We start from the raw sequence: 104764 nt of genomic DNA, 5'->3' as shown, positions 1-104764 counted from the left end.
ATTGGGTGAGTATGGTTTGGAAGGGGGGTTGTTGTTTATTTTGGTTTGGTTTTGTTTTGGTGTTTGCTTGCTTTTTTGTTGTTGTTTTTGTTTATTTGTTTGAAACAGACTGGCCTTGAACTCACTATACAGATGAAGATGACTTTGAACTTCTGACCTTCCCACTCCCACCTCACCCTGGGATTGTAGGCATGATCCACCACACCCAGGTTTGTGTGATGCCAAGGAATGAACTCAGAGCTTCATGCCTGCCTCATTCTATCAAGTTAGCTACATCCCCGGTCCTAGGAATTGTTAAATAAAAGTCACTGGAGACTATTATTTTGGACTGAGTTCCTACACTGGGCCCCATAAGACCAGGATACAAATCAAGATGGAGTCACAAATGCTAGTCACAGATTCTATAACTCCATGCTGAAACCAGGGCACTAATCCAGCCTTCTGAGGAATCAGGATTAGGGGGCATTCTGGTTTTAAAGGAAATGTCTCCCACAAGCTCCTGGTTTGAACACCTGGTCCCCAGTTGTTGATGCTATTGATAGAGGCACTGAACCACTGGGGGTTTTCTGCTTCCTCTTCCGATGCGATAACAGCCTGAAATCCACACCTCACCATGACCGCACCAACCAAATGCTTGACTGTGCCTTCTCCACCACCACAGACTGAAACTGTGAGCCACAGCTGGTCTTTCCTCCCCTAAGCTGTTCTCTGCAGATGCTGTGGTCACAGCCACCCAAACATAATTGATGTAGAGAGATCAGAGAGGCTGGTTTCAATTGGTATGATACTAAATTTCCTGCTACCTTAAGCTTTGTACCCACAAACGGTGATGGAAAAAATGCCCGGCATGCAACAGTCAGTTCTTTTGCTGTCCGTGTTGTCCTAACTGTACTAGCTGAAGGCATCATTTAGGTTCTTACTTCTTGTTTGCGCTTCTCTGGGTACTGTGATCCCCAAACCGTCCTCCGCTCTCTGGTCTGTCTTCCGGATCCTAGAATCTTAAATTGGCTGGGAGACGGAGGTGACTTCAATTCATTGTTTCTCCTGCTTACAAGTCAGTTCCTTCCCGTGTAGAATGGGATTATTCCCAAGCAGGTCTGGCTCACCGGAAGGGTTGAAGAACTGCCTGAGTCACGGCATCTTCCTTTTCACACCCGACGGAAGCCATTTGTCTACTCTCAGATCCCCCTGGTAAGAACGGGAAGGCTTTGAGAGGGGATGGTTCCAACTCTCGTTTCGGCCTCTACCTTCTCTACATCTCAGGGAGGTTTCTTAGTCTCCTGGCCATTTCTAGATGAGCAACTGAACCGGTTGTTCCTAACAAACTTGCCATGGTTTGGAAAACAAACGGCAGAGGCAAAGAATTACTTTGCCACCTGGTGGCTGACCGGGGTAAAGTCGCTTTCTTAAAACTCTATCCAAGAGAGGAACTGTGAAGCCGAGAGCCAATTTCAGTAAGTTGTCTATAGCGGAAACACACTACACTTTCTCCCTTTGTAAACACACCCAGATGAGTATTTTCTGCACAGTGTAGATTTACAAAACATGGAACTTTAATAGCGATATTTCTTTCTTTCCTTTTTCCTTTTTTTTTTTTTTTTTTTTTTTTGAGAAAGCATCTCCCAGTGTAGCCCAGGCCTTCCTGGAATTCAAGATCCACTTCCCTTTGCCCCTTAAATTCTAGGAGTATTTAAATGATATTTTTAAAAAGCCATTTTTTGAAGTTATTGTAGCTGATTTCCTATCATGAACTGTGGCTTTGCAAACATTAATTCATTTAGTTTTCACATCTGCCCTGCAAGGAAGTAAAGGCTTCCATGTTCACATGGGAACTTCGAGGTTCAGGGATGTCACAACCCATGTCTTTAGGCTAAACAAATAATAAACCCCACCTCGACTCAAGTCCTTTCCCTTCTGACCATGCTTTGGGGAACTCCATATGGATGGAGGAGGGTTCTGCTTTCCCCTCCTTGGCTTGCCCTTCTCTTACTTCATCTTCAATGTCACCAGCATAGCCACGGCAGACCTGCCTGGCAAGCTGCTGCTGCTGCTTCTCCTCCTCCTCCTCCTCCTCCTCCTCCTCCTCCTCCTCCTCCTCCTCTTCTTCTTCTTCTTCTTCTTCGTTTTTCAATACAGAATTTCTCTGTGAAGTTTTGGAGCCTGACCTTGAACTCACTCTGTAAACCAGGCTGGCCTTGAACTCACAGAGATCCACCTGCCTCTGCCTCCCGAGTGCTGGGATTAAAAGTGTGTGCCTGAGACTTGGAGTTTTATTGGGCAGAAAGGGGGACCTTTCTGGTGGAAGAGTCCATCTGCAGATCTGTTCCCTTGCATTCTCCAGGCTGTAAATGCAGGCTGCTCATCTTTAAGAGTTCAATGGATCCCAGTTCCCTGCAGAAGACGTTATCTTTGCATCATTGACCTGTCTGGAGTTCTCGACTCCCTGGAGGCTTTGGGGGTTATTAGCCCTTTAGCCCGTGTCAGCACCCTCCATTTTGACCATCCACAGACACCCGGAGGAAGCTACACAGCAGCTACAGCTGCTCGTACTGGCTCCCAAAGGTGTGGTCCTAGCCACAACAACTTCCAACTCTTTACATTGGATTTTCCCTACAGCCACCACCACTCAAGTCAGAGAGAGCATTTCTCCTGATGGCCTAGCAGAGAGACAAACTCCAGATTCTCTGCTTGGCTTACAGACTGGATTTTATTGCTTTAGTTATCTACTGCTCTGAATCAGATTATCCATTCCCCAATTTAGCTGCTCAAAACAATACGCACAAGCCCAGCGTAGTAGTGCATGCCTACTGTAGCCCTGTCTCTCAGGAGACAGAGGCAGGAGGATGGCAAGTTGAGGCAAGCATGAGCTACATAATGAAAGACAGTCTCAAATGATCAAAACCAACAAACCAAACAAATAAACAAAAATCCATCATTATCTCACATAATTTCCGAGGCTGGGAACATTATGTAAGCAGATTTCCCTAAAATCGAAAATTCAGATCTAGATAACATTCACTTTGGACAGCTCACTCCTGCTCCAGAAGATCCAGCTCCCTCTTATGGCCACCTCAGACACTGCACTCATGTGCACCAACCCACACACACACATATACACATAATGTTTTTTAAAATAGAACCAGGCACCGTGGCAAATGCTTGCAGTTCCAGCTCCTTGGGAAACTGAGGCAGAGAGATCACGTACCCAGGAGTCTGAGATCAGTCTGGGCAGCACAGTGTGACCTAGCTCTTAACAATGGATGCACAAGGCCTGTGAATGGAGTTCCGCGGAAGAGTCAGTGCTTAGCTCGCCCCGGGTGTGAGCTCCAACACCAAGAAGGAAAGAAGTAGAGGTGCAGGATGCAAAACCACCAAGAGCTTTTCCATAACTGGTAACAAACTTTCTGGAAAGAAGCCAAGAAAAGGGTCCTGTTAACAATAGCCACAAAACTAAAATATCTAGGAATCAATTTAACTGAAAAGATGAAAGATATGCGTGCTGAAACTATACGACACTGAAGAAAGAAATCGGAGAAAATAAAACAAATGAAAAAGAAGCCTATGCTCACTGATGGAAAGAACAAATATTGTTTAGATATCCGTCTGCCCTTGGGAAGAATAAATATTGCTTAAAAGTTCATCTACCTGCAGGAAGAATAAATATATTTAGAGGTTCAACCACCCATGGGAAGAACAAATATTGTTGAAATGTCCATCTACCCAGGACAATCCACAGAATCAATGATGTCCCTATTAAATCATCAAGAGTGGAGCTATCCTAAAACAATATGAAATTGTTGTAGAAACATCTAAATAGAAACTACTCATTGCTATTGTTGAGAAAAAAAACTGTCACCAAGGAAAACTATATTTGCCTCAGTGTATAACAGAAATACGGAAGACATTAGAATGAAAAAAAAAGAATCACACTTGTGTCAAGTGTAGCGACAGCTTGGAGATTGTGAGAGAAGGATTTGTACTTGTGTGTTACCTGCTAGTGGCTGTGCCAGAAAAGGACACCACACACACCCTTCTCCAAGAACCCATGCACACAAACTGGCCAACCTGAAATCGACGCCACACCACTCTTGTTATTAATCTTCGTTGTGGCCAAGGATTATTGATTCAAAACATCTGATGTAATCCTCATTTTCTCATCTTTTAAAACTTCCTTTTGCCTCAACCCCTTGGCACACACCATGGCTCACCGTGACACAGGGCTTCCCTCCTTGCTGCATGCTGTTTTTCTAAGGCAAGTAATGTAATCTCCCTGGATGCTTTTTTTTAATTGACGGTGGTCAGAAGTGCTTCATTTGGAATGATGATATGGCTTTTGCTTGAATAATAATACTCTCTGTGGTAATAGTCAATTAAATCTGCACTATTGTCTTGGAAGATTTTTTTAAATTAGAAATACAAAAGAAAGTGCTGGGAATGTAGCTTCGTTCATAGAGTGTTTTGCCTAGATGCCCTGGACTGGATCCCCAGCACCACATGAAACTGAGTATAAAGGTGCCTGCCTGGAATCCCAGCGCTTGGGCCGTAGAGGCAGGAGGATCAAGGCAATCAAGTTCATAGTGAGTTAAAGGTCATCTTAGGAGACACACACTGGAGACCCTGCCTCAAAACAAACCAACTAAAGAAATACAAAAGCACAGGGGTGGAGCATTCTGTTCAGTGTAGCTGAGGTTCTGAGTCTGAAAAGAGGGAGCAAGAGATGGGCAGAGACAGGCAGGGTGGGATCCTAGATGAATACATAAGATGCTAACGGGAGAAATGCTCCGGTCTCAGAGAGGGCTAGGAATCAATCCTACAGTCACAGACCTCACTGGGAGCCACCTGATCTACAGCACAAGAGGAATTGAGGGACGGTACTCAAGGGGGTGTGGGCAGGAGAGTAAACTTAGCTGTAGACCTTAAAAGGCTGTTGCATCTTCACCACTGAGGGACATCCCCACACTCATATTTTGGACATCCCCACTGCTCATATTTTTTAAACATACTTGTCCCTCTGTTTCCTTAAGTAGCTTTGTCCACATATCTTTTAAAGCCCACCTACTGTCTGTAACAACCAGTGAGCTGCCTCAGTTTTCACTTCTGCCCATCATGTAGTTGCCTTATTCCAACTTTGTAGTAACATATAACATTTGAACATTAACTTTTCTTTAATCTTAAATGTCTATTTATATTTTTAAGTGTTTAAATGTTTATATTAATTAAGTGCTTAATGTCTGTTGGCATTTTCCATTTCTTCAGAGGACAATTAGTTATAGTCTCATCACTGGGATGAAATGCCTAACAAACCTGAGCCAGGAAGGGTTGATCTTGGCTTGTAGGTCCAGAGGACACGGGCCATCATAGGAAGGAAAGCATGGTGGTAGAATATGACTAGTTATATTGACTCCATAGTCAGGAAGCTGGGAAAGGTTTCTATCTATCATCTAGCTCGCTAGCTCTCCCTCCTTTCTTCTTTTCCCATTGTAAGAAATAAAATCTGATGGTTCATTTTCAAAGAAGCCCAAGTTGATCCAACTTAGGTCCAAATGAATAGATAACGCTAGAACAGCAATTCTCAACCTGTAGGGTTGCAATCCCCTCAGGGGTCAAACGGCCCTTCCACTGTGGTCACATATATCCTGCATATAAGATATTTACATTACAGTTCATAACAGAAGCAAAATTACAGTTATGAAGTATAACAAAAATAATTTTAAAGCTGAAGGTCACCACAGCATGAGGAACTGTATTAAAGGGTCATAGCATTAGAAAGGTTGAGAACCTCTGCTTTAGAGTCTGGCCAAGGCTTGCTGATCTAGCTATGTCCCCTCCCTGACTCCAATCCAAACTCTGCTGTTACTCCCTTCAATACATGCTCAAACTATAAGTTTAGAGGAGAAAATTACTAATGGCCAAGTTTAATAGGCAGTGGTGATTCATGCCTTTAAGCCCAGCACTTGGGAGGCAGAAGCAGGCAAATCTCTGAGTAAGGCCAGCCTGGTCCACAAGGCAAGTTCCAGGACAGTCAGGGCTACACAGAGAACCCCTATCTCAAAAAAACAAAAATCAAAATACTAATAGCTTGCCACGAGGTCATGCATCTGATCTACTTTAAAATAAACAGAATGTAACAAATTAGACACGAACTCACATGTAGTTTTTGTTGAGCAGACAAATGTAAAGAATAGCAGGAAGGACCCTACCCTCCTGATCACTCAGTAAGAGGAACAGGAGGAAGGGTCATCTCTTAGTGTTTATGAACCATACTCTGCACTCAGCCAACATGCCCATCAGTCCCCATAGGCTAACACTGCGTTTTGCAAAGCTGCAGAATAAACTGCCTTAGTTTTGCTAACCTGAGTCTCCGGCACTCTCATTATGATTGCAGACCTTCGTTATTCACCGCTATCCCAGCAGATGCAAATATATCGTCTCCATAAGGATTTTCATACTTACCCAAGTTGTGTATACTCCCACACAGAACACATGGGATTGTATCGAATTAACAGACTTGAACTCATGGCCCATACCTTTGCAGCATTAGGTTTTGATGATTCGTTTTTACTGTTACATAAAGTAAGCAGAATGATGGTCCCCCTAAAGATGCCGGCATTTGTGATCCTCTGAACTTGTGAACTGGGTACCTCGAATAGCTAAATGAATTTTGCAGATATGATTGAGTAGAGACGGGAAGGCTCTTTGGGATCTCTGGGTGACCTAGTGCAATCATAAGCACCCTTGTAGGTGAAAGAGAGGGACCTCTGAATGAGGCGGTGTGAGAAACATCACACCAGCTGTATCTGCCACTGTTATGGGGATTAGACTGATAAATTGTCACGTGCTGTTTCAGCTCACTAGGAAGATGACTCCAGAAGCAGCCTACACACACACACACACACACACACACACACACACTTTAGACCTAAGCATGTTTATGTCAAGTGTCCTCTAAGACCCTTGTCTAAGGTGAGATTCCCCCCCATTCATCCATCCTTCCATCATCTACCCATCCTACATTCATCCCCTCCATCTATAACCCTGTAACAGGCAGAATAAAAACAAGCGGTGCCCTTGAGAACAGCTAGAAGGTGAACCAGTTCCAAGAGACATTGCTATTGTTTATCTCGTGAGGTACAAATAACTACAGTGAGCTGGAGAAGCTGGAAGCCCAGCCATGGGAGAGAGAGCTCGATTTGGAACTCCAGCGGGCTGCCTCCCCGCGTCCTCGGTTCATTTCTGTTGGACATCATCGTGAACACTAGATTTGACGATGTTATCTCTGTAGATATTTGTTTTGTTTTTTAGAAGCCTTACCTGCGGGGACACTCTGTTCGGCTTGGGCCTCTCAATTGGGAACTCCACCTGGCTGCCTTAAAGGGGATTTCCACAGTTTCCGCTGGTGGTTTTGAGCACCTGTCTATCTAGCTACCTACCTAACAATCTCTTACTGTTTTCTTCTTCTACTTGGCTTGCTGTATACTTCATAAGCTTACTCATTAGAAACCAAAAATAGGTCCAGGGCTATTGTGGTTCGTTGCCCAGACCATGCAGGACATCTGACTTGAAGAATAGTTAGCTGTGAGCTGAAGAACACGGGCACCTTCTCAGAGCTGGGGAAGACAAAAAGAAGAATTCCGTTCTGAAGTCCCTAGGAAAAATCCCAAGCTGTGTTGACACCTCAACTTTAACTCGTCAAGAATTGATTGGCAATTCTGACATTGCCATCCCCACTCCCCAGATCTTGAAGACGCTAAATGGATGAGGCCTCTGAGCGTGTGGAATTCTGTCAAGCAGGAAGAGGAAACTGGCACAACATATTCTGACCGCAAGCTTGTTCACGTGACAAATAAGTCAAGGCTGAAGGTCAGGGTTAGGGATTTGCTCTTAGATGTCCCCTCAGAGCTTGTTTGCGGAAGGTTTGCCCCTCAGTTGGCAGAGCCCTGGGAGCTGCTGAGGGGGGAACCTAGTTGAAGTAGGTCATTCAGGGTACATAGTAAACTCTCTCCCCCTTCCTCACTTCTCTCTTCTCATCCCCTCTCTTCTCTCCTTCCTGGCTACTCTGAGGTGAGCAGGTTTACTCTCACACATATTCACCAGACGCTGTGCCTCACCACAGGTCCAGAAGCCAAGCAGTCACAGACGGAAACCTTGAACAGGAAGAAACCATTCCTCCCCTTCCATTAGCCAGGTGTGTTGTCAAGGTAACGGAAAGCCGAGTGATGCAGAGCCTAATTAAAAACAAACCTCAGTTTGCATGAATGAACTGGGTTTTGCTCAGTTCAACTAAATGAGTGGACTCTGGAATATTCTTTCGAAAATAAGAAGTATGGTGGAATAATACTTATTCCTTCTTTATGCCAATGACCTAAGGAGTAAAAATGGGGCAGGACTGAAAGGAAGAACACAGAAGGAAAGGCAAAAACAACTTTTTCCATCACAGAGGATACTACCATTAAGTAAATAAGACTTTGGGCTTTTATTTTTTTCATAAGAAAGTATCTTGAGACATCTGTACATTTTTTTATAGCTGGCTGTTTTCATTCTTTTGATGTAGTTAATAGCTAGTGGGAGTCGCTTCTGGCTTGTTTTTATCTATTATATGATTAAAATTCATGAACTTCACTAAGGGTAAAAACTGCCTAAGATCTGAGAACTCTTTAACTGGCTCTCAGCATAGAGATAAGCTGAAACAGTCAGAGAGCTCTCCTGCAGATAGCCTTGAAGCAAGGTGAAAATCGTAGCCATAACCCGGAAACACGGATTAACTCAAGTTGCCGCAGATACCGTGTTCTAACATGCAAATGACTTCATGAAGTTTTTATAGTTACAGAACAAAAGAGAGTCGTGAATTAAAGTCGTTCTCAGATACACTTTGAAAACAGTAGGTGGGTGGTCACAGAGAAGGAGGGCACAAAACATCTTGACACGGGTGGAGAGTGGCAGGGGAGGACACAGACATCTCTGCTGTAAGGTTTCAGATGCTGTCTGGTGGCAGTCTGAACATCGGGTTGATGGAAACTAATGGTCTCTTAATATACTTCCAGACATTTCCCTGAGAGTTACGGGGTGTTAGGTAAAACAGATGTGAGCAGCGAATAACTCTTCAAGGGGCTAATGACACCCTAAAATAACTTTGTTCTGGATCTACAATATCCCAACTGTCCACAATCCCCAAGTTCTAATCTGTCCACCATCCTTGTAGAATCTTTATCTTATCTATGGGATGGGCTTTTTTTTTTTTGTAACTTCAGCTCACATAAATAAAATATTCATTGTAAAACAAAGATACTTGATTTCTCTTTAATTGAAGCAAAATTCCCATGACAGAGAATTAACATTTCATATATTCAATCATATTGTACAGCCAAAATAATCATTTTTTGAAATTTCATCTTCACAGATGTTTAAGCACAGTTAGTCACCAAATATTAATAATCCATGAACTTAAAAAGACTACAATTGTTTCAGTTAAAAGAGGCCAAATATCAAACAGCTATCTGACCCAAGTCTTGTCTTTTCTGATGCCAACAGAGACTTCCAAATCCTGTCAGTGGGAGTCAGCAGAGATCAAAGGGCCTCAATGCTACCTCAGAAGAAAGTACAGGCTCTCTTTGCACATTTTAATAAACCAGGAATGCACAGCGATCTGCAGGGCAGATAATTTTCCCCCAGGCTTTTCAAAAGAGAGCTGTAAAAATATCCAGGCTAAATCTAATAGGCAGTAATGACATCAGACACACTGATGACATATTGGCTGGTGGTTTTCAGTGCCGTGTAATTCAACCCCGTTACATTTTTGATCAGTTATCAACATCAAATATCAGACTTGAATAGTTGGAGAGGCTAATGGTTTGTCTTAGTTCGTCTGAGTATGGGTTTCACCCATTAAAGAAGCAGCATCTCCCCTCCTTGACTGGCTCACTACTAGTGCCTCTTATTAGCAAAATTTAACAGGAAGTAAGAGAGACTGACTTCCTGGCTCTCACACGGATGCTGATTCTCACCTTAACCTTATGTTACCACATAGAAAAGAGCTACGGTGGATTAAAGAGACAGCTGGCTCCTAATTGGTACAGTTCGTTCCTTTGACTACTCAGCATCCGTACCCTTTAATAACATCTAAACATCCCTTCGCCAGCAAGGTTCACGCTTCTCCCCTTAAAACGCAATTATGCTTCTTACACAAAGATACTCTGGCTGTCTCCAGGAAAAGTCCATCAGGCGCTGTCTCCCAATCTGGGTATCCTAGAACCCCTAAACCAAGTTGACAGCTCCCACCCATACTCTTTCTACAAATCAAAAGGGAAAGGGGGGTTAATATTAGAAATCTAAACAAGAAGGAAGACAAAGAATGAACACTACAGCTTTTGTTGTGTAGCTGGCCACGGTGGCCATCTATAGCTTTTTCTTCTACTGTAGGGTTTGAATCCTTTCTGTTCCTGTTAGCAGCTCAGAGGGGGGTTGATTCCTAGGCAAGTGGCCAGACCTTCATTCTGTAGGGTCTTGTTCCTTGGCTGTCTTATTTTTCATGTCTCCTATAATCTTTTCCTGTGTTTCACGAAGAGATATCTAAACCCCTTTTGTCTCTCCTAGGTGGTCAGGCACGATCACCCCAGTCTTGTGACTCAAAGGCTCAAGATCCTGGCAGTCAAATGACAGTCTCCTGTAATAAAACTGCCCACCGGGTGAACAGTCAGTCCACATTGCAGATAAGCATTGGCTTCTGGTTTTGGAACATCTAAGCCACCGTAGTTGCAGTAGTTAATAAGTCTTGAGAGAGGAAACGCTGTGGAGTCTACATCTCACCTACATCCTACATCCATTTGTGCAAAAGCTGGGGAGCCTGGAGACGTGGGCTGAGGCCCACAGCCTAGGACGTCCTGTTCATTTTCATTACGGTCCTCCTCTGCCCAAGTTGCTCTCTGTGCATATTTATAGAACCTAAATTGCTCCGCAAATGTTATTTGGAGACCTATCCACACGTTACATTCCCAGAAGTCTGAGTCGTTAACTTTCTCTCTTCCAGACCCCTGGCTATCTGGCCAACCTTTCGCGACTGCCCACAAACAACACAAATGATCCCCGTGACTACGGCTCCATCCAAGAAGTTAGGCCCAGAGTGTCCTCTTCTGTTGTCTTTCAGGCAAGCTTTGCAGCTTTGTCTTCCAAGGGATGCAAGCTTACAACAAATTCAGCCAAAGGCTTTCTCCAAAGATCAGCCATGGAAAACCTGGATAAGGAGCACAGACGGTAGCAAACTGTCTGGGGTTGTGAAAGTAAACAATGCGCAAGTTGTCACTCAAGTACTCTCAGAGTTATTGGTCCTATGTGAAAGAAGACACGGGAAAATGTAGCAGATTCAGAAACCGTATCTTTATATCAGCTGGACAAAAAAAGAACTAGTTCAGGAATCTCGTTAAAAACACCTACAGGCTACGTGGGAAATGATAGGAACATGGGAGCACCAGGAAATGCAGACGATACCCGTTTAGACGGGGAGAAACGGGACTGTGTTCCTCGTACCCCTCTGTACTCACCATGTACGCCTTAGCCTTCTCTTAACTCACTCCTTCATCTGTCCTGGCATTAACCTACCCACCTGATACCAGGCACTGAGTAAATATCATAATAAGCTAACAAATCACCATGCCTTAGTCGCGACTCTGTCACAGAGAGGATCTGTCCTTTGCTGTCTGCGTAACCTTGACTAACCATTCAGGTCTTTCAGGGCTTTAAGTTCCTCACTTGTGAGATAGAGCGACACAGCACTTACCTCACCAGAATGTGATGAAGCAAAGTGAATGAACACACACACAGGGCTTAGAATAGGGACTGGTAGGTACTAAGCCCAGAGAAAATGATCTCTATCCAACCATCTACATACCTATCTTCCTCCTTCCTTCCTTCCTTCCTTCCTTCCTTCCTCCCTCCCTCCCTCCCTCCCTCCCTCCCTCCCTCCCTCCCTCCCTTCCTTCCTTTCTGTCTGTCTTTTGACAGCATCTTATTCTGTAACCCAGGCTTCTTGGAATTTACTATGTAACCCAGACAGGAATCAAACTTGCCTCACCTTCCTCACTTGGAGATTATAGAAGTGAGCCATCATGCCCAGCTGAGCAAATGTTTTTCTTACCTTCTATTTTTCATGTGTGTGTGTGTGTGAGAGAGAGAGAGAGAGAGAGAGAGAGAGAGAGAGGGGGGGGGTGCTTTGAGAAGGCAAAGAGCAGCTTAGAAGGCAGGCAGGCAGGCTGATAGTATTGGGTTGCAAGTACAGAACTGGAGCTCTGGAAGCATCAGGCCTCACATCTCCCTAAGCATTAAGTGAAGAAGCCAGAGTCATAACCTAAGGATAAGATGAGCCCTCAGGGAGGGTGTTTGGAGATCCCAGCATGGCACTGCTGAGTCAGACAGAGGTGACTGTGTGTCTCAACCCTGCCCACTTCCTAATTATGAAACCTGGGTGAGGATCTATTTACCCACGAAGAAGAGGACCATGATAATGACAATGATGGCGATAACAATGACAGCAATGGCACCGTGATGATCATGAGACATCCAGTCTAGACACATAAACATAAACTTCAGTGTCTGCTCGTCATTCCTTCCTAGGGTTTGTCTTGAAACACGGAGTACAATTCAGGAAGTAGAAAACACGTGTGGGCAACTGAAGCAGGGAACACTGGAGGCTTTGGGCATGGCCATAGACTCAAAAGAAGGCTGAAGCTCATGGCTTCTAAAGGCCAAACAGAGGAGTCAAATTCCTGTGTATGGGCTAAGGAAGGGCCCCTCTGGAGTCCTAGCCCCTCGAGGAATCCTTCCCATGTTGGGGAATATTATTTTAAGATGTGTTACTTTTGTTTATGTTGCATCTGTTTAACTCTGAGCTGAATGGCCAATGGCAAGGTAGGAGAGAGGGCTAGGTGGGACTGGCAGGCAGAGAGGATAAATATGAGGATCAATTTGGAAGAGGAGGATCTGGGAATGAGAGAAGAAAGAGAAGAAAGAAGAGGACTTCAGGGGCCAGCCCCGCAGCTACACAGCCAGACAGGAGTAAGAAGTAAAGAAAAGGAATACAGACACAGAGAAAGATAAAAGCCAAATAGATAGATGGGATAATTTAAGTTAAGAAAAACTGGCAAGAATCGAGCCAAGGTAAGGCCAGGTATTTGTAACTAAGAATAAGCCTCCGTGTGCGACTGATTTATTTGGGAGCTGGGTGGCGGGTCCCAAAGAGCAAAGAGTAAAATGTCACACAACATTCCCTGCGGTTTGCAGTGCCATCCTGCTCTAGTTTAGAATCTGAGAGCAAGCCTCACTTGGAAGAATGTGAATTACTAGCCCAGCCTGTGACCACAGGAAAAGGAAGCAGCTTGAGTGGCATTTGCAATGACTGTGTACTAAAGAAGTCTGTGTATACAATGCAAAAATGGCAGCGCTTCCACCAGAAGAGCAGGAAGTAGAGCTGGGCCAAGCACACCCTAACAGACACTTCTCCACTTAACCCCTAATAAGAACAGGCTCCTCAGTTACGCTTTAATTGGCACGGACCACCTCTCTGTCTCTTTGGAAATGAGAGGAGGAAGTTGAGAATCACCTCCCAGAACAGAATTTCCAGGTGTCGATGACTAAAGTAGGAATAATAGCCCTGGTGTTTCCCCGGGGCGGTTTTGAAGGCTGGTGTTGGACAGTGGGGCTTCTGTTGCCTCTGCCTGGCCCCCTCCAGCCCTAGTCCACCCGGAACTATTCTGCTCACAATGGTAGATGCCCTGAACAACAGCAGCTTCTGACCCAGCCACCCTCTTTCAGGGTGGGCTCTAGGAACAGGGTTGTGGGAGAAAGGCTCTGCTACCCTTAACTTGAGCCTTCCATCTGCACTTCCGGGCCACTTTTTCTAGGAGTAGCTATTTATCAATGAGCTAGGAAGGGAAGCAGATTCATGCACACACCCGCTTATTCCCTAACGCTATCTTGCTGGCCCCCAAGTGTGCTAGAATAGGGAAATGCACACCTGACACCGCCTCCCCTCTTTAACCTCGAGTCTGAAAGATCTATGTCAATCCAGGTCCTCAGAGAATTGGGCTCCGTGAGGACAGGGGTGATGGAAGAGTCTCAGAGTCATAACGGGAAGAAAGCTGAGAATGGTTGAGAGCGGCACTGAATTCATCAAAGTCTGACTCTAAGGAAAGGAGTGAGGGAAGAGCGTCCAGAAGTGCCCTAGACTACCTGGTGACCCAGGGAAGGCCACAAGACCAAAATAAACCCCTCAGGCCAAAGTTGGTGGTAAGAAGAGGTCTGTCTGATGAACTCTTACTAATGCTTCCTGTGAGTCATCTGATCATTTGCTCCTCCTGTAACATAAGAACCATGTCAATAGCAATAGCAAGCCATTGTCTCCTGGTCCCTTAAGGGGATGTTCTATGTAAAAGTATGAATGGGGGGGTGGTTTCGAGATGGGGTTTCTCTGTGTAACAGTTCTAGCTGTCCTGAAACTAGTTCTTGTAGACCAGGCTGACCTCGAACTCACAGAGATCCACCTGCCTCTGCCTTCCAAGTTCTGGGATTAAAGGTATGCGTCACCACTGCCCAACAAAAAGTATGAATTTTTACAAGGTATGTCCTTTAACTATGTGTTCACATTATACCTAAATGAGTAATAGTTGTATCTTATGCCTTCATCTCTCTGCTTCACGACTTGAGATGCACTGTGATCAACTGCCCCATACCCCTATTGCCCCCGTTAACCATGTAACAAGCTCAGTATGGTGGTACACACTTGGAAGGGGAATCAGGAGAATCACTGGAGTTTGCCTTGTCTAATCCAAAAGTCCCAGGACCCAATAAGAGACCTCATATCACAAGACATGGTGGATGACACCTGAGGAGCAAATTCAAGGTTGACCATGGGCCCCATGAGCCTACAACAGCAACCTATAAGCACGTGAACCCGCACAGACACCTACTTGTAAACACACAAATGTATACCAGTGTGGGTATTAGAAACACAATAATGAATACAGTCTGGACCAATTCTTCACTTGCAATGATAATATAAACACACAGGTGGCAGCTTAGATTGACTCAGGGTCTCACTATATAGTTACTGTTTCATTCTGGCAAAGTGCCAACTGATTTCACCGCACACTCTCAGGTTTTCGATTCAGTTAGGCTTTTGATGAACTTCAGAACTGTGTTTACCCATTTATAGTGGACTCTTTGTTTCATTTCTAGCAGGTGTGTTGATTCTTTTCCCCCATTTCCGACCCTGCCCCATCCCTGTTTCTGATGACCTCCCTTCCCACACTCCCGAGAAGAGCAGAACACTGCCAAAAACATCTTTAACCTTTTGTCCTTACTGTGAAACTGATTGCGCACCCTCCTTATGTTTGGATATTTCCCCCTACATCACAGAAAGCAGCACACCTCCTTCCCCCTAGTGCTATGGTTCTCAATCTTCCTAATGCTGCGACCCCCAACCAGAAAATTCTTTTCATTCCTACATCATACCTGTAATTTTGCTACTGCTATAAACTGTAATGTAGACATGTGATGTGCAGGGTATCTGATATGACACAACCCCTGTGAAGGGGTTGTTTGACCCCCAAAGGGGTCATGACCCACATGTTGAGAACCACTGTTCTAGGGTCACACCTCTGTTCCAAACTTAGGTTCTTAGTTCATTCTTTGCAAACTTGTGGCTTCAACTGCTTCTTCTAACCTGCAGTCTCTGTCTTCTCTTGCTCTCCTGCTTCCTTGGTGTTGATTTATGCTCCAAGGAGTGTATTTCCCTCAATCCTGCTGTGCAGGATTATCCATCATGAGTCTTATACAACCTAAGTGACTTAAGCTTGGTGGCCCTAATATTATAGGTAGTACTAAGTCTGCCACATATGACAATGGCTCACCATTGTCTTCCACACCTGTCCCTCCGTGGGTGCCATGTTCTTTGGGGGTCTTCAGCCCTGATCATTTGCCTGTCAATCATTTCCACTGGCTCTTCTCCATTCTCTGATCTCCACTCCACCCACCACCACGCCTCCAGGGCTCTCCTGTAGCTTCTCTTTCTGAGCTCCCTGGCCATCTCCACACTGCTGACTGCCCAGAAGTTCACGTCTCTCTGGAGGTGTTGACCCACATTATCTATGGACATTTCTACTTGGATGTCTTGCCAAGTACCTCAAGCTCAAGCCAAGCCAAAAATCATTATCTTCCCATCCAACCGGTTCCTCACGCTGCCTTTCCGCCCTTGGCTTTGTGCAGTCAGCGTTCCAGACACCCTTTCTTTCCCTTATTCACACTGGAGCAGTTTTCAAACCCAATACATGTTCCCTCCATCACAGCTTTGTATGTTGCCATTGTTTTCAGATCTGCTTCAGTCCCTTACGTTTGGGCTCTTACTGTTTAAGTAGCATCCTGATGAGCCTCTCGGTCCAGGTTCCTTCTCTTTAGGTGGGTTCCCTTAGTGGTGCAGCTTAATTTTAAATCATAGTTGAGTCATGTCATTTTCTAATTCCTATTGTTGTCCAATCAGAAGACAAACTTCATGGTATAGAATTAAGTCCTAGCTAGCCTGCCCTCAAACCCTGCCTGACATCTCTTGGCTGTATTTAAAGTATGTGTCTTATTTTCATTTAAAACTGTTTCCTGGTCTCTAACTACCACCTCATTTTTTTACATTTTCAGACTTTTACTTAGATTGTGTTTGCCTCAAATACCATAATGGATTAATTAAAACGCTGCAGGATCCCCCATGGTTGCAGCAGCACAAACACTGCAGGTCCCTGAGCAGAGGCAGTGGGCAGGGGTCCCAGGCAAGGATGGTGCACAAGACCATACCACAGGTCTCCGAAGATGGCTGGTCCCGGGCAGGAAGCCATGCGGAGGGCGAGAGACAGAGACGTGGATAGACACGCCATTCAGGGTGAGGTTGGATATTTATTTAGTAGGTTATGGAAGGAAAGGGGAAAAGAGAGAGGAGCAGAGAGAGGGGCAGAGAGAGAGAGAGACAGAGAGAGGGGTAAGAGAGAAGGGAGATTTGGAAGCTGCAGGGACTCAGGCTGAAAGCTGAAGATCAGCTTGCCTCCACCAAAGGGGGGCGTGCCTTGTCTCTTAAAGGGACAAGACAGATCATTGCAACCATTCCTTTTCACCCCTACATATCGTCAAAATCTTAACCTGCATTTCAAGTTCCCTTCACTGCTACCCGGGAAGCAGCATGCATATTCCCTCTTGGAAGCTCCCCTCACTCCGTTCTTCTTACTGTCGTGAGCTTGGCTGACCAAGAAACAAGACAAATAAGAGCATCTTATCTCTGTTACCACAGCCTGTGAGCAGGCTGATGCCTGACTCCTCTTTGTATCTCAGACAAAGTCTCCTACACGCAAAGGCCACAGGCACACGCGCTCTGGCCTACTCAGCTGCAGCTGTGGTCTTTTTACGGACAGACTTTATGAGTACCCGGAAACAACAGACTGATTTACATCTCGAACACGCTCCTTATCTCATAGCAGAGCAGTAACAACCAGTTCACTGATCAGAAGCCCAAGCACAGACCACGTTTTTAAGTAGGCTGCCCTAGCACACAGTACCTTCCAACAGATTCCTCTGAAGCCTTTTTTTCCCCTTCTAAGAGCATTTTTAGATTCACAGCAACCTGAGCAGAAGGTACAGAATGTCCCAGCTCCTCGGTCCTGGCATACGCACTACACTATCCCCTCCAGCATAGTGCTACACTTGGTTGCCCGTATTGACACATCTTTATTACCCTAAGTCAGAAGTTCGCATTTGAGGAGGAAGTAGTGCTTGGCATAGTGGAGCATGCTTATAACCCCAGCCTTGGGCTGATGGATGGGGAGAGACAGATGAGGGGGTTCTGGGGATCCTGAAGCTCACTGGCCAACCAGGCTAGCCAAGCGGATGAGCTTCTCAGTGAGACACCCTGTCTCAAAAAGTTGGAGAGCAATGGTTAAAAAGTCATCTGATGTCTATCTCAGACCTCCACACCCACACGCTCAAATGTACATACACATCCTCATCATGTACATAGCACACATACGGCACAACAAAAACATTGCCGTGCACACATACACGCATACACAAGAAATGAAAGGAGTCTGGGAAATTTATAAATTAGATTGCTCATTCCTAAATAATCAATGTGTCCGGTATCGATTTCTTTAAAAGGGAAAAATCAGTGTACCAATTTTTTTTTTTTTACAGGGAAAATCAGAAACTACCTTGCAATGGACAACAACGAAATGAAGCAGGTGTTGTGGCTTCTAACCCCAGAACTTGGGACCTGGAGATAGGAGGCTCCTGAGTCAGGAGCATCCTCAGCTACATAGCAAGTTCAGACTACACAATGCCCTGTGTCAACACACAACCCAAAAGAAAATACAATGAATGAAAAATGACAAAACTGTTACTATTAAAGCTTAATGAGAAATACACAGTTTCGATTGCCTTTATTAGAAAGGTATCAAATCAATAACCTAACAACTTTTATCTAAAAAAAAAAAAATAGAGGAAGAGTTGAGTGTGGTGGCTCAGGCCTTTGATCCCAGCACTTAGGAGGCAGAAAGAGGCAGATCTCTGTGAGTTCAAGGCCATCCTGGTCTGCATAAAGTTCCAGGTCAGGCAGAATTATCCTGTTGTCGCCCCCATCAAAAAAAAAAAAAAAAAAGAAAGAAAAAGAAAAAGAAACAAACAAATAATAACAACCTCCAAGCAATCATAAGGAATTTGTCAAAACCTACAACAGAAATAAGGGAGTTAGACAAGAGAAAAGCCATGAAACCAGAAGATAAACCGTTAGCTATACTGCCAAAAGGAGAGAATGCAGATCAGCAAATTATCACGGAAAGGAGAGACATCACTACCAAACTTACAGAAATAGAAAGGATTTTAAGGAATAAGCAATTATATGGCACTAAATGATGATATTCTAAGCAGAACAAATTCTTAGAAATACAATTTTGACACATCTATTCAATGGAGATGTATTTATCTGCCTGGCCTTAGACATGTATTTCCAGAGAGTAAGTGAAGAAGTTAGCTGTGTTCTCGGTACTGACTGACGACAGATGATGATGGGCCTCCATCCTGCAGTGACTGCTGGCTGACTTCCATGGTTAAACATGGCTGTCTAAGTCAAACAGCATAACTTTCTCTTTCTCCCCTCCACTTCCCTTCTGATGGGTGCAGAGGCTTACAGCTTGCTGGTTGTGCTATTTTACTCTCAAACTCATGAAATCATCCTTGAGCTTAAAATAATAATTTGTAAAAAAAAAATTCATGAAGTTCAATAAAGAACTTTGCCTATTTTTCTAAATAGCCACTGGAAAAGCAGCTCATTGCGTGAGAATAAGTGAAGGGACACGTTACTTGGTTCCAGATCAGCAGTGTGGGTCACAGACTGGAGGAAAAGGAAGTTTCCCACACAGTGAGCATTGCACAAGGTCTCGCTAAGACAACCTATAATCACTAAATGACCTAGAGTGGTAAGCTGAAGAATTTAACAGATTATGGCCCCTGTTTATGGGCTTCTAGCAACCACTCACAAATCTGCACCTTTACATGTTCTGTGGGAAGCTACAACCTTGATTCACAAGGATAAGACGGTCTAAACATCAGCACTTCGTGAAACACCCAACCTCGTAACTGACAGAATGGTCATGGAGCCACTTTGGGCCACGTGTGAGAGAGTCCTATTTTCACAAGTAGAAGGTACTAGATAAATACAAATCTTAGAAGCTAAGATGATTGGCACTTGCAGTCAATGACTGGGTTTTCGGCACATGTCAGAACAGGTCTTTAAGATCTTGCTTATGTGGAACGTCAACGTATAGCTGGATCTAACAACAATAACATGCTCTTAGTAGACACAGTAGCGATGTCTTTAGAAACCCATTTGTATTTACCTGGTGCTACCTTGTTCAATATTGCATGTACCTGGTGCTGCCCTGTTCAATATTGCATGTACCTGGTGCTGCCCTGTTCAATATTGCATGTACCTGGTGCTGCCCTGTTCAATATTGCATTTTCCTGGTGCTGCCCTGTTCAACGTTGCATTTATCTGGTGCTGCATTGTTCAAGATTGCATTTTCCTGGTGCTGCACTGTTCAATATTGAATTTATCTGGTGCTGCACTGTTCAATATTGAATTTATCTGGTGCTGCCCTGTTTAATGTTCCATGTACCTGGTGTTGCCCTGTTCAATGTTCCATGTACCTGGTGCTGCCCTGTTCAACCAGCCAATGTGACTGCTGAGTACTTGAGGTGAAACGAATCCTAACAGGATGTGCTGTGTGTATCAAACACATTTTAATTCTAAAGCGTTTGCAAAAAGTAGTTGTAATGATCTCAAAAGTTTTTATAATGCTTCCATGTTGGTATATTTGGACTTAATAAAACATTAAGCATGTTGGACTTAATAAAACACATTGATAAAATGAATTTCATCTGTTTCTTTTTGTGTTTTCATGTGGCTACTAAAAGCTTAAATTACACACATAGCTGTATTCTCTTTGTCCTGGATACCAATGACATAGTCTTACGGCAGACAACTTTGCAATGCAAAGTCGGGGAGGGGGCACTGCAATCAGTATCACGGCTATGCAGGGCCTAGGGGGTTCAGAGAAGCAAGAAAGATGCTCCATGGAGAACTTGTGGGGAGTGCAATCAGGGTTTGCTATGATTTCTCTTTCTTTTTTCTCCCTCTCCTTCTTCTTTTGAGATAGGTTCTTACTACATCACTAGGTAGCTTTAAGCCCTCCATATATTAGACCAGCTTGGCCTGGAACTCACAGAGGTCCTCCTGCCTCTTCCTCCTGTGTGCTAGGATTAAAAGCATGAACCACCACACCCAGCTCTCCATCATTTCTTGACACAGGCAATGTTCATAAAACTAAAGAGCTGGTTAGCAAGTTTTAAAAAATAGGTTACTATGAAAATAGTTGCCAGGCTTGGACCTACCTAATTATAGTTTGATTCAGTCCCTCAAAAAGATGCTTGATAATGTCCCAGTTTATGGCCTCATGACCAACATAAGCAAATTACCCCTTTCTGTGATTATTGCCACATTTATGAACTTTTTTATTAGTGTTTATTTTAAACAGAGATGGGAACACTGAGGGGCCTGTACTTACCTTTCTCTACATTAAAGTCTAGTCCATCAGGACCCACTGTGGACCTGGACTCTAGACTTGAAAAGAGTCTTCCCAATACTCAGGAGCCAGCCTAGATTTTCCGGTTTGTGTATAACCCAGTGAAAGCTCACCACTCTCTTCTAACACCCCCACAGAAGTCAGGTGGTCAGAGCCTTTGACCAGTTCACTGTGACGGTCTAGGAAGACAGGATCTTTGTACTCCCAGATGTCCAGATGTCCTTTGCTCTCTGTTCCTCCCACAATACACATTTACACAGTCTAAACACAGTCAAAGAGATTTTTAGTGCTACCAATCCAGATTTCATTATGTCTGTTATATTCTATTAGCAACAAATAAATAAACAATCCCCACAAATACATTAAGTATCTAAAATACAAAAACAAACATTTTAATGTGTCAAAAGTGAAACTAAGCTCAGAGAAATTTTATTCAGAGTAGTACCAACATCACAAACAGTGATTATTAGCAATTACACGAAGTCCTTTTTTAAATAGATATGTGAAGGTGATTGTGCTTTTCTGTTGTACTAAGTTAATACTTATCACTGTTTTTTAAACATACAAATCTAGAAGTCATCCTTTCCCACAGCCATTATGAAAGAAACTTACCCAGGAAAATAGATTCTACATATACTTATAACCACCTTTTCCTTTTCAAAAACAAAAACAAAAAGCTCAACAATTTCTAGTAGATATAAAGTGTACATATTAATGTGATCAGGGGCATTTTATTAGTAGGACCCAATTTTGTAACTCAAAACTGTTAATATTAACTCTGAAACACAAATTTGTTCTCCCTGAGCCCACATCATCCCACACCCAGTCCAATGAGGGCTGGGACGAGCCATTGGTTTTCCAGAGGAACTTTTGTAGACTACACAGGCTGTGGAAGATTATCCCACCCTTTGAAAGGGCAGGGCTGGGGCTTCAGAAGGCTGATCCTCCCTGGAACCTGGGAGGAACTCTTTAAAAGTGTGAGTTAATGAGCCCTGCCCCACTTCCAGCTCACAGAGGCGGTCGCTGAGTCTTCTAACAAGTTCTTCAGGAAAGGATTGTGCACATTAAGGTGTGAGAGCCATGTAACTAGAAGAAAGGATTCAGGAGATCTGAGCGGTACAACTTGGTTAAGAGGAAGAGAAGAAATCAGCCCACGAGACTTGCAAAGCTCAGTGGTACTTTGAGAAGAGATGTTGGGCCTTGTGGGATGCCAGCCAGGTGATCTACACATCCCCAACCAGAAACATACTCAAACGGGCGTGTGATACAGTGAAAGAGAGACACACTGGGCCTCCTGACTTGCACAATCGTCTCCCATCCCTCTCCCCACGTCTAACCAGAAAATGCTTCCCAGGCTTCATCCTGGTCTCTAGTGCTCATCTTCCTAGGAATACTCAGCTACCTGAGACACACACCATGGTGTGCAGAAACAATCCAGTCTAGTTTTACTTAAAACAGTCAAAACCCAACACTCAAAAGGACAAAGAATCAGAGGTATTTATGAACCTGAGACTACAGGCTAGAATTTTCTCCATCACAATAATATAAAGTCAACAAACAGAGGCTACTGAGACAGCTGGAGAGGAGGAGGCACCTCCCCAAAGCCTGATAACCTAAGTTTGCTCCCCAAGGGTGGAAAGAGAGAGATTCAGCTCCCACTGGCTGCCCACTGACCACCAGATTCATGCCATGGCAATAAAATATTTTTTAGAACAAGGGAGACAATAAATGATGTTGACGTACGTTTGATTTTTCAGTTGAGGGTTGTTGTTGTTCTTTTCTAAAATGCTATGAAGTCCCAGGCGGCAGTAGGCAGCAGAAATGCTGTAGGTCCCAAATGGTGGTAGCGCGGTCCCAGAGCGGTGGCCCGAGCGGTGGTGACAGGCCATGCAGCCAGGAGAGCCAAACAGCGGCGAGTAAAAGGCACATAGACACAAAAAATAGGCATAAAGCTAAACATTTATTAAAGGAGAGAGGGAGAGGGAGAGAGGGAGAGAGGGAGAGAGGGAGAGAGGGAGAGAGAGAAAGGGACGGGAGGGGGTAAGCGGAGAAGTTGGGAGAGAGGCAGAAGTGAAGTTGCCTCTCTGAGAGGAAGATGGAAAAGAGAGCGAATTCAGGCCAGAAGCTGAAGATCAGCCTGCCTCAGCAGATGGGGGAGGGAGTGGGCATGGCTTGTCTCTTAAAGGGACCAGGGACCAAAACCATAACAGTTGTGAATGACAGTCTCTAACTTAAGCCAACTCCCTTTGAGGCATCTCTTTAATAAGAATATCAACCTAAAATGAGCACCAAAGTGCTGGATGGTCTCCAAAGGTTAATAAGCTTCATTAGAAGTAGAATGGAAATAGATATAACAAGTCTGACTGTACTGAAGCCTGAATACATTAAAGCAAGAGGAAGTTTCTTAAAGCAAAAAGATCTGGTTCTGTGGATCAATAGAAAGAGTCACCTTCATCCAAGGCTACACTGGCAGTTGCTGGACAGATATCATTGCAGAGATTTTTTTTTCCAAGGTTGTGGTGGTCTTTATGTGAAGTACAGATTGTGGCAGCTTTCTTCCTCTCTCTCTCTCTCTCTCTCTCTCTCTCTCTCTCTCTCTCTCTCTCTCTCTCTCTCTGTATGTGTGTGTGAGTGTGGGTGTGCACGTGTGTGTGTAATTTGTTTGTCAGGGAATACATGCTGAGATTTGCTCCTTCTCTAATCCCCTGACTCATTTATTTATTTAAGTTTTTTTTAATTTATTACATTTTCTGTAAGCCAACAGCATTTTGATTCTGTCAAGTTTGACACGCTGATAGAAGTGGAGGGAAGAGTGGGCTGTCAAGACGGCTCAGTGGTTAAGAGCATTTTCTGTTCTTGTAGAGGACTGTTAAGGGATAGTTGGTCACACTGCGTGAAAATGTGTCCTTTTTTTTACCTCTCCTGTCTAAGACACCTGGTTGGTTTAATAAAGAGCTGAATGGTCATTAGCTAAGCAGGAGAGAATAGGTGGGACTTTGGGACAAAGAGAGAAGCACAGAGTTAGAATCTAGCACAGAAGGAGATGCCAGTAAGACACAGAGCAAGTTGTACTGAGGAGAGGTAAAGAGCCACATGGCAAAATGTAGATTAACAGAAACATATTAGTTTAAGCTATAAGAGCTAGTTGGAAACAAGCCTACGCTAAGGCCTAGCTCTTAATAAACAAGCCAGTAAACTATAATAAACTCTCAGAGGTCATTCAAGATATGAATAAAAATCCTTCTGCAAGCCGGGCGGTGGTGGCGCACGCCTTTAATCCCAGCACTCGGGAGGCAGAGGCAGGCGGATCTCTGTGAGTTCGAGGCCAACCTGGTCTACAAGAGCTAGTTCCAGGACAGGCTCTAAAAAAGCTGCAGAGAAACCCTGTCTCGAAAAACCAAAAAAAAAAAAAATCCTTTTGCATTTTTGGAATGCCTCACTAAAGCTCTGTTACAATATACTAACTTAGATCCAGAACATGGAAGGCAGACAGTTACTCATGACTCATTTTATTTTCCTCAGTGCTACCCTGACATTAAGGCTAAACTTAGACATTTGGAGAAAGGCCCCTTGACCCCACAGGCAGAAGTCTTAGAGCTGGCTTTTAAGGTATACCATGCAAGGAATGACAAAGCCTGCAACCACCACTGTCACATGCTAGCCATGACCCGCCAAGGTGACAGACCACGCAATCTGTGCTGTCCATGCTGCTCCCTTGCTCCCCAGGGCTCAAGAACCACCAGGACCATGTTTCAAATGTGGTAAAACTGGTCACTAGGCCCAAGCATGCCCTAATCCTCATCTTGGTCCTCGGAGACCTTATTCTAGAAGCCCTAAGAAAGGACATTGGGCAGTCAGTTGTCCTTGTGCACATAGTAGCATGGAGACATCAAACCCAGAAAATTCCCAAGTTGACCTTCTAGGTCTAGCCATGGATGAGCAAGGCTTTCCAGGCTCCTTTGACCCAGCCACAACCATCATTTGTCATTTATACAACAGGGAGCCACAGGTAAACATCATAGTATCAATACGAATGGCTATCTCCTTTCTGTTGGACACCAGAGCTACATACTTGGTACTGAGGGAATTCTGGGGGTCTACCTCTCCTTCTAGTTTCCCTATTGTTAGAGTAGGGGGACAGCCTTATCTACCTCAGCAGATCTCACCACTTAATTGTGTTTTTAGGGGTATTTATCTCACTCATTCATTTTTAGTCATGCCAACCTGCCCGGTACCTCTTATGGGAAGAGATTTTTTTTTTTTTTTTTAGCAAAAGTAGGAGCTTCCATTTCATTTGCTCCTTCCATTCACCTTACCTCAGACCCACCAGCAGCTCCCCTTCTCCTCCTCCTAGCCTCCCAACCTCCCAGCCCCAATGTGACTTTTTCTCTACCAGCCTCTCAGGTGAACCCCCAAGTCTGGAACACCTAAAACCCCTCTGTTGGTAAACATCATTTCCCCATCATTGTCCAAATACAAGACCCTACTAAGTACATTACCCAAGCTCAGTACCCCCTCTCTCCAGAGCCTTAGAGAACTTAAGCTTATATCTCTGACCTTCTAAGAAAAAAGGTACTTCATTCCACCTCTTCTCCCTTTAACACCCCTATACTTGCTGATAAAAAAAAAAACTAACGGAAACAGAACCTATCAGCTGGTTCAAGACCTCTGGCTCACTAACTCCTCATAGGTCCCTCTTTATCCTGTAGTACCCAATCCTTACACACTTCTTTCTACTATCCCCACCCCCCCAGGAACCTCCCACTTCTCAGTTCTAGGTCTTAAGGATAATTTTTTCTCTATTCCTCCCAGTTCTCAATCTCAAAATATCTTTGCCTCCACCAGGCTGACCAAGCAGCTAGAACAGCAGCATTCCAGAGCCCAAACCTACCTCCATCACCTCAGAGGGTTCATACAGTACAGCCCACATCCTCACAGATACCTCCTGACACCTGGAAAATTCTGTCCTACCTACATCAGCTCTTTCATCCTAATAGCAAAGCTCTGTTTCATCTTGTCAAGGCTCACCTTCAAGCCTGAGGACTTAGAGTTCTTAAAAGCCGTCACTGCCTCTTGTAAAATCTGTCAAAAGTCAGATCCCAAGACCAAAAGCTTCCTTTTTCCCATCCACCAGGCCAGGGGCTCCCTTCCAGGAACTGACTGGCAGCTTGATTTTACTCATATGCACACAGTCAGACAAGTTAAATATCTCCTGGTTTTGGTGGACACCATGTCTTGGTGGGATTGAAGTGTTTCCCACCACTAACATAAGAGCCCAGACAGTTTCCAATGTTCTTCTCTGAGAAATCATCCCCCCGTTTGGAATTCCAACCTCTCTTCAATCGAATAATGGCCCAGAGTTTACCTCCCATGTCTCTCAAACTTTATCTAAGGCTTTTAGTGTTTCCCTGGCATTTTCATATCCCATACCATCCTCAGTCTTCAGGGAAGGTAGAATGAACTAACCGTTCTTTAAAAAAATGTTCTTGTTAAGATGTCACAGGAGCTTCACCTCAACTGGGTAAAACTTTTGCCTCTGGCCCTTCTTAGGCTCAGGGCTCTCCCCGAAAGCCCCCTTTCCATCTTGCCCTTCGAACTCACGTATGGGTGGCTGGTTTTAACCCCCAGCCTCTCACCTGAAACTTCTCCCCTTCCTGATCACCTGCTTACTCCACTGTTATCCCATCTTCACTCCCTATTATGGGATTTTACCGACTCATTGCCCCAGCCATGTGCCAATTCATGCCCACCGCCAATTAAAATAGGAGACCAGATACCATTCTCTCCCTCAGACCAATGCCCCTCACCCTTTTCCCCTAAATGGCAGGACCCCTTTAAAGCAAGTCTTGTAACTCCCACAGCTGCCAAGCTCGAGGGACTCCCTCATTGGACCCACCTGTCTCACCTTAAACCTTTTACTCTTCCAGCTCAAGATACCCCTTGTACACAGTAACTCAAACAGGCCCCTGCTCCCTTCAGTTCCGTAGGACACCGAGATCAGCCACTTCTTCTCCAGTTCCAGAAAAATAAAAGTTTCATCACTGTCCTCAATTCTCCTGTGCCAAAAACTCCATATGCCCTCCCTCTTCCTCTTTCTCCTATCTGCTTTACCAACTTCTCTATATCTCCAATGTCATACTTACATTTCCAGTTAACCACTCAGCTATTATTATGGGGACCATCATTATACATAGAGCCAGAGCTACAAGGATTGCCAAAAAGCCAGGATGGTAAGAAACAATAATGAGTTTGGGGAATTCACAGGCCCAAACTCCAAAAACTCACAAACAGACTTTAACATAACAGGTTTATCACTGACTGCAGCACTGTCTCCTGGATGTTAAGGTAACACCATGATGCTAAAGAGAACAAATGCCTTAAGATTTGCTTCAGGCAAAACACTGAGGGGTCCAATAATTCCCCTTTCTAATAATTCCCCTTTTTCCTCTCTCCTTCTCACCATCTTCTATTCCAACACTATTACCATCAGAATCATAATCGTTTAATATGTCTAAAATTTATTTCTTTTCAAACATTTTTCCATAAGCTCCAGGGAGCAAATTGGACCTATCTAAATGGACCAGACTTGCCCAGAATAAGTATCATTTAATTCTTCCCTTATCATTCCTGGTCTCGGGAACCCCTGGGAAATTCCCTCCAACCCCCCAAAACCTCTATCTTCCATCTTGGGACTCTCCTCCCTTAATCACCAGGATCTAAATTTTTTTTCAGACATAATTTTCTGTTTTTCCAGCATCTTGCAAGGTTCAAACTGCCATCCAGCCAGTTCCACAGAGCCTGGAAAAAACACAAAAGTAATCAGCCACCCTATCTCAACTCTCCGACACCCACAAAATCAGAAAAAGCAGTCTCAAGAGACCTGAAAATGCCCACAAATCAGCAGGAAGTAGTCACGAGAGACCTTACAATGCTCCATTCCCACCCATTAAAGATCCCAAACTCCCCAAATTTTTGCTCCATTCTAACCCATTAAAGACCCTAAACTCCCCAAATTTTTATAATAAACAAAAAGGTTGAATGTTATGATTTCAATCACAATATGGCTGACACTTGCAGGTTCCAGGGCCACACATGTGCAGACAAGCCCTCAGGCATGACCCATGTGTGGCATAGTTGCATCATCTACGTATGACGCAGGTGCGTGAGCCCTTGTGCGCATGTGTGAGCTCCATCATCTGTGTATAATGCAGCCACGTCATACCCTGTGTGCATGTGCTAGGTGGTCTTTAAAAGCTGGATGTGCCATCTTCAACTCTTTCTCTCTCTCCCCCTCTGCACACCGACCTCACCACACCTTACCCCCCACAAGAAACTCCTAAGTGGGTTGTTGCGTGTTCCATGTTTCCTTCTCACTCATGCCAGGTAATTTCACCCACTTTTGCAGGTACAATGATAGGACCCAATCATGGGTCCCGCCTGCCTAGGAAGTAGTATTGGGGCCTCAGTACCATTTGCTTACGGATTTTTTTTTAGGGCAGTGACATACGCATCTATTGCCATTCTTAAGGTCTAATCTTTGAGTACAGCCAATTAGAATCCTGAATGATTTATATAGAAATAATAATAATACCTTTTGGTTCTGCATAAAGAAGGTCAGGTGTCTTATCTTATTGAAGAATTATTTTAGTTAATAAATCCATCAATTGACAACTCTGGGCCTACTTTCCTGGTAACGGGCATTATAGGTGGCCATTTTGTCCCCCATTCCAGGGAGTTCCCTCTTGTCTCAGCATTTCAACCCATTTTGGGCAGGGAGCACAGGACAACGTGTTTTTTTTTTCTGTAACTACTTCAAGCTGACCTTGGGGCATTTTTATTAGGGCCCAAGAAGGCTGAAAGGTTAGTCAAAGGTAAGGAGGGAATTCAGGCAATGGGGCACTCATCAGAAGCATTTGGTTTGCTGACTGCTGAAGGGACAGAACATTCACATAGGTCTACATCAGCCTTCAGCAAGTCCAGGGCTCGCAGTCATTTGGAGCAGGTTGTACTCAGCAATTGATGCTTGAATGCATCTGCCAGCCAGGTGGAAACCTGTTGAGACAAGTTCAAAGTAGGAACAGAAGTTAAAACTTATAAACTTAAAGGAAAATATTAAGTTTGAAGCATTCAGGCCCATATTGAAATCCATATCGCAGAAAATGCACCTAACAGGTATCTGTAAAACAACAGGGATAGACTCATTCCTTTAAGGTCTAGGTAAAACTACAGATTTTGGTTAGAAGCATGTACATTTTTCTTTTGTGCAGAAAGCCAGGTATGGATTGGACAGAGATGTCTTTGGCCCCATGAGAAGCACCCTAAAGTCTATACCTAGATGACAACCAAAATAAATCTAAAATCTTGAGCTTGTGACTGAACAATAAGCAGATGTCACCCTCTGCCAGCTTATCAGAACTACACCATAGATGGGGAAAGAATCAGAACTACACCATAGATGGGGAAAGAAATCTGAAACATTTTTTATATCTTAATCATCTATTTATATCTTTGTAACCTGTATTTTACATCTTAAATCATTTTCTGAGCCCCTCGAAGCTTATAAACTTTTATATCCTCAGACCTTTATAGATCTTAAAACATTTTTTAATCAAGAGACCTAGTAGCTTTACAAAAAGCAGGCTTGGTTTTATATATAAAATGAGCTAACACTCTGGCTACAGCCTTGTGGGAGGATCTGGTTGTCTGATGCTGCCAAGCTGACAAAGTTATAGCAAGCCTAATAACCATCAATACTATCAGAGATTCCCAGAAGGATAAATAAATTATACCTGCATGTAGACCAAGCAGCTTCTGAATCTATTAAAAACGACAGCCGGGCGGTGGTGGCGCACGCCTTTAATCCCAGCACTCGGGAGGCAGAGGCAGGTGGATCTCTGTGAGTTCGAGGCCAGCCTGGTCTACAAGAGCTAGTTCCAGGACAGGCTCTAAAACTACAGAGAACCCATGTCCCCCCCAAAAAACAAACAAACAAACAAAAAAGATGGGCGGGGGTGGCGCACGCCTTTAATCCCAGCACTTGGGAGGCAGAGGCAGACGGATCTCTGTGAGTTCGAGGCCAGAGTGGTCTACAAGAGCTAGTTTCAGGACAGGCTCCACTGGTTACACAGAGAAACCCTGTCTCAAAACAAACAAACAAACAAACAAACAAACAAATAAATAAATAAATAAAATGAAGAAAAGGCAGTGTCTTCAATGAATGGTTCCAGTCAACCCAGATGGCTTCATGTAGAAGGATTCAAACGGATCCATATTTATCGCCACGCACAAAACTCAACTCCAAATAGATCAAGGACCTCAACAAAATATGAGATACCCTGAGATTGATAGAAGAGAAAGTGAGGGTAGGTTTGGATTTATTAGCATAAGGAAGGACTTTCTGAACAGGACACCAGTCGCACAGGTTCAACAGATAATAAACCGAGTTTCACAAAACTAAAACGTTTCCGTGTTACAGCAGAGGACGCCATCATTCAAACAAAGCAACAGCCTACAGAATGGCAGGGGTGGGAAGGGAGGAATTTTTACTAACTATGCATCTCACAGAGAGCTGGTATCCAGAATATGTAAAGAATAAAATAACCGAACAACAAGGAAACAAACACTTCGATTTAAAAATGAGGTTTAAAGCCCGACAGAAAATTCTCAAAAGATGAAATACAAATGGATGAAAACACTTAAAAAAAATGTTCAGCAGACTTAGCCAGCAGGAAAATGTGAATTAAAACTGCTTTGAGAGTTCATCTTGCTCCAATCAGAATGGCCAAGATCAGTAAAAACAAATGACAGCATATGCCTGACGAAGATGTGGAGGAAGGGGAACACTTACTTGTTGCTGATGGGACTGCAAACTAGTATAGACACTGGAAATAATTGTGGAGGTTCCTCGGGAAGCTGGAAATAGATCATCTAGCTATATCACTCTTGGTCATATACACAAAGACCATCACACCTTAATATAGACATACTTGCTCATCCATATTTATTACTGCTCTATTCATACTAGACAGAAATTGGAAACAGCTTAGATGCCTGTCAATTGATGAATGGATAATGAACATAATTTATACAATGGAATATTATTCAGCAGTAAAGAAAAATAAAATTAAGAAAATTTCTGGTAAATAGATAATAGGTAGAAACAATCATTCTGGGGTAGCTCGGACACCCAAAGACAAATATTGCCTGTTTTCTTTCATATGCTGCTGTCGGCTTTTGAGCTTAGATATGTTGTGTGTGTTAAATCATAAGAACCACAGAGGTTGGGTGTCTAATAAGGGACTGGAGGGAAGGAGGACTCTTCCAAGGAAGGGGAAATAGAATATAGTGTTATAGAGAGATAGAGGGAAACTAAAATGGGAGGATTATATGGGGAGGGAGATGGGAGGGTAGCAAAGGAGGGATCATGGCAAGAGAAACTAGTGCTGGAAGTCTTTTCTAAAGCCATATGGAAACCTCCTACTGTATAATTATCCTAAAAAATATACACATATGAAAGAAATTTAAATGAGATTTCAACCCCATATAATTAGGGAGACAATGCCCCAGCTAGACATCTTATGCCACCAAGTAAAACCTGCAGTGCCAGGAATGGGTGACTCTTGTTGAGTTCACCAAGGGGTCCCATAGACCTCATCCCCAAACACCACAGGCTATTGCCAAGGGTACTGGTTACTCTCCACAGTCCTATTGCTGAAGACAAGATTAACTTGTGTCTTTGAGCAATGAGAAATCAAACTAGTGCCCAACTAGAAGTTTCACTCCTACTGGCTAGTATTTTGTGGTTCTTTGCATGCTACTAGGGGAGAAAAGCAATCATCAATATCACCCAACTGCAACCCTGAGACCTATAACAGAAACCTGCCTGCTAAAAGAAAGTCCACCAGCCAAGACAGACTGGTGGATTAGTGACACAGACATTATGGGAGTTAGCAATCACTTACTATTTGATTTTAGGGCCACTCCATGAGACAGAACCCATGCATGACACTGCCAAAGTGACCAAGAACCTGAGCTACTTAAGTCATAGGCCCTAGGGGAAACCTACCACAATTATTTTGCTAAGAGGACTCCTAATGGCATATTGCTATTCTCATAGATCAGAACATTACTTGATCCTCATCAGAGAAGCTTTTTCTTGCAGTAGATGCCAATTAACATCTTAACAATTAACATCTTAACAATTAACATCTTAACAATTAACCCACAACTGGACAATGTGCAGAGAACGAGAGACTTTGGAGTACTCACTCCTAAATGTGATGTTCTTATCAAATCCTTTTCCTCAAGGCTCACGAAGCTATACAAAAGAGAAGGGATAAAGATTGTAAGAGCCAAAGTTGATGGATGACTCCAAGGAAACTTCCAGACACAACAGAAACAGTGACAGCACATACAAAACCTGCACAGGTCTAACCAGACAAAATTCCCTGGACCAAGAAAAAGATGTAGACACAAAGCCCTACCCTTAAACAAGAAAATACTTGCAACTCAGGCCTGCTGGAAAAGAGAAAACCAGTTTTCCACAAGGGAGTATCACTGGGTACATTAACCCCACTTCAGAATAGACCTCATGTCCAGTAGTAGTTGGTCAACACAAAACAGAGTTCATATTTTTGTGTGCTTTTTATTTTGCTTTTTTTTGTCCTTGTTTTTCAATTTTTTTGTTTTTATTTTGAGAGAGAGAGAGAGATCATGAAGTTGGGTGGGATCTGGAAGGAGTTGAGGAAAAGAAAGAATATGCTTAAAATATATGTAAAATATTAATAAGTATATAAATATAAATATAAATAGTCTGAAGTCTCTTCTGAAATGCAAATCGATCTCTTAATTTTAAACTTCAGTAATTTTTTTAAAAAAAGAAGTTCCTTACTTTCAACATATAATGGCACGTAGTAAATAGTCCCACTCCAAAATGGAGGAATAAGGGCAAAGATAGGACCAAAGCAAGACTGAAACCAAGCAAAGCAAACACTAAGTCCTGAAGATTCATGTCCATTGTCTGGGGCTCATGATGGAATCAGCCAGGTTCCAATAGCCTTGGTCATCTTAGCTCCTCTAGTTCTGCCTCCTACAAGCACCCATAGCCTCTCTCTTGGTGTAACTCAACTAAGGGCCTAAAGAATTTTTCTGCTCACATCCCAAGTTGTTGACAGTCCCAACAGCCTGGGTGTGGTGGTTTGAAAGAAAATGACCCACAAAGAGAGGAGCACATTAGGAGATGTGGCTTTGTTGGAGTAGATGTGGCCTTCTTGGAGGGAGTGTGTCACTGGGAGGGTGGGCTTTGAGGTCTCATATGCTCAAGCTGTGGTCAGTGTAGTACAGTTCACTTCCTGTTGCTTATGGATCAAGATGTAACAGCCTTTTCTCCAGCACCATGTCTGCCAGCATGCCACCATGTCCCACCATGTTGATAATGGACTGAACCTCTGAACTGTAAGTGAGTCACCCTGATTAAATGTTTTCCTTTAAAAGAGTTGCTGTGGTCACGGAGTCTCTTCCCAGAAATAGAAACCCTAAGACATTGGGATTCCATTGCAACTTAGGCTTCTATCTTCTTGGCTTTAAGACGATCAGGTCTTCCTTGCAGGGAATCTAGCCATACTATACATTGTCTTGTCCCATTGTCTTGTCCAGAACTTTGGTGTAAGCAACTATAGCCCTCTTACTTTGTATATTTCTTGTCTATAAAACAAATACTATGTGGACAATATTGCCTAGGTCTGCTATTAGCTTGAGATGTAGCCCATGAAGGGACTCCGGTCAGTCAAGCATGGCCACGTGACTCTGGCAGGCCTTGCCCTTCACACCCATTCCTTCTGCCTTGCTAAAAATCATTAGGTTACATTCTTAAAGCTAGCCATCAAGGTCTATTCTATTATTTGGCCATTTCCTCCTCCTGAGAGACTGACTATCAAGATCCAGCTATCAAAGTATTGAAGCCCAACAATCAAAAGTCCCCTTTAACTCACCTAATTAACATACCCAGTTAAAATTAAACACTTTGTCCTGTCACAGGGGTTTCCCTTTTTACCTTTATTAACCATTTGCCTGTGGGTCACATCTCTCTCCTCTATCCAGAGGCAGTTGCTTGTCTCTACTTCTGGGACTAATACTCCTCCCCCCTTATCCCTTCCCCTTCTCCCTCATCCTCTATCTCCTGTCTTTGTCTCTTATTCCCTGTCCTCTGTCCCTTTGGGGCAAACAAATCTCCTTGATGCTGAGCACTTGGTCCCGGGGGTCCTGAACGTAAAGATTCCCTTGCGGCCTGCCACAGCTGCTGTGCCAATCGTGTGTCTTCAGGGCTGGCGCCCTGGAGAAACACTGTACTAGGTGACCATTTTGAAGCAGGGATCTGCTGTGGTGGCATCCTAAGTATAGGGTCTCTTCTTCCTACTAACCTACATTTTCACAGGTTGGAACTTTCGATGATAAATGTGGTCTTGCCACAGGGCACTTTTCCGATTGTCCCTGTGAAGAATGTGAGGTTTCTTTTTAATGTTGCTAATTTCGTTAACAGTTAATGGATGGGTTGTCTGAAACCTCCTTGTCCACAAGTCTAAACTTCTTACTTGTTTTTCCTCACCAGACTGCGTATTTTTTTATATTGTGCTGCTCTCGCTGTAGCTCTAAATTAAACACAGTGCACAGCAGCCCTGCTCCAGCCTGACTTCTTTGCTGTCTTGAAATTTCTTCCACCCAACATTCATTAGTACATTGCTTTTGAATTCTGCCTCACGTAAATTCAAAGGACTAGGCAGAATGAAGCCAGACCCTTTGTTGGGAGCGTAGCACAAATGGCCTCCAGCCCAGTTCCTGATCGTCTTGTTCCCTTCTAAACCATCTTTCTCAGCATCCTAGCTCTCCAGACTCCCACAAGCCTGGCCCGTGGAGCTCAGGTTAGCAGAGTTCCGGGGACTCCTGGAAATTTTATTGAGTGCTCCAAATTCTTCTGCCATTCCTCCACGAAGGTCAAAGGCCGTCGGATCACACGGTCAGGTTCATCACAGCAAAGACCGCACCCTTGGTAACCAATCTTCTGGGACATACACTTTCCTTGTTGGTTGTGGGCAAAGGACCTGACAAAGGCTACGGAGAGGGCGCGAAGGGTTTCTTTTGGCCCACAGTGCAAAGGTGGCAGTCCTGTGAAGGACAGGAAGTAATGATGTCAGCTGCACGGGACAGCTAGTCCCACTCCATCTGCAGACAAGAAGCGGAGATGAATTCTACTCTTCACTTTGCTTTCTCTTTTTCCATTTGTTCTGGGGTCCCGGATGGTCCCACCCACAGTCAGTTAATGCACATCTTCAGTTAGACCTTCCTGGAAATGTCCTAGACAAACCCAGAGGCGTGTTTCCATAGCGAGTCTAAATCCAATCAACTGAACAAAAAGCAATAGTCATGAGTGCATAATAAAAGTATTACAAAAAAATTATGATCCTCGGAGTATCCTTCAAAGTAATGTAATAGAATGTGTCTACCTAAAACTGATAGTCATGTGCTGGTCATTCTCGAACCTAAGTTAGGAGTGCAGAGAGCTCCATTTGTTAATTTCTCTAGTCTGAGAACTATTTGAAATGTCCCACACTAAAACGATTAAATGGTAATGATAGTTCTGTTCTTTCCCTTCAAAAATAAATGTTAGTGATAAGTCCTGTTAGCTCTTCTGGGGAAAGGGAGGTGGAGTGGGACTTGGCAGTCAGTACACAAGGAGGGTCTCAGAAGTTTGAGCCAGTGGTAGCGCTTCACAGCAGGGAAAACAAGCCGAGGAGTGGTCTGGTGATGAAAAAATATAAACCTGCTGGGTAGTGGTGGGGCACGCCTTTAATCCCAGCATTTTGGAGACAGAGGCAGGAGGATCTTTGTGAGTTCGAGGCCAACCTGGTCTAAACGCAAGTTCCAGGACAACCAAAGCTGCACAGAGAAACTTGGTCTCAGAAACAGAAAAAAATAGAAAGAAAAAGTTAAAAACCAAGAAGTTTGTGCTGCCCTATTAGCCAAGTTGACTTTTTTGAGCAAGTGTTTGATTAATCATGAGTCCTTTACTGTAGAATAGTGTTTGACCCGTATAGAAAGCTTTCCTATACTCCTGGTTGACATAGGCACGTGGAAAGAGCAACCAAGTAATCCTGGCCCTTGGGAAGACCCTAAACCCTATTTGGAAATCAGCATCAGTAGCATGAAAATAATGTGTGTACATATTGTGCTCAAGTATCATGGGAAACAGAAAGCATTTCTGCTACCCTACAGGCAGCCAAGACAGGTTTTACAGAAGAAACAGCCAAGAGGTTAAAATTTTAAGACCAATGTAGTGTTTACCAGAACAAAAGGCAGAAGAAGGAGGTCATTCAGGAAGAAGGAAGTAGTGTGTCAGGCAGCATGAAACCACAATGATGTATTCTGTGGACTGCAAGTATTTGCATGGCTGAGACAGTGTCAGGGGTTCTAGAGCTTGTTCCTCGGGCCACAACACACAACCTTATTCTGGGTCTAAAACACAGGAAAGGCCTTCAGTTTAAAATCCTATGGGCCTTCAAAAAAATCCTTTACTGGGGCAGGGGAGATGGCTCAGAGGTTAAGAACACTGACTGTTCTTCCAGAGAACCTAGGGTCAATTCCAAGTACCCACGTATTGGCTTGTAACAGTCTAAAGCTCCAGTTTCAGGAATATCTAAAAGCATTGGTGCATAGTTAGATATGCGGGCAAAACTCTTATATACATAAAACAAAAATAAGGTACTTTAGTAATGGAAGTGGGAGAAGAGAGTCAACTTCAAAGCTCCTCACAGCTGGAATTCAGGCTGTGTTTCAGACCACAGATGCAATCCAAAAGACAAAAGAGAAGCAAGAGAGGGTTTAAGATCTGACAGAAAACACATGGTCTGAGCAGCAACAACCAGTCTCCTGTAATCATAGACCCTTGTGCAAAGAAGGAAGAGAAACAAGTCAATCAGAAATCAGAGCTCTAAACTTCATTTTTCAGCTCCTTAGTGGTTTGCTTGGAGGAAATGAAAAGATGAACAAAATATGACTTCGCGAATCTCACAGCTTATTGCCACACAAAGGGAACTTTTGGCCTTCTGCTCACACTACTTAAAAAGGGAGAAAAACACAAAAGAATCTCACAGGGAACACACTTAGCAGAAGAGGCACAACCACATAGTGCGTTTTGAAATCAGGAGCTCAGTTGCTCCATCAGGAGAGAAGCAGGCCTCTGCTGAAAGGCCAGTCTAATTAAAGACTTGGGGCACCTTTATGTCAGTGGTTCTCAGGAGAAACTGGTTTAACACATTCCGCAGAGATCGGTGAGGGTACCTGAGGCCCCTCAGACCCAGAGGATAGTGTGAGTGTGCCTAAGTCGGGCTTGGGAGATGAGCTGAAGGTCTGTCACAGCATATTCTTCTTCTTCTTCTTCTTCTTCTTCTTCTTCTTCTTCTTCTTCTTCTTCTTCTTCTTCTTCTTCTTCTTCTTCTTCTTCTTCTTCTTCTTCTTCTTCTTCTTCTTCTTCTTCTTCCTCTCTCTCTCTCTCTCTCTCTCTCTCTCTCTCTCTCTTTCTCTCTCTCTCTCTCTCTGTGTATGTTGTCTTCAGAGAAATGACTGACAGTGTATAACTATGCTAAGTTCTTAAAAGTGTCCAATTCTTAGGTTTAAATGTATTTTGATATTCAGTAGCTCGTATATGACCAAGTATTTCAAATGTATTTTGATATTTGGTAGCTCTTATATGTATGATGTTTCACCTCAGCGGGAGGGAGAAATCTCACATATCTGTTGGGGTCCAGTAAGACTTCATATTCTTCAAAGGAAGGAGAAACACTTTCCAAGCTCGGGAGATGCTTTACCAGGGAGCGAAACAAACCTCAGTTCTATCCAACCCTCCAAGTTTTTAACCAGAGCAAAGAGTTATCATGCATGCGATTAACCATATTAAGGGTGTTCAGGATTATTTCATGATACACAAAAAATTACCCACCATGTTGTCATAGGACTATTTATCAGTCAACATTTATTTTCAAACAGATCTTCCTCCTTTTTTTCTCTTTGATTGATGTGGCACCTTCGTCTTCCTGCAAATAGAAGCCTACGTGTTACGTATAAACTAACAAAAAGGGTTGACAGGAACCCTTGAGAGAAGAGCAACAAAGAATCAACGAAGTCGGTTAACAAAAAGCATCCGGATAACATGCAGGCTGCTTTGTTTCGTTTCGTTTTGCTTTGTTTTGAAGTGGTTTAGACAGCCAGGCCTTTGCTGTGTGCCTGGCGCAGGCAACTCCACCCTCTGAGAGATTTTACACAACCGCAGTCCCACGCTTGCCTGCCCGAACCACACAAATTTCCCCAGACTTGGGGACTCTAGACATCCGGTTACACAAGACGCCTTTAGCATCTGCAAGCTCCAGCACGGCCGCCCACGGCCCCGGAGGCACAGAAGCCCGCGCCTGCGCACACCTTGAGAGCGGCGGGCGGGCGGGGCCCCACCCCTTCCGTCGCCGCGCCCTCACGCTCACGCCCCTCCAGGTGCGCGTGCGCCGCGGGACCCGCCCCCGCCGCGCTCGGCGGTGTCTCGCGAGCGGCGGCCGCCTCCTCAGAGCTGCGGGTCGGCCCTGGAGCGAGCAGGCTCGCTCGGCTCTCGAGCTCTTCTTTTTCGGCAGCCCGGCCGGGCCGCCATGGCGGCGCGGCGACGGCGGCCCGCGGCTGGCGCGGGGGCCCGGGACACGCTGACATTGCTGGCGCTGGCCTTGTGCGCCCCCGGGGTGGGCGGCGGGGCGCTCGAGTGGTACTCGGCCATGGTAGGCATCGAGTACGTGGACCCGCTGTCGAACCAGACGGTGTGGAGCGTGTCCGAGAGCGGCCGCTTCGGCGACAGCTCGCCCAGGGAGGACAAGCAGGGCCTGGTGGGCATCCCGCGCGCCCACGGGAACGAGGAGGGCTGCGCGCCCGACACGCGCTTCGTCGCGCCCGGCGGCCTGGGCGCCGCGCCCTGGGTCGCGCTGGTGGCCCGAGGCGGCTGCACCTTCAAGGACAAGGTGCTGGTGGCGGCGCGGAGGAACGCCTCGGCGGTGGTGGTCTACAACCAGAAAAACTATGGGAACGCCACCGAGCCCATGTCGCACGCGGGTGAGCAGGCCGGGCGCGGGGCCGCCCTCCGGGGCAGGGGCGAGCCTGCTGGTTTCCCGGGTGGCGTGGAGAGGGAAGTGCGTGCCCCCCACTGGCTCGGAGCTTTCCCCCTCGGGGTGGAGGGGGGGGGGAAGAGAAGGCCGGGAAGCGACCCGATCGGCAGGAGAGTAGCAAAGGACCCTCCCGCCGGAGGAAGGTCCTCCCGATTGCAAAAGGTCTCCAGATCCCTGATCGCCGGGGTCGCCTAAGGTCGCTTCACCGTCTTCCAAAGTTGACTGAGTGGTGCCTGTGTGGGAGCGGAGGGAGATCCTTCCCCCGGCGCACTCCAGGGTCGCATCGGCTCTTCACCAGCCTAAAGCGATGGCTTGCTGCCTGTCTGGTTTCTTCACTTTGACGAGGCGTCTCTGAATATATCAAAAACCCGACTCTGGAAACCTGGGCTTGCTGGGCGCTCTCGACACATGGAGGGCGATCGCACGCGCCCATTGTGTTTGGACAGCAATGCGTTCAGATGAAATCGTTTCACCCTATTCATTGTCGGGAGGCCGGTCCTTAAGCACACTGTTCCAGGGACAGCAGGTTGCATCTCAGGCAAGGATGAGTTAGCAAAATACCATCCTTGGGACAGAGTTCTCTTCAGGGACCCAGAATTTGATCGGATTTCTGGTGCACCTTCTAAAATCACATTTCGTTTTAAGGCCTCACACAGTTGACTCATTCTGAATTTCCTGTGATTACCGTTTTTTGTTTCTGCTGCTACTAAGTCAGACATCCTTTTCCTGTACTGTGTGCTGTTGTTGTTATTGTTGTTCTGTTTTGGCTTGAATGCAACGCAGAATTTATAAAGTAAAAAGTGACATGGGTTTGACCGTTTTTATAGACGGTTGGGAACGATGGCTATTTGATGGCCAGGAAGTGACCTCCATTTGCGGATCAACTCTTTTTCTGGAAGGTTGATTCCAGGTTAGCAGAGAAACGGGTTCAAAGTGTTGGAGCATAGTAGGGTGGAGTAGTAGCAGGTAGGGAGACTTTAAATTGCATGAAAGTAATCTGCTAGAAAGGAGAAATGCCTGAAGAAGTTGGGTCTTTGAGAATACAAGGTGTGTTTGGCTGCCGACAGAGGTAGGTAAGAATGAGTACAGATGTCCCCACACATGTCTCCGTGGTGGTGTTTGGTCAGGCAGTTTTTGGTGCAGTTAATTCAGCGATTACAAATTGGCCTAATTGTCATTGTCCACACACCCTGTTTCCACAAGACTCCTAACATTATAGATGTGCTCCATCTACAGCGTTCCCAAATTATTCTGCCAATGAAAAGAGGCCCAGGTGCTGAACCTGATTCCTTGATGTTGGGTGTGTGCACTTCTAGGTGCATACACATCTTCATGCAGACTTTTTCTTTTTAAATGACAGGCTCATCACCCTACAATTTTCTAACTCTACCCTGCTGCATTTTTTGATAATGACATTAACATCCTCCCAAGCAGACAACACTTGTTCTAACCATGGCTCAGCAACCTTTCTTGTTTATATTGTTGTCATATAATTTATCCGGTCCCAGAAAACACCTCAGTGAAGTTAATTAGAGTCTTCAGTGGAGGAACACTTCTGTTCCCATTATTTGTCTCCTTTCTAGCCTTCTGAGCATGATAATTCTGACGTTTTAAAGGGAAAGTTAGCACCTTTAAAAAATGTGTGAAAATACACGCATCAAAAAATGAGATGTGTAAGTGACTGAATCTTCCTGAGGGCCCTTTAAGGTAGATTCCTAACTCCATTCTTCAAGTAAAGAAACATACTCAAAAGCCTTTTAAAACTTAGCCCAGATTACTTGGTGGCCCTATAGAATGCTTAGCTGCATTCCTGTCTTCCCACATCCTAGATGCTTTCTGCACAATTGTGACAACTAGAAATGCCTTGAGATTTTTGCCAAAACTTAAGGGGCAACAAAATTATCTAGCATTTTGAACCACTGATCTAAAGGAATATAATATTAATTTGGTAGCTGTGCGATTGATAACAGAAAAAGCTGGAAACATTTTAAACTCTGGGTCTGTAGGGACTGCAAAAGTGGAAAGGTTGTGACTCTCAAGAAACTTAGCTCATTTGGGTACCAGGGAATGACAATGGCATCACTTTGTGGCTGGGCAGTGGTGGCGCACACTTTTAATCCCACCACTCTGGAGGCAGAGGCAAGCAGGTCTCTGTGAGGTCGAGGCTAGTCTGGTCTATAACGTAAGTTCCAGGACATCTGGGTCCACACAGAGCAACCCTTTCTCAAAAAACAAAAGAAGATGGGAGAAGCCAGCTTTGACAAGACTATTTAAATTTGAGCTGAATATTTAGAGCCACTGAGGCTGTTTAGACTTAGGTTGGTTTCCTCTGTATAGTCAGAATGTAACTGAAGCTAGGAAAATTCACTATTCAGCTGTTCTTAGTGCTGATGTGTAACACTGGATGTCTATGAAACAGGTAGGCGTGTGCTTCTGAAACTGCATACTGATAATCTTCCTAAATTGTGGGGAGAATTTCTCCCCAGTTCTTAAACCCATTTTTCCTTTCACTGGAATCTAGCTCTAGGTAACTTTTAAAATTTAAGTCATTACTGAAACTTAGAGATTGTCTCTAAGTTGTGATGATGCTATCTCAGAAACATCAGTAAGGACTTAGAGTTATGCTAATATTCTCTCTCTTAAGCAGTCTTAAGCAGGACCAAGTATTGTACTTACTCAGAGCTGGAAATACCTAAGATGAATGCCTGCCTCTGAAGAGTTTATGGTCTGTCAATAAACATAACCTTCCAGGCCAGAAGAGTTTAAACTTAACTGAATTATATGCACAGGTGCTTAGCCTAAAGGCTGGGTGTTGATGCTGAAAGGTGTAGAAATTATCTTGACCAAGATAGATAAAAATAGATAGAAGCCAAATCATTAAAGTCTTAGTGTTGACCTTACTGTAGTTATGGTAGGTTAATAAGTAACACACTCCTCTAGCTAAAATTTTGGCACAGCCTTTTAAGAATGGCATTTTACGTCCTTGAATGTTATTTACCAAGTGCCAAACAATTGGCAAACGGCTGGAGAAAGGACTTGAATTGCAAGAAGGATTTCAGAGAGAGAAAAAATACCCAGCTAAGCCAGCCAGTTTGTTTACCTGAACATTTCTGCAGACATTTAGAAAAAGTTTGCCATGGTGATGCTACATTACAAAGTCTTTTAAGACTTTAAAGACAGTACAAGGCTTTTAAGATCCCTGAAAATGGCCACAATATTGAAATGATGGAACATAAGCCTTTTAACTAAAAGTTCACTGTGACTAGTTCTAAGAACCTAGTCTTGGAAAAAAGAAAAAGAAATACCCAACTTTAGAGAAGCTGTATATTAAGAGGTATTCATTTTGTATTGGCAAAGCATATTACATAGTCTTTTATGCATAGCCAGTTATTGATTATCTGTGATAATGTGCTCTCAACTGATCTACAACTTTAATTTGAATTTAAAATATATCTTGGTGCGTAACTAACCAGAAGTGGCACCTCATAGAGGATGGGGTCAACTAGGACAGTTCCCCAGAAATACTGACTTTATGGACAGGTTCAGGACATTGGGGAGTTATGTGTATGTGTAGTAGGTGGGCTATAAGACTTCCATGTAGCAGAAGTAATGTTGCAAAAGGCCAAAGGTTCTGAAGTGAACTAACATGGAAAGGCTGCAAAAGAGTTCTCAGGAGAAGTATTCAGTATAATTTTCAACAAATGCATTTTCAGGGGAGGTAGTGGTGGTGACGTTTTGTTGTTTGTGTTTGAATGTTTAGGTGGGGTCTTGCTAAGTAGCTTGTGCCTTCTTTAACTCATGATCTTTTCTAGCCTCCCAAGTGCTGGGGTTATGGGCATGGATCATCATACTGGCCAGATTTTTTTATTGATTTATTTTTATGTGTATGAATGTTTTGTCTACATGTATGGAAACATACGACATGCATAGCTGGTGCCCATAAAGGCCAGATGAGGGCACTGGAATTGGAGTTATGGTGGCTTTTATGTCACCATGGGGGTCCTGGGAATCGCCAGGTCCTCTGCTAAAGAGCTCCAAGTTCTCTTAACTACTGAGTCATCTCTCCAGGTCTTCCTGCACCCCAAAATTTTTTACTAAAACCAAATCATACAAAAATATTTATAATTATGTTGCCCAGTTGTGAATTGTGTCCTCCTCATTCACCCTAGCCAACCTTTTAAACATTTATCTAACAAGATTTAGTGCAAACTCAGCTTAAGCTCTACAGCAAAGAAGACATTCCAGATTACCTCCTCTCTACTGTAATTCTTCTTCCTAGGTCATTTCGGTTGTAGTCCTGGGAGATAAGCTAGGTTTTCAAATCTATTTATTCATAAAGAAACCTTTCACAGGCCATCCATGCTCCATGCCACAAACCTGATAAATTAAACAGGTAGTACTTGTTCCATCTAATGAAGAGTGACCTATAAAGAAATGAGAAAAGATTTATGAAAGGAGGCCTATCTGAGGCTAGAGAGATGGTGCTGTGGTTAAGAGTGAGTATCGCTTCTACAGAAGTCCGTCCCCGTGTCCCCGTCCCCCCCCCCCCCCCCCGTTTCAGTTCCCAGAGCCATGTTAGATGATTCACAGAGCCTGTAGTTCCAGCTCCAGGGAATCTGATTCCTTCTTCTGGCCTCCTTGGGCACCTCACTTGTATACCTGTGTGTGTGTGTGTGTGTGTGTGCAGCACACAAATAAAATTAATAACAGTGACTGCACGTAGAGCTGAGTTTGCACTGAATCTTGGTTTTGTTGAGGATTCTCTTAGGGGATAGAAATGGCCACAATGTGGCAGTTTATTTATAAAAAGGAAAACCTGAAAGTTTAAGAGGTTCTGTTATTGGAACCTCAAGATCAGTTGTTGCTGTTAAATTAGTTTTTTTTCCACCAGAAATTCAATTTACTACTTTAAATATTTCAGTGGTTCTTATCTCCTTCAAGACAATACTGAAGTAAACTTAGTTACCTTGGGAGGAGAAATGGTCTATTACATTCGTAAGTCTTAATCCTAAATTTTGAAGTTATTGTCCAAGTGCTAATCCTTTACAACTGTGTTGTTTCTGACAAGGTAGCAAGAGGAGCACAAAAAAATTGAGAAGGAAATGGAAACCATTTTATTTTTGGCATGGGAACATTTGGAATTCTGTTACTGGTAATTTGACTTGCTAAAAATACTGTTCAGTATCTTACTCAACAAGAAGGTTTATGATGCTGCTGTGTACAATGACATTGTACTCAGCTGAAGGAAAAGATAAAACAGAAACTGCCCTTAGGGAGCTGTCTGCCTAATGTACAGTATAGAGATTACTTTGTGGGTGAGATTGTGCAAGATGACATTTTTTAGTCAAGCAAGAATGATAACAACACTAAGCCCTGGGGAAGAAAAAAAATTCCAAAGGCTCATTTCTTATGCTTCAAGTCTCTATGCCACCTGTGAAGAAAATTCACTGTTTAACTGAGATTTTTCTCTCTGTGCCAGTGCAGACACAATTGTACAAAAATTACTTGAGCAGATTAGCTCTTTTGGATTGGACCAGAGAGCCTGTGATTTGGCAGGAAATAAAGTCTGAGGGACTCTGGTAGATGTGTGTGACATCCCTTAACTTGTGCACAAACTCACTTCAGAGCTTGTACATTTTTACCCATCTCCCTTGCTGCTTGTTCATCTGCCTGCCCCTTCTTTGAGAATTGTTCTTGGCATATTGATCGTGCTGGCCTTTGGGAACTTCTTTGCCCCAGCCTCCTGATTAGCTGTGAAAAGTGAATAAATCACAGAGTAGAAGAAGTCATCACTGAGTTTTGTCAATTTAAAATAGGTTCTGGAAGCAGTCTTGCTGCTGAAACTGCTGGATAACAAGCCATCCCCATTCCTAGGCACTGCCTATACAGGCTACAACTTTTAAAACATGGTATAATTTTTTTCACTCTGTAAATAAACTGAGTTTGCACTTTTCTAATATTGGTTAACTTTTCACTTCCCTCTTTATTCAACAAAATGCCTGTTTTTAGTAACTAGCCAAGCTAGACTCATCATTTTCTCAAATATAAGTATTTAAAAGATTTATTTTCTTTTGAGTTTCTTATCTGCATACTGTTATTTGTGCATCATGGATGTGCAGTACCCACAGAGACTGAAGAGGTTATTGGATCTCCTGAAACTGGAGACAGTTGCAAGTTCCATCTGGGTGCTGAGATTTGAACCTGGGTCCTCTGGAACAAGAGCAAGTGCTCTTAACCACTGAACCATCTCAGATCTGATTCTGTGATTGTTTCATGACCTAGAAAAATTCCTTTCCTTTGGTTCATTAAACTTTATTCACGAAGATAAAGTGTAAATGTGCCTATCAGGATAGGGTCCCTCTACTCCAAGCAAGATTATCCTCATATCTAAAGCTCTTTATTCTACGTGCTTATAAGTGGCAGGCCAAAGAATCATTCTTAAACTAATTAACAACAGCAACAAAGAAGAATCATTCTCAGAGGGCAGTTTGTCCAGGAGCACACACCTCCCCTCAGGCAGTGAACAAGATGAGATTTGAGCCCTGGTCTGGCTCTGCAACTACACACCCTATGGAACACTAAAGGAATGAATACTGCCTTGGACATAAGCTTTCCAACCCCAAGAACCAGCATTTTGAGGTGATGTGTAACATTGAACAATTCCCTGAAATTTTCTGAGCCCGCAGCTATAGAATGACAATATGGCCGCTTTCTTTCTTTCTTTCTTTCTTTCTTTCTTTCTTTCTTTCTTTCTTCTCTTTCTTCTTTATATGTATACAATATTCTGTCTGTGTGTATGCCTGCACGCCAGAAGAGGGCACCAGACCCCATTAGAGATGGTTGTGAGCCACCATGTGGTTGCTGGGAATCGAACTCAGGACCTTTGGAAGAGCAGGCAATGCTCTTAACCTCTGAGCCATCTCTCCAGAATATGGCCGCTTTCTGCTTTACGTGATATGTTTTGTGATGGGTCTCCCCTGCCCTGCACACCCCATCTCTCATTGTCAAAAAGAATGTGATGATATTGGCACAAGAAATTGTTATCAACTGGTAGTGTAGAAGCCACTTGGGTTTCAGTATAAAAGCTTTTAACCAAGATGGCAGAATTACACCATTGTTTCTATTTGAAATGTTCTGCAAGGTTCTTTTTTTATTAAACAGGCCTTTAACTTGTACCTTGTCATAATATTAGGTGGGTTATAACTGTGTTGTAGTTGTTACTATCCATGTTCCTGGATTGCTGGATATTTTCCTGAAGGTGGTCAATACCTGCCTCTCAGTATGTCTTCTCAGGGTCATTATTGTACATGTTGAAAAAACCATAGTTTCCTTTAGTTAGGCTCAAACTGGTTTCAGCATCATCTTGCAGACAGAAGCCACCTTACAAGGGTGCCCTTCTGGCAGTTCAGTAAATTTCCTGTGGCTAAGATCATAGTGGAAATCACCAAGATAAAATAGTGTATGCTTTGTTTTCACCAGATGAATGAAAAAAAAATGAGAACATGCCAGGCGGTGGTGTTAGCGCCCGCCTTTAATTCAGAAGACAGAGGCAGGCGGATCTCTGAGGTCAAGGCCAGCCTGGTCTGCAAGAGCTAGTTCAGGACAGGCTCCAAAAAGCTACAGAGAAACCCTCTCTTGAGAAAAACAAACACACAAAAATCAGAGCTTGATGCCCTATGGTATGGTTGAGGAGATTTATTGTAGATATGAGAGAGAGAGCACAGCCAGAGATATCTGGGCTATGAGAGAAGAGAATGGGGAGAGCAAGAGAGGGCAAGAGAGGGACCAGAAGCCAAGAGGCCCAGAGTGAGCCAGGAGGCCAAGAGACCAAGGGGAGAAGGACCAAGAGCACCAAAGAAGACATGTCGTCAAAGTGGCTAGGTTTATAGAAACCAAACAATTGTCCTCATTTTCGTATGTCCATCAGTGATGTCACAGTTCACTGTCGTAGCAGACTGTAGGCTCCTGCCTTTTCTCCAGGGAAAGAATGTGATTTTTTTTAAAAAAGAATTATTTATTTGTATAAGTATGTATTTGCAGTTTTATGAGTTTGTGTGCACCATATGTGAACAAGTGCCCAAAGGGGCCAGAAGGCATCAGATCCCCTTGAACTGGAGTTACAGTAACTAAAATTACTACAAAAGCAATATGTGCTCTTTTCTGCTAAGTCATCTCAACCAACCCTCAAGGTGTGTTGTTTAAAACCTGTTAAACTGAGGCTAGAGCTAGAGAAAGAAATGATTTTTTTTTTTTTTTGAGAAGTATTACTGCAAAACTTGTTCTCTTCTGGAAGAAATGACTTTTTTGGTACCACTTGAAAATGGTACCTTCAAATGGTCTAAGCAGTGATATTTGGGGAGTCTTGTTGCTTATTTTTGTGCTGTTTACCCCACACCAGAATTTCTATCATTGTTTACCAGGTAAATGATGTCTATGATATCACCAAACCTAGGCTTCTTAATTCTTTTATCCCTATCAGTATGCCTTGAGTGTGCTGGTGCTGCCTGTAGCCTCATCAGTAAGGGAGCCTAAGGTGTGGGCACAGTTAACAGCCAAAGCTGGAGGCACCTAGCGTCTTGAAGACCTGCTGTATCTCTTTAGCTCTGTCTTGCAGCCAAGTTCTTCATGCCTGCTTCCCACCTCTCATTGTTACTGGGGACTGAAACTGGGGTCTCAAGCATGCTAAGGAGTTTGTCTTATTCATATAGCATGCAATAAACATTTTTAGAGAGGGTAGTTGGGTTTAAATTCTGCCTTTTCCATACTAAACACACATTTTATCACTAAACAGCTTCCCAACCCCTTAAACACTAGTCTTGTTTATCCTTTCTCACTTAGATTGGTTTAACTTCAACTGGGTTGAAAACTAACTGAAGGAGAAAATTCAGCATACTGTTGGTATTGATAAGTGGATGTTAAACTTATTTTCCCCTGGTCCTGGAAATAGAATCAGCTTCATGCCTGGTAGGTGTGCACTCACTGCTAAGCCATTCCCCTAGCTCTACACTTTTTTTTTTAAAGCAAAGAGAGTGGTAAGTACAGTTACAGTTCTCAGTTAATGTCCACCTTATTTTTGGTTTCTGTCCTTGAAACTTTGGGAAGGGAGTAGTGATTATGAGTTTTCTGAAAGGAAATTTGTTTTATTTTTGCCAGGCATGGTATTGCATATTTAATCCCAGCACTCAGGATGGCAGAGGCAGGAGGAATTCAAGGACCCGCCATGAGACACTGTCTTAAAAGAAAGACACTCAACATTCAAAAAAAGCCTCGTGCCTTATGCAGCATACCCTAATAGAGAAAGAAATAAAAAGACTTTGTGTTTGTCCTGTGCATGTCCAGTCACCTCCTGAACAGTCTGAAATACCTAAGTTCATTCATTTTGGATTCTGTCTACTGACATGGGGCCAATTCTCACTTAGCAGTTCTGGAGTCTGAAATATCAGAACATCATTAGGATGTTTTTGACAGTAAGAATCCTTACTATTGACTTTTAAAAGATTTTATTTTTTTAACTCACTGAAGGATTGTAGAGATGGCTTAGTAGTTCAGAGCACTGGGTGCCCTCTTCAGAGAACCCAGATTCAATTCTCAGCATCCACATGGCAGCTCACAGCTGTCTGTAACTCCAGTTACAGGGCATCTGACGCCCTGTTTGGGCCTCCACAATCACCAGGCACATATGTGGTTCACAACAACATGCATTGCAAACAAAACACTATATGCATAAAGTAAACATCTTTAATTAAATTTTAAATCATTGAATAAAAGTATCTTTACAAGTATTCTGCCATGTTTTATATATGAATACATCTAAGTTTCTGGATACAGTGGTCTCCCATACAAAGAGTAATTCATATTCTATCTCTCCTCTCTCCCTCTTTCCCTGTCCTCTCTCCCCCCTGCCCTGTACACACATACACAGTATACAAATGCTGACTTACGCATATTATTTGCCAGTAGAATATATGAAACTTTACATTTTTGCTAATGTTACGGATAGCTGAAAACATGTTTATCATACATTTAAAACTCATTTATGGGAGATGACTGCTAATGGATGGACATAGGATTTCTTCTTAAGGTGATGGGATGGTACAGAATTAGATGGTAATGCTTATCAGTCTTTTTTGTTTTTTTAGAAATGATTTCTCTGTGTAGCCCAGGCTATCTTGGAACTCGCTCTGTAGACCAGGTTGCCCTGCCTTTGACTTTCTGAGTAATGGGATGAAAGTTGTGCGTTATCACCCGCCACGTTTCTTACCAGTCCTCTAGGTGGATTTTTCTAATTGAATTTTAATTCTCTTCTTTCTTCTGGATTTTGTAGTTTCTTTTTCTTTACACATTTAACATCTTAGATTTTAGTTATTTATTTTGGCATGCGTTGTGAGAAAAACATGTAGATTTTCCCCCAGTATCATACCCATTTGCCTTTATCTGTTTTTTTTTTTTTTTTAAACATTTCTCTTAATGGCCGGGTGGTGGTGGTGGCGCATGCCTTTAATCTCAGCACTTGGGAGGCAGAGGCAGGCGGATCTCTGAGTTCGAGGCCAGCCTGGTCTACAAGAGCTAGTTCCAGGACAGGCTCTAGAAACTACAGGGAAACCCTGTCTCGAAAAACCAAAAAAAAAAAAAAAAAAAAATTCTCTTAATTGATTTCTGTATCATTTGCATCCTGGGTTAATTTCTGTGACTGTCTTCATCTGCTACTACCACACTGTTTTAATACTTTAACTGTAAAGACTAGTCCAGCTTTCATTGTTAACAACTTTCCTATGTGACTTGGAGTATTTTTTAATCGTTGATTACTTGTGGGTTGCTATATTAATTTATACCTAGTCATAATAAAAGTGAGCTTTATTTGCACCAACCACCCCTTTTTCTCTCCCCCCCCCCTTTTTGTCTCAGGGCTGTTCCATGTCTTCAAAGGATTGATAATAGTAGTGATCACAAGCTTAGCAAGGTGGCGCATGCCTTTAATTAGCAATGGAGAGACAGAGGCAGGTGGATCTCTGAGTTCTAGGCCAGCCTGGTCTACATAATGAGTTCTATGAAATCCAGAGCTACATCATGAGGATAAATGCTGTCTCAGGACAAGAAAAACAAAATGGTAGTGTGATCACAATAGAGTTCTCATAGTCCCTAATTTTTTTTTTCCTTTTCCTTTATCTTTTTTTTTTTTTTTTTTGACTGGCTTTTCTTTATAGCCCTGGGCAGATTCTGAACCCACTCTGGTAGAACACCTCCCTAAATCTAATAGCCATGTTTTGGAAGCAGTTTACATTCATAGTCATAAGTGAAATTAATCTGTGATGATTCTTTTGCCTTTATTACTATTTTGGGTTTTATATCCTAGATAGACTTTTTATAGACGTTCTCACATTTGCATACCCTGGACCTTGGTACATACTATGACAAGTACTCTCTGACCATGACCTACATCGAGCTCTCGGGACTATAGGTTTTTTTGGGGGGGGGGCAGGAAGTGGGTTGTTGGTGCGTGACAAGGTCTCAACATGTTAGCCAGGCTGACCCTTTTACTTTACTGTGTAGTCCATTGCTTTATCTTTAAACTGAAGGTCTGCTATGTCCACCATGCCTGGCTTAGAGAAAATTGTAAGTGTCCTTTTAATAGCTATGAAACAGTTTTAAATAATACCATTAGTATTTTGTGCTTCTTAAAGGTCTGATGATTCACCTGTGGGTCTAAATGGTGTCCTGGCTTCAGTCAGACTGTTTTCTCTTTAGGAACCAATTTTGGCAGTTGATGTTTTTCTGAAAATTACTCATTTTTGTTGAAGTTTTCTTTTTTGTTTTTCAAAATTAGGGTTAACAGCCCTTGCTCTCCTGGAACTTGGCTTTGTAGACCAGGCTGGCCTCGAACTCACAGAGATCTGCTTGCTTCCTGCCTCCTGAGTACTGGGATTAAAGGCGCGTGCCACCACCGCCCAGCTGTTGAAGTTTTCAAATGTATTTGATGTAATAATGAATAGACTCTTAATTTTATCTAACTTTTGCCTTTGTTCATCTCTTTGTTCTGTGCAGGAACGGGAAATACAGTTGTCATTATGATTAGCTACCCAAAAGGACGAGAAATTTTTGATCTGGTGCAAAAAGGAATTCCAGTAAAAATGACCATAGGGATTGGTACCCGTCATATGCAAGAATTCATCAGTGGTCAGTCTGTGGTGTTTGTGGCCATTGCCTTTATCACGATGATGATTATCTCATTAGCATGGCTAATATTCTATTACATACAGCGTTTCCTATATGCTGGCTCACAGTTTGGAAGTCAGGTAGTTATGGATAACTATTCATTTAATTTATTAATTCAGTTTGGTTCATTATAAATGATAGCTCATCAGTATATTCTATATACTACTTGAAGTTACACTTAAGCGTACTATTTTGTTTTCTTATTTAAGTACTCATAACTTGATAAATTTTTAATTGGGATGTATTTTAAGTCTAGGTCACATTTTGTACCTTTGGTTCCTATAGGTACCATAACCTCTTTGTCTTTTTGTAGACAGAGAGGACTAGCAGAAGGGCATGTGACAGAAAGAACATATGTAACCCTGTTTTCTAGCTTGACAGAAGCTGAGGAGCAAAGGGGAGCTCTGTCTGTACTAGAGTAGCTGATAAGCCATTACCTGAAGGCAAACCCTTTCTTGAGCAGAGAGAAAAGCCAGAGCTTCCAGTAGCACACTCAGTTCTATGCACAATAGGCTTCCTGGCCTGATAAGTAGGCAGGGCTCTTGGAGACTGGTGATGGAGACTGGGTGGTGCCTTCTCTCCTGGGCATCGTTACTTTTCATGCCAGGGTTAAGTGTAGGAATTGTATTTCTGGAAGTTGTGAAAGTGTGGCTAAGTGGCCAGCGCATGTCTAGAGTGCTAGGAGTTTCCAGTTCTACTCCAACATCAAAAAAGAAAAAGAAAAAAGAAAAGAAAGAGTGTTCTTTTCCAGATATGGAATTAAAAGCAGCTATTCCTGAACTGGGGATATAGCTCTGTGGTTGGGTACTTGTTCAGCATGTGTGAGACCCTAGACTTAATTGCAAATAAGCAAGTAAGTAAATGAATACATTCTTAGCTGGTCATAGTAGCTCATGTAATCCTAGTGTTTCGGAAGCTGAGACAGGAGGTTTGTTTTTATCTCAAGACCAAGTAGGGCTTTAGAGTAAAGTATTAGTTCCAAAAAGCAGGGAGGGAGAAAGAAAAGAAAAATAGTAATTTTTACCAAGTAGCTTATATGTTATATGGCTCTTTTATATATTAAAGTTTTTTCTAATTTATTTTATAAGTAATCATTTAACTTTTTTACTAATGAAAACTTTGTTTACATTGTGTTTTGTGGGTTATTTTAAAAGACTACTTAATAATATTGTTTTCCTCCCCAAGAATCATAGAAAGGAAACTAAGAAAGTTATGGCCAGCTTCCACTACACACTGTAAAAGCATGGAGAGAAGGTAATGCTTTCATTGTGCTTTGTTTGGGGTTCAGACTGGAGGATGTTTGTGTGTTTTGAGAAATACTTTCTTTCCAGTCTACTCTTCAGCCGTGACAAGCATGTGATGCTTATGCTAAGCCTTCATACACATGTTTCAATATTTTAAAGAAAGGCTGACAGAAATTAACAATGAAGAGGCCATTTTTAGCAGTCATTAGTCACATGACTGTTAAAATGTAAATGAATTACAATCCGTGGACTCAGTAGTAGAGCCCTTAATTAGTACGCATGAAGTCCTGGATTGACCACAGTACCCCATCCCCTGCAAAAGGTTTAAATGAATTAAATTTAATTTAAAAGATAGTTCCTACATTGTATGTACCCAGTGACAACAATGTGCCAATATTCCTGTCATTGAAGTTATGGTAGGCCAAAGTAAATGACTATAAAGATGATTTGCATTTAAAAAGTATGAATCTCTAATAACTATAAAATTCATCTGTTGGATCCAAGACTGTTTGTACATTCTCTCAAAGCCCCTCAATTACAGGGAAAACAACTAAACATTTGTAGAGGACAGAAAAGTATTTTTAAAACTGTACTTTTAAAAGGGGAACCATTTGACATGCTCAGTCAGAGATGTAAAGTCACTGTTCCAGATGCACTAACTCCTCAAGCATACACCCTTATAAGGAAAATTTGTTAATGTAATAACATTTGGTCTCATAGTGGGCCGTCCTCTGCAGCACCTCATGTCACCTTGTAGCTGTGAGCTGAATCAGTCGATACTGTTCATTTAGCTCATTAAGCTTTGAGACTCAATCTGTTTCACCTTCCAGTCCTCTCTTCCCCTTCATGGAAGGAAGAATATAAAAGAAACTATTCCTTCTCTTCCTCTGCCCTACTTACAGTGACTTTCTTAAAAGACATTAAATTATAAACCTGTGTATTAAAAGTTGAAATCTGTTAATTAATGGCTTCTGTGGCATTATTTAGGATTAAGTGTCTGCTCGGATTGTATGAATGGATCATTCCTTCCCCAGTAACTTTTACACTGTAGTATATAGCGGAGTTTTACTAGTTGGTATAAGTATTGAATTCCTTACAATGCAAATCACCAGCGAGAGTTTACAGTTAGTAACTCGCCAAGCAGAGTATGTGTAGAGTTTTTCATGGGTATTAAATAGGAATTCTTCTGCTGATTTATAATTAGATGCTGATCTAGGCTGTGAGAATTGATTTTTAAAAATATATTCTTCCCCAGGCTGTAGTGGGCACATGACTTTTAATCCCAGCACTCGGGAGGTGGAGGCAGGCGGATCTCTGTGAGTTCCAGCCAGCCTGGTCTACAGGAGCAAGTTCCGGACAGCTGGGGCTAGTGCAGAGAGAACCTTTTTCAAAAAAGAACAAAAATTTTATTCTTCATTTAATTTTCAGGGAGGAAATCAATACTTTATACAAACTTAAATTCTACTGGACTGCTGCATGGGTTTTCCCCCCCTCTTTAGCAAAAAATCTCATTGCTTACATGTGAGAAGAAAGGTTCATATGTGTAACTTAATGAGCCAAGCCCTTGAGAATACAAGTAAATTGATACTATTCTCTTCCTATACCCAACATTTATTAAAGTATGATAACCAGGAACCTGCTTTTAAAATTGTCCAAAATAATTTCTTAAAAGATCTCTAAATGACTGTGAAGTGTGTGCTGGATTTGGAAGCCATTTCTACATTCTATCTAAACTTACACAGGAAAATGAGTTTTTGCGTCTACATCTTATCCAGTTCTGTAGACAAGTGTTTCTAGTTTTTTTCTTGTGATACTGTGGAAGCTTGTAAATTATTAAGGAATTATAAATAGTTTCTTGCATACTGTGAAATAGAAGTAAAAATATTTTACTTCTATTGTTACTTTCATAGAATTTTACTAACATAGAATTTAAGGGTCTGGGGAGATGGCGCTAACTGCTTTACAGAGGACCTGGCTTTAGTTTCCAGCACCCATGTCAGCACTATAAAATACCTATAACTGCAGGTCGGGGGAATCAGTGCTTCTGGCTCTGAGGCTTTGTGTATGTACATGGTGTACATAAACTCAAAGAATACATATAAAAATACTAAAATCTTTCATAAAATATTATAACATAAATTTTAAAATGCTATTAAAGTTAATTTTAAGTCTTTGATAATGTCTGTAACTTCTAAATAAGGTTTTTACTATTCTTGGTTAATTGCTACACCTGGCTAAGGAATGGTTAAATAACAGCTCAAGGATAGTGTGGCTGTGTTCTGTACTGTGAGCTGCCAAACATTGTGGTCTCAGAAGTACACACTGCTGTGTTCCGGAATCCCTGTGTCCAGAATCTAGCTTGTCCTGGCTACAATGACCCCGACTAACTCACAGAAAGTCTATGGCCTATAGATTCTTAGTTGTAGGAATGTTGCCAATTCTGCTATCCTACCAGCCAGCAATTTTTGTTTTCTGTTTTTTGTTTTTATGCCTTTTCGTCATTTATTAGGCAAAAGTGGTGACTCATTCTAATCAGGAGGGTGTGGAGGTTAACACTAATGAAGTAAATTTCAGATATGTAGCCATTTGTACTTTCTCCAAGTTGTAACTGTTCTTTAAGAGAGATACAGATTCTTTTAAATAATTCCAGAAGACAAATAGCTTCTTTCTTTTGATATATTCAAATTTATACTTAAATATTTTGTTTAACCATAATAGCCAGCAAGATTGGAATGTAGTTTAACTTTGTAGAGTGTTTTTCTGGCGTTGAAGAAGTCCTGTTTGATCTCCCACCCCATATAAACTTGCTTTGTGGTTCACTGCTATAATCTAAACTTTTGGAAGATACAGGCAGGATTATCAGAAAAATCAAGGTCATAATTGGCTATACAGTGAACCTGAGGCTAGCCTGTGAAAACAAGAGACCTTGTCTCAAAAAAGAAAAAAGTTTGGGTTTTGTATTTCTACAGTCCTTAATAGTCTATTTTTTTTCCCCAAACACAACATACTATTTAAAACACTGCTAATGCCTGATTAGGCAATGAATTTTTTTCCCTTTTTATTCATATTCTTTAAAATAACTGCTTATAGTGGTAAGAAGTAAATGTCAATGTGATTATCTGTGTTTTGGATCAGTTGTTCCAGCATAAAGTAGAATCCATTGTTTTAGTCGGCTTTCTTTTTTTTCCTAACCTTATTATATGTGTAATGTGTGTGTGTACTCTTAACATCTAACTCTCTTTGCAGGGAATTGATGTTGATGCCGAGAATTGTGCAGTGTGCATTTGAAAACTTTAAAGTAAAGGATGTTATCAGAGATCCTGCCATGCAAGTATGAATAAGTTTCTCCTACTAAAAATCTAAAAATAACAAGTTTCAGTTTTCTGACAAAAGAGTTCCAGGCATTTTCTGATAGGAAGATCTTATGGTCGTATTTATCTTATCTTCATATTGACTTCAAGACTTCTTAAAGTCTCTTGCTTGAGAAACTTTAAGGTGATCACTAAGATCCATTATATCTTTGTTTTAGACTGGCTTTTAGTTTTATCAGGGCTTGTGTAGACTCTGTTATAAACCTAGTGAAGCAGAACACATGTTCTACTGAAAGAAATCAAGAAGGATGAAGGACCTAGGGCCTTCAATGATCTGAAAGCAGGCAGTAGTTTGCTGTTATTATTGCCCTGGGTGTGGGTTCCTTTTGAAGCTGTGTGAAAAACATTCTCTCTTTTTCTCAGGTTTCAGTAGCACAGGTGGAGTTTTAACACTGGGAAGTAGACATTTTTCATTTTTATATAATCTGCTACTTCTTAAACAAATGCTGATTAGCAGAAGAGTTTGTTGTATGTATAAAAATTAGATTTTTTTAAATGTCTGATAAAATTTCCAGTTATACTTTACATATTTTAGAATCAAGTTTCAAGTTAGTGTATTTGCTTTTTTTTTTTTTTTTTTACAAAATATTTTACTCTTAATGTGGTATGTTTTAGAAGATTACCTTCTTGATACCTCTGTTGAGGAAATAAAAAAAAAAAATGAGTACCAAAATAATAAGGGTTCCCTGAGAAAGTGTCAAAATTTGTCAGCATTTACATAAGGTCAGCACAGTAGCCACTCTGAATTTGAGGCCAGCCTGTATTGGTCGTGGTATGCAGAAAACACACTGAAAAGTAGAGTTAAAACATCACCCCAGCAAAAACTGAAGTTTCTTGTTTTTGGAAACCTCTCTGGGTCAGTCAGTATTGATTTGAGGTTAAAATGATAAGCTGGACTAGACTGTTCATAATTAAGAATTGCTATTAATGGCTCTGCAGCTTTTGTTTAAAGAAAGTCTTCAAATAGGCAGTGGTGGTGCACACCTTTTATCCCAGTGTTCAGGAGGCAGAGGCAGGTGGGGTCTCAGGGAATTTGAGGCCAGCCAGGTCTACAAAGCAAGTCCCAGGACTACACAGAGGAAACCCTGTCTCCAAAATAAAAAGTAATAAAAATGAACAGTTACTGGGTAAATACTTGTAGACACCGTGAAAAGCTCATGGTGTAGGTGTAGAAATTAGGCGACACATAGCTTCTTGTGGTCCTTGTGGTCTAGTCACAACTGGTGCTTGAGCCTAATCTGTCCTGCTTCAAAGCCTCTGACTTACTTCATACATAACATGGAAGGGGCAAGATAAACCAACAAGAAGGGAACATGTGTGTGTTCTACTGGTAGCAACAGATGTTTATTAAAGATGGGTTCATAAAAGTACACAAGAGGAAGTAGCTTCTTTCTGCCGCTCACAGGTATTGTCATGTGTTTTCACTTGAGTCATTTATAGACTTAAAGAAGACGTGACCAGTTTAGGATTAGTTTATTAGCGATAGCTTATTTATGGGCTTTACTAGCCTAAGTGGTTTATAAGTATTCTACTAAGGCACATTAAAAATGGTTGGACATTGTAGCACATAACTATAATTCTAGTATTTGGGAGGCAGAAGTATGAGGATTCTAAATTAAAGGCAATCTTGGACTACATAGCACATTCTAGGCTAACTTGAGTGTATAGCAAGATCATATCTCAAAAATACATAATAATGCGCACAAAAGATGTGCCTAGTATGTGGTAGAAGTTGATACATCCTTTTTTTTTTTTTGTGGAATGAAGAGAAGCTTTCACTTTTTAAAAAACATTTTACTATTAAATCCAAAATCTGTTTAAATGGAAAATAGAAAAGAAAATAGAAACGTGACTAGACTACAATGTTGATGTACTGTTGGTTAACTTTTAATGAAGGGATGTGTTGGTAAAATGCATTATTTTCTTTAAAGAGTTGGGAATATTATTTTAAGGACATTAATACATACTTAATTTTTTTAGGCATATTTTTCATAGAATATGCATTGACCATGGCTTTTGGATCACCGAACGTGTCCAATGTGTAAACTTGATGTCATCAAAGCCCTGGGATACTGGGTTTGTTACATTTTTGTTATATTTAATCTCTGCCCCAGTTCTTTCTGAATATCTCACTTTTATCACTGACCTAGAGGCAAGAGGAACAGACACAATGCTCCTGCTAGTATCCTTGCTGTATCTAAAGAAGTTTTTCTGTATTAAAATGAATTTGTAGAGTAGTCCACGGAAAGTCAGTGAACTGATTTATGACAGAAAAGTTATGCTAGCTGATTGCCCAGTTTAGAACAGTATAGTTCGTATACTATAGTGTCCTGCGTGTTTGTGTGCGTGTGAGTGTGTGCGTTGCGTTGTTGCTTGTGCGTGTGCGTGTGTGTGTGTGTGTGTGTGGTTTATGTAAACCGACTCATAGAATGTATGAAACAGAAGGGCGTTGTACATTTTTTGGCTTCAGAGGACACATCTTACACATACTACACTCTACAGTTTTTGACATCTGTGTTCACTGTTGCTGGGTTTCACACTTCATAATACAGGCTAAATTGTCCTGTATTTTGCCTATTATTTTGTGATAGTTTGATGGGCAAGGACCTTTCTTAGGGGATGTTAAAATGAAAGCGACTGTAACAATAGCCCACATTCATCTGCACACTAGTCTCTATAGAAGCACTCTTATTGTCCTACTCTATTAATTTAAAACTTATAGCTAATGTTAAGGAATTCGCTTGAAACGTGTTATTTTTTTCCCTACGTAGAGAAGATATGGGGAGAGGTCTTCTTAAGGTTTTTTGTTTTGTTGTTGTTGTTTGTTTTTTTAGATGCCCATATGATCTATTATTACTCAAAATACTATTGATTAAATAATAAAGTATTTTACATAAAAATATTTGAAGTGACTGGAATATAGCTTGCATATCTTGCATGAAGCCTTAGATTCCACTTCCCACAGCACAGAAAACTGGATGAACATTTATGCAACTTTAAGCCATAATAGCCATGTAAGCTTGTATAATGGTGTCACTAATGAACTGCCCATGGAATAGGACTGTTTTCATAGGCTACAGGTATGACATCATCCTCTAGCTTGGTGTGTCCTCTGCTGCTGACATGCCCTGTAGACTGTTTCACATGGTGGTTCATAATTCACTTGCAGTAGCCCTTCAGGAAGGAAAGGTTGGCCACCAAAGAACTACTGTACCACAACCCTATCCTGCTTTGTCCTGAAATGTCTTTCTTACAGAATACCTAAACTTCCTTCAGTCCCTTTAGCCTGGGATAGCATACCTTCCTAATGTGCTTGGTTCATGCCCCTCTACTGTAGAAACTACAGACTTCAGCAAGAAGCTGAATGGTTCAGAATATTAAATTAAAAAAATATAGAATTTGATGAAATGTTTTCTTGAAAAAGTCTTGAACTCCCTTTCTTATGTCCACTCCTAAGCTTGTGATAAGCTAGTAGAATATAGAGAACCAGAGTATATGACTTAACTTTGTAAAGGACAGAAAGTTATTGTAACTTCAAAGCTAAGAATTCTAGTGTCCTTCAATGTTTCAATTTAAGAGGTCTCCCTATTCACCTACAAGCACTCAAGAGTTACCAGTGACCCTTTATGCAGACTTTAAAGGCAGTCCTTTGTTTGCAGCTGTGTCCACTGCATTCATTGCGAAGACACTGATCAGAGGGATACTATCCAAAGATGTTACACTGAGCTTGGCTCAGAGATAAGCAAGGTATAGCTCTTGCTAGATAAGGGACTCTTGGGGATTTTCTCTTTTAGGCCAGATGGAACCAGTACATATCCAGAGATACAGCATACAAGGGAACATAGTAAATGCCATCTGGATCAGAAAAGAAAGATCTTGTACTGCCTGTTAGACATGGAAAGATGGAGAGAGTATATTTTAGTGGGACTGATGAGGGCTTTGACGCAGTGTGTAATAGGTAGATGGTGGTGCACAAGGATTATGAACTGTCAGGTTAAGGTTAACAGGTAGTTGGGTTGGCAGGTGTTTTAGGAAACAGGTTGGATAGGACTGAGCAGGAGTTGGCATTGTGACATTACCATGGGAATGTGTTAAGAGTTGGTTTTTGTCAGGGAAGAACGGTTTTGAGTGTCTAGGATGTCTAGTTACCAGTGAGGGAGGAAGGGGTGATTTTTAACAATGCTCATAGAGCAGACCAAGGGGTTTGAGAACCCAAGGAAGTTGAATGTCTGTGCCTGTGACTCCCAGCTTACAGCTAACAGCCATTAGTCATTTTTCCAGCAGTTTCATCTGCCTACGTGCAGCTATTAATTCTTTGATTAACCAAAAAGAATGTCTGGAACACCCACCCACTGATGTTGAGGCTTTATGTAGTGGTGCTAAAGGAGTCTCTGACCTTCCTTTCATTATCTTCCCTCAAAGCATCAAATAGAAGAGGGAGAAGCACTATATATAAGGAAGAATAAAACAAAAATCAAAAGCCTTTAGCTGTTTAGAGCCTGTTTATCTCTGATACCCCCAGTGCTGTGCTATTAATGATCTGGGACTGTTGTTAGGGCACCTGGCTACCCTCTTGAGGGAGCATCAGTGAGGCCTGCACAAGTTCACAGACTATACAGGAAGCAGTTGGAGCGAGCCACTTTGTGACTAAATAGTTTAAAAAGTCAGATTACAAACTTTCATGAGACTGGTGAACTGTGTTTAGAGTAAACCAAACCTTTTAGGTCTTGAGAATTAACCCCTTTATCATGACATTGGATAGAAAAGGTGGTGTGCTTCCCACCAGATACCTGTAGAAAGTCAGATGTTTTGTGTTAACTTACTAGGAACTGACCCCACACTGTGCTCATGTCACTGAGAAAACCGTTGCCCTTTGTCTGCCTTTTCAAGGGGGACCCTGAGGATAACAGGAGCCCATTCCAGAAGCTGCCCCAGGAAGTGTTTCTGTTGGGAATCTCAGTGTTGTGACATCCCAAGATGAGGACAGGAGGTGCAGAAAGCAACCTTCCGTCATCTTCCTCTAGTGACTCTGGGCACACCGCCCCTGTTTTAAAGAAGATGCAGGGGAAGACACAGCGTTATAGGTATGTGCTGCAGCTGTTGATGACTGCGTTGTTATTCAGTGATGGAGTGAAATGGGAAGAAAAAATATAAAAGCATACAGTCTCACACTTAGAGATACCGTTTTAACCTTTTGATAAATACTTTCTCAAGAACATATATTTCTCAAGAATTGGGGAATATCATGTAAATGCCATCATGTAAATGTTTAGAAAACTCTTTTTTTCTGTGTCGTTGGTAGATAAATTTTTATGACCATGTGTATTTAAGTTTTTAAATTTTCTTCTGAGTTGCTCAATTCATCTCTACTTTATTTTTGTGTTTTCTTTGGTTTTCTGTAGTCTCATGTATTGTGTGGTATAGCATAGCTCACAGTCTTGCCTCTGCTTCTCAACACAACTAATTTTTTTCATACTAATTCTTGGTTCACACTTTGTTTAGTTACTTTGATAACGCCCTGACAGAACATCATGACAAGGCAACTTGAAAGAAAACCCTTACTGGGCTCACTCTTCCCTGAAGGTTAGAATCCATGACCATCACATCACGGTAGGGAGCATGACAGCAGGCAGGCTGAGAGCTCACATCTCATCCACAGTTCAAGGCAGAGAGAGGAAAACGGGATTTTGAAACCCTCAAAGCCCCACCCCCAGAGACACACTCTAATAAGGACTGTACCACTGATGTTTCCCAGGCAGACAGCTCCACAGCTGGGTACCAGGTGTTTAAATATATGAGCCTATGCACATTCTTGTCAGACCACCATAGATCTCTAGGAAAATGAGCTTTTTTTGTATTGCAGTGATGTCAATCACCTGTGACTTTGAGCTTGCCTAACAAGGGCTATATGAGCCTATATGTTCTTAGCTCCTTCTTAGAAATTTTTAAAATTAATATTGAAAGTATAAGACCTTTTGTCATGTATTTGTATCTTCTCCCTCTTTTTATTTCTTCTAAGCACTAAGGATGGAAAACTCTGACATTCAGCCATCTTCCAGTGCCTAATTTCAGTATCCTTCAGTTTCTTTATAATTTTTTCTATCTTCTTGGGTCTCCTTAGACCTTTTAGGGCACACAAATAGGAAATTTTTTTTTCTTGGTGTTGGTTATAGAATTACTGACCTGTGTTTTGCTAATATTTGTGGGGTTTTTTTTTTTTTCCCCTTTATTTCAAATTCTTTTTTTCAAACATCCTGGTCTTATGTAGACACCCTTATCCTCAAACTCCATAGGTAGCTGAGGGTGACTTTGAACTTCTGATTATATGACCACACCCTCCCAAGTGCTGAGGTTATAGGCATGCGTTACCCACCAAGGGTTTTGTGCAGTGCTTGGGATCAAACCCGGGTTGTATGCACCAGCACTCTACCAACTGAGCTCTGTCCCATTTTCTACCCCCTTTTAATCAATTTATTCATTTATTTGTTGTGGGTACCATCATGCAAGTGGTAGTTGGCTTTTATCCTTCTGCCATGGGTCCCAGGGATCAAACTCTGATTGTCAGGCTTGGCAACGAGTACGTTTACCCTCTGAACCGTCTTACTGGCCCTCTTCTGCATCTTTAAAGACTCATTGTGAAATTATTTTGAACCTGGCTTGATATCTTTAATCCCAGCACTTGAGAGGCAGAGGCATGTGGATCTTTGTGAGTGTGAGGCCAGGGCTGGTTTATATAGGGAGTTTCAGGCCAGCTAGGACTGCATTGTGAGACCCCCTCACCCCCAAACAAAAGAGGGGGCTCTTATAGAGATGGCTTCATGGTTAAGAGCACTGGCTGCTCTTCAGACCCTGAGATCCATTATCAGCACTCACATGATGACTCAAAACATCTGTAACTCCAGTTCCTGGAAATTCTGTACCCTCTTTGGCCTCTACAAGCACCAGACAGTGCATGTTGTACATACGTGCGTGCATACATACATAGAGGCAAAATACCCCATCCATATAAAATAAATTTTTATATTGTCTGTTAAAAGAAATATTTTAGCAGAATTGAACTATAGATGAATAATTGATGCTTCTTAATTTTGAATTCTTGGTTCATCTAAAGATTTTCAAAAACAGTAAAATTCAAATTGAATCAGTGTGTCTTTTAATGTGTTTAGGAAAACTTATAGAAATGTTTAGAACTTCAGTTTGTATTGTGTATATATATGTGTGTATTGGAAGGTGGACCTGCCACATGTGTATGCAGGTGTAAGTGCACATGTGTGTAGGCCAGAGGTCACCATCAAGGCATCATCTACCTTATTTTTTGAGGCGAAAGTCTCCCATTGACATGGGACTTCCCCTACGTAAGCTACGCTGACTGGGGAGCCACAGGATCCATCATCCCTGTCCACTTTCTCTAGCTCTGGGATTACAAGCACACATTACCAGGCCCATCTTTTTTATGAGTGTTCTGGGGGTTGGGCTGAGGTAGTAAGCACTTATGAGCTGAACCATCTTCCAAACTCCTATAAATTTTAAATTTAAATCAATACTAGAGGAAAAAGGAAAAGGAATACATTTAGAGTGGGAGCATTAGGGAATGGATTTCACAGGATCGTAAAGCTGGGCCTTGATCTCACCATATCTCTGGCTAACACTGAACTGACATTACAGGGCAGTATATTCAGTATAGTAAGGAATTTTGCTTTTAGGAATCCTGTTGAGACAAAGTTGATACTATGATTTGGGCCACTGAGTTCAGAGTCCAGAAAAAAAAAATTTTTTCTCAAGAGCATGTCCCCACTTGTGAGATGTGTAAACACAGAGGTCCTTCAAAGGCAGTCACTGGGTGAATGTTGGCTCGGGTAACACTGGAAAGAAAGCCTGTCTGTCACACTGAAGGAAGGGTATTTCTGTATTCTCTACTGGCATTCTTGACATGGGTTGTCATTTTTACATGTAAGTTTTATTTAAGGTTTCTATAATTTGTTTCTCCAATGTGTAACTGAGTTGGACAGACCTACTGACCTAGGGTGGCTTCTGATGCTTTGTTGTAGGAGCCGGCAGGAGTGACCCTCAACATGGAGGATCCGTCTGCTAGCACACAGCCTCACTGACAGCCTCACGACAGAGCCTGGCTTGAACTACAGGACATTTAATTTTTTACTCTAGGGCATAGTTTTGTATACTTGAAAACGTGGATATTATTTTACTTTATCTTTCAGATTCAGATTTGATATACAAAGGGCTGAGATATTTTATTTCCTAAGAGGACTTTTAATTAGCCTGGTATCTATTATCTACTAAAGTATGATGTATATCATAAATTTGTTGTGTCAGACTGTCACAGATGGGGGGGGGGTTTCTGAGTACTAGACTAGCTTCTGTGGTACTGTAAACCAAGATTCTGTTTCTCGGGCTTTTAGACAAAGCTCACTAAGTTAAAGTAGAATTGTGTAATATAATTCAGTAGTTGATCAAATGGACTTTTCCCCGAAGCAGAGGACCTCTTTTAAACTTGTAAAATGAGAAATCTTGCCATAGGCAGTGTGTACAGCTGTTAAACCCAGCACTCAGGAGGCTGAGGCAAGAGGATTTGAGTTCAAGCCAAAAAGAAGGAACTGAGGAAGAGAGAAATCAACCTGTCTTGCACTATATTGTCCATAGAGACTTCAAAACCAAGCAACCTTTTTTATTGTTTTGAATTGTGGAAAAAAAAAACACTAGTGATTTATGATTTGCATTTTTACCTTATTGCCTAATTTTTTTTTTTTTTTTGACACTCGGAAGGAGAAGGACATTTATCCATGTTTTTTCTACCAAAAAAAATTGGCAGGGAATGCCGTATTGCACATTAAAAGTATTAAAATACTTGATTCATGAGAAAAATCAAATAGGCATACTGTGATGTTTTAAATTATAAGTATATTTCAGTGGATCTAATCTTTAAAATTAAAAAGATTTAAATTAAAATTTTGATTTTTGTGTTAGACTAACATTTTTCTAATGAGATTTTTAACCCTAGTTCAGTTCTCTGTGACCTTTATCTGTCTTTTTTCTCTGCTTGGTGTTCCTACAGGTAAAGCCTATTAAGGTCATTGCCTGAGTTCTAGAGTGGTCAAATATATTTTTTAAGAGTGAGGAATCCTTGTTGATCCTAAACTTGTGTTGCATGTCTACTTGTAGACAAAAATAAATGCTTATTGACAAAAATATTTTATTGTAACATTTTATTTAGCATAGTCAGTCCCAACATTCAACACAAATTAATTACAAAGGATAAAAAGTCTATTAATAAAAGCCTATCTTTGCCCAAAGGACAGAGAAAAAATATATTCTTGATTCAAAATATTTTACACTTCAGTGATAAACTGAGAGTGCTTTTTTAAAGTTCATTTGTGTGTATGGGTACTTTCCCTGTATGTATGTCTTTGTACCATCTGCATGCTAGTGCCAAAAGAGGCCAGAAGAGGGCATCCGATCTGATTGAACTGGAGTTACAGAAGGTTGTGAGCCACCTTGTAGGTACTGGATATTGAACCTGGTTCTCCAGCCACTGAACCATCTCTCCAGTCCAAGGAAAGAATGGTTTAAGAAGTGTTTCTGGCTGGCACCACAAGTCACTGGAGGTCACTGACCCACAGTCTTTCTTGATTTTTGCATTAATCCTCTCAGCTGGAAACTACTTACAGGACAGTGAGACAAACAGGAGTCAGAAAACACTCCAGATCTAGTACTGTCTCTCGAGGCTTCTGCTAGGGAAAAGATAAGTATCCTCACAGCATCTCTTCTGCATACAGGTTTAGGAATAACTTCATCAGGTATCATTTTCAGATCTATTTTTCATTTTTCTCCAGCACAAACTTAATTCTTGATCTTCTTCACAAGTTCTGCTTTGATCAACTTCAGCTACTTCTTATCTAAATGGGTGGACCATTTCTTCTAGCTTCCAGTGATCTGTTATGGTCTTGTTTCAAGGCATTGAATCCTACCTAGGTGTGATCCATTTCCTCCGTCAGCAATCTGTCTGTCACTGACTGCTGAGAGATGCTCTGATAGTGTCCTTACTGATTGTGTCATCTCTGGCCACAGGAGCCTGAAAAGTGGGAACTTGTGGCAGGGTAAGGACAGCTGGCGGAACCACTGGAGATGAAGGAGAGAGGTATCCAACTGAGTATAGAATTTCCCCATACCACGCCTGGCCTATAGGTCATTGATGGTCCTGTTTTTAGGGTACAGTGGGAAGGGATGTAGAAATCCGGTAGGATGGAGAACATTGAAAGGTCCTTCTCTAAACATTACAGTCATAACCCTGAATAAGCTCCAGAAGGCTGACTGTGGGTGTTTCTATTTAGTGTCAAGTATGGAAGGTAGATCTTCCCCATTTTTGAACCACATGCTTTCAGTAGTCACTGAACTAGTGGGCTAACAAAATGGGATGGTCTATGTGTCCAGCAGCCATAGGTATATTGGAATACTATACATACTGCTTCCATAATACATAGGAATTGTTCCAGCCTGGAATTGCCATCATTTTTAAAATGAGTCCAGTACAATTTGAGATTTTTTGTATGTAGTAATAACTGACAATTTCACATTACAAATGTCTGTTTATGCATGGATACCATGTCCTACAGCTGGCCCCTAGGACAGCACCATGGCACCATACACTTCCGTCTTCACAGGCATCAGCATCAGGGCTGCCCCAAGTCTCCAGAGAACTGCAGAGGTTTATGCCAAGGCAGCACCAAGTAAATACAATTTTAAAGGCTAAATTTATCCTTAGAACTGTAATCTAAGACATGTGAAAGTGGCACTACTAAGCTATTTTTCTACAGTTGGATTCTAGTACTTCATAGTAAAACGTGGATTTTACTGAAAGAATGTACGACCAGATGAACATGATGAGCTGTTGAAGTAGAAAATCTTTCTTATATGAAGAGTCTCAGAGCTGGGTTTACAAGTTCTTACTGAACCACTGTGGTCAGTGCAAATAGGAATTATTTACCAAGTAGATTAGTGCTGTCTTTTAAGACATACCAGGGAAAATGTCATCATTCCAACAGTAAATGAAGCCTGGCTTTTACAAAGGATATTGTGATTAGAGCAAGGTAAATTGTTTTTAATTATTTACCATTGCTGAAGAATTTTTAAGGCAGGGTCTCACTGTTTAATGCAATTTGAATTTGAATTCACCATCCTTCTGCCTCAGCCTTCCCAGTGGTGAGATTACAAGCATGTGGACCACTTCTGACTCTGAATAGTGTTTTGAAGATTGGAGGCAGTGGTTGAAAGAGGCAGTGTCCATGACACAGACGATGGTTTGCTGTGGTTCCTGCTCTCCTGGCTTTTCACTCTGCAGTATTGATTGATATTTTGGCTCTCTCAGCAGAAAACCAGATTTGTGAGCACATGGTCTCACTTGGCAGGTAATTGTTTCTTATATGCTGAATTGATTGGGGTCTTGAACCTTTCTTCCCAGATGATTCTTCCTATGGCTGCTGAGGAATGATGACAATAAAAGGCCGAATTGCAGTGTCTCCATCAACAGTTTGCTCTCTATGTGGGCACACGATGACAAAACCTCCCGAAGCGAATCACTGTCTGACCTCAGTAATGCCAGGGTGGAAGCTTCCTGCCTATGGTCAACTTTCCAAGAGGGGCTAGGAAAAGCCTTCCCACGCTAAGAAAAATAATCAGTGTCTCAACTAACTACCCTGATCAAGGCAGAATCAGTGTTCCTTTAGATACACTTACCAAATCAAGGACTGCTAGAATTGTAAAAGTAATAGTAGCCCTTCCAGAGTAAGACAGCTAAATTGGGCAGCAGTTTCATTATTTGCTCAAGGAAGGATGAGGTTTAGTCGGTGTGTATCTAATATTAGCTGGAACTTGCGGACATTGTTTTAGACAAAAGCAGTTCTTAAGGTCAGGAAAACATTGCTTTGCCATTTCCTAAGCACTAGGTGTTGGCCTGAAGCAGAGATAGCTTTGTGGTATAATGTGATGTGTTTCTCTGGCACAACACTACATTAGAAAAGCTACCTATGTCTTTATTCCAGCTCAGTCTTGCTTTTAAAGCCTTAGAAACATCAGCATTTCATTCTGAATCACTCATTATAGTGGTGTCTGCTACACGCTTTGTGAGGCTTCTCTCCTCAGCAAAGTCTAGAAAATCATGAGTTGGAGTCTCTGTGCCCGTTCACTGAAAATATGAGGTCAGTCAGTCTCTGTGACAAACGGCAGGTTACCTGCTGGGCTGATGAGAAGTCTGAGAAAAACATTATTTCTGTGGGCCCATTGTAGTAACCGAATCTCAGGTTTGTGTGTCAGTTCTTTTGTAAGTCTTGGATGTTCCTAATGTAGACAGTTTTCTTACTTGCTAATTTCTCAGATAAAATACCCGTTAACAAGAACTATTCAAAATATTGTAATAGACTACCCCGTAGATCATAGATTCTGAGATCCACACTTACTATGGAACTGTTACCTAAATATATGAAGTTGGTGTACTTAAAATGAGGTATAAATGAGAATGTGTCCTATAAACTTAGTGATCCTCGTTTCTGTAAATTGATAAAATGGTAATAAATTGCTGTTGAATAATTTAAGTGGTTGTATTTTGGGATTCCAAAATGTGTTTTTAAAAAACTTCTATTAAAATGTACTGATTAGTGTTCTTTTTTTTGGACAGGTGATTTGAAGATTTAAGTTGAACTAAAAAAATGTCATGAAGTTTAACTTATGGTAATTAAACTCATTTAATTACACTTAATAAAGTCGATTGTGGTTTATTCAGTCTCACTTTTTTGGAGATGATAGGTAACTTGTTGCCACAGGCTGGCTTTTAATTTTTCCACGTTTACACAATCCTGTCAGTAGTCCCAGATAGATGGGAGGACAGGGCTGAAGCAGGGTTTTACCTAATGTAAACATGCTAAACCTAGGGTAATCTAGTGGTGCTACCAACTTATGTACATCTAATGTTCACCAAGCACAGTTACTCCTTTATAGTCTGTTTTCCTAGTGAAACCCCGATTGTGATCTTGACCTCCTCATTGTAGGGTCTGTATTTGAGAATTTCATTTGGGATTCCAAAAATCAATATGGACACTTGATTTCTCCTCTGTGTGCCACACAACACAGCTTGTCTTCTGATGTGCAGAAATTTTTGAGTTGCTTGTGTCTTGCTGCAGCTCTCACTGCAAGGGTCCCTTCCAAACTCGTACCTTAGCAGGGTGTGGGTCATTGCACTGGTCTTGGAAGTTACATTAAAATGAACGTGGTGAATTATTTTTTCCTGGTGTCAGCTTAACAAGACTGTGACAGCTTTTATATGTTAATAAGTTTTAGGCATGTATTCATAGGTCCCAGTTCTGTCCTTGTTGGCTACAGGTTAAATGTTATTTTCTTAAAAACTCATGCAACCATCCTTTTGATATGTTGACAGGACACTTGTTCACACTCAAGAACCACACAATCAAGCTTTAAAAATGCACATACACCTTCCTTGAAATGCTATTTTAAGTTTTCAATTTTGCGTTGGGCTACAGCTAGAGCTACCCTGGGCTAGCTAGAGGTTAGACATGCATATCAGCTATAAAGCTGTTTCCCACAGTGAGTCTTCGAAACTTGTCGTTTAAAACAGTGTTTGGTTGTGTGCTATTCTTTGCCCAGTGACATCTTCAAAATGGTGGTGGCCACTTTGGGGCACTGAGAGAAGTCACCTGTTTAGTTCAGATGTGGGTCATTCCTACAGGGGCTCAAGGCTCATTCCTCTAATCCTAAGAATAAGAAGAACGTATCAAACATCTGGAGTTCTGTTCCTTCGCCACTGTCAGAACACTAATTAGTAAAATAAAACAAAACCACCAAGCTTGGCTTCCTTAAACTCTTGCCAAATGTTGGAGAACAGATTCTATCCCTATAAATCTATTCTAGAAATCATAATTCTCTAAATAAAAGGTATGTCAAAGTCAGGTACTAAAAAATAACAGCTGGATGTGGTGGCATACACCTTTAGCATGCAGAGGCAGGAGGATCTCAATTCTAGGCCAGCCTAGTCCATATAGCGAGAACTCCAGGACAGTCCGGGCTACATAGACCCTGTCTAGGGCACCATTGTCTTAAGCACTGACCTTACTCTACCTCTTCCCCCCCCCCCCCCGAGACAGGCATCTGGGGTACACCCTTCTGGTGTACCAGTTCTTACCTATAAAACAAAACATGCCATGTTAGGCTACCATTGATAAAACGTTCTAGCTATTACAGCCTAGCAAAAAGTCCTTGCATGAGAATGCCCATGTTTGTTAGAAGCTCAAGAAACACTGTTGCTAAGAAGTGTATGCTGACCAGGCAGTGGTGCTACACCTTTAATCCCAGCACTAGAGAGGCAGGTAGCTTTACTGAATTTGAAGCTAGCCTGGTCGAAGTCCAAGACAGCCAAAGCTACACAGAGAAACCTTGTCTTAAAAAAAAAAAAAAGAATTGTTAAGTCCTTGGTTCAGACCCTGCTTAATAACTACACTCAGCTGCTCTGAGCACAGACTGGACCATGAATTCTCAGTGTCTTCACTTACTCTCATTGAACATGTTTGTACTAGAAGCTACCAAGGACAATATTCGTGGCTTTTAGGTTACTCTTCTAGAAAAAAAAGTGGGGTACTTTGTTTTAAACTTAAAAAAAAACCCGAACTTCCTTTCCTACAATAACTTTTTAGAATAATTATTCTCCTATGGATTGTCATCAGCAAGAGAGTTAAAAAAAAATACATTTCCCCAAGTTCTTACCAAAATTCACCCATGGGAAACTCCTCTAAGAAAAAGGAAATTTTGCTTAAGTAATAGTGTCATTTATATTTCTTAGATAAAGCAAGCAATCCACTCAAGAGTTTCAACAGTTTTAAAAACCAATCCAAATACAGTTGAGCAACAGAAGGGGAAGTTCTGGTGAGGTATTATTTTGATATTTTGGTCTCTGAAGGGGTTTCCCCAGTATCCAGTGTCTTCAGCAACCGGAATAGGCCTGCAGCTTCCCGTATCCTACTAAATTCAATACAGAAGGCCTGCACCTCTATAAACAAGTCCTGCACGTTAATAATTTTGTTACGGATCAACGACTGGAGAAACACACATACAAGACGCACCAGACGATTCTGGAAAAGAAAAAGGGGTAAGTTTTAGAAACCTGTTTTCCTGGCAGACAATAATATTACAGGATTTCTACTACTCACCTGCATATATTTATCCTTAATTTGTTCACAAGTAGAGATGCAGTTTGAGATGTAAAGGTGAAATAAATTCAGGAGGTAGATCAACAGCTGTAGTTAGTCTGTTTCATGAAAGAAAATTTGAGCTGTAACTGTATTTGCTAATATTAAGTAATGTAAGCATGAAGTCAAAATTTCTCTGTGGTCATCTAGTGAAAATTTATGTGACCCAATTCTTTAGTTTTAAACCCAAGAGCCACAGCCACTTAAACCTCTGACACTCCTGTTAAGTTTATATTTACATATTTTACTCTGTAATTACCCATGAAGCAATGAGTGTCATACTGTGTTCCTGGCTGAATCACTGTCAGTCTTGGTCTTACCCACTTCCAAGCTCAACCTCAACAGTTATTATCATCATTTAAAACGTAGAAAAGTCCTGTAAGTATAAGCACTGTGAGAGGCAGTGTGTGTGAGATGAAGGTGGACTAAACAGCACAACATATAATCAGATTAAAATGAAGCTTTGCAGAAGTAATATGAACCTGGTAAAGTTACTTGAACAGACAGAGACCAAAACAGGCTTTCCTGAGAACAAGACACACAGGTTTAGAACTGACCATTACAAAGTCCTGAAGAAGACTCAGCAACTGTGTAACAAGCTTTAGAGTTTGTAAACTCAAAAGAGTATTTTCCAAAGCATTAAATGAAATATGAAATAGGTCAGCCAGGTGGTGGTGGTGCACACCTTTAACCCCAGTATTTGGGAGGCAGAGGCAAGCAGATCTCAATGAGTTTGAGGCCAGCCTGGTCTACAGAGCGAGTTTCAGGACAGAGAGGGCTACACAGAGAAACCCTGCCTTAGGGGAAAATAACCAAAAATTCCACACTGAGGTCAAGTTCAACCCAGGAAATATTAAGACACAGGGCTGGCTACTGCAAACTATTTGACCTTAAAACATAAAACCTAAGGCACTGAAGTACTTTAAGAAAGCTGCCACCCACGCTCTGCCTTCTGAGATCTGTGCATCAGCAGCACGGCTGCTTCATCCTTGCGAATGATAAATTATATGGGTGCTAGGAAACAAAGCAGAACCAGGATTGGTTGGTAAAGACACTACTAGAGGAATGCAGTTAGGCAGAATCCAAGAACACTCAGATTGCTCCATCCAATGGCAAATTTAGCCAGTGCAAAAACAGCAATTGTGACTATGATAAAGGAGGTCCCAGCAAGGAGAACATGCAAACAGCATGTTTTCAACAGTAGCCAGCCAGCTCCACAGTGGCACAATGCTTACAAAGTAATTAGAAAGCTCATGCTTCCTTTCTTCTCCCGCCTCTTTCTTGTGCACCAAGCTACCCTGCCAAGCTTTTGTCACCAGTTTGACTTAACACATTCTTTAGTTCAAGTTTAAAATAGTTGCCAACTTATATAGAGATGTTCAAAAAATGTGTTTTGGCTTACACCCATAATCCAAGGTTCAGAGAATGAGGCATTCAGAACTGCTATGACTTTGAAGCTAGGATACTATTAGATCCTATATCAAAAGAAAAACAGAAAGTAAAGACTACCTCAGAAAAATAATACCCACCCACCTAAGTACATTTAATTCACAATTTACCTTAAAATATATCTGTAAAGAAAATAAAAGATGAAACCTACATAGAACACACCCTTGAGGATCACTGAAGAGCAAAGTCAAGATCTTAAGAGCTGGGAGGGCAGTCTGGGATACATAGAGACTGTCTCAAAAAACAAAACAACAGTAACAAAAGCTGGGAGAACACTAGCAATCTTCAGGACCGCATGCCTAGAAGTCCAATTCTAAGACCCACATGTGCATGCTACCAATACTGGCTGCCAAGGAATGGAATACCTGGATTGCAGAGGGCACAAAAGACAGTGAAGTAAATTTAACAACTGAGTTCTTAAAAATGGAGGCTAAATTCACATGTAGTGAATACTAAGACTCAATGTAAGCTAACGGTATCAGAAAAGGGAAAAGAAAGAACAAAACAAAAACCTGCTACGGCCTTTCAAATTTCCAGGTAATTTAACCAGGGTTTGAATATTAACTATACCTCTGGTGGAACATGAAAGCTTACCGATTTACAACCTCCATTGAATGTAAGGACATATCCATGTTGACCAGGACAGAAAAATACTCCGTGATCTGGCTCGACTGCATTAGCTTCAGCAGCATCTCTATAGCGACTAAAGGGTTGTTCTCCACGAGGTCTGGAAGTTTCGCTGGAGTAAGGCCAATGTGATAAACAAGTTTGGGATCTTTTTCCAGCTCACCAAGGAGCTAAAGAAAACCAAAGTGAGAGGTTCTTGAGTCATATTAGAGTATGTTTCCTACATATAAACCCATATTTATATAAGAATTATAAAATTATCCTTGTTGAGTTAATCTGTTAAATTTCTTCCCTCAAAGCCATATTCATTATGTCTTAATTTCAGAATTGAATTGTGATGATAGAAAAATAAAAGGCAATTTGTAAATCTACTAGTCATTCTTCCTATAGACATGACAGTCTTGATTTTGTCTGGTAGTATACAATATGACCATAATAGTGTCATTCTTAAAATCTCAATTTACCAACTTCTCCCAAAACATACAAGCCAAGTTGAGTGTGGTAGCACACATCTGTAATATATGCATTAGGGCAGGAGGCAGCCAGCGTGGGCTACAAAGTAAGTTCAAGGCTATCTGATATATATATAGTAAGACCCTGTTTCAGTTTAAAAAAAAAAGCCACACACAACTCCATAAACCACAGATCAAGAGCCATGCCCTGTCTTATCCAGAAATAACAGAAATACTCTAGAAAGGGATGGAATAGGAGACACTTCAGGTCTTCCACCTATAGTATTTTACAGTTCAAGTTATACCCACACTTTGCAATTCAAAGAAATGGAAATATTGTTTTTCTTGTCCAAATATACACTTTTTCTTTAAAACAAAATCATTTACCTTGAGGCTGTCTCCTTGGCTCAGGCTGGTCTTGAGACCCTATCTCGTGAAGCCTGCCCTTTAATTCCTGATTTTCTTTTTTAAAGATTTTATTTATTTATTTATTTATTTATTTATTATTTATGTTTACAGTACTGTACCTGCATGTATGCCTGCAGGCCAGAAGAGGGCACCAGATCTCATTATGGATGGTTGTGAGCCACCATGTGGTTGCTGGGAATTGAACTCAGGATCTCTGGAAGAGCAGCCAGTGGTTTATTTGTTTTTTGTTTTTGGGTTTTTTTTTGTTTTTTTGGAGACAGGGTTTCTCTGTAGCTTTGGAGCCTGTCCTGGAACTAGCTCCTGTAGACCAGGCCTCAAACTCACAAAGATCCACCTGCCTCTGCCTCCCGAGTGCTGGGATTAAAGGCGTGCGCCACCACCTAATCCCTGATTTTCAGTCTCTATCTTCCAAGTGCTAGGATTACAGGCATGCACCATGCCCTTTTGTCTTAACTGTTATATTCTTCTATCTACTCGTATATTCCACACTGGACTACAAACAGAAACTACAAACAATTGCTATTACATCACTTAAAAAATATTTGTGGGGAACCTAGAAGATGATTCAGTGGTAAAGAGCACTTTCTGCTCTTCTAGAGGACCAGGGTTTGGTTCCTAGCACCTATATGGAGGCTCACAGCTTAACTGCAGCTCCAAAGGATTGGATGCCCTCTTCTGGCATCTATGGGCACTGCACCCATATGGTGCACAGACATGCATGCAAACAAAACAACCATACACATAAAACAAATATTTTTAAAATGCATATTTTAAGTGATAAACTGGAGTGGAGGTAACAACAGTATCTTCCTACCAGTTCTAACTTGAAAGTGTACAAACGTAATAAAATATACAACCTAGAGTGTCTTTGCTCTTCTTCCCCAAGGAGTCTATCTAGTTGTAATCTCGGGCAGCAGGAAACAATAACCTCAGTCCACCACTAAACATTGTGTGTTAGTCTTACTCCCGGAACCTCATTGCTTATTAAATATTAGTAACCACACACCCTCAAGTTACTGTCCAGCCTAATTCGGCAAAGCACATGATATGCCTAGCTGATATGTGCTGACAGTGCCCCAAATTGAGACCCTTCCTATCCCACCACCTTTCCCCGAGACAAAATGAATAGAGTCTAGATTTTCGGTCATTAGACTTGTCTCATCAGAGCAAAATTATCAAATTTTGGAAAAGCCAGAACACAGCTTCAGAGATCGCTTCCTCCTGAATGTCGACTTACCACTTATGGGAGGATAGGACACTACTTGTAATACATACATACCTGTGTTTGTTGGGGAGAAGATAAAGGGCTTTTGAAGGCTTTGGCCATGATTCGCTTGATCTCCACACCAGTGCTATTCTTAACACACATTGATTTATCCCACTGAATGGCATGCTCGGGTTCTGTAGGATTTAGCCAGGCCAGTTCATCCTCACAAATGTGGAGAGGTGGTGGTGGGCGGATGAACTCTGGTCGGAAGTGGCCTATAATAAGAGTAGTACAGCGAGCTACCATCCGCACACACCTTATATTCACTTCACTCAATGAAGGGCAAGAATGCCTTTAATAAGAATATCTGATCAACTTCATGCTTCAAACAGTAATGATATAAAATCAGAATTCCACTCAAATTATAACTAAGAAAACACACACACAAAATCAGCATGATGCCAGGAACCAAATGTGCTTTTTGGAAAGAGGAAATCATGTGCATGAAGTTTTAAAGTCAAGTATGTCCATTTAGGCTACAGATACAAATTAGCAGATTTTATTATTGTTGTTGTTGTTATTAGTTTTATTTTTAAGTCTCAGTATATAGCCCTGGCTATCCTGGAATTTACTATGTAGACCAGGCTGATCCCAAACTCACAAAGATCTGCTGCTGAGATTAAAGGCATTTGCCATTACACCCAGCTTATAACTAAGATTTTACTTATTTATTTTTGCACTCAGAAACTCACAGTGCTACACGGAGTCCTTGGAGCTATCCCTGCAACTCAAGGTTGATGTGTAAGTTATCAACATAGTAAAATAAACTCATTAAAACTCCTCCTGAACTAACATCACACCTCACTTGGTCACTACACAGATGAAAAGCTAAACCTCATACTATGACAACCAAGTCAACGAGCCTGCCCTCAGTGGCTTATAATATCTTACATAAACACTTGTGGCCTAACTCCCAGTGACCCACAGTACTATATCCAAGTGGCCAGTCTCAAGAAAGACATATTGCACAGTAAATTTTACTACTTAACAAGACAGACACTCAGCTGCCTAAATACCCAGTTATGGGTCCTGCCTGCATGATAAACCCCACAAAAGACCCAGGAGTAACCAACTTCTACCAAACTGTGATAAAGAACTCTCCCTCCCTCTCTACTGATTCTAGTATACAGCAATAAATTCTCCTTTTGTCCTAACAGTAACATTTACCCAGTTACCATTGCCGGGCTTCCAGAGGGCATTTCCCGCATAGAACAGAAGGTGGTCTGTCCTGTTTTGGATCCTAGGCTCCACCAAATTTGAGATGAATCTCGAATTTACAAACAAAGTCTTCCTGGCAAAGTAACACCAAGCACACATCTTCAATGTCTGCTCACTAGTATCACCAGAATGAATTCCTGTGTCTCTCCTCAGACTACTTACAGTCTTCAGCACTTCAGAGAAGTGCTTTTTATGTGAGGTAGGGATGTCGAGGTGTGGCTACACTCAGTTACACACATAGCTGGCTGACTGCCTGTGCAATCAAACCCAGAGGCAGGCAGATCTCTGACTTGAGGCTAGGTGGTTCTCAGTGAGTTCAAAGCCAGCCTGGTCTTCAAAGTGAGTTCCAGGACAGCCAGGGCTACACAGAGAAACCCTGTCTGGAAAAGCCAAAAACCAAAAACCACCAAGTGCCATGGATCTGGAGATATGCTTGTGACTAGCTGAAACTTCAAACAGTAAAACCACTTTAAACCAAATGAAAGTCACACTGGAAGCTTCCAAGTCCTGTGCTCTGTATTTAGGAGATGATGTTCCTATCTCTGTGCAGAATGTCCCTGTCTTCAATCACCCAGGAGCTTGTAAAACCAAATGGTACAGCTGCATTATTTCAAATTCAGTGGGTTTTGGGGGTTTTGTTTTGTTTTTTCCCCCAATTAAAGTAAAATAAAGGCTATCAAGTCAGTAAAACTGAAAGACAAAAGGTAATAAGATTAGTGAAGAAGTATAAAATGACCCTGTTAGACATGAAGTTACAGAAGGTCCATTTCAGGGGCTGAAGATGTAGTTTCGCTGTGGAGTGCTTTCCTTTTACACAGTGCTCCTGGGTTTGATCCCAAACAAGAAAACAAAAAAGCTGGGTATGGCACACCTCAGTAACCCCAGCACTTGGGAGATAGAAGCCAAGTGGATTAGGATTTTAAGGTCATCCTCAGCTGCACAGAGTTTTCAAGGTTACTCTACACAAGAGGCTGACTTATTAAAACAAACTCAGATTCATTTTAGTAAAATACAAATTTCTATCTCCAGGCAGGCACGTAACAAATAAGTAATAAGCATCCTAGTGTATAATTTGCTTTAAAAAACTGAATTTTACCATTCATCTCTGCTATATTCTAGACAGAAATTTTACTGTTCATCTCTGCTATATTCTAGATAGTAAGGCAGGAAGTCTCTCATCAGATTCAATGAAAACAAGTATTACAAAAACTGAAAAGTTCCATCGAGCACTGCCAGACGTAAAGTTAATTCACATATACCTACTTTCAATAGGCGGTTTTGGTCCACTAACTAAAGACTCTGTGATCCGAGAGGCAACAGAGCTGTCAAATCCAGAGTTAGAGGAATCCGGGTCTGGGTCACTGAGGATACTTGGGAAGCTAGCTTTACTCTGGGTTGGCAGTTCAGACTGACGTTCTGGAAGAGATTCAGACAAACATTTTAAGCCAGACCTGGGGACAAGACACATGCAACCCCAGCATTTGGAAGGTGGACACAGGAGGATCAAGAACTCAAGGCCAGACTTAGCTACTTGAGACTGGGGGGAGAAAGGACATTTTGAAATTGAGAACACCATGAATAGAGCAGGGGTACAAAATAGATATCTTTTAACTCCTATAAACCAAACAATAGTAACATTAAAATAACCCAACAAGGAAAAAAGAACTAATAATTTTAACAGACATTTTACAGAAACTGTAAATGGCCAATAAACATTTGAAGCAATGTTAGGAACCAGGATACAAAGCCATGTTTCAGACTCTAACATTTTAAAAATAGAGGGCTAGGGGCTAGAGATGGCTTAGTGGTTAAGAGCACTTGCTTCTGAAAAGACCTGGGTTCAATTTCTAGCACCAACACAGCAGCCAATAACCATGCATAACTCCTGTTCTGGGGATTCCACACCCTCTTCTGACTCTAAGGGCACCAGTCATGTACGTAGTATGCATATATACACGCAGGCAAAACACTCACATATATACATATATATGTATATATGTGTATGTTTGTGTACATGTGTGTATATACATATATATGTATATAAACTAAATCTAAGAAATAAAACCAGAAGACTCTAATGATACAATTTTTTGAAAGATATCTTCTTATAAGATTTTAATCTCTTGTAAGATATTTCTTACATTCTAAGAAACTGGCATTCTTTCTGGACTTCACAGCCCAAGTTAATAACATACCTTGAGGTCACTTAAGACTTGACCTAAGAATTTGCTGTGTACTCAGAGAACAATGAAACAACCAACTTTACTTGCTCTTGGATTTCCCATGTATCAGCTTTACAACATAAACTAAATGCACAGTGTAATCTTAAATAGTGTGTAGAGACCTTATACAGCCAGGCGCTGATAGGATTCCTGTTATCCTCACTCCTTTCCCATGTGATGCCACAATGTTCAAACAGAGTAATGGCCTTGGTTAGAGACAGACATCAGGCAAAGATACACCTGACAGGACAACGGGAACACACTCACACATCAGAGAGACTACAGATGCCAGGGCAACTACAGACTACAGGTCAGTGGTAGCAAACACCTTTAATCCAGGCCCTCAGGAGGCAGGGGCAGGCTGGTCTACAGAGGAGTTCCAGGACAGCGAGGACTGTTACACAGAGAAGCCCTGGGGATGGGAGGAAGACAACACAGACAGAGGGAAAGAGAGACTACGGACAGGCCAGACCAAAACTACAGACCGAGGGAAGACACAGAGAAAGAAGGAAAGAAGTCAAACTTGGGTTTAATCTTGGTCAAATTAATCCAAGGTGAAGTGTTCAGCTTTCTTTCCTTAGCATGATACTGATGCACTCTGGTGTTCTGAGGCTTGACTGACAAAGAACTAAATTCCTGATAAAAACAACTTTAAAATTAGATGGTAAAGACCATCAACCCACTGAAAAACTAGCCAAAGACATATGAAAAGAGATACTTCAAACATTCCATATGATGTTCAGTCTTGTTCAGTCAAAAGAAAAATGCTAACTGAAATAAACCAACGCCACCTTTTCATTCTTGATTATAAAAATAAAAGAAGTTAAATAACAACTACTAACCAAGATATAGAAAAACACATAACCAGCTAAGAGTTAGAAAGCCAATCATTAACAGGTATTTGCTGGGACTTTTATATCAAACTTCTGAAACGAACAAACAGTTAATGATAAATCTCTGCAGTCACTAAAGCTCAACTTGTTTGCTTGTGTTTTTAAAATTAAGAAAACACAATAGGAATCACCCACAAACATACCTTTAGTACACAGACCTTACTAAGATATCTGCTTCATGCGTTACACAGATGATCTGGATTTGGGATGTTCGCTTTACCTTATATTTTCTTCACATAGGGTCTCACTATGTAACCCTGGATGTTCTAGAAATCAGAGATCCACCTGCCTCTGCCTCCTGAGTGCTTGAATTAAAGGCCTGTGCTACCATGTCTGGTTCAGAGATGAACCGTGTGGTGAGCTCTGAGGAGGAAAGGGATTTGGACAGCATTCATCTGAGGGGAGGACAGAAAGCCCCGATAGTCACTCTCTCCTGCAGACAAAAAAACAAAGAAGGTTCCCTCTCATATACAAATTAACTTTGCTTATATATGTACATGCAGTGTGGTAATGTTTGCAAATTCTGGAAAACTAGAAAGGGGACCTGAGGGAGTAAAAGGAGGCTTTCAGGAGGGGTAAGAACGGTGATACCACACAGTGACACAAATGACTGTGAACGGGAATGCTGGAGTTAAAGGGTCTGCGCAAGGGTGGACAGCAGGGAGGTGGGACGAGAGGATGGGCATCAACTAAAAGCACACAAAACACAGAAAATAAAAAGGAAAGTGAACGGGGATGCTGGGGTAGAAGGGCTTAATCTGGCATGGTGGTTGGTACACAATACTTTAAGCCCAATACTTAGGAGTCAGAGGCAGGAGGAGCTCTTAGTTAGAGGCTAGCCTGGTCTACAGAGCAAGTTCTAGGACAGCCAGGAACAGCCATAAAGAAACCCTGGATCGCTAGTTCCAGGACAGGCTCCAAAACTACAGAGAAAACCGGTCCTGAAAAATGAGAGAGAGAGAGAGAGAGAGAGAGAGAGAGAGAGAGAGAGAGAGAGAGAGAGAGAGAGAGAGAGAGAACAAAAAATACAAACAAAACAGGGGGTGGCAGACAGGGAGATGGGGACAGAAGATGGGTAAATTAAAAAGAAAAATAAAAGTGATAAATCTGGATTTTAAGTAGAGGTTCTCATGAACAGACAAGAATGCCCAAACGGCCTTTCCTTACCTGCCAAGGCTAACTGAAGGCCGCTAATGTCCACGGACTGCCCCATGTTTCCAACATCCATCAAGGCAATCTGGCGAGGTGTCTTTTTGAAGAGTTCCCTTGGGGGTGCCAGCATCAGCTGGGAAAGAAAAAACTTTTCTGGTGGAGTTATAGGAGGCAAAAACCCTGCAAATAAAAATGTACACCGATTTCTCTCCAATGGTTACTTTTTTAAGTTAACTTGAATCTGGTAAAACAGAACTTGCTACTTGCCACACCAAGCTATTTTTATAAACTAAATGTAACTGAGTTCCGGTTAATCAAATATAAAGTCTATAAACAAGTGTATCACTTGAGATTCTGCGATCTAGAGAAATGTCAGTGAAACACATGGCTATAGTAACTCTTCAGAGTTTTCTGTTATCAAAAACTTCGATCCCTGCATAATGCTAAAGCTTATATAAGGTAGCATTCAGAAAGGCTTTTTTAGGGCTTGGAGTACAGTCCAGTTTAAATACACTTTTTTAAAAAAAACCTAGGGGGATAGACAGAGATGGCTCAGCAGTTGAGAACACTGTCTGCTCTTCCAGAGGACCGGGGTTCAATTCCCAGCGCCCACATGGCAGCTCACAGCTGTCTGTAACTCCAGTTCCAGGGCTTCTGACACCCTCACACAGACATTCATGCAGGCAAAACACCAGTGAACATAAAAATATATATTTAAAAAAATCTAAAATGCAGCTTGTGACAGGGGTAGAGGGTGTGAGTGGGTGGGTATAGCTGTCCTAGAGTCCTGGGCTAGGCTTGTGGGGTAGAGGGGGTGACCTTGTCCATCTGTGGGTACCAAAGTTAAAGGTGCATCCTCGAATCTAACCTACATCTAATGTCGGCAATGCTGCAAAAGGGAACATTCTACAAATCTGTTCCAGGAGACATGACTTAGAGAAGAATGTCATCCTTTGCCCACATGACAGTCCAGCAGACCAAGAAGGCGGCTGTGTAATGCGGATTTCAACCTGCCACTTCTTCAGGTTCTCTTCTTTACTTTGAGACTTAAAAGGGAAGGGGGGTAGACTTAAAAATAATGAATGAGCCGTATTTGACATACGAAGCTATGTGCAGCCCTTCGGTGGGCTGTACGATGTGTTTGTTGGCTTTTTCGGTTAAGAGGGATCATTTGTAGTGCAGCAAATTTAAAAAAAAAAAAAGCACACAACTTGGAACTTTTGGCTACCTCTTCCCTACTTTAGTGAGAGTGTGGATGGGGCGGGAGGCGATGATCCTCTCTTTCCAAGGAGACTGGACTGTCCTAGCCAGCGAGCTCCGGGCAGAACAGCTGGCTGCGCCCGCACAGCTGGCTGTGGACGGTACCTGAGAGCGGGGGCCGGTCGGGCTCCTGTCCGCCGCGGGCGGGCGGCGCGGGGTTGAGCAGGTGCGCGAAGCTGGCCGCGAAGGGGTTGGCGGCGAGTGGCTCGGTGCGGTACATCTCCCAGAGCAGGTAGAGCGCCGTGAGGCGCTGCGCCGCGCTGGGCAGCAGGTCCGGCTGCTGCAGCAGCATCACCAACACCGAGCCCAGGCGGAAGTGGTCGGCCTTGCTGAAGTAGTGGTGGAAGGCTGTGGACAGGCCCTCGAAGGTGCTGCCGCCGCCCGCCTCCTCAGAGATGATGCTGAGCAGGCTCGAGAGTTCCTTCGGGGTCAGGCTCATCCTGCCCGCGGGGCTCCCGGGGCCTCCACTCCCCGGCCCGGAGCCACCTGCTCCGCCTCGGCCTCCGCTCGAGCCTGCGGGGCCGCTCCGGAACGTTGCCGCCGCTTCCCGCGCTCCTCTTGGATCCGCTGTGGAGTGGAGCCGGCCAGACGCCGTGCTCACCCCACCGCCGGGCATCAACTTCGCCTGCCTGTCTCGCCTCCCGGCCGAAAGGCCCTGGCACCGGTTCGCGGCTTGCCCCCTCCCCTTCGCCCCCGCCCGCGGCCGTAAAGCGCACCGTAAAGCGCACGACAGCGTCGCAAACAAAACAGCGCCGAAGTCAGACGGTCGGAACCGAGAAACAGCGCAGAGCTATCGAGCCAGGCCGAGCCGAGGTTCCGGAGACGCGAGGTAGGCGGAGCGCCGTGTCCGGAAGTGGGGGGGACGTTCTGGAGGGCGGGGCCGCATGGTCAGAGAGGGGTCCACTTAGTTTTTCCCGGCCTGTGTGTGCAACATTGGAGGAGTGAAGGTGTAATTTTTAAAGCCAGTGAACACCATCTCTTGGAGGTGGGTGGCGCCAAACCGGCCCAGTAAATATTGCCTAAGTTATGACTTGAAAAATGGGTCTTAGATGCTAACTGGCTTAATAGAACATTCTTGATGGTTCATGGTGAAATTATATGCAAATAAAAACAGGTTTCTCATAACCAGTTTAAATTTAAAGGCTTACTCCTATTCTCAGAGATGGGATCCTATTGCTAATAAGTGTTTGTGCATGGTTAGGTAAACGAAAATCTGGGCGGTATCAGGTGCTAGGGATGCAGAGGCAAGCAGGTATCTGAGTTTGAGGCTAGCCTGGTCTGCGTAGTGAGTTTCAGGATAGCCAGGATTACATAGAGAGACCATGTCTCAAAAAATAATAAAAAGGAAACAAAATCTGAGAAAGTGTCTCAAGAAATACTCATTTACAAAATCATTTGCTGTACTTCTTTTTTCTTTACCCTGACCCAAAGTAAGATGCCCTTGTCCGAACACTGGAAAACCCTGGAAACTTCCTTACATACCAGCCTCTTGGCTTTGGTTCCCTGTGATCTGATTCAGATGTTCAAAAAACACCACTGCCAGCTTCCAATACACACACACACACACACACACAGAGAGAGAGAGAGAGAGAGAGAGAGAGAGAGAGAGAGAGAGAGAGAGAGAGAGAGAGAGAGAGACCTTGTGGTGACCTGTACCCACGCCAGAACTACAGATACAAACAGGAATGTCATCAGCTTCCCCTGGCAGCAGCTTAAGAGTTTTCTATTTGCTTGCCCACGAAATTCTCGAGGAAATTTTGAAGAAGGGGTGCTGGGTACAGTGCATGTTTTAAGGTCTTCTTTAGTTCACTGTTAAACTCTTAGAGAAGTCGGACCAGTGAGTGCCACAATCAGCAGAAAATGTAACTTGGCAAATGGGGGAAGTGATTCAAATTAGCTCTATTCTTATTATAAATCAACTACGTTCTCTTGGAGCCCTTGTAGGCTCTATTTGTGACAGTCTACAATACTAACACTGATTTGTGCTAGTTATTCAGTATCATAATTTATTAATTTAATTGTTAATACTGTAGGGGTGTTTCAAGATGTTTTAAAATATTTGAACATAGCATGTTACCCTCAAATAAAGCTGCTTTTCTATCAAGATTAATGTGGTGCCAAGAATTTCTTTCGTGTTTCCATTCTGTATTTGTTTCCAGGGCTTCTATAGCATAACCACAAACTGGGTATGTTTTCACAGTAGAAACCAACTTTTATCTCCCTTCCTGAGGCTGAAAATCTTGAATCTGAATGTCAGCTCAGCCATTCACCTCTGAGGCATCAAGAGAAGAATCCTTCCTTGTCTTGTTCTAGCTTCTGGCATTTACCCAAAGTCCTTGATATCCCTTTGCTCATAGCTACACCGTTCCAATCTCTGCTTCATCATTTGGCCTTAATTGTGTCTTCTCTAAGTTTTTTCTGTGGCTTCCAGGTAGTGAAGGCTGTGCTCTGGGCACTGTATGGTTGTTGCTGTCAGGGCAGCTGCGATAACACCCACATGAAACCCCCCACAAGCCTGGATCCACTAGCATTCCCTTGTGGAAGGGAGAGTGGGCTCATGCGGCTTGAGAAGGAGAGCCTTAGACAGATGCACAAAGCACTGTCCCTTCCCCAGGGTGTACCCTAGTTAATGCTTGTTAGAATTATGCATTGTGGTTGCCTATCAGTTGTCTGTGCTTGCTGTAGAATAGTTAACTATGTAAAGATGTGTTACGTTTGTTTATGCTGTGCGGTATTACTTTAACTGTGTGAAGGTGTGTTACATTTGTTTATGTGGCATTTGTTTAATGATGTAAGGATGTGTTACATTTGCTTTACCTTGCCTGTCTAAGGCACCTGATTGGTCTAATAAAGAGCTGAACAGCCGATAGTTAGGCAGAGGAGGGATAGACAAGGCTGGCAGGCAGAAAAAATAAATAGGAGGAGAAATCTAGACCTGACAAGGGGGAACGAAGAAGAGAGAAGAGAACGAGGGAGAAAGAGAAAAAGACACCTGGGGCCAGCACACACAGAGGTAGGACATATATAGAAAGAAAGGTAAAAAGTCCCAAGGCAAGAAGTAGATGAAGATAAACAGGTTAATTTGAGTTGGAAAAAAAAAAGCTATCCAGAAGTGAGCAGAAGCTAATAATGACTCTCCATGTCATGATTTGGGAGCTGGTTGGTGGCCCAAAAGAAAAAAGCCTGGTATATATGCTCCTATGGGTTACCCTTCCCCATGCTCCCTTAAGTATCCACCCCAACTGAACTCCTTTGACTCATCCACCTAAACCTGAGGTCTGGTTTTTGGTGTCCTACCTGGGGTGAATAGATAGAAAAAGTATGAAGCATAAACGGGGACATAAAAGAACCAAAGATGCATCTGAGAGGAGCATGTGTTATTTCTACTGTGGGTGATCAGACCTACAACTGAGCTGAGCCGTCTGAAGGTGGGGCAAACCCCAGGCAATCCAGTGTGGCCCTTTTCCCCTGTGGTATGGACAGGCATGCTCTGCCGCTGCAGTAGCAACTACATTTCCCGGGCTACTTCATTTTCTTTTCTTTTTTTAAAGATTTATTTATTATGTATACAACATTCCTTCCATGTATGCTTGCATGCCAGAAGAGGGCACCAGATCTCATTATAGATGGCTGTGAGCCACCATGTGGTTGCTAGGAATTGAACTCAGGACCTCTGGAAGAGCAGTCAGTGCTCTTAACCTCTGAGCCATCTCTCCAGCCCCCCAGCTATTTCATTTTCAAGCCCAACATTTCAGCCTACTGTAGGTGAAAAGATCCAACTAAAGCTGCTCCAATGTAGTGTCTGTATCTGAGAGGAGAATCCCATAATAGCCATCTTCTTCTATGCAGTATGGAGCCAGATGCTTCCTGAATAAATGGGGATGCCCCATGTTGTCTTATGACTTATAGACTAAAGTATATATTATAGCCCCCAAATTCAGCATGTGTTAGACAGGATCATAAACAGGATGTGACATCAGTTGCATGGTCCTTGTTCAGGACATAAGACATTAAACTGGAGGCTATGGCATCTGTCCAGAAAGAAATTGCCAGTGTAAGGGAGAAATTACAATGAGAAAAACAAGTTGTCCTTCACACCAGCCTCTAAGCTTGGCCTCTAGGTATGATGTCTCTGTAAGGTTTTTTTTTTTTTTTTCTAGACAGGGTTTCTCTGCAGCTTTAGAGCCTGTCCTGGAGCTAGCTCTTGTAGACCAGGCTGGTCTCGAACTCACAGAGATCCGCCTGCCTCTGCCTCCCGAGTGCTGGGATTAAAGGCGTGCGCCACCACCGCCTGGCTCTGTAAGGTTTTATATAGTGCAAGGAACTTCTACAACTCATAAACACTTTCAGTAATGTTTATACTGAAATACAAGATTAACTCAAAAAGAAATCAGTAGCCCTCCTTCACACAGAAGACAAATGGGCTGAGAAAGAAATCAGAGAAACATCACCCTTTACACTAGCCACAAATAGCACAAAATATCTTAGAGTAACTCTAACCAAACAAGTGGAAGACCTGTATGGCAAGAACTTTAATTTTTTGAAGGAAGAAGACACCAGAAAATGGAAAGATCTCCCATGCTCTTGGATAGGTAGAATTGACATAGTAAAAATGGCAGTCTTACCAAAAAGCAATCTACAGATTCAATGCAATGCCCATCAAAATCCCAGAAATATTCTTCACAGACCTTGAAAGAACAGTACTCAACTTCATATGGAAAAGTGTTTTGGGGACAAAGTGGCTGTCAACCGAGTCACAAACCCCAACTTCTTTCTGATTTCAACTGGCATTTTCTTGTTCTTCTTATTTTATTTATTATGTATACAGGTGTTTTGTCTGCCTGCATGTTTGAGTACCATATACATGCAGTGCCAATGGAGATTAGAAGAGGGCGTCAAACCCCCTAGAACTAGAATTACAGACAGTTGCATGCCTCAGTGTAGGTACTGAGAATTGAGCTGTGGTCCCCTGGAAAAGCAGCCAGTGCTCTTATCCTGTAAGTCATCTCTCCTGCCTGTAGTCAGACGTTTCTTGTCCCTACTACCTGATCCCAAATAATCATGCAGAAGCTTAATATTTCTTATAAATGCACAGCCAATAGCTCAGGCTTGTTACTAGCTAACTCTTACATTTAAATTAAACTATATTCCTAGCTTTGCCACATGGCAATTCATCTCCTACTCCCTCTGCATCTGTTTGGCAACTCCAGACTCTGCCCTTCTCCTTCCCATTTCCTTAGATTGGTCACCCCACCTATACTTCCTGTCCAGCTACTGGCCAATCAGTGTTTTGCTAAACCAATTTGAGTGACAGATCTTTTTTTGAGACAGGGTTTCTCTGATTAGCAGTCCTGGCTTTCCTGGAACTCACTTTGTACACCAGGCTGGCCTCGAACTCACTGAGATCCTCCTGCCTCTGCCTCCCAAGTGCTGGGTGGGATTAAAGGTGTGTGCCACCACTGCCCGACAAGGCTGGATTTTTTTTTTATTTGATCGATGATGCCCATTTTCATGGTTTTTGTTTGATTCATTTTCAAAGTCCCTGCTTTTTTGTTGATTTCTCATTCATTTCCTGAATCATCTTTCTAATTTCTTTTAACTCCTTATCTCTATTCCAGTGGCCTGTTAAAGTTTGTGTGTTTGTTTATTTGGTGTGGAGGGAGGTCATGCATGATTCAGGGAACCGAGGCCATCTTGGAGGAGTCATTTTGCTCCTTCTACTATGTGGGATGCAGGGACTGAACTCAGGGTGTTGGCTTTTGGCTGCAAGCTCCTCTACCAGGTGAGCCCTCTACCAACCCTCATTGGAATTTTTTGTAATAATTCTTTTGAATTTTTTTTTTGAGACAGGATTTCTCTGTGTATCGACCCTGGCTCTCTTGAAACTCACTCTGTAGACCAAGCTGGCCTCAAACTCAAAGAGATCCACCTGCCTCTGACTTCTGAGTGCTGAGGTTAAAGGCATAAACCACCATGCCCAACAATTCTTTAGAATCTTTATTGAGCACTTGAACAGTCTGTTTTGTGTATGTGCGTTTTCTTTTATCTTACAAGAGAGGAATTGAAATTGTTGTGTCTCCTTGAGTGTGTGTGTGAACATATTTATTGTGCTTGTACTTTGAGATTTGTATATCTGGTGAATTGAGATTTCTACCATTTTATGGGGGGGGTGGCATTCTTCTGGAGATGTGCCTTGGGGTGTCAGCTTTACTTCCACCTGGGTGCTGCAGTGCAACACCTTCAGCTCTGTGATTAGGAGCACATTGGATTTGGGAAAGCCCACTGCCTATGGGACCCATGCAACAGTCAGGAAAGTCCACTGCCTACGGGACCCATGCAACAGTCAGGATGGTCTAGCTGGCTGTTCAAGCAGCTATGGTATAAACAGGAAAGTATGTCAGGAGAATCCTGAGAGACTGTTCCTACAATAGAAACTGCCCCTACTCAGCGATAAGAGATTCCCAAGGGGCCATTGGTATGAGTTTATTCCCATGATACCTCGTGGGAATAAGAAGCGGTATCAGGAGCAACAGCACCCCCTTGTGGGTGGCACTCATACCTAGTCTTGAAAGCTAAAACAAGGAGTAGTGGTAGCCGTCAGGGCTACCACTATGCTACACTATGCTGGTGACTGGCAGCAGGAAGTGTAGTGTCCCTATGTGCTGCTTTCACGGGGGAACACAGACCTCAGCATCCCTGCAGCTCTCAAGACATCCTTTGGCTGTGCACTCTGGGGGTAGTGTGACATCAGAGGGGCACTGCTGGAGACAGAAGAGGGACCAAATGCTCTTCCCTCGCCCTGCCAGCCGCATGCATGGAGGATGGTGTGTGGGAAGTGTATGGGCAGTGCCCGTCAGTCCTGGCATAGTGTGGGGCACATTCGACTTGTCTCCACCCTGGTCTCAGAGGCCAAGTTCCCAGTTCTCCAGGGTGGCACACTCCACGTCCCCCTGTGGACTGCAACAACTATCTCCTACTGTGCAGGGCACACAGTGAGTTTAAGTCAGTGAGTTTAACTTTGCTGGACCAGTTGGGTTTTGAAGGCAGCTACCTTCTGAGCCAGTGCAGTGGGATGTGTAAGCAACAGTTCCTTTCTCAGAGTGGCTTCTCTCTGTACCACCCTGAGAGTGGCTCAGAGAGGATGCTGCCTCTCCAAAGAAGAGTGACAGTATAGACCTCAGGTTACTGCACTCTTTGGAGCACAAGCCAGTGAGGATGGGGAAACCTGCCAGGAGCAGTGTTTGCCCTCACCACTCTGCTAGAGTTCGCTGGGATTCACTCATCCTTAGAGGGAAGACACCACACTGCTAGCTGTGGACAGGGAATGTCTTGTTGGGCTCTTTCGCTCGCTCTCTCTCTCTCTCTCTCTCTCTCTCTCTCTCTCTCTCTCTTCTCATGTTTTTTCTTTTTAGAGATAGGGTTTCTCTGTGTAGCCCTGACTATCCTGGAATTTGCTCTGTAGTCCTGGCTGGCTTTGACTCAGAGATCCATCTGCCCCTGCCTCTATTGGATTAAAGGCATGCAAAGGCCCAATGTGTTTTTTCTCTATGCTGTAATCCCAGGTCTCTGGATCTTTGTTGTTTTGTTTTTTTTTTTTTTCCGAGACAGGGTTTCTCTGTAGCTTTGGAGGCTATCCTGAAACTAGCTGTTGTAGACCAGCCTGGCCTGGGACTCACAGAGATTCACCTGCCTCTGTCTCCCGAATGCTGGGATTAAAGGCATGCACCACCACTGCCCGGCAGGTCTCTGGATCTTACAAGCCCCCAGTGTCTCCCACATTTCTGGTGTTCCCCCACAGCCACTCAGCTTAAAATGCAGCTAATACACTTGTTTTGGCTGATGTTTTGTGAGAAGGTCTCATGGAGTCCATGCTGGCTTTGAACTCACTGTGTAGCCAAGATTTACCTTGAACTTTCTCCTATCCTTCTACCTCTATCTCCTAAATAATGGGATTACAAGTTTAGGCAGTGCTGAGGTGCAGCGCACAACGCCTGTCAACGCTCGATGTACTACCATACAGGTCAAGAGCTTTGGGCAAGGGGCTGGAAATTGAAACACACAGAGAGACAGAGACACGGACCTCTAGTCACTGGTAAGAAGCCCCTTATTCAATAGCACCATGGAGGATTATATACCCAACAGTCAGGTGGGCCAACAGGTGAAAACCTCATCCTCTGATCCTCAAGGCCAAGGCAACACGCGCTCGTGAAGCAGAGCTGGTAAACAACTTTGGCACAGCTTTCAGTAACTCAAATCAGAAGGAAAGTAAAGATCACTAGCAGGGAAGAGCAGCTGGAGGCCAGGACTCCAAATGGTCCCAACACTGAGGATTGAACCCAGGCTCACATCCCCCGCCACCCATGCCCCGAGACAGGGTTTCTCTGTGTAACCACTATGGCTCTCCTGAAAGTCACTCTATAGACCAGGCTGACCTCGAACTCACAGAGATCCATCTGCCTCTGGCTCCTGAGCACTGAGATTAAAGGTGTGCGTCACCACCACCCATGAACCCAGGGCTTTTTATATGCTTAGGCAAGCACTCTACCAAGTGCTGTCCCTAGTCCTGTCCCTTTTTGCTTTCTGTGAGTGCTTAGCACTTGCAGCCATTTTGAAAGTCTCCTATGTCACACTGAAACAGTATCTCTTTAAAGGTCAGAGGTAGAAAACAGAGTAGTAGTTCCCATGAGTTGGGGATGGGGGAGACAGAGAGAAAGGTCTGAGCAACCCTGAAGGCTTCTCATAAGGAAACATTGTAACGACAGAACTGTAGCTGTGTCTACATGTGATAAGTTCTCAATTACACACCCACACTGTGACTGCCAGTTTCTGAGTCGTGACTGAGTGCTGCTGTTCTAGACGGTGTTACCATGGAGGGAAACTAGTTAAAGTGTATTTTACACATTATCCCCTAACTTCCAGTAAATTTGGAATTATTTCAAAATAGACATTAAAATAATCTGGCAGCATTATCAAAGCATAATGTTAACTATAAATAAAAAATATGTAGAATAGTATGTGTCTGAATATGTGAATGTGTTTGTTGTTCAGTCTAAATGAAGCAGTGATGAGTGTGGGGCACTCAAATCCAGTCTGGAGGCGGTTAGTCAGGGCTGACACATCCCTGCTGAACTCCTGAACTGGGTCAAGCCACAGTTTCCTGAAACATTGTTTCCTAACCCCTGCTGAACTCTAAATTGCAGGGCTCTTCCCCAAATCACCCAGAGACTGCCCACACCCATCCCTTTACTTACCAATGGCTTAACTTTTGCCACAATTATAATTCCTATAATAGGTGAATTAGGTAATTAGCAACCTCCACCCTGTGCAGTTCAAAACTATAAATACAGCTCTACCATTGAGCAAAACCACAGAGAACATTCTCTCTCTCTCTCTCTCTCTCTCTCTCTCTCTCTCTCTCTCTCTCTCTCTCTCTCTCTCTCTCTCTCTCTCTCTCTCTCGTTTTGTCTAAAGGCATGCCTGTGTACCATGTGTGTGCCAGTGCTTGTAGAGGCCAGAAGACAGCCTGGATCCCATTACAGATGTTGGCAAATATAAACTGCTACACGGGTGCTGGGAATCGAACTCGGATCCTCAGTAAGAGTAGCCAATGCTCTTAACCACTGAGTCGTCTCTCCTGTGCTAAGATGTACGTAATGGTGCATGCTCAGTTAGAGATCATAATAGAAGAGAGAAAGAAAGCAGATAGGAATGCTTCTGGCCATGCTCGGCTTCTTTTCCCAAGGAAAGTTTTCGTTGTAGCCACTAGAAAGAACACTTTGGAGGTGCGTTGATATGGGGACTTTCCCCTCAGGACTCCAGCCCCACTCAGCTGCTGTCTTCTCCAGTGTGAACTGCAGTTCCGTGGAAGAGCTACGTTGGTGTTCCGTCTACAGGTTGATCAGACCCCGAGGGTTATGGGACTGTCACAGACTGCCTGTATTCTCTCTGGCTGTCTTTTGACCTTAACAGCTATTGTCATCCTCATCTGTGTCTGGTCTAACATCGCTTCCCTTCCAGCCGCTTACAAAGGCTTGCTAAGCTCAGTGTGCCGCCAGCAACTGAAGGCTAAATTAAAGCCAGATAGCACCCGAAACCTATCGCAGGGACTGCTCCACTTTACCTGAAGCGGCCTCCATGGTATCCACCCCGACGTGTTTGGTTTTGATTTGATTTTGAAGTACTGGGGATTGTATCCGGGGCCCTGAACATGCTCTACCACTGAGCCCCACACTCAGTAAAGTGTTGGTAAACACATTGGTTGTGACTGTATTTTGTTCTAAGACTGTATCTTAGATTTGCCTCAGAATAGATAGTGAACATTTTCTTGTATTTCATGTGTTGACCCTACATTTGTGTTCTTTTCAAAATCATCCAGTTTATTTTCTCCTGATTTGATTGATTGAGGTATTTGTTCTTGGGAAGTTTAATTTTTCATTCTTTGTATGCTCTGGTTGGTTATTAATCCCTGTTAAGCCTCAAACCTGGAACACATGGCTGAGGTGCCTGTTTAACATATCAAGACAGACCTGTCCATCAGGTTCTCCCAGCATCCCTCAGTCCCTACTTGTTCCTAGTCCTCCCAGCTGGCATGCCCCACCCTCCACCTCGAATTCTTCAGCCCAGGGCTTGGGCTTGACCCTTCATTGTGCTCTCTCCCCTCTCCTTTCCCCTCTCCCCTCCAGCTCAGTCTGGTCGTGTCCATTCTGGACTCTCCCTGTGTCCCTGCCTCTGGCTATGCTTTCCCACATATCTGCAATAAACTTTTCTCCTCCACCGTCCTAAGAGTCCTTTCCATTTTATTTCCTTTTTTCACGCAATCCCCCGCTGGATGAATAGCTAACAAAGAACGGTCCTCTGTAGGCCTCACTCTGCTATTGCTTCTTTTGATGCGAAGAACCTTCCATTCCCTCAGACCCCGTTATCAGTGTTTGTTTCTCCAGCTGTTGAAAGCCGTTCCGAAAATCGCCTGTGTTTATAGAAGTGGTGCCCCTGGTCTTTGATGGATTTTGAATCTTTCTTCGCACAGGGTTAGAGTTAGGGACCTAGTCTCATTCTGGCCTGGAGACTTCCAGTTTTCCCAGCATCATTTGTTGAAGTGTTCAGGGCACGTTTGCTAAGACTCTGATGAATTTCCAGAGCCTCTGTTCTACAGACCCACACGATCAATACCTTTCCAAGATTGCCCCAGTCTAAGTCTGTCACCAAACAAGGCCTGTTTTGCACCCCCCCCCCCCCACTCCCAGCCTGCTCATCACTGAAACTTCAAATTTTACAGAAGAAAAGCCCATTTTAAGACATGCCAGTCCTTAGGAGGTGAGGCCAGGAACCTTAACTCTGCCTTCCCAGACTCATATTTTCAGGAATACAAGGATATGTAGGATACAAAAGCAGGGTGGTTTGAGACATGGGGAAACATGAGACAGTCTGGGGTGTTTGTGAGCACAAACTCCGTGGTATTTTCCTAGGTCACGTGTTCAGAAACCAGCAGCATTCGGTGTGCTCTGGGAATGGATCTCTCTACTCTCTGACCTTGAAAGATCACAGACTGGGCACCTGTGAAGGTCCAAGTGAAGGATGGATTGAGCAAGTTGAGATGAAAAAACAACCTAGCCAACAAGGTCCTGAGAAGCAACGTACACAGTCATTACTGTAATGACTCCACCTTTGAGCTGTTACCACAGCAAGGGGAATGGAGCACCTGGACCTACCTGACCTCTGACATTGGTGATGAAGCTAGGAAAGCCAAACCATAAGAAGAGCTGGCAGTTTGTTTAGCATTCATGAAGCCCTTGGTTCAATGTCCAATGCAACACAAACTAAGCATCGTGGCACTAGGGAGGTAGAAACAGGAGAATCAATAATTCAGAAGCATTCTGGGTTACCTAGCTACCTTGAGTCTATCGTAAGCTTCATGAGACCCTGACCCCCCCCCACAAAAAAAAAAATCAAGTGAATCTAAAGTATCTAGTTAGGTTCCCCTCCTGGATTGCAATCCTTCTTAGTCCTAGACAGACAAACCTTTTGCTCTCAGCCAGGTGGAAATGGTCCCAGTCAACAATATGCACACATACATAAGCACTTCAAGTTACAAGGAGTGAACACTTTTAAGTGGATGCTTGCGTTCTTTCCACCTTCGTCTGGCTTCTAAATGAACATGTGCTATATTTTAGATTTAAAATAAAACAAAACAAAAAACTTACTGAGGGCCAGAGAGATGGCTCAACAGTTAAGAAAATTGGCTGCTCTTCAAGAGGACCCAGGTTATGTTAACTCCAGTTCCAGGGAATCTGATGCCCTCTTGTGGCCTCTTCAGATACTGAATGCACGGGGTACACAGACATACATGCCGGTAACTGCCCACCCACATATCGTACAAATAAACACATTTATTTATTTATTTATTTATTTATTTATTTATTATGTGTACAATATTCTGTCTGTGTGTATGCCTGCAGGACAGAAGAGGGCACCAGACCCCATTAGAGATGGTTGTGAGCCACCATATGGTTGCTAAGAATTGAACTCGGGACCTTTGGAAGAGCAGGCAATGCTCTTAACCTCTGAGCCATCTCTCCAGCCCCCCAAATAAATACATCTTTTAAAAAAAAGAAATTTACAAGTGGTGGTGGTGCACACCTTTAATCCCAGCACTCGGGAGGCAGAAGCAGCAGATCTCTATGAGTTTGAGACCAGCCTGGTCTACAAGAGCTAGTTCCAGGACAGGTCCCAAAGCTACAGAGAAACTTTGTCTCAAAAAAAAAAAAAAAAAAGAAAGAAAGAAAGAAAGAAAGAAAGAAAGAAAGAAAAATTTAAACTGGGCAGTGGTGGCGCACGCCTTTAATCCCAACACTCGGGAGGCAGAGGCAGGTGGATTTCTGTGAGTTCGAGGCCAGCCTGGACTACAAAGGGAGTTCCGGGACAGCCAGAGCTATGTTGAGAGACCCTGTCTTGAGAATCAAAAACAACACAAATTAATGAAAAAAGTAGAAATAAATTACTCTAAATGTGTGATAGGAATTTGTCATCAGCCTCCCACCCACAGATATTAGCAGATTAGGAGAGGAGGTTCAAAGAAAAAAAGACAGTCAGAGACACACCAAGTGTCTCTAAGCAAGAGTAGGCTGACCTTGAACTCAGCCGCCTGCCTTTGCCCTAGAGTGCTGTTATTAAAGGCGTACACCACCACCACCACCACCACCACCACCCGCTGCCCCCCACCCTGCCAAGCAAGGTATTTATTGAAGGTCACCAGCACAGGAGTGTCGGAAGCAGTTTTAGCCCCACCTCAGTGTTACATAACAAAGCAAGGAGGAAGCAGGGAAGCAGGGGAGCTGTTGGACCACAAGGCTGAAGAATAACAGCTTTGGTTAAAACGGGACCTGTGGGGTACGCGGGCTGGCAAGATGTGACAGTTGTCTGGCTGCCTCCGACCTCTGGATGGCAGGGATGTGTTCTTGTCCGCTGCCCTGGTTAGTGTTACACCTAGCCCGTTATGTGCCAGGAGAAAGGAGAGAGACGACACTTAATGGGTGCCGAATATTTTAATAATTTACTACTTAAGCGGGTCACTAATGGATCAGGGCAGGACAAGGACTCAGGCACGAGCCTTGTTTCTCCTGACAGCCCCAAGCAGGGGCAGAAGCAGGGTTTATAAGCATAAAAGCCATAAACATTTGTTGCCAAGTTACAGTTACAATGCTCACCAATCAGGAATCAAAGATTAGGGACTTTCCTTGTGGGTTCCATCATTGTCAACCAACAAACAATGCAAGTTTATCAGTCCAACCAATCAGATTCATTTGTCCCTTCTGTTGTTAGGAACAACCATGTTTCTAGAGAACTAAAGATGCAAAATGACCATTTCTATGGTTTGGGGAGGAGGTTGGTCAGTCACTGGAAAGTTCTCAGCTCCCCCAGGGCTTGGGAACCTGAACTTTATTTTACCCCAAAGGTAAAATGGAGTCTGAAGCCAAAATGTCAGTACTCAGGCCAAGGTATTTTTTGCCTGTTTCATTCAGTTAGCTTTAACTGAGGTAGCATCATCTGGGAAGTGAAGCTGCAGGCTTGTTCATAGACCAAGCTGATCTATGCATGTCTATAAGGAATTGTCTAGTCAACTCTAGCACTCAGAAGGCAGAAGTAGGTAGATCTCTGTGAAGCTAGCCTGGTCTACATTTGAGCTCCAGGCCAGCCAGGGCTACATAGTGAGAGAGGCTATATTTTTTTAAAAAAGAGAATTTTTGCCAATAAATATTATATACAAATAAAACTATAAATTTGCATGTGTCTACAAATGACATTTGTATAAATGTCAAAAAATAAGTTTCTGGAAAAATTCTTAAAATATTTTACTGCTAATCAATACTGGGATTTTACAAAGGTTTATTTTTATTTTTTTATTTTTTTGGTTTTTCGAGACAGGGTTTCCCTGTAGTTTCTAGAGCCTGTCCTGGAACTAGCTCTTGTAGACCAGGCTGGTCTCGAACTCAGAGATCCGCCTGCCTCTGCCTCCCAAGTGCTGGGATTAAAGGCGTGCGCCACCACCGCCCGGCCGACAAAGGTTTATTGTAATGATATTTTGTTTATGTTTTAAGAAATAAAGCTTGCCTGAATATCAGAGTACAGAACTGAGCCACTAGAGTCCAGGGAGTGGTGTCACACACCTTTAAACCCAGGATTTAGGAGGCAGAGGCAGAGGGATTTCTGTTAGTTCAAGGCCACCCTGTGATACACAAGATTGAATCTGTCCTAAAGAGAAACAGAGCTCACACAAAGGTGATTCTAGCACTTGGGATCCCACACCTTTAATCCCAGACCAGGGAGGTGGAGACAGGAGTGATATGGCTGGAGGAATGTAAGGCGGGAGGAGACAGGAGCCATGCAGTCCGAGGTATGGTGCAGAGAATTGCAGTCTCAGGATGCAGTCTGAAGACAGGATCGCCCCTGCAGTCTGAGTATTGGTAGAGGTAAAAGGTCTCTCTGGTGGCTGGCCACACTGCTTCTCTGATCTTCAGGCAAGCTTTATTTGTTAAAGCATAAACAAAATATCACTACAGTATATCACATCAGTAAAATATTTTTGATATAAGCATAATTTTGCATAATGCATAAAAAGTATAACTTTAGAATGATATAAGAACAAAACAGAGACATGGCAGTTCTTCTGGGTGTTTATGCCTGTGTGGGCAATGGTTGCTATAAATGACAGCCTGACTCAAAATACAATGCATGGGCTGGAGAGATGGCTCAGCAGTTAAGAGCACTGGCTACTCTTCCAGAGGACCAGAGTTCAATTCCCAGCAACCACGTGGTGGCTCACAACCATCTGTGATGAGATCTGGTGTCCTCTTCTGGCCTACAGGCATACATGAAGACAGAACACTATATACATAGTAAATAAGTAAATCTTTATAAAAACACCAATGTACATAAAATAAAAGTGATTAAAAAATACAATGCTCAAAGGATCAGTGCTCATCAGTGCTTCTATGAACTACTAAATCTCAAAATACACATTTTCCCTTATCACAGGGATTGTGTTCAAAGACAACCTTCCCCTTCCTGTGAATGAAGTCCCATAACCTAATGCTGTTTTCATCTTAAACTCCTGTCACTGTGGTTGTAACTTTTGCAGCTTTTGGTAGTACACACCTTTAATCCCAGCGCCCAAAGGCCCCTGGGTTGAAACCTTGGACTCCAGCCTGTGCTGGGGTGTGTGTGGCAAGTGGTAGAAAATATAGTGGCCTATTAGAAAGAAGTTAGATTACTGGATGGGCCCTCAAAGAGGATATTGGGGAGCCCCTATTTCTCTGCTACAGGGTAAGCAGGCCCCCTCTGTCAGGTGTTTTTTAACATGATGTGTTTGTTGTCCCATCAAAGTCCTAAGGCAGCAGGGACAAAATGACCAGACTCTAAATCTCTGAAACCTTGAACCAAGATGCACTTTTCCTCATTGTAAGCTGATATTTCAGTTTTTTTATTTCATTAATATTTTATTTCAGGCATTTTTGTCACAGTTATAGAAAAGTTAACACACACAACAAAGGCAGGAGGAAGCAGAATCAAATGAGACTTCATCACACTGCTTAGAACGTCAAAGCAATTTAAAATACTTTAATAATTTCTAGAGTTCTCCTCTTAATATTCTCAAACTGTAGTTGACTAAATGTTTGTGAACTGCAGAAAGCCAAAGATTGAACAGGGGCTATAAGTGCGCCATCACGGCTTAGCAAGACCATCAAAGGCCACAGGTGCTTAAAGTCTCCCTCCCTGCCTGCATCCCTCTTTGCTTTCCCCAAATCTGGACCACTGGGAGCTATTGCCACCTTAGAGGGGACAGCAAGAAGAGGCAAGCTTGGGGGCTGCCATGGCGTGCCTTCAGCTGCCTGGCTCTGCTTGAACACATGTTGTATGGCCTTCAGTTCCGTCTCCACGGTGAGATGCTAGGATGCAGCGTCCTCTGAGAAGTCTTGCAGGGTTTAGGTGTGCAGCACTGTCCAGCTTAACTCTTTGAATACGGCTCATCACTATTGATGGGTTGCCTTTTAATTTATTGACACATTCCCTCCCCTGTCCTGAAAAGAATGCTCCGTGAGAACAGGGTTCTTGCGTGTCTCTGTTACATTCTTGCCTTGGCATTTGGAAGTGTTCTGGAAGACCAACCTTGCATGTTCAATAAACAGCTGTGGAGTGGAGCTGAATAAGCGGCCTTTCATCACAGCCCATGGCTTCACTGCTCGGGTTCATCTTAGGGTGGTTCTCGGAGCTTCGCACTAGAATCACCTGAGGAGTTTTTGGAGAAAACACTGCAAGATTATTATGTCAGAATGGGGGTGTGGGGCACTGGTTGCCGATGTTTCCAAAGCCTGTTCTCACCACTAGATGGCAATCGAAAATGGTCCAATCTCACCAACCTAGTCTTTAAAGCTCAACCCTCACTTAGGCAACAACAAATTCGTTATTTCCCGTTCGTTTATTTTGAAATCAGGCAAACACCAAATATCAACTGCCACTGATGACTATGTGGCCACTTCCAGCACGCAAACGCCAACCCCCACATCCTATTCGCGGAGATGGTGTGCAGGAAATGTTTTTGAACAAAATTTAGTCCCTCCCAACCAACCCCTTTCCTTAGTAAACATTTTAGGCATACAAAATAGAAACACCACTATGTTAAGTGTCTCTAGGTGAGAACTGGGAGTAGAAAGACAAGTGTGTCCTCCTGAATGTGCCTCCTCGGGCTTCTCTTCCAACTCCTTCTCTTCTGTGAAACTGTCTAATTCCATATTTGTTTAGGAGCCCAAAACTTAAAGGTCAAAACACCACGGCTCGGGAGCTTCTGTCGTTGGTCTTTCTGGTACCTTTTACTGACCTCCCGCTTCAATCCTCCATTTAAAATAATAAATATGTAAACTTTTAAAATATAAACCTACGCCAGACTTGGTGGAACACACCTCTAATCCCAGCAAGGGGTGGGGGGGTAGAACTCTGTGAGTTCAAGGCCAGGCTAACCTTACACAGTAAGTTTTAGGCCAGTCAGGGCTACACAGTGAGACTCTGTGGAGAGAAAGAGAGAGAGAGAGAGAGGGAGAGAGAGAGAGAGAGAGAGAGAGAGAGAGAGAGAGAGAGAGGGAGGGAGTGAGGGAGTAGTGAGGTTATATCTATAGCTCTCATCTTCTCATACGCTCTCCTGCTCTCTCTCTCTCGCTTCTCTCGAGAGAGAGAGGTAATGGTAATAAACTTATACTACCTGGTGGGAGAGGTTGGTTAAAGCTCTTCTGATTGATGTTGGAAGAACTGAAATGGGAACCAGGGAAGCCAGCAGTGATCACTTATACAGTGTGAACAATGAGGCCCATTTGTATCACCATACCTCCTTTGTAACAAAAGAGTTAAGAGTTTATAGTTCAACTGAGAATCCTGCTTCCCAGTCCAGCATGCCCAAAGGTCATATAAAGCACTACAATGTTGCCTTCAGAAAAACACTTGAAGAATTCCATTTACCCTAACTATTATCTCGGAATTGAGGAAGGTCCCAGTTGCTCGCGTTGTTCCTCCCCACATTTGTAGGCATTCCAAATTCCCTTCTTAAGAAATATAACGTGGTGGTGGCGCACGCCTTTAAACCCAGCACTCAGGAGGCAGAGGCATGCAGATCTCTGAGTTTGAGGCCAGCCTGGTCTACAAGAGCTAGTTCCATGACAGGCTTCAAAGCTACAGAAAAACCCTGTTAAAAAAAAAAAAAAAAAAAAAAAAAAAAAACCAGCGCTGGGTGTTCCCATGCCCATGTCACAGAATCATTACATCCTCACATAACTTTAACTGAGACTCCAACAACCTGGATTTTAAAAGACCATCTTTTGCCTTAAACCAACAACAATAACAAAGCACCCCAAATGCCCATCTTAATATCAGCACTCAGGAGGCAGAGGCAGGAAAATAGAGAGTTTGAAGCCAGGTTGGCTACACAGTCTTGTTTTGCCTCAACAAACAAACCAATGATTTAACTAGAATTTGATCTCCTTGAAAGAGAATCCTAAGCCGGGCGGTGGTGGCGCACGCCTTTAATCCCAGCACTCGGGAGGCAGAGGCAGGCGGATCTCTGTGAGTTCGAGGCCAGCCTGGTCTACAAGAGCTAGGTCCAGGACAGGCTCTAAAAAAGCTGCAGAGAAACCCTGTCTCGAAAAACCAAAAAAAAAAAAAAAAAAAAAAAAAAAAAAAAAAAAAAAAAAAAAAAAAAAAAGAAAGAGAATCCTGTGGACAATTACTCAGCTCTAGTCTAGGAACCCGAGATCAAGATGCCCCAGCTAACTTGGCTTAGCTTCTGTTAAACCACTTGCTAGTGCAAAGCATCCCCTATAGCTGCCAAGTGAAACACCAGGATGTGGTGCTTGTCTTTAGAGACCTTTACCCTAAATACTTGGCTCTACACTTTGGTCCCAAACCTGAGGGTAGTGCCAGCCAGCTGGCATAAAGACTTTCAATGGACAATAAACTGAGTCTAAGTGGCCATCTCTGTGGGCTCCCTGTAACAAAAGAGAAGGGTAATATTCCTGAAAGAGAAGTCCAGAAGGCTCTGGGTTTTCCCAATCATAAAAGGCCAACTCCCTCTCAACTGCACCCTCTTCTTCCTTCACTCAGCCTGGAGGCGCCCCTTCCTTGGCTGATTCATTTGCAGTTGGCAGTACAGATCATTGCTTGCAGGCAGAGGACATTTGAGCCACAGAAATCCTTTAAAAGAGAGCATGCAAGTACAGTAGAAACCAGCCCGCCAGCCTTCAAACTCCAACACAGGTTGAAAAGCTTGCAACCACAGGTGTGTGGGAAGTGACCATTTTTCAGATTTGGGAAAATTTGCAGATAGACAGTGAGACATCTTGGGGGAATCCATGCACGTCAGCCTTTCTTTGCTGTGATAAAATACCAGGAAAGCACAAAGGAGGGAAGGCTGGTTTGGGCTCACAGTTCCAAAGGTTTCCAGCCACACGGAAACAATGGTGACGAACATGTGGGAGAGCAAAGCAGCTCTCTGTAGTGGTCAGGGAGGGAGGGAAGGGAAAGAGGGGACCGGATGTACTCTCCCAAAGTATACACACAAACACACACACATACACACACACACATACACACACACACATAGACACACACACGTACACATACACACACAACATACATACACACATGTACACACACATACATACACACAGCATGACCTGTTTCCTTTTACTACGCCCCACCTCGGCTACGAATTCATGGGATTAATCCAGAGTGGATGTCAGCACCCTTGTAATAGGATCACATTCCAGCAGCACCAGCAGCTGGAGACCAAGCCCTTTGGGGACACTTCCGATGCAAACCACAACAGGACAGGGCCTGAGTCTAAATACAAAAATGCATTTATGTTTTACATATACCTGCGCACACAGGTTTCATTGTAATTGTATGTGATATTCTCAGCACCCACCCCTGCCCCCCGATGCCATGTTTTGGCTACTACCTGTCTTGTAAGTGGAATGTAGATTTCTCAAAACTTCTGGGTTTTGATGTCTTTTAGATTTTAGATTTTTGGCCTAGGGATGTTCAGTAGAGCAGGTTAGCATCAAATGTTCAATAATCACCTCTGAGGTCAAGCATGGAAGGGGATTGTGGGCTCTCTAACTTTGCCTCTAGTATAAGTGGGTCTCCTGGTGCTCCATCATGAAGGGGGGTTGTGTTTGAAGAATGGGAAATTTCTGTGATACTCATGCTCCTGGGGATATCTGTGAATGAGTCTTATATGTTAGCCTGGTGTGGTTTCATGAATCCTGGTGCAGTGGTAGAGTACTAGATCATAGAGAAAAGACAGCGTTCAGTCCCAGTAAGCAACCAGAGTAGCAAGAGCCATTGGGCCCCATTGCCAGTATGAAGACGGTAGACAACGCTTGCACTGTAGTAGGCCCCAATCCAGGAAAAGAGTTCTGGATTTGGGAAGCCCACATCTCCCATGCTGGGCGATAGGCTTGTCTCAGTTTTATTGCAGAGATAGAAGGCTTGCCTCCCACCTGCCCTGGAAGAACAGACATCTAAAGGTCAGCATCCATTTCTCCTGCATCCATTGTACCACAAGTCTCAGAAGGATGACCCGGAACGGAGAGAATTGCCTCTCAGCACACCTTGGTTGCTAAACAGAAACCCCACAGTCAGTAGTTGTGTGACCTGTGTGAACTATAAATTGAATGGAATCTTTCCAAGGATGTATCTCATATAAAATTCTACTTCCTTATCTGACATTTAGCCTCAGTGCAGAGTCAAAAGTGAGCATCTCTCTAGAGTTATATTTCATCTGGGATATTTCATCTAGACTGAGAATTTATCAGGGAGAGATGTTGTATTGGACTGCATTTCTCTAACCAAACAGGAAACTTCATCCCTTGCTCCTTTGCTACCAGAAAGAAATGACAGACATCTAGATTGTTTCCAATTTCTGGCTATTATATATGGAGCAGCAACGAACATGGTTGAGCAGTATGTCTGTAGTTGGATGAAGCATCCTTTGGACACATGCTCAAGAGGGGTATAACTGGATATTGATGCAGATTTATTCCCATCTTTTTGAGGAACCACCACACAGATTCCCATTGTGATTGTACAAATTTGCACTACTACTGGCAATAAATGGGTGTTCCCCTTACTCCACGTTCTTGCCAATATGAACTGCCATTTGTTTTATTGATCTTGACCTTTGTGATTGGTGTAAGACAAAATCCCAGAGTAGTTTTGATTCCTTGATGAGTAAGGATGTTGAACATTTTCTTAAGTGTTTCTCAGTCATTTGAGTCTCCTCTTTTGAGATTCTTTGTTTACATCTATACCCCATTTTTCCAATTGGGCTATTTGTTTTCTTGATGTCCAGCTTTTTGAGCTCTTTATATATTTTGGTTATTAGCCCTCTATTACAGTGGTTCTCAGTCTTCCTAATGCTGGCAACCCTTTAATACAGTTCCTCATGTTGTGGTGGCCTCCAACCATAAAATTATTTTGTTGCTACTGTTATGAATGGTAAATATCTGATATATAGGATATCTGATATGTGACCCCCAAGGGGATGTCTTTTGCTGTGTAGAAACTTTTTAGGAAAACTGATCTATTTGGGGACCTGCTTCCTTGACGGTTCAGTTCGATGAGGTGGCAGTTAGCACAAGAAGCTCCATGTTGTTTTGTTCTGACATGATGGGGCTCAGCACAGGGGCTCAGTCTGCAACAATGACTTCCCATAGCTTCCGTTTTTCATCTCCTGCGCCATGAGAAATGGTAAGAAGGGATGGGGGTGCTGAGAATACTGGCAGCCAGCCAGCAGGAAGCAGCACCTATCCTGGATCCTGCTCTCTTCCAGAGGATGCTGGGCGTGGTGTGGGATTAGTTTCTATTTAGCATGGAGGAAGGGGGCCTGGCTGGGAGGCAACGTGATTTGTACAGGGCTAGGTGACTTCACTTCTACATAGATGCTAAGATCAGGCCCTATCTTGGGCAGCTCTGTTGACAGCCACCTTTGGCAGGCAAAACCCAGGCCACTAGCAGCTGCAGCCCAGACTAGATGGCAGGAGCCTGCTGGAGAGGCTGGCAGGCCACAGGCAAGCAGGCTGGTCCAGGCTCATTTCCTCCTTCCCAAAGCCCTCTGATTCCAGGCACACACATGGCCCTTTCTATTTTTATCTCTTATTTCTCCCTTTCCTTTTCACCTCTGCATGCCCAGAGGCTGGCACCATTCTAGCCAATCCCACTTGATGCTTAAATACACTATGATGAAACATAATAGCAATCAGATGCTCTCAGCGGGGAGTTATCGATTTTCCTGTGTAAAATATTAACATCTTTCAGCGCTA

The 104764-nt window shown here is 42.7% G+C and overlaps 2 protein-coding genes and 1 non-coding gene across 3 annotated transcripts; 2 read left to right on the top strand and 1 right to left on the bottom strand.

Moving 5' to 3' along the window:
- Positions 1 to 38727: 38727 nt before the first annotated feature.
- On the top strand, positions 38728 to 61255 carry Rnf149 (ring finger protein 149). Its single transcript, XM_038343827.2, is given in 12 exon segments — positions 38728 to 39290; positions 51386 to 51636; positions 52742 to 52810; positions 56047 to 56085; positions 56087 to 56116; positions 56118 to 56131; positions 58152 to 58174; positions 58177 to 58247; positions 61062 to 61080; positions 61083 to 61162; positions 61164 to 61203; positions 61206 to 61255. Coding segments are annotated over 12 exon segments (1137 nt in total). The 5' UTR covers positions 38728 to 38839.
- Positions 61256 to 67662: 6407 nt separating this feature from the next.
- LOC119824120 lies at positions 67663 to 67777 on the top strand. Its single transcript, XR_005287053.1, has one exon. It is a non-coding gene; the product is annotated as a small nucleolar RNA SNORD89 (small nucleolar RNA).
- A 3221-nt stretch (positions 67778 to 70998) lies between these two features.
- Positions 70999 to 83088, bottom strand: Cnot11 (CCR4-NOT transcription complex subunit 11). Its single transcript, XM_038341210.2, is given in 8 exon segments — positions 70999 to 71317; positions 71396 to 71455; positions 71457 to 71493; positions 73478 to 73680; positions 75671 to 75873; positions 78140 to 78292; positions 81159 to 81323; positions 82509 to 83088. Coding segments are annotated over 8 exon segments (1530 nt in total). The 5' UTR covers positions 83020 to 83088; the 3' UTR covers positions 70999 to 71119.
- Positions 83089 to 104764: the final 21676 nt, after the last annotated feature.

Source organism: Arvicola amphibius, chromosome 9, assembly GCF_903992535.2.
Source record: "Arvicola amphibius chromosome 9, mArvAmp1.2, whole genome shotgun sequence".
Lineage (NCBI taxonomy): Eukaryota > Metazoa > Chordata > Mammalia > Rodentia > Cricetidae > Arvicola > Arvicola amphibius.
This window is presented reverse-complemented; position numbering and strand designations above follow the sequence as displayed.